General features: G+C 39.7%; 7 protein-coding genes and 6 long non-coding RNA genes across 25 annotated transcripts in view; 4 read left to right on the forward strand and 9 right to left on the reverse strand.

Moving 5' to 3' along the window:
- cbarpa (CACN subunit beta associated regulatory protein a) overlaps positions 1-16,963 on the reverse strand; it is a 19,697-nt gene extending 2,734 nt beyond the window's left edge. The window contains exons 1-11 of one of the 2 annotated variants that reach the window (XM_008433854.3): positions 16,289-16,963; positions 15,852-16,038; positions 10,295-10,366; positions 4,822-4,973; positions 4,632-4,693; positions 4,364-4,526; positions 4,105-4,285; positions 3,893-4,030; positions 1,959-2,157; positions 822-1,026; positions 1-751 (exon numbers count right to left, since the gene is read on the reverse strand). The exon at positions 1-751 is cut by the window's left edge and continues 2,734 nt beyond it. In XM_008433854.3, the coding sequence (XP_008432076.2) occupies positions 1-751; positions 822-1,026; positions 1,959-2,157; positions 3,893-4,030; positions 4,105-4,285; positions 4,364-4,526; positions 4,632-4,693; positions 4,822-4,973; positions 10,295-10,342 (1,899 nt within the window). In that variant the 5' untranslated portion in view covers positions 10,343-10,366; positions 15,852-16,038; positions 16,289-16,963. Of the gene's footprint in view, positions 752-821; positions 1,027-1,958; positions 2,158-3,892; positions 4,031-4,104; positions 4,286-4,363; positions 4,527-4,631; positions 4,694-4,821; positions 4,974-10,294; positions 10,367-12,312; positions 15,596-15,851; positions 16,039-16,288 lie in introns of those variants that run through there. The other variant, XM_008433855.3, reaches the window with a different exon arrangement.
- Positions 16,964-22,695: 5,732 nt separating this feature from the next.
- On the forward strand, positions 22,696-29,653 carry LOC103479437 (midnolin). Its single transcript, XM_008433852.3, has 7 exons — positions 22,696-23,144; positions 23,307-23,394; positions 23,503-23,559; positions 25,212-25,703; positions 25,818-25,911; positions 27,017-27,250; positions 27,710-29,653. Exons 1-7 carry the CDS (start codon positions 22,936-22,938, stop codon positions 27,880-27,882), a joined length of 1,347 nt encoding a protein of 448 aa, XP_008432074.2. The 5' UTR covers positions 22,696-22,935; the 3' UTR covers positions 27,883-29,653.
- Positions 26,709-30,938, reverse strand: LOC145548051 (uncharacterized). The gene is made up of 2 exons (XR_014084340.1): positions 30,562-30,938; positions 26,709-27,918 (listed from the first exon to the last, which is right to left on the reverse strand). It is a non-coding gene; the product is annotated as an uncharacterized LOC145548051 (long non-coding RNA).
- Positions 30,939-32,811: 1,873 nt separating this feature from the next.
- Positions 32,812-37,054, forward strand: cirbpa (cold inducible RNA binding protein a). 6 transcript variants are annotated; one of them, XR_535948.3, is made up of 8 exons: positions 32,813-32,964; positions 33,599-33,711; positions 33,799-33,905; positions 33,991-34,129; positions 34,208-34,340; positions 34,423-34,481; positions 36,703-36,797; positions 36,878-37,054. XR_535948.3 is itself a non-coding variant. In XM_008433851.3 (7 exons), exons 2-7 carry the CDS (start codon positions 33,612-33,614, stop codon positions 35,520-35,522), a joined length of 504 nt encoding a protein of 167 aa, XP_008432073.1. In that variant the 5' UTR covers positions 32,812-32,964; positions 33,599-33,611; the 3' UTR covers positions 35,523-35,809. The 6 variants fall into 6 exon arrangements, 5 of the variants coding, with proteins under 5 accessions (XP_008432073.1, XP_081454639.1, XP_008432070.1 ...); XM_008433851.3 differs by lacking the exons at positions 36,703-36,797; positions 36,878-37,054 and adding an exon at positions 35,518-35,809 and having other exon boundaries at positions 32,812-32,964; positions 33,991-34,090; XM_008433848.3 differs by lacking the exons at positions 36,703-36,797; positions 36,878-37,054 and adding an exon at positions 34,972-35,809.
- Positions 37,055-37,839: 785 nt separating this feature from the next.
- Positions 37,840-40,550, reverse strand: ndufa13 (NADH:ubiquinone oxidoreductase subunit A13). The gene is made up of 5 exons (XM_008433846.3): positions 40,394-40,550; positions 39,005-39,083; positions 38,852-38,923; positions 38,703-38,772; positions 37,840-38,069 (listed from the first exon to the last, which is right to left on the reverse strand). Exons 1-5 carry the CDS (start codon positions 40,485-40,487, stop codon positions 37,950-37,952), a joined length of 435 nt encoding a protein of 144 aa, XP_008432068.2. The 5' UTR covers positions 40,488-40,550; the 3' UTR covers positions 37,840-37,949.
- Positions 40,551-41,161: 611 nt separating this feature from the next.
- Positions 41,162-66,570, reverse strand: LOC103479433 (transcriptional repressor p66-alpha). Of its 7 annotated transcripts, none has more exons than XM_008433841.3 (11): positions 66,384-66,570; positions 54,870-55,384; positions 51,238-51,370; positions 50,488-50,616; positions 49,854-49,931; positions 49,635-49,754; positions 49,150-49,347; positions 45,577-45,838; positions 45,037-45,461; positions 44,655-44,913; positions 41,162-42,371 (listed from the first exon to the last, which is right to left on the reverse strand). In XM_008433841.3, exons 2-11 carry the CDS (start codon positions 55,379-55,381, stop codon positions 42,232-42,234), a joined length of 2,256 nt encoding a protein of 751 aa, XP_008432063.2. In that variant the 5' UTR covers positions 55,382-55,384; positions 66,384-66,570; the 3' UTR covers positions 41,162-42,231. The 7 variants fall into 7 exon arrangements, with proteins under 7 accessions (XP_008432063.2, XP_008432065.2, XP_008432064.2 ...); XM_008433843.3 differs by lacking the exon at positions 66,384-66,570 and adding an exon at positions 66,071-66,215; XM_008433842.3 differs by lacking the exon at positions 66,384-66,570 and adding an exon at positions 66,009-66,210.
- A 4,847-nt stretch (positions 66,571-71,417) lies between these two features.
- Positions 71,418-73,211, reverse strand: LOC103479432 (uncharacterized). The gene is made up of 2 exons (XR_535945.2): positions 72,768-73,211; positions 71,418-71,777 (listed from the first exon to the last, which is right to left on the reverse strand). It is a non-coding gene; the product is annotated as an uncharacterized LOC103479432 (long non-coding RNA).
- A 3,250-nt stretch (positions 73,212-76,461) lies between these two features.
- On the reverse strand, positions 76,462-84,951 carry LOC108167111 (uncharacterized). Its single transcript, XR_001777515.2, has 3 exons — positions 84,821-84,951; positions 79,548-79,608; positions 76,462-78,597 (listed from the first exon to the last, which is right to left on the reverse strand). It is a non-coding gene; the product is annotated as an uncharacterized LOC108167111 (long non-coding RNA).
- armc6 (armadillo repeat containing 6) lies at positions 79,985-84,109 on the forward strand. Its single transcript, XM_008433835.2, has 8 exons — positions 79,985-80,201; positions 80,448-80,593; positions 81,667-81,752; positions 81,838-82,393; positions 82,484-82,629; positions 82,719-82,850; positions 82,996-83,133; positions 83,220-84,109. The coding sequence occupies exons 2-8, from the start codon at positions 80,473-80,475 to the stop codon at positions 83,430-83,432; spliced, it is 1,392 nt and encodes a 463-aa protein (XP_008432057.2). The 5' UTR covers positions 79,985-80,201; positions 80,448-80,472; the 3' UTR covers positions 83,433-84,109.
- slc25a42 (solute carrier family 25 member 42) lies at positions 84,941-95,162 on the forward strand. The gene is made up of 8 exons (XM_008433836.3): positions 84,941-85,280; positions 88,166-88,337; positions 90,124-90,235; positions 90,391-90,416; positions 90,603-90,769; positions 90,858-90,974; positions 91,517-91,668; positions 92,238-95,162. The coding sequence occupies exons 2-8, from the start codon at positions 88,218-88,220 to the stop codon at positions 92,549-92,551; spliced, it is 1,008 nt and encodes a 335-aa protein (XP_008432058.1). The 5' UTR covers positions 84,941-85,280; positions 88,166-88,217; the 3' UTR covers positions 92,552-95,162.
- A 2,440-nt stretch (positions 95,163-97,602) lies between these two features.
- LOC103479429 (uncharacterized) lies at positions 97,603-121,588 on the reverse strand. Its single transcript, XR_535944.3, has 4 exons — positions 121,387-121,588; positions 116,774-116,868; positions 107,715-108,626; positions 97,603-98,145 (listed from the first exon to the last, which is right to left on the reverse strand). It is a non-coding gene; the product is annotated as an uncharacterized LOC103479429 (long non-coding RNA).
- Positions 121,589-126,424: 4,836 nt separating this feature from the next.
- LOC145548018 (uncharacterized) lies at positions 126,425-131,199 on the reverse strand. Its single transcript, XR_014084313.1, has 5 exons — positions 130,868-131,199; positions 129,932-130,047; positions 129,033-129,148; positions 128,073-128,188; positions 126,425-127,258 (listed from the first exon to the last, which is right to left on the reverse strand). It is a non-coding gene; the product is annotated as an uncharacterized LOC145548018 (long non-coding RNA).
- Positions 131,200-131,766: 567 nt separating this feature from the next.
- LOC145548019 (uncharacterized) lies at positions 131,767-139,969 on the reverse strand. Its single transcript, XR_014084314.1, has 5 exons — positions 135,338-139,969; positions 134,531-134,647; positions 133,633-133,749; positions 132,698-132,812; positions 131,767-131,875 (listed from the first exon to the last, which is right to left on the reverse strand). It is a non-coding gene; the product is annotated as an uncharacterized LOC145548019 (long non-coding RNA).
- Between the last annotated feature and the right edge of the window lie 77 nt (positions 139,970-140,046).

The raw sequence follows: 140,046 nt of genomic DNA on the forward strand, positions 1-140,046 counted from the left end.
AATAGAGGCATAACCACTGTCCATTTGAAGCAACTTCCTATTTCCTCCCTCTGCCTCTCCACCAGCTCCATTCCCCATCTCCCCGTCTACCCCTGACGCCCCTCTGGTTCCGCCCTCCGCCTCCCCGTCTCCTTCAGGCTCGTCGTCCAGGTCTTGCGACAGGCAGGTGTCCAGGCCCGAGCGAGCTCCTGCGCCGCCAAAGGACGAGACGCTGTCTGCGTCACTGCGGACCGACTCACGATCGGTGCTGCTCTGATCTGAAGACGCATATTGCTCCAGAGAGGCTCTCAGGCTCCAGATATCTCTGTAGAGGGACGGGGGTGCCTCTGAGCTCTCTTGGTGGATCATGAAAGACAGAGACGAGCCTGAGTCTGTCCTTCTTCTGGCCACGGTTCCCAATGTCACATCGTCTCCCTCATCTGTCCCTGCATTGTTCTTTTTTCTCACACCAGCTGTGCCAACGTCTGTTTTTGCATCCTCGGTTTGTCTCAACAGCTCTTCAAACCGGTCCCGCCTGGTTGGTCCTGGCCCCGCACCAAACAGGTCGTCATCTTCCGCAGACTCCGACTCATTTCTTGTTGTTTTGGTTCTTATCGCTGCTCCAAACGCCGTTTCTTGTTCCGCTCCAGTTCCGTTGACGGCAGTCTCAACCTGACCCAGAGCGCGATCAGATGGGAGACAGAGTTCGGCTCTCCTGCTGCTGCTGCTGGTGGTGCTGCCACCTACCTCCACCATGGCCTCCAGCTTTAGCCTGCGCAGGAGAGAACATGCAGTCAGAACCTGACTTTGTTGAAATCATTGTTATATAAGGAGAGAATTACCTCCTGAGGAAGACAGAGGATGTAGGAGCTGTTTCAGAATGAGGCAGAGTCTCAGCGGAGAGGGACTGGAGGCCGCTGGTCTGGATGGGAATATGTGGGAAAGATTCAAAGGCGTCATCTCGGAACGGAGAGGAGTCTTCATCGGTGTGGTCGGTGGTTTCACTTGCTGCTCTCTGTCTCTGAAAAGGTTTTCTCTTTGGGGAGCCTGGAAGGAAATCACACACATCTTCACATTTCCATCTAGTGCCAAATGTGTCACGATTCAGAGAAACCTACTAGTTAATCGATTCTTATTCTTACTAAACATGGGGAACCAATATGTAGCTCTATGCTTTTACCTTTCTGTAAACTTTTAATACTTTCATCTTTCTCTTGCTTTTCTTTTGTTGTTTTGTTTGTATTTCCTCTAATTCATCTTAAGCTTTCAGTTGCCTTGTTGCTGAAAATGTGCCATATAAATAAAATTACCTTCCCTGCCTTACCTTACGATTACATTAAAGGTATTACTTACACTTGTCATAACTGAAATGAAATTTAAAAAATAAATGTATTAATACATAAAAATTTGAGATACAGAAATTTGTTAAATAAATGTTAAATAAACAAATCAATTGTAGGTGTCTAAGTAAATGTATAAAGAAATGAAGTACGAGATTCTAAAGTAGCGCAACTAAATAAGAAATTGAACCTTAAATGTCAAATATTATTTTTTAACAAAAGGCAGCTGTCCCCCATCAGAGGTCGGACAGATCTGACGAGATGCAGGAACAAATAAATCATTTCATGGTGCAGTGTTACACAGGAACCATGAAATCACTTAGTACTGTTATAATTACATATGCTCATAATATTTCATTATTTTTTTTAATGAATGAATTTCACATTTATCGGCTCGTATATTTGATTATTAAATAATGATAATAAATGCATTTATTTATTAATTTAACAACTTGTATTTATTTTCATTGGGACAAGCATAAACAACAATTTAATCTTTTATTTTGTGGTACTACAGCTCTGAATACGTCTCATCTTTCCTTTGAAGCCAGTTTAAAGTTTTGTTTTTTTTTTGTTTTTTTTTTTAAATACATATTTATTTCCCGAAAACTTTTAGCGTTTCCGCGAATCTGCGCAAACCTTTGGCGTCCAGACTGGCGGCCCGATGGCTGGTGTCGAACTTCCACCTCCTAAAGTAAGGCCCGGCCCCCTCCAGGCTGGCATGTCGCCGCAGTTTGGAGAGGAAGTGCAGGACAGACGTCGGACCCGGGGCCTGAGCCGGCTCTCCCCTCGGCCCCCACTCGCTCTCGGCCTCGCCCCTGTTTCCGATGGCCTCCATCTGACAGAAGAGATGAAGGCAGAGGAGGATGCAGGGGAGGTGGAGACGCATTAAGGAAGGACATGCGGCTGAGATGGATGGCGACAATGAGAGCCAGAGTCCTCGGGGGACAGCATTTGTCATGTTGTCACTCAGCTGCAGCGATGACTGATGCAGCAGCAGCAGCTCTGAGCCTCTAGCAGGCGACTGAGTTTCACTTTGTGTTGGAAATCAGTGGATTTGTTTGCACTGTAGAAATAAACCGAGTTCAGTACAGACCAGCTTGGCTTTGAGTTTGAAAACAAAAGTTGCACATTAACAGATAAATAGCAGCTAATGATCTAGTACAGACAAAATAAATGAAGCAAGGACAAGTTTTGCAAAGTACAGCCGTGGCTTATGTCTCACTATGTAACAAAGAATGTTCCCTGTGTTCTCGCAGCTTAATTAGACCATATTTAAGGGGGAAATTATCCAAAACCGCAATTGGTAGACATTGGATGTAATGCAACATCTTCAAAGAGATATGACATGATGTGCAGATTAACCCTCTAATTTTTTTAAACTTTTAGAGTTCAGGGGATATAATCACAAGAAGGTTTGTGAACCTGTCAACTGTGGCAAATAAGGCGCGACAATTTTTAGTGTTTTTGTTTATAATCTCCACAAATCATAAAGAGCGTTTCCCTTGCATGTTTTAGTGACGGCTTCACAGTCTCTTTCTGTAGATTTCACAGTAAACGTGATGTTGAGTTTGATCTTCATCAGCCGTACGACAAACTAAGTAACTTCATTGAGATGCTCCTTCAGCCATCTAGTCTCTGACATCGGCCCATTTCTCACTTTCAGCTGATAGATATTTGAGGGTTTCATACATGTTTACCCCATATTAAGTCAGGTCACAGCATCTAAAATCTTATAATAAAAATTTTGATGGAAAAAATCTTACAACAATCTTAAACTTTCTTGAGATTTAGAATGAAAAGGGTTCTCTGTGTACTTTTGGATTTCTGCTGTTCACTTTTTCTTTTCTGTCTTGCATTATAAATATTGATATACAACAGAAAGGTTAGCTTAGATTTAGACTTGGATATCGACTTTATTGAATGTGGTGTAATAAAGAATATTCCTCGGGTGGAAAACTGCATCAGAGGCTGAAATGTGTCAGCAAAACCCGAGTGAAGTTGGTCACCCCACCTCCAAATCAGACAAAATTGGTGTCAATCAACTCGACTACGTTTGTGCTGGTTTGTGCAGCAAACATGTTTTAGTTTGTGCTGCTTTGGCATTAAAGTCATTAATGAAAGTTTAAAGGTCATTTTGATTTAGTAAAAGTGGGGCGCTGGTTAACTGTTTGATCTCTAAACTTTTAAATTCAAAGCAGCACAAACAAACAAAAATGTTTGCTGCACAAACCAGCACAAACGTAGTCGAGTTGATTGACACCAATTTTGTCTGATTTGAATCAGGTGGAGGGGCTGGTTGACCTTTTATGACCTCGAAACATTTCCTAATATCTTAAAACTGATAGCGGCACCAACAAAAAAAAAATTTGCTGCACAAACATTTGACACCAGTTCTGTCTGATTTGAAAAAGGTGAGGGAACCATCTCCACTCATGTGTAAACAAAGTTACACACAAACGGCAAAAGCAAACAAAAGATGAACAGTTTTGAAGTCTCCTTAGACGTTCAAGGGATTCATTAGAAGTATGAACTTCAAATGAAAACGACATTCATTAAAGTTGAAGACTCACTGTCTGAGAGCGCTGGGACTTGAGGACAGAAGAGGACTGCCTGTCTCTCTGGTCCAGGACGGTAGAGTGGTGTGGATCTCCAGGCAGCCCCCCACTCAGGCTCTGTCCCAGCCAGTCAGGGACTCTTCTCTCCGCAGGCTGGGAAAAGGAGACGGGAAACTGCATCAGAGGCCGAAATGTGGCGGCTCACCGACCTGATGTTGTTCAGCTACCTGGTAGATGCTGAGGGGCAGCTCGGGAGCCGAAGTCTCACTGATGTTGATGGTGCTGCTCTCCGTGGAGTCGCACTCCATGATGGTGAGTATCTTCAGGTCACACGGAGAGGGAGGCAGGTGCAGGTGGGTCAGCCGGGCCTTTTTCAGGTGATGGAAGTCTCCTTCGGTGAGCGTGTACCTGAGGTCGAGACATAAGCGTCTGATCTCCGTCCGCCAAAGAGGGAAGAATACCCAAGTTTGCTCAAGTGGACGTTACCTGCGTCCTTTTTCCTGTGTGTTTTTCTCCTGCTCATACAGCGCGGATTCGTTGAAGGACACTCTGCGGCCCGTGGAGCCGGTGGAAACGAATCGGTCCGACTCTCCATCGTGACAGCTCGACGCCGAGAGAGCGTCTGCTTCATCCAGGCGAATTGTGATCTCTGAGAGACAAGGACGTGCCGACGAAGAGGAACAAAAGAGGTCTGTGACGACACCGAACCAGAAAGCATGTGTGAAACTGGAAAACAAAACGGCGCGGCTCTGACCTTGCGTGGGCTGAGAATCCTCAGCATAAGTCGTGTTTGTCTTCTCAGGGTCATCGCTGGCTCTGCAGGGAGGAAGTAACTTTTACTCTCTGTGTTTTTGAAGCACAGAAGGAGAAGTGCTCTCTGTCACGTTACGTGGATTTCTCAAGTTGCAATCCACACCGACCACACGGGTTCTGGCAGGACTCACCTGGAGTAGCGTCGTCCACCCAAGCAGCAGCGGTGACAGAAGAGCAGCAGCAGGGACAGCAGGACCAGCGTCCCGCCGGCGAAGACGCTCAGCAGCACCAGCAGCAGCACGTAGTCCTCCGCCTGGCCGGTCGACACGGGCGCATCCTGTTGCTGAGCGATTATTTAAGAAAGGGGGAGAAATACGTTATAATTGTGGACTATAACGTATTTATAGTCTACATAAATGCTATAAAGCTTCCAGCTGTTTTCATTCCATAAACATTGGCTGCAGCAGCAAATGTCACAGTGCGTATTGATATGCATCGTGGTTTCCTGTTCCAGTCTGAACAGCAAAACATAGAGGACATTTTGGTGAGCTTTGGAGAGCTTTGGACATTGGACTGGACTTTGACTAGGACGTTACATCTAATCTCCTCCCTCGTACCTCTCACTGTATGTTTAGGACTGCTGCCCTATTTTTTTCCCCTCCCCCCAAGACTGCCCTGTATTTATCTTCTCTTCTACTCTGACCAGCTTCCATGCCCCTGCTGAAGAAAAGCATCCCAAAGCATGATGGTACCACCACCGTGGGAATTGTATGGGCAGCAGCTTCCAGTCCAACCAGTCAGTCTGGATGGACGTACATGTCTTGGTACATTTGCTGTTGTGGATGTTGTTTTCTAACCCCAAGGTGCTTTAAACTTCTCCTCAACTTTCTTGGTGAACTTGCCGCTGTTCTTCCTTGTCCTTCACGATGTTGCTGCTTCCCTAATGCTCTCTAACAAACCATCTTCATAGGAAAATCAGGCGACTTCTGGTTATTTGGGGCATCACAGTAAAATGGGTTGGATACCATAAAATTAAAATGCATACCACCCTTTTTGAGATTTGAAACTTTGCAGGTACAGCATGCAGAACATTGTGTAGGTCTAAAGCAATAAAATACACAGATGTTTGTCTTTTTAACGTGACAAAATGCCAAAATGGTTGTGGATATTTTTTTTTAATTCACTCACAAGCGTACTTCATATTCTGAAAAAAAAAAACATTATCAGCAAATCAGTGCTATAAAGTCACAAGGACATAATTAAATCCTGTTTAAATGTGAGCTGCACAGAACGCTGGAGTCGCTGGCCTCCCACGAGAGGGTGAGTGAGATACATTTGTTTCCATCAGGGCAGAAATTTTTACCAAATTACACAGTGTAATCCTGTTACCAGCTGTGCGTGGGTTGGGACAGATCCCTGGTTTTCCTTTTTCCTTATCTGGACACTTTCCTTTTTCTGTGCATTCAAACGAAATGCTCTGCAAAGGACTCCAAACCAACAACATCCAGACTGAAGGATGAAGGTAAAAACACCCAGAAACAGCAACACATCGAAGCTCATGAATCTAAATTTGAATATCTGATCTTTTTATCTATAAATATCCCTCTAAACCTCGTTGTAGTCGCTTAAACTTTGATGTGGTGATATTGCCTGGGATGCGGGGCATGAATTTAATTTCCTCTCCAAAGATCCAGACTCGTTCATTGACCAGCAAAACCCGGCAGAGGCGTGCATTTCTCCACTGCTGTGTTTTGTTAAGGGAACATGGTGGCAGAATTCACTCTGCCTGGACTGTAATTGATTGACTTTCTTTTTTTTTTTTTCTAAAGAGCGAGTGAGGGCTCTCTTTGTGGTGTTACGCTGTCAGCTGTAAGCACCATAATATTTAATGAGTGGAATCAGCACTGGAAGACTCTTAAGTCCTTGCCTCCTCGCTGCAAACACACACCCAGATACACACCGCCTGCTCGCTCACACACACACACACAAACACGCAGACAACCAACTGCTCTCTTTTGATTAATACACCGAGTCTCGGCTGAGCGGGGCTCGGGATGCTAATCGAAACGTCAGCAAGACCCTTAATTCAATTTCCCAACTCTTCTCAATGAGAGGGAAATGAGGCCTTTGCAGGCTAAAAATGGAAATCGGAGGAGGAAGAGGAGGAGGAGGATGCCGACGCACATGAGCAATCCCCACTGACGACTTTCCTGGCTCTTCTCCGAATGTCAGTTTCAGTGGAAAGACGAGAATAATTGGACTCTTTCTGCCCGCACGAAAAGAATATTAATCAATTGAAATGTTTGATCTTGGCTAATGGATGAAGATGTATAAAGAGAATTATCCAGAGAGGCTCAAGAGGGGAGGGAAGAGCCCAGGAGTTCCTCGTGGAGTGCAAAACGACTTCGGGATAATAATAGTGTGAGCCGCAGCTGCATTTCAAACATCTTTCAAAAGAGAGAAAATGTCTGTGTCTCCACTGACAGCTGACACCAAAAAATTTACAAACTACTTGTGAAAAGACACACGATGCCATCTATTTTGTGAAATGTACCAATCAGTAATTTGTGAAAACATGATGTTTTACGGCCAAACACTTCAGATGGACTTTCTTCAAACCAGAGAACAAGTCTCCAGAAATGAAGCTACTTCTTCTGGTGTTCATCCGTAAATTCCTCTCTAGCTTTTAGTTTCATTTGAAATTATGTTCCTCTTCCTCACTGCATGGCTCTTAAGGCCTCGACTGCTCATTATTCCGGCTCAACACATGAGAAATGTCTTTGCTAATCCAAACCAAACGTGAACGAAGACAGTTCAAGTTTAGTTTGATTTAATTCAGGCAGTGAGAAATAATGTGTCTCCTGATGCAGAGTATATACAGTGGGGCAAAAAAGTATTTAGTCAGCCACCAATTGTGCAAGTTCTCCCACTTAAAAAGATGAGAGAGGCCTGTAATTTTCATCATAGATGTACCTCAACTATGAAACAAAAGGAGAAAAAAAAATCCAGAAAATCAAATTTTTTTCTGATTTTTAAAGAATTTATTGGCAATATATGGTGGAAAATAAGTATTTGGTCAATAACAAACAATCAAGATTTCAGGCTCTCACAGCCGTGTAACTTCTTCTGTAAGAGGCTCCTCTGTCCTCCACTTGTTACCTGTATTAATGGCACCTATTTGAACTCGTTATCAGTATAAAACACACCGGTCTACAACCTCAGTCACACTCTAAACTCCACCATGGCCAAAACTGGAGAGCTGTCAAAGGACACCCGAAACAAAATTATAAACCTGCACCTAGCTGGGAATACTGAATCTGCAATAGGTAAACAGCTTGGTGTAAAGAAATCAACTGTGGGATCAATTATTAGAAAATGGAACACATACAAGACCACTGATAATCTCCCTCGATCTGGGGCTCCACGCAAGATCACACCCCGTGGGGTTAAAATGATCACAAGAACGGTGAGCAAAAATCCAGAACCACATGGGGGAACCTAGTGAATGACCTGCAGAGAGCTGGGACCAAAGTAACAAAGGCTACCATCAGTAACACACTACGCCACCAGGGACTCAAACCTGCAGCGCCAGACGTGTCCCCCTGCTTAAGCCAGTACATGTCAAGGCCCGTCTCAAGTTTGCTAGAGAGCATTTGGATGATCCAGAAGATGACTGGGAGAATATCATATGGTCAGATGAAACCAAAGTAGAACTTTTTGGTCAAAACTCTACTCGTCGTGTTTGGAGGAGAATGAATGCTGAGTTGCATCCAAAGAACACCATGCCTACTGTGAAGCATGGGGGTGGAAACATCATGCTTTAGGGCTGTTTTTCTGCAAAGGGACCAGGACGACTGATCCGTGTAAAGGAAAGAATGAATGGGGCCATGTATCGTCACATTTTGAGTGAAAACCTCCTTCCATCAACAAGGGCATTGAAGGTGAAACGTGGCTGGGTCTTTCAGCAGGACGATGATCCCAAACACACCACCCGGGTAACGAAGGAGTGGCTTCGTAAGAAGCATTTCAAGGTCCTGGAGTGGCCTAGCCAGTCTCCAGATGTCAACCCCATAGAAAATCTGTGGAGGGAGTTAAACGTCTGTGTTGTCCAGCGACAGCCCCAGAACATCACAGCTCTAGAGAAGATCTGCATGGAGGAATGGGCCAAAATACCAGCAACAGTGTGTGAAAACCTTGTGAAGACTTACAGAAAACGTTTGATCTCTGTCATTGCCAACAAAGGGTATATAACAAAGTATTGAGATGAACTTTTGTTATTGACCAAATACTTATTTTCCACCATATTTTGCAAATAAATTCTTTAAAAATCAGAAAATGTGATTTTCTGGATTTTTTTTCTCCTTTTGTCTCTCATAGTTGAGGTACATCTATGATGAAAATTACAGGCCTCTCTCATCTTTTTAAGTGGGAGAACTTGCACAATTGGTGGCTGACTAAATACTTTTTTGCCCCACTGTATCTTGTTTCCAATGCACATCACCATGACTCCACCATAAAGCAGAACCGGCGATAGATCCATCAGAATTCAGATAAAATATGGGTGGGAAAGAGAAACTCTGCCGTCAGTCCTGAGCGTTGAAGGTTGTTCTGTAGAACCACCAATCAGACACCCAGAGGATCTGTAACAGCATCAAGTCACCGGATATAAGACAGGGTGAAAAAAAAAAAGCTTTCCTTTTTTTACTTCAGAAAGCAGACCTGGCTGGCAATAAGTGTGGTCACACCCACAAACAATTTTTTTTTTGTTCAATATGCCTCTAAAAAATAGCCTCAAGTCAGAATATATTAACTTAAACCAAGTTAAAGATGAAACAAAGCGTTTTACATTCAGCAGCCCACAACCATGAGGCAAGAGAAGAAGCTTTAAGTGGTTTGATATGTGGCTTAAAGATTTGAACTAATTTCGCTCTTTTACACAGAAAACTAAAGTTAAATGTAAGGTGTCCTTGCACTTATTGACTCTGGTGAAGATTGGTTAAAAAAAAAAGTCACTAAATAATGTTTTACTGCAGTCACATGGAGAAACAGCTAATCTGAACAGATTCATTCAATGTTGTGTTTAACTAAATCTCTGGTAGCACAGCGTATTTGTGTTTGAAACAACCATGATTACATTTGTGTGTGTGTGTGTGTGTGTGTGTGTGTGTGTGTGTGTGTGTGTGTGTGTGTGTGTGTGTGTGTGTGTGTATCGGAGCAGCGTGACTTAATGAAACCTGCTGTTTCTACAAACTCAGCCAAACGGGAAGCAAAGCTCCATCCATCAGGCGGAGCAGTGAAGCCATCTTTCTGACTCGCTGTGCAGAGCAACGTGGAAGTCGATTCTCCGTTTCCACAGAGAACTCAAGCTGACCGGCGATCAGAGCAACCAGCTCAGACTCCTCCTTTGTCTTTCTCTCATCCATCCAGAACCATATTCAGTTTCTGGTTTCCCATCAGCCCGTCACCCCCGCAGCACCCGCAGATTGAAGCCGACACCTGGAACACTGTTTTTCCCCAACATGCCTTTCTCCGCGGTTCCCACCCTGATTGAAACCCAACAGGGATTCAGAAAACACCGTGAGAGTTTCTCCAAGCGTAACATCAAGATCCCGTGCCATATGTAGGTGTGGACAGCATGTGTTGCTGGATACGCAGCGTACTCACAGTGGAGTTCTCTGTCAGACTTGTCAGAACAGGCAGATCATTGCTCATGGTCCAGGCCAGAGTGAGTGAGCCCTGTGGAGGAAGACAGAGCCGCAGATCAACTTTAAAACATCCAGTTCGGATTATATAAACATTACACCGTCCTTTACAGAATACAGACTGTGCAACTGAACTTCTAAATACTCTGAGATAAAGTTTGGTTAAGCTGTGGAGCTACAAAGCTGGTCAGAAGTTTACATAGGTTTTGATGAATGTCACTTAAACTGAAAACGTCGCGGGATTTTTGTGTCTACCAAGGAGTTTATGGAGTAATCTGGGATTCACTTTTGACTGTTATTGGCAGAAATTGTTCTGATAATTTAGAAAGGCTGGCTTCGTGCCACAAACTTGGCCTTTAAAGCCGCAGTCCAAAAAATGTGAACAAATTTTCCTCAAACCACCACCCAGCTAAGGCTGTGTGTGCACAGCAAGGGTTGAATTCCAGAGGTCAGAGGTGAGAGTTCAGCCTACTTTTGCTAATGTGCATGCTAAAAACTGGGCTGTGCAAAGTTAACACTGCCCAACTTATTATACGACACTATGTTGATATACATGGATCCAAAACTCAAGCTTGGCGCTCGACCGTTACAACCTCACAGGCTTCAGTGTGTTAAAAAAGTGCGTTGACGATAGTGGCACCTCTTGTCCTTTTTAATCTGAAACTCCCCGATGACTTTTAGGAGACCTCTCCTGAAAAGGTCACAGTGATGTGAAAGCAAATACAATATACAAAACAGCTGCTTCTTCCTCTTTGGACATTTGTTTGGAGTGTCGGACTCGCATGTTGTTTGTTTAATTGTTTTTTTTAACATGAAATTGACACACAGAGACATGCTTTTACTCTTTCAATGATCTCCTCCTAAAACATGCATTCATGTTTGTTTTTTTACCTGCTTTCAAGCCTTTGGGCCTACTTTCTGCCAGATGTCCTAGAGAACTGCACAATAACACTAGAACTGCTTCCAATTTCTTCCACTTCAATTTAAATCACTTGTGTCAAACTCAAGGCCCGGGGGCCAAATCTGGCCCGCCGTAACTTTTTATATGTAGGCTCCAAATTACATCAATCACAAATTTGTAAAATTCACACAAAATCGACTGATCCCCACATTTTTTTTTTTGATTTCACTGAAATTTTTTCTCTCAAATTCATCAAAAACATTGGGCTTAATTGACTCATTGCCTCAGCCTTACTTGATGTCAAGTTATAGTTACAGCGAGGAATAAAAAGTCACATTTAAAGTCATGGACTATAGCACAAATTCCTTACAAAGATTTTGAAGTTATCACAAAATCTGTGATTTTGATTACAAAAAAAAAAGCCCCAACAAAAACAACCATAAAATCCTGGAGGGACAGCTACTTATTAATATTTTAACACTTTGATGGGTTTTATCAATACATTTTGGCTCAGCCGGCCCTTTAAATGGTTCAGTCATGAGTTCCAACAGAACAATTATCCAAAAACACATCAAAACTGGTTCCAGAAGAGATGAACCAGGTTGAAATTAAGCATCTGGAATGCATTTTCCAAAACCCATGACTCAACCTCTGTAAAAAAAAAAAAAAAACAGATCCGAGATCTGCTTCGTACCAGGACACCACTGAATTTATAAATGTACAAATTCAGCCAAGAACAGTGGTCATGTGAGCAGGTCAGGTAGTGAATGGTCACGGTGAAACTTGATAAGAGACATAAAAAAAATAAATAGTTATGGGAATTTATGCATATATTAGTGCCTTTGTGTATTAGTCTGATTTTGTGGTGATTTGAGAAAATTCACAATAAATTTTGTGCCAATTTTTATTTTTATTTTTTTCTCACATTCACTGCAGTTAAATGATGCTAAAAAACAAATAAATTAAAAAAATTTAAAAAACATGGCTCCAACGAATCATTTGAAGCTCAAATTTAATCTGACAGTCATGCGCATGATGATTGTACTGTAGGTAACCTTGGTGTGGTGCTTCCTACAAACCTTGCAGAGAGCATGAGCTGGCTTTGCAAAGTGTTGCCTCCTGAGGGAGAGAATCGCTTCCTTTGGTGTCGATTCAAGCTGTTGCTTGCACCAGGAAAGTGGATATAACACATCAAAGAAAAATGAAAAGATTCAAACTCATCAATTCTGTCCTTTTTAGCGCTTTTTAGCTGGAGTTTCTACTGAAAGATCTTTTCTGCAGCAGTTATGATATTCAGTCTTGTATCCTTGAAGAACTGATGTGTGTGTGTGTGTGTGTTAAGGCTGAAGGTTAAATGAAAACTGCTAAATAAGACAACAGGGAAAAAGCGTAAAAAGATAAATTAAGCATAAATGAAACTGCGTAGAAGTGAAGTTTTTGATTGAGTTTTTCTGTAATTGGATCTGAGTGTTAAATCAATGCCTTCTCAGACTGCAACTAATTCTTTGCCAAAGTTGCATAAATGATTTTCCAGTTGTTTCCCATCCCAGACTGTACTTAATCCTTCAGAGACAACGGCTGCCCAATTTATCTCTGAAGATTTTTGCATTTAATGTCAGCTCAGATTTTGTTATAACATTCCGCACAGCTCACATTTTTGTCCCAAACTTCTGTGTTTGTGTTGGACTTTCTGAAATCACCCAACACAACGGATGGCACGTCTGTGAAGTGGAATAAAAATGCTTGTCAAAATGTTGCACAAACACAATTTGAAACTTGTGGCTTGCCCGTTGTATTCGACTTTTTAGTTATCATAACTCCTCTAAGATTAATCCACTGCAACGAACTACCTCCAGAAATAACTTAATGAGCACAAAGGGCTTGTTGGTTTGTCATTTAGTCTCAGGATAAATGAAGCTGTTCTGTGAAGTCCACAGTGGAACAAACAGACCAAAACCAGACCGAAATTTAATGGACAATCTGTGGCGAGAATTGAAAATTGATGTTTAGGGATTCTTGATATGCAAACTTCCACAGTTTGAGCCTTTTTGCAAGGACTCAAAAAAATGTCTGGATATGCAAAGCCTAGATCTGTAAGCTATAGACTTTATAGAGTTATTGTAATTGCAACAAAAGATGGTTGTGCTAAATATTGACTCAAGATATGGGTGTCACATTTTCAAACTTTTGTTTGTTACATATTTTTCAAACCACGTTTAATTTGTCTAACGTTTCGCAATTACATACTTTGTGGAAGTCTGTCCCGTAAATGTACTACAAATACAAAGAAGGTGGAGCAAACTGTAGGAAAACAAGCGTTTATTTTCTAAGAGGTCTGGTGGTGAGTGCAGAGGACGTTCAGAGACACAGAGCGGATCGCTCTTAACCGCTCAAATCACATAAATCTTTCTAAAATCCATTACAGGCCGTGTGTGAAGTCAATGCGAGGAATCTTGAACTAGAGCGATGTCTCCATTTTTGTGTGATTGGCCTAATGATCATCTCTAAGGTTAAAAGGACTTTTCTGCAGTAAAGGATTCCTCACACACGCTGATAACCCAGCTGCACATTCCCTCACCGTGAGGGAGACTCATATTTTATGTAATATCTCAGCTCGAGGTAACTACGACGAGGCCGCAGCTCTGAACAACACGCCATCGCTTCACACGCTGCGCGTGGCCGCGAATCCTTGCTCCGATAAATAATCTCCCCCGGTGGTTTACTCATAATCACAGCCCGTTTGTTATTCTTGTCTTGACATTTGTGAGTATCTTTTGAGAGTTTTCTCTCATTCACACCTAACAGAAATAGAGCAGCCTGATATTCAAATGTTTTTGTTTTTTTTGTTGGGGTTTTTTTTTTCAGATGAAATGGTTGAAATCTGAAGTGGATTTTCAGAAGAACTGAATTAAATTTGCGATCACACTAAAAGGTCAAATGGAGTGGAGAAGTAAAGGGAATTTAACATAAATGTAATGACCTAACCATAATGTAATGACCTCATAATTTAATTTAACCAATAAAATTAAGAGATATCAAAGTACATATTAAGCTACAGGGTTTTATGAATTTTATTTAAGGGTGTAAGAGTAAAGGGAGCAGAATACAAATGCATGCCACACTTCTCAGATTTTCATTTATTAAAAAAATATCCCCAGTTATACATTATTTTGTTTCAGTCTGTCAAATATAATTCAAAAAAATACATCCTGAGACAAAATGTGGAACATTTTGAAACGTGGATTCTGAATTTAGCAATTCACACACACGTGTTGAAACAACATGTATGTTGTTTTTTTTATAGTCAGAGTTGCACTGTGGCAAGAAGAAAGCCCCTGTAAAAAGAAAGTAATAAAAAAAACCTTTATGGACACAGCAGACATGTGCTTGGTTTCTCAAAAACCAAGTTTTTAAAACACTATCTGAGGTATAAAACTACAAGAAAAAACACACTGAACCATGGTAACCTTACTCTTTGATCCAGGCGTTTTGAAGCAGAAACACATCTTAAAGTTGCAGGACACCAGTCCTCTGGGACTAGAGTTGAAGACCCCTGGAGGTCCTAGTGAAAGTTCAGACCTAAATCCAATCTAGAAGACTTGGAAAAAAATTACATTCACAGACACTAGGTTGGACGAGCCTGAGCTATTTTTGCTTGATGTGCAACGCTGAAACGTACTTAAAAAGTTTTTTCAATGCAGCAAAAGGTGGCTCTTGAAATGCATGCCGCACTTTTCAGATTTTCATTCGTCAAATAATTTCCAGTTTGTAGGAGTTGCACTACCTTGTGATGGTTTGACACACACAGGAAATTCCAAGCAAACTTGGTGAAGCAGCAAATAGCAAGATAATTTAACAAAACAATATTTATTCCCTAACATGGATATGAACTCCCCCCTCTGACATGGCAAGTTATAGGACAAATCTAATTAAAGCAAATTCACTTAAAATGTATGGACATAAATGATTTGACCCAAAAACGTCAAACTGTTAATCATCGGACAAATGTGTTTTGCTCTAGTAAGATTAAGTCAAATTCATCTATAACTTGTTAGCATTTTCTTAAGATATGAAAGGCATTTTAAATAAAATATATAATTATTGATTATTAGCAACATTCTCAAAAAAATACAACAATGCATTTACAGTTTCGCATATGTCAGCACTTGTTTTGAAGTAAGCTAAAAATAATAATAATAATTTTTTTCAAATAAATAAATCAACACTGACTCTATGTTTTTGAAAAATGATAATCTGGGATTTGAGAACATGTTAGCTTGTCACTTCATCTCCGGTTTATCATCCAGGCAGATGGGAGCTCAGACACACACGCACACACACACACACACACACACACACACACACACACACACACACACACACACACACACACACACACACACACACACACACACACACTTTCTAGCTCCCAGCGCTTCAATCACACTGATGGTGTTTGTGTCTTTATAAATACCATCAGCGGGAGGAAAGCAGGAGGAAGGGGTGGGGGAGGGTGTGTGTGTGTGTGTGTATGTGTGTATGTGCGCGGGAGGAGGGGGGAAGACTTTACTGCAGGTGAGAGTGGGTGCTGAGGGGCTCCAGATGTGTTGTGTCTTACGGTCTATAACGGGAGGTGTCACAGGAGCTTCCCTCCGCCGTCTGCGTGCGGCTGCTGGACTACAGGGACGCGCTGCAGCCGGTGCTCAGCATCAGCACCATCAGCAGCAGAAGCATCTTCCCTTCTCCGCCGAAAACCCCCCGATCAGCAGGGCTGTCCCATGTCAATGCACCGCCCGCTCTCAGTCCTGTGGGGAGGTGGGATAAATCACGACGTGGACCCCCGCTCATGCAGGGAAACTCCGCCGTCTGACATCGCTCACACAAACACGGGGTCAGCTGTGTCGCCTGAGTCTTACATAATTTAAAACAGAACCACGTTTAGACCGCGAAAAAAAACGCCAGAGCCAGAGCCTGGTCCGGGTAAAGTAAGAGGAAGGGGTAAAAATAAAAAATAAAAAATAAAATAAAATAAAAATAAAACACACAGGGACTCACCTCGTTGTAGACTCGGAGAGAAAAGCGGTCCACAGCCAGCCTGCCCCGTCTGCATACTTTATTCTGGGCTTCAAATAACGACTGTAGTTATGAATGAAACCACACGCGATTAGACACACCCACCGCCCGCTCCCGAAGCGCCACGTGACCAGCACTGATGATGATGATGATGATGATGATGATGGTGGCGGTCATGATGTGAGATGGCAGAGGAAAGCCGTCCTCATTGAGCAGCCCCGTGAATAGCGACTCTCATCTCATTTTCACCATTAATGAAGCTCAGACTGTCACATTCAAGCTGTATTTATTTATTTATTTATTTATTTTACTTTGTTGTGCTTCACTCGGCCTCCGTGTTGGGAGATAAGATGCTCGGACAGACGGACGGGTGCGGTAAAGCTTTGTGTCATTTCACACTTGGTCATTTCACACTTGGCCACTTGGTGGCAGCATTGTACTTTTGCCTCCTCAGTCGAAAGGAGTCTAAAAGCATTCAGTTTGTTTTCTGAATTAGATCCGGTCCACCTCATGCTATGCTAGCTCAACACAATGTGTTTGAATTTATGCTACTCACTCTAATGAAGGATGATGTACATTTTTACTTTGTGTTGCGATTTTACTTTCACATTCACATGTGTGATTTGGAAAAATTTCCACCTCTTTCACATTTTTGTCACACAGCAGCCACAAACGTCTTTCCTTTCACAGAACAGCAGCATATAAGAGTTGTGAAGTGGAAGTAAGGAAAATCACTGTTCTTAAATAATCTTTGACAAAAATAAATAAATAAATAAATAAATAAATAATTGATGATTTTGCTTTCTTCCACCTGAAATCCTGAGCAACTATTTGAGTTAATTCTTTGTAACACCACATTTCCTTGAAGCTAAAAGTCTCTTCAGGGTCTGCGCATTTAAAACCTGAAACGTTTTGCAATGTATTCACGGGAGTGCATATGTGAACATCAGTTTCCAAGTCTTCGCTAAAGATTTCTTCTGTTTCTTGACTGAAATGCCAGCACCTGAATAAGCTCTCCTGAATAACATCTCAATATGTTTGGTGTCCTGTTAGGTTTTCTCTATTTGTATCATTTTGCATAATATATTCAGTCCTGTGTTGAACATAGCTCTCTTTGAGCCATTCAACGCTTTATTCCTGACTCGTTTGCTGTGCTTCTTTGTCTTCAAGATGCTGTTTGTTCACTAATGTTCTCTAACAAACATTTGAAGTCATTTGCTGAATGTTTTTATTTATGTTACTTTTTTTTTTTTAATCGTCCTTATTTACTAATGAAGGTTGTTGCAATTTGTGAAAAAAAGGTGAAAGAGATTGAAGGAATTCAAAGACATCTGCAAGGCAGAATACTCAGCTGTGTTTTCAGCCGGGATTTAATAGAAAAAAAAATAGAAGTGTTTCCATTTCAGCATCTGCAGTGTGCGCCCTCTGAGTCTGCTACATAAAACAGACAGAGGCTGAGTGGTGGCATGGCAGGAGGCCTAATCTGAGCCTTCATGATATGGCGAGAAGGAAAGATATCACATCTGAAGAACTAATTTTCTCTTTTGGCACAAAAAGCGTAAACAAAACAAAACTTTGGAAATCTGCTTCATAGTCGTGGTCCGGTTTGTTTATTGGCCATCATTTTTCCGCTTGCCTGCAAGAAACTGATAAACGACTAACCTCTCCAAGCATCTGATTCAAAATGCTTTTCAGAAAGATTCAGATTTACTGATCTGAGTTTTGTGGGATCATGACGACTCTGGCCAATCTTTGGAGACAGGAGTGGGTAGGAGAGCAAAGCAAACAGTGTTCATCTCTTCAATTAAAAGATGATCAATTTCACTTAAAGTCTTTGGAAACCATTCCTCCTTACGAAAAAAAATTTGCATCTAAACGGCAAAAAAATGACATGAACCAAAAAGTAAATCAAGTACTTTCAAACTGAGCTCAAAATGCCTCGTTTGTGTTAAATTTGTAATATAATGTCTTTTGAAAATGTTCAGCTACGTCTTTGTTTCTGTCGATGAAACAAAAACACACACACACACACACACACACACACACACACACACACACACACACACACACACACACACACACACACACACACACACACATGCACCAAACACCAAACAAAGAGTTGGTGCATGTTATTTTCACAAAAAGGCAAATCAAATCTCCATACCTATATGCGCCGCTTGCACATAAAAGCTTTGATTATTGTAAAATACAAAGATGGTACTTTTTGAGACTGCTTAGCCTATTTCATGGTGACATGCAGTTTCTGTTGAATTGAATTCTTGACTGATTAGTAATCGAGCTTTGAGCTTGACAAGTGACATTGAACAAGATTGAAAATTCAATTCTGAAAAACTTTGCATGCAGCCTGAGTTTAAATTTCACATTACCTCTATGCACGTCACTCTCTGATAGAGAGACGATGGCTCGACTCAAAGTGGAGAAAGTATGCAAAGGTCTTTTCTCAAAGTTTAGATAAGAGACGTTCACCCTGTTCTTACCTCCAGAGGCAGATATGCAATACATTCTTTAATAGTGAGGCTCATTTTTAAACAATCTTTTCAGCTCTTTGAAATGAAATGAAATGAAATGATACTTCACCACACTCTGTGCCAAGAAACTTTTAGCATATCTGAAGTTTAGCCATGAATGGACAGTTGTCTTTTTGCGTTTAATTTACCAAATTACAAGTTTAAAGAGTTCCAAGGAATTATTACGACAGCAAATATGTTGAGCAAATTTTCCTACGTGCGTGTAGCTGAAGGGTATCCACAGCATGACTCTGCCACTACTATGTTTTGCCATGGAGATGGTGTCTTATAGTAATTCGTCATGTTTCTGCCAGATACATACGGGCCACCAGGAAGTTCAATTTTGGTCTCACAACTAAAACTTTTTCATTCAGTAAATTCTCACACATAAACTATAGATTTCAGCCGTTCTCCCAAAGTTACCACGAGCATCTTGGCTCATTATCTCCTTGTGAGTTTGTGCAAATGGTCCTGTGTTGGTATGTTTGCAGTAGTGCCATGCGCTTTTAGGTTTTAAATGACATCCAAATCTTGAGATACAGTTTTTTTAATTCTACCCTTCTTCACATTAAAAACATAAAATAAAAAAACAAACAAACATTGGCATCTGTGGTGATTAAATGTGAAAAATGTCAACGTTTTTGCAAGGCACTGTACTTGGTTAAATATTTAAAGTACATTTTTTACATACAAGGTTGTTTTTCCTTTGAAAATCTCCAGGATATCTAAAGTATGCGATATCACAAAGCTGAGATATTTGGCAAAAGATGCCAGCAGAGGCCATTAAAAGAGGTGGAATGTGAAGGAGAGGGTGAGTGCAGTGTAAAAAGTGTGCGTGTGTGTGTGTGTGTGTGCGTGCGTGCGTGTGTGTGTGTGTGTGTGTGTGTGTGTGTGTGTGTGTGTACTGTTTGACGTCAGCTGCGTCTGTCTGAGCAGGACATCCTGTGGAACTGTTCTCGTTAAGGCTCAAAGCATTTAAAGCAGCTGCCTTTCCCCACCTCAGAGAAAAGCCTGGATGAGATTGGGGGAGACGGGAGGCGGAGGAAGCTCGCCGTCAAAATATCGCAAGATCGCTGAGGTCATAACAGAAAGTTAAAAAACAACAACAACAACAAAAAAGAGGGACCAGAGAGGGAATCCTTCATGAGTTCAACAAATATTTAAATGACATTTAGGATTTTGATGAGATCTTGTGATGAGATGATTTCAAAGCTACGCTGCTACTAGCACTTTATTGATCTTTGAAGGCAACATGAAATCTGAAGAATCAAATCCAACCCGTCCGCCCTGAACAAACATGTAAGGTAAGGTATGGGAGCGGGGTGACGCAGGCAAGAAAGCCAGAGTGATGCTGCTGCTGCTGCAGCTATTTTTGGCTGCGAGGAACCATAAATCAGCTCCATTTCTCCGCCCTCACTCACTTCCTACGTCACATTTTACTCCAAGCTCTTCTCTCTCTGCTCTGCATCATATGACCTCACTGCTGAAAATGTGAGAGACTGCAGAATACAAAGTGCTTTCTGTGAACATCTCCTGCCAACGACTGAACCATGAAATTGGGCAAGACTCAGATATGCAGCTAAAATCCAAACTATGCCTTTCTGTGCACAATACCAGCTGGGCAATGTATGCAAATCTGGAATTTTCATGGCAATAGATCGATTAAAAGGGTAACTTCTCAATGCATCCCAAAAAATACGACAGGTTTTGGTTATGGCTTTGATGCAAAGTTTCGCTTTACCAAAATAGTACACAAAGTGGTACACTTGTTAAGAAGAAAGCCCTTCACAAAAGAGTGTTACTGCTGCTAAATATGATGAAAGCCATTGTGCATATCTAAACTTCTGAATGTTGCAGTGAAAGCTGTGAAGTGGAAGAACCTCATTCCCTTAAAACAGCCACAGCCAGCTTTTTATCTCATAACATTTCTGATAGAGGACTCAAAAGAAAACAAAAGAAGAACAAAAACTGCTTTACAAGAGCAAAAGAGCATTTACTGAGAGCTAAAATAACTTTTTACATAAAAGTTATCTGACTTAACTTCAGTGGTCCCTATGCACACTCTCTGCACAAGACTCCACTGCTGAAGAAAAAGTATGTTGAAGCCTGTTTGTAGTTTGCAACAGAACATCTAGATAGGCCAGAAAAATGCTACTGGAATATAATCTATCTAGATTATATTTTAGATTAGAGTCTATTTAGATTAGGCCAGTGCTGAGCTATTTTGATTTCACCATTTTTGCAGGACAAATTGTTCCACACATCACTCTGAAAACACCCCGCAAAAAGTGAAGTTTGTAGACGGGACCATGTGACTTTTTGTCACATTAAAAGCACAAAGTTCAGGACATGTTATTAGGATTTATGTAAGTCTTTGGATTTAAGCCTCTACTTTTCCAGGAATTCTCTGGATTTTCATTCATCTTCCCTTCAACTTCTGCTTCTCTGGTCCTGTTGAAGAACAGCAACCCCGTGGCATGAGGCTGCCACCACCGTGTTTCCAAATGGGATGTACTGTATTCCACCAAATAAAGCCTTTTTGTGTGTATACAGGCCACGACAAATTCAATTTATGTCTCATCTGATACAAGCGTCCTCCTTGAGGTTTTTGTGTCTCACTACATTGCTGCAATCTTTAAGTTGAACTTCTACTTACATCAGTTACTTTATTCTGGCTATTCTTCCACAAAGTCCAGATTTGTGAAGTGCCTGGGTAATTGTTGTTTTTTTCAGAAGATTCTCCTACCTGAGCTGTGCATCTCTGCAGCTCCTCTAGAGTTGGCACGGGCCTCACAACAAAAAGCTCAGTGTTAATTTAACACTGAAAAAGTGTTAAGAGTTAAATCAACATTGGGAATTATGTTGTTAACTCCCACAGATTTGATATTAACACTTTTTCAGTGTTTATATAGTCCACATTCTTCAGAGTTAAATTAACACTGGGCTTTTTGCTGTGCTCTTGACTTCATCTCTGTCTAAAATGCTACCCTGTCCAGCCAGTTTGTTTAGGTTTTCTAAGTTGTGTCATATATTAGCATTTTCTGAAGATAGATTGAAAACGAACATTGGCCCATGAGATGTTGAAAGCTAGGGATATTGTTTTAGAGCCTACCTCAGCTTTTTAACTTTTCAAAGACTTCCTCCCTGACCTGTCTGGTGTGTCCTTTGATCTATTCCTTGGTCAATAACAAACCTCTGAGACCTTCACAAACATTTATGACATTTGATTACGTCATTTACTAATTTGGTTGTCTATGAAGGCGGTTGATCGCACCAGATTTTGTTTAGGGGTATCAGAGTAAAGGGAACACAAACACAAGTACAGAATGCTCTTTTAAATTTAAAAAATTTAAAACATTTTCTGCCTTAAGAAACATTGAGGTTTATCGTCGTGTATTGTGGCAAAAGTTCAACAAGTAAATAATTCAACTGGTGTGCCAAAATACATTCTTTAGTTGTTCAATGTGTACAAGCGGAAAGATGTGCAGTGCCAGCATGGGATTTTAGTCATAATATATCAAACAACAACAAACTCAAACGTAAAAATTGTAAACTGTGGAGGTGATGTAGTTAACTGCGGAGGTTATTAGTCATTTCTGTTTTGTTTGTTTTGGGTTTTTTTTTATAACTTTTTCCTTATGAAATGTGAATAATGCAGACAATCCCTAGATATTTAAAGTATGTTGAATGAGTAAAAAGGACATTTCCACATGGCGACATCCTGTACGAACCTGATTATGTTGCATCATTTATGAATGGTGAGGAAAGAACAAACATGGGTGGAGTCGTGTAGAAACAACAGTATCGGATTGGATAAACTGCTGCCTCAAATGTGTTGTAGCGCTCAGCGATTGGCTGCTGGTTCCAGTAGGCGGGGCTTATTCCTAACAAGGATACGTTTTACTCTTAGCTTAAATCGGCTCTGTCACACTCAGAAAAAGCAGCTGTCACACCGTGTGCTGCAGTTAAATCGTTTGTTTTCGGAGTTTTAGACAATGTCTAACCACGGATGAAGTAGTCTGGCGATTCAAATCCGTTTTCAGCTGCTTGTTTTCACCAAGGTTTTATTTTTAAACACCGACCGAGCAGTGACTCTGCATGGAGCAGCCGAAGACGCAGCGTCGGGACTTCCCTACTCCACAGCCTGCAGGCGGGGAGTCACCGATGCGTTTGACCATCACTTCAACAACCGGCTGCCCGGTGGAGCTCAGCGTCCAGCGGGGAGAGACTGCGGAGGGGCTGAGGAAGCTCATCTCCCAGAAACTGGGGCTGCAGACAGACAGAATCATAGTGGTGCACAAAGACAGGTAGGTTAGCTCTGACTGTGTATGTGTCTATGTGTGAAACCAGTGCGTTGCTGGTTTGAGACACTTTACCCGCTTTGACTGCGGCTGGTGGTGGTGAATGGATGTAGTGTGAAGTATTTCAGGTCATTTACCATAAACTTGTATCCTTTTTGTGTTATAAAGCCACCTGACTGCAGGGACACTGCTGGAGCAGGGTGTGACAGATGGCAGCAGGCTGACTCTAGTCCCAGTTATTGAAACTGGTTCAGCAGTAAGTTAGTCTCCCACATTCGCTGTTTGCAAATGTAGCAAAATTGTATGCAGCTATGAACAAAAACTGAGCTTTTTTGGGGCGGGGGGTTGTGGTTATTTATTGCAGAGTTCAACTAGAGAGAGGACAGTGATGGACACGTTGGAGAGCTTAACTGAATCCCAGGTAAGAACCTGCATTAGGTGCTAAATGGACGTTGTTTATATATATATATATGTATGTATGTATGTATGTATGTATGTATGTATGTATGTATGTATGTATGTATGTAAGAATGTATTTTCTTGTAAAATATTCAGAGTTTATAACTAAAACCTGAGCTGAACTGTATGCAGGTGCTCGTAATTTGTAATTTAATCTTCATCTTGCACCAAAATTAGCACCACAAGGCTCAGTGTTTGGTACAACCCAGTTTACTGAATCTGTCTATGCGTCGATTGAGAAAATGTATATGACCCATAAATTATAAATATATAATCAGTTAATCAGATTAAAAGCTTGTCCTGAAAAAACCTGTTGGCAGAAAAGAAATAAATATATAGGCCTATGTGTCTTTGGGCTAGATCTTCTTAAGAATAAACCACTTTTTCGTTTTGTCATTAAATAAATGAATATCTGGATGGTATTCATTTGGCTTCACGTACTAAAATGAAGAAACTTGTTGTTATCTTTGACTATTTTTGACCAGTGTAATATTGCCTGGTCAAATACTTTGGCATTTAGATTGATTCAAAGTGACTCTGTGACTTCAATAATTTAGCTTACTTTTTTAGCATTTAACTGAGTTGTTTCATAACGAATTTGTTGATTTATACGATTTTTAATCAGAATGTCTATATGATTGGATTGTGTACAAATTCAGTGGATTTGAATATATAAACTTTACACAAAAACTGAGGAACTGTGTGGTATTTTTTATCTTGTTTAAATTGCACTGCATTTGTAAGGAAAACTTGACAAACCTCTCTGCCAACGCCAAACAGTTTATGGTTGAAGCACTGTGATGATGTGGCATAATACTAATAATGAATGCCATCTGTGTCACTGGAAAAACAATGATAGTCATCACTGGAGGTAGTCTAGGTTCATGGAAATGTCAAGATTATAATAATAATAATAATAATAATAATAATACATTTTATTTATAATGCCATTTATGTTTTAGGGCAAAGGGCAAAAACAAAACCAAAACAAGCTATTCCAATGGATAAAAATTTAAGTAAATGAATAAATAAAAGAAACTAAAACCAATATCTAAGAAAATGAACCAAAAATGTAGCTAAAAAGAAATGCCTTGAGGTATTTAAACAGTCAGTGGATAGGTGGAGAAGAAACCACCATGGTTCTCAGTTTGGTTTTGAGTATGTGGAGCGGAGGGAGCGTGTTGTGTTGTGTTGTGTTGACCACCTTTTTTATCAAGGTGGGGGGTTTTCCATAGATGCATTGGTGTGTGAGGAGAGAAATCTTGAATTCAGTCCTGGTGGAAATGGGAAGCTGTGAGATTCTCTTTGACATTTTGACCATTATAAAGAAAATAAACTAACACAGCACAAATTTTCTTTATCTTGTAATTTGCAGCTATAATAATTTATTTATTATGTTTACTATTGTCATCAAGACAAACTCATGTTTGCTATTTATTATTTCTTTCAACAGAGTTTTGTCCTTCTTGGCCTCAGATTTTCTCTGAGCAGTTCTTAATTCACTCTCATTGTCAACAAAACAATGGTTTTCTCATCAGCAACTTTTCTATCAAACTCGGGATGAAAATCTGGAAGATTTCTTTTTCACTGATTGTTTTTCTGCACTCCTTGCAGATAGAGGACTTCCTTTTGGGGCGCCTGCCTCTGACCCTCAGCCTCGGAGCCGGCGCCCACACAATGTATGTGCAGCTCCAGCTGTCGCAGAAGGTCGGGGAGCTCCAGGGGAACACGGACTCAGTGGTTCAGACCACATGCAAGCCTCAAACTGCACAGGCGAACAATGGGAACCTCTTTGAGGCGTCCTCTGCAGGGTCCTCCTTAGGATTCACCAGCCCACAGACTTCCTCTCCGCCCTCGCCCTCGGATCGCTCTGCATCCTCCCTCCAACGTAGCACACAGAAACCCAGAACTTCCTTTATCTCGTCCACATGCGTAGCACCTGAGCGCTGCATCGATCCTCCGTTAGTGCGTCGCTCACAGTCTGACTGCAAACCTGCTTTCCCTTTGGACTCTACACATCCTCCAAATCTACCTCCTGCAGCTACACCAGTCTGTTCATCCAGACCTAGCAGTTCTCAACCAGGACCAACTTCAGCCTTCATAGAGGTCAGTGATGATACCTGTTTTCCTCTTGCAATGGTTGTAGTTAACAGGAAAAGAGCAAAATCCACTTTTAGTTTTTTATAGACATTTATTTTATTGTTTTGTTTTTTTTAACAGGGAGATGTTCCTGCACATAAGTCACAGCCTCCAGGGGCGGTCATTGACAGCGTCGTGAGTCACTTTCCAGGCGTCTTCTCTGGGACGTTTTCTGGTAGGTCTTTGTAGAAACAGCATGTAAATATCCTTCCAATAGTATTTATACCCCTTAAAGTTTTTTTCACATTTCATATTAGAAAAGCAAACTTTAACTAAATGTGCTTGGTTTTTTTATGTGATACTTAAGTCTTAAAGATATGGCGCACTTATGTATTCTGTTCCGTTTATTCTGATACTTAATCAAATTTGATGCAGCACCTCCAGAAGTCATTTACTTAGTAAACAGAGTCCCTGTGTGTAGTTTAATCACGATACAGATACGTGATCTATGCTGTGGTGCTGTTCAGTAAAGGCTTCAGAGTACATTAGTGAACAAACGTGAAGACCAAAACATGCAGCAAGCAGGTCAGGGAAAAAGCTTGGGAGAAATTTTAACCAAGTTTGTTTTTAAAACATCTTTAAAGAGCACTATCCAGACTATCTACTGAAATGACAGTAGAAAGAGTTTGGGACAACTACAAACCCACCAAGACATGGCTGTCACGTAAACTAGGAGAGGGAAGGAGACCTCATAGAGAAGCCACCAAGAGGCCCATATTCTCTCTAGAGGAACTAGAGAGACCCACAGCTCAGGAGTCAGGATCTGTCATCAGGAGATCGATTGTTCATGCACTTTATGATCCTTGGCTTTAGCAATGAGCAGTAAGAAGAAAGCCATCCGAAATCCAGATTCAGCATGCAAAGAAAAAGATTATATCTGGCAGAAAACTGGAACTGTGAAATGTGGTGGCAGGATCATGATGCTGTGGAGATGATTGTCCTCAGTGAAAACAGGAAGGCTCTTCAGGATGATGAATTTTTCAGACTTTATTATTAAAAGTGTTGATCATTTCCCGTCCCAGGTGTTGATCTATTACAATAAATGACATTGATTTGTGTGGTTATAATATGATTATAATCACGTAAACTTCAATGGGTACTTTAAAAATGTGCCAAACTTTTTTATTTATTTAATCAAAATGAACAAATAAACATTGTAACAAGCTTACAGAGAAGGTGAAAGTTTACACAAACTGTTATCAAAGACCTAGCTCAACAGCTTTTCCCATTTCATCTGTATATTAATAATTAATATTTCTAATAATGTCCAATCCTATCAGGGACTCTGGCCCCGTGCAGTCATGGAGGCATCAGTCATCCTCGTCGCGGCATCGCCATCATTCTCCAAATCCTCAACGACTTGCTCAGAGCTGCCTGCCACCACCAGGGGGCGCTGCTGCCTCCTTTATGTAACGAGTGCACCGCCTCAAACCTTCCAGGCAGCCATCTCACCGCAGAGGATCCCTGCCTGGGAAGAAACAGACAACCCCCGACCCAAAGCACAGAGCGCAGCGGTAAACTAACACGGTGTATTTGATGCACAATTCGGTATTCTGATCCACTGTTTTATTGTTGTCAAATTATAACAAATGTCGTCCGAAAGCATTTTTTTTAGACAAACTGGTCAAGTTTAGACTCCATGTCAATTTGTTTTAATTTCTTTTATTCCAAAACTATCCACTCATCTACGTAATTGCAGATTTAATATACATTATTTCAAATATTATTGTAAGATTTTCAGCTAAAGTGTTCAATTAGTCCACTTTCCAACAGAAATGTGTAAACAAATTCAAAATTTTCCACCAGAATGAAATGCACTATATATATATATATATATATATATATATATATATATATATATATATATATATAATATTTGTCTTTGTGCATGTGCAATTTCACTCTTTGTTTTCACACACATGCATCGAGTGTAACACGTTTTTTTTTTTCTTTCTTCTTCTCTCTCTCTCCAGGAGGGGATGAGAGTCAGACGCTTCACTCCTCTGAAGAGAATAAGACAATGCACTGCAAGATGGAGCGGCTGCAGCTTCTGATGCATCAGAGGCGTCGCCAGAGGCGGATTCGTAGGTGTTCTCTCCTCCATGGATTCGCTCAGCCAAACCAGCACCGGCTCCACCGTTCCTAGTGTACGCAAGCCGCTCACTGTGATTTCTTCTTGTAGCTATTTGAACAGAAGGAAGGAATTTTCTTAATATGCAGTGCATAAAACCAGAGCAGGTTTTTTTTTTTTCTGTTCCTAGTGAGATTTATCAGTAGCTCTTGAGTAGCAAGAGCTACTAAAGAAAAACGTATAAGCTTTATGGAGATGACTCTTAATGTAGCATAATAATACAGAAAGTTGTTTTTTTTATTTCTCTGTTCTACATTCATTTAGAGGTTAGTTACTGTGAGCAGAAACAAAACAACTTATGATTAAGAGGGTTTCTGTTCTCAGCTCTGTGGGTTTTGGGGGCTTGTTATTCTCTGGACATAAAAACAAATAGCAAATCAACCTTGAAAATGATGCAGGACTATGTCGTTTTTAACTCATGAGTTGTGCCTTACAACAACATGCAGTATTTACAGATGGTCCTCCTAGTTTTCCTTCTCCACCAGTAAGACTATCCCCAGCTCATGAAATATACATTATGTTTTCCTCCTCATCCTTAAAGGGATATTTTAGGATTTTGAAATTGAGGGTCTTTAAAAGGTTTTACTATCTCAACTGAAGTTGATAACCCTTCTTACTTAGTATAATCTTTGCAAACTTGCTTTCAAATAACACCAGGATTATGTGTGCAGGTTAGAGCACACATAATCGGGCAGTCTAGAGCCTTACTGAAATCCCTAAAAAAAAGGGATTAATCAACAAAGAAATTGATTAATATTAAAATATTCTTATATTCCTAACAAGCCTCAGTGGTCGTTGTTACTGTAGGACATGATATTTTCACAATTAAAAATAACGACAGAAAATATTCTGAAAATTCTGCTTGTTTTATTTCTGAATATCTGGTGGAAATCTCCTTGAATATGATCATTGAGTATGTGTTTGTGCATAAAATAAGCAGATTTTTAGTTTCTAGCTCGTTGAAAATGCTTCTTTTTTTTTTTTAAAGTCGTTTATGTTCTGTAATCAGAACGTGTTTCAGGAGGATCATTGGTGGCGCACCGCCTCCAGCCTACGCTGCTTGTGTCCATCAGCTTCTTTGCAAATAACCACTTGATGGCTTGACATTTCATATGAGCGTTTGCATAAACTTCTACCACCTTTATGAGATTTGAGTACTTTTAAGATAGAAGTCAACATATGTCGTGGCTCCTCTTGGGCCAGTATTAGGTTCAGCCTCCAGGTCTGTCTAATCTGATTATTGAATGAATACTAGAAGGGTTGTATTATATTCTCCTCAAAAAAATAAAAGGACCACTTAAGTGTTCACTTTATTTTTTTGAGCAGTGTATATTTATAATATATTAGCAGCTCAAAACCTTTGAAGGCATCTTTAGTTTTAAAATCTTGAATTATCCCTTAAAATATGCATCGATATGTCTGTGTTGGTTTCCGGTTCACCTCCACGCTGTAATTCCTGTAATGTGAACGACACAGTCCAAACACTGTGACTTGTCTTGTTTGGCATACTGTTCTGTAAATTTTATGTAAATATTCTACTTAGTGATGTATTCTGAGTTAAGTTTATCTGTGATTGGACGAGATCAATGTATTTGATCAGGCGACTTACCTCTTTCATGTTTATTAAAGAGTGTGCCTCTTACAACTGACCACAACTCTAAGCAATATATTGCCTTATCATGAATGTTAAGAGTCTGTGTCATCTTTGGAGAATATTCCCTTTAAAAATGAAGAAGAGCATATAAACAACAATGAAAGCAGAGACTTAATAAAACCTTGAACAGACTTTATTAGTTCATTCGACTTTTCTATGTGGAGTTCACCCTTTCACGTTGAGGCATTTGTTGGAAGAACCAACTGGTTTGTCAACACCGTTTGTCGAGGGTGAGGAACGAGGAATAGATCAACTCAAAACTGGCTCTTCACCCTTTTATTTCATTCAGTGTCATCTTTATGGTGTGCTGAGTGCTGGACTGTGACTATCATTGTTCCAAAATGAGTTTGTGTTATATACACTGCATCATTTGACATTAAACATTTTTATATAAAGCTAGCAATATCCTTATTTCTTTACGTTGAGAGACAATTCTCGGGTCTGGAAAAAGATCTCCAGGTGAAAATTATTTTAAAAAGCATTTAAAAGAATATTCAACTGAATGTTCGTTCTTTAGATGAATATTTAGAGAATATTCATTCTATAAAAGCAAAGAATGCATATTTGTATATTCTCTGTCTCACCAACAGCGTTTATTGCTTTGCTTCCTGTGAAACGCACAGGAGCTTCTTCTGCCGGGTTTTCGTGTGTTGGAAAGGAAAACATCCATTTCCTCCTACACTCTCCTCCATACTCCTCCTCCTCGTTTCAGCGCTGCAGAGAGAAGCTCCCCTCCCCCACACCTTTTGTCACAATCCCTGCCTTGTGGTGAAAAGACAAATCTCCTTTGTAGTGTGACATGCAAATGCCAAGTCTTAACCAGACTATTCTTCATTAGCATTCAAAGTGTGGATTTTGTTCTTTTTCGAGGTGAACCTCCCAGATCTCCTTCAATCCCAGGATGTAGTTTTCAGCTCTCTGCAGTGTGGCTATTAGGCTAACGCTAGCAACATACATGCTTTGCTTAAATAAAGAGAAACACAGGTTTGCTTAAATCCCGCCATTAGTAGCTGTTCATAAACCTCTCCTGTTTCACTTACTGGGGTGGATCAAAAGTGATGAATGACACCCGTTCAGAGCAGCACCGAGAACACGGATGGCGTCGTGAGTGGAGCTCTGCTTCTGGCGACAAATCAGTTGCGGTGAGAGGAGCTGCAGCAGCCGGGGGGTGTGCTGATAACTGATAAAACACATGAGCATGAGTAAAAACACCGTATGGGCTTTGAAGCCAGTGTTGGAGAGGTGACATTATGCTCTGGGAAATGAAGACTATGTGACACAGAGACCCCAAAAACATGAATGCATTGGGTAAATCCAAAGCAGAGCTGGTACAGAGGAGAACAGCCTTTGGAGAGGAGAGAGGCTGATTTCTGTGCAAACCTGAACAGCCAGTTTTCAACCAACGTTCTCTGTTTGAATGTTGAAAGACCTGAAGGCATTTTCAAATGCAACTACACCTCTGCCGGATAGCAACAACTGGCTGATGACCCTCATCTGGTTTATTGTTAGGCGTTTCACCCCCACGTCCTGTCTTTTTTTGTTGTTGTTGTTGTTTTTACAGCGACAGCTGCAGAGAGACAGAGTTGGACGTCCTGGGGGCGGCTTTACATACTAAAGTACTGCGAAAGAGCAGTGAGACAGAAACCAAAATTAGTCAGAACAAGGTCAAATGCGACAGGCATCTGATATGCAACACATTTGATTCCCCAATCTACACTGTCCTGAAAAAGTATAAATACTCCATTTACATTTTTATTTTGTCAAACTTCTACGTCATTCTACTCAAGTATTTTATTTATTTTGTTAGACAACATTGTGAAAATTGTTTAGGGTTAGGCAAATATTTTATTTTTTTTTTACAAAAATAAATCTGAAAAGAATAACTTGTATTCACCCTGTTTAGATACACCTAAATAAAACCAGACCCTCTCCTGCTTGGTGAATGGAGTCCACATGTGTCCTAACTAACCCAAAGTTAGCTGTTGTTTCCTCCTGCTGCTTGGGAGACATACTGTCCCTCCAATGTTTAATATTTTTTGCCCTTGGTATAAAACGATTATGTTGTCTGTCTACTGATGGAGCAAACTCGGAGCCAATACAGACTCTGTGCCTTTCTTGGAGCTTTAATCTAACCTGTTCATGTGTTTCTGACTTTGTTGCTCTCATATCATGTGCATGGTATTAAATAAACCTGGTATTTTCACTTAACAGTGCTTGGCAATATTTTTTTGTATGTATTTTAAGTAGTAACCATAGTTTCTGTCACCGTAAACTGGCATTAACCACTGGCAATGCCAGTTTGTTTTGGCATTTCCACTAAATGCTAAAGCAAACTGCTCTATTTGCCATTTCAGTTCCTAATATTTGCTGGCCATTGCAGCTTTTTAATGTTATGGATGCTTTTAGAGATACTTTTACTTCACACACCGCCAGGTTGGATATTGGACTTAATGAAATTAACAAATTGATCAGGTCTTGCTGCTTGAGTTCACATAATCTAACCAAAAAAAAAAGAAGAAGAAAGAAAACAATTCTAAGGGGGAAACCCTTACATTTATATTTTTAGTTAATGTAGGAAAATGCCAGTAGATATTATGTGTATGCTATAGCATACACATAATAGGACATAATATCTAAGAAATTTTTCTTTTTCATATAAAATATTTAAAAGATTTGATATGAGTCAATGAAGATAACAGTGAAACTTAAAATCCTCATTTTACATACAAGTGGATTATAACAAAGTTCATAACTGATAACGCAACACAAGCCAAGAGAGGGAGAAAAAACGCGTACGAATGCTGTGTTTTGTTATCAAATGGAAAATCTGTAAGAGAGATGAAACACGAGATATCTCAACATGTTTGTTTTTATAAAGATACTGCGTAAAATAGGCAGACAATGGAAAACAAAATGCTAAGACTTTCATACACAAACACATCTGTCGCGGTGAGAAAATGACAAATGAGTATTCCAAAATGGGACTTCTGCGTTTTTTGGACAATAAATAAGTTGGATCAACGAGGTTTGCAAAATGGAGGGAACACGAGGACGAGAAGCCATGAAAACCAACACCGCCCCTTTAATTACCACACAGAGATTCGAAATGATAAACGTAATTCCACCATTAAATGGTTTGCACACAACAAATATGGAGGACACTATAAAGGACAATTTAGGTTTTAGTGCGAAAAGTGGAAAGACTTCTCGTTTCGTAATCGAAACGAAGTGTTTTCAGCATGCCCACAAGTTGTTTTTCAGCCTGGATTAGTAGTTGTTCGATGCGCTGAACGGGAGATGGCAGTAGAGTTACCATACTGTTGAACCATAGAAGAAGTGTTCTGAGCCTAACATATAAAAAGGGGCGTCCCTCCTTTCCCGGTCTCACTCGACGCTTATCGACACGTCTTTACGTTCTCCTGTTCTCCACATAAGGACAAAAGGTATTTGCGCCGTTCGCATTTACTATAGTTCTGATATTTACGTAGGCGGAGGTTGACCGTTCTGCACTTATTCTATTTTAATGTAAGGTCTTGGTGTGTTTGAAAGATATTTTTTTTAGTAATCGTTAAATATAAAAATTCTAAAATTCGATGTATTCTTGGTGTAGAACATATGAGAAAAACAGGCATGGCAATTCTTAGCCTAATTTGGTTGTTTTGAATACTTATGTAAGCCTAAAAGTAGGGCAACGTGCTGCAGTTAAGTAGGTCACTAAGACAAAGACCAGCCCGGTTTTACAAAATGGCGACGAAGAAAAACCGGGCTAATGGCTAAATCAAACAAAGGCATCCCTTCTTATGAATTCGAAATGACGTTGGGTTTTAATTAGGGTAACCAAGTTTACATCGTTCATTTTACACATTTTATTAACCTAAAAGACATTTGTATTGCTTCGAAAAACCGTCATGAGTGACTGACCAAAAAGTGCGCAACTGCCAGGCGCCATTTTGTAACTGACCTACTTTCTGCTAAAGCTGCGTCATCGTGCCTGCCGTTTTCTTGACGAGGCTGGAATGGGACGTGTGGGATTTTCTTTAACACTCTTAATTTTTTTTTTTTTTTTTACTCTTTCAGTTACTTTGTGAAAATGTCGGATGAGGGTAAGCTGTTCATCGGAGGTCTTAGCTTCGAGACCAACGAAGATTCTTTGGCTGCAGCTTTCGGCAAATACGGAACCATCGAAAAAGGTAGTGTATTTTGAACTGTATTCTATAGTGGAAAAGGGCGCCATTTATATCAAACGGAAGTTTAAAATATATATATATATTTTTTAGTTGACGTGATCAGAGACAAAGAGACAGGAAGATCTCGTGGCTTCGGCTTTGTGAAGTACGACAATGTTGAGGATGCTAAAGATGCTCTGGATGCCATGAACGGAAAGGTAATTTTTGTGCTTTTATGTATTAGCCGTCTGCAACTAAATATTTTAAGACACAAACTAATTTGTGTCTTTTAATGCCCTGTAGACACTTGACGGTCGGGCAATTCGAGTTGATGAGGCAGGAAAGGGTGGTCGCTCCAGAGGAGGCTTTAGCTCTGGCCCACGTGGAGGCAGATTCAACTCAGGTGGCCGAGGGGGAAGGGGACGTGGCTTCTCCAGGGGTGGTGAGTATTGCAACCAAACTAATTCACTCTCCTTTTTTTCTCCCTGCTTTGTACGTAATATTTGCTCTGTGCAATTAGGTGGCAGCTACGGCGACAGAAGCTACGGCGACAGGAGCTATGGCGACAGGAGCTTCGGCGGTGGAGACAGAAGCTTTGGCGGCGGTGGATACAGAAGTGGAGGATATTCTTCAGGTGGTTACAGGGACAACAGGTAAGTCTGCTAACCAGCCTTTGAATAGCAATATCTACAAGCAATAAAGATGGTAAAACTTACTTTTGCTGTCATCTTTTAGGGGACAGGGTGGATATGGTGACCGCTCTGGATCCTATCGCGACAGCTATGACAGCTATGGTAAGCATCTTTTATGCGACTAAATGTAGCTATTTTTGTGGGCTGTCAAACCTTAAGTGATACCGTATGTTGTAGTGCTTTACTAAAGACGTTGACAACTTGCCGTAGCACAAATTTGGAGGATTCTTTTGAAAAGTTTTCAAACTACCATATTCAAGTAATATTAAGGATACCTTTTGTAGCCCTAATATTTAAGACTCATGTGTGCCCCTCAGTTCTGTACCTGAGCCCAAGGTCGAGCCTCATTGCATACAGTTGCCTGTCTTTGCTGTCCCGTTCCACACTGAAAGAGGCTGGCGGAGACATTTAAGCTCTAAGGCAGATGACAATGCCACCTTCAAAAGTCGCTCACTTCTCAACTGATGGAGCCCTTTGAGCAAAAAAATCCAAGGGAGGGTTGTAGCACTAGCTCTAGTGGGTTGAATGGATATTGTGAAACACCAGTGTCAACATTCAGTGTCTTTACCTGTGCCCACTTCTTATCCTCCAGCGACACACGAGTAAACCTCCCTGATTCAAGATTCATCACTTGGCTGGCCGTATTTGAAAGCTGTGCTCCTCAAGGAAAAAAAAACATGTCCACGTGTATTATGTAGTTCTGTTGTAGAAGCTTGGCATCTGACTTAAATGTAGCCATGAGTTTTGGTTATTTCTCAACCATGTTACAAATTAAAATTCAGTCTTGCTCAATTGACCACTCCCATCGTTCAAAACATCTGTATGATCTCACTACTGTACGGTCCCCTTTTATTAACGTGGGGATAAAACAGCTATCCACATTGCTTTCTGTCGATCAGTTAATCAGCTAATTTCTTTTGTCCAGCACTTTAAAGTGTTTTGTTTTTTATAAGATCTTAAATGGGGCTTTTTTTTGTTATCCTTGTTGATAAACTGACCTACCTCCTACCAAATCTTTAAACTGAGGAAAGAACTAGCATTCTCAGATTAACCTTTGGGGGATTTTATTGTTAAATTTCTTAAACTATTGAGAACCTTAGCTTACCCAAGGCTCATTTTGTGTTCAATCTCCCAAAAGAGTGAATTCCTGGTGAACTACACATCCGAAGTGGCCGGCTGTTCATGAAGTTGCAAAATGCAGCATGCTACAGTCTGCCCAAGGTATCTTCTGTGCTCTGCTCAACATCTGCATCTTAAATGTGCTGTAAATGGACTCTCTTGTTTAAAGTGATCAGAAAATGTAACTTCGTTACCAGAGTAAACTGAACGGGAACAGTTTTTTTTTGTACTTTATGTTCTTTGTATGATCCAAGATTTTTTTTTCTTTGTCAGTTTGGCTTCATGGAGCCTATTAAAACAATGTGAAATGATCCTGATTCCGTTGCCTCTTCAAAATGATCACATGGGAAATGTTAAGGTGGTGGCTAACTCATTGCTGCGTGGGAACACTGTTTAATTCCCAACATCACTTTAAAATGAATGTTGTGGAAGGGCACTAAAATTTGGCTTTCTTCCATGAAAGATTAACTTGTGCAGCTGCTTAATTTCTATCATGTAAGGTTAGGCAAATTTTCTTGGTCCAGTGCCTCCTGTACATTTGTTAAAGGAATTTGATTTGAACCGTGTCCAGTGAGTTCAAACTTCAGTGAAATTTAAAATTGAAAGTGACAAGTTTTCAAGCCACCAGCTGGTGTCCTGTCAATGCTTCAGTATGTTCAAGACCTCAGCTCCTTCAAAAACCTACAAGTCCTTGGAGAGAAGTGTTGCGCCTGCCAACAAGTGCTCAAAGATGAAAAGCTGCTCTTGCCTATATCATAAATGAAGAAAGTAGGCCAGTGCACGTGAGGTAAAAATCTCCTTTTGCTTTGCTCACATCCTTGAAAAGCAGTTCTCATTGTTTCCATGAATACCTACAATTGTGTAAAGTCCTGTGCTTCAGATGTCTCCTGCAAACATGCCATGGCCTCCTCCCTGAATCAGATAATGCCATAATGAGGGAATGTTTTAAGGAAGCTTCCGGATTGTAGCGCTCTAAAAGTCCGCAAACATTTGCCTCTAAGTCACGGATAGAATTGTGCTCGGTCAAGTTCTGTTCACCCCCATTGCTCCTCAAAATTTCCTCCAGTAATAACTTTCCAAGTCACCCATATTACTGCAACCACACTACTTGAAATGTTTGTTCTCCTATGGCAAGTTTAAGTGTTGCATGCAGAATCTTGTGCTCCCTGTGTGTTCTTTAGACCTAATTGATTTCTTTCTCTAGGTTGAACTGACCCGCTGAGTCTTGACTGGATCTCATCACAGCGTGGTCTGATGGCTACAGCTGGCACAGTGCCTCAGGCAGACTCGCCTTATCAGGTAAATGACACTGCATGTGGACCTGTTCAGGTGAATCCACTTAACATTTTGAGTGAACCTGGCATGTTGATGTGTTGCAGGTCGCTATGAAGGAGTGGGTTTGGCGCAGTCTGCACCGAAAAGTACGGAAGGTCCTTTTGGATGGCTTGTCAGAAACGTGTAAAACATGAGCAACTGTGAAATGTTTAACGTCAAAGACTGTTGGAGACATTCTGCAGCTAATGCTTTTATTTTTGTAAAATAAAGCTGAGACTAAATCACTTGGTCTTGTTTTTACTTTTGTGATGGGGTTGGAAAAAATCATATGGCTCAAAGGCTTTTCTGCTTGACATATTTTCAGTTCAATGGCCTTCACATTTGAAAAACTGCTTCCCTTTGATGGGTACCTGGCAAATTAATGGTTACTGTAGCCCAAGAGCATCCCCTCGTTTGTTGCTAAGGCAGTTGTGCATGGCAACAAATGACTCGATGCTTTGATGTAATCTGTTACTAAGGGAGTTGACCAATAGGTGGAGTGTGAACAACTTTGCAAGTGAGGTTTTGATTTCTCCATTAGTCTGCACTGTTTTACTAGGTGGGGAGTTTATTTGTAAGGGGGGCAGAAGCCAGTTGACATGCTGGGTGCTTTCAAAATATCAATTTATCCTGTTACACTTGACTGGATTTATTGGTATCAGCATAGTTTTGTAATTTTAAGCACTTAAATCTTTATAATTTGTAAAGTTTGACACCTCATGCTTTTCAAAAAGCTCAGGTCTGCTGCATTGAAAAGCTTGAGCTGTTTTCCCTTTTTAATCAGCTGTTCTGGAGCAGAAAACGTGCAGGCTGGTGAACACCAGGTTTGAAAAACTGATCCAACATCCACCCCACAAACTGACAGCTGCTATATTCAGAGCTGCCGCACTGCAAATATCTGCCAAAAACTACAATATTTTACAATGAAAAAAGAACTCCAGAAAAAATTCTTTGAAAAGTGTACTGACCTAACTAGAATTTATTTTATTTTTTTTACACCTAAATCAAAACCAAAGTTAAAAAAACATTACGGTAAAGAAAAAAAACTTTATTGAACATTTACAAGCTGAAGTGAGCGAGCGCTCAGGTCCACAGGGGAGCTGATGGAGTCTGGGACGATCTTCATCACGGCTGGAATCACACGTACCACAGGAAGCCAAAGCGCTTGTGCAAATACTGCTCACGTGGCCGGAGGCTGAACAGCTCGTCTGACAGCGGGGGCACCCAGCGATCGGTGTGGAAGACGCTCTCACCCACCTGCAGAAAACATTACAGTGGCAAATTTCACTGACTTGAATTTGAAGTGATGAGATTTTCATGGGAAAACATTGGAATTAGAATTTTGATGAGATTTTACTGAAAAGGACATGATGGTCTTCTGGTCAATTTTATATATATATATTTTTTAATCTATTTTCACTCATTTACTGATGAATTTACGGCAATCATAAAAGTATTTAGATTTTTCCAACCAGAATATTTGCGGTTTTATTCTACCTGGCAAACACTTTACTGCCATGTGCTGCAGTGTAATAGAAAATTAATATACTTGTTGATCACCATACTTACGCAGCTCAATTCTGTGTGATTGAGTCTTCAATTTAAAACTTTTTCAAAATAATAATGTGGCGTTCGAGTAGGTCATTTATTACAAGAGTAAATAATAAAGATGGTAAACTAAGACTATTATTGCTCCCTTTACCTCACTTCCTGTAGTTTGATCTTAGATTTTGGAATAGAAGGTGCAGCGATGTAAACTTGTGTGTGAAAATTAAAGCTAATCCAAGAATGTTGGAAGTTTATACATGAAAAGTGAATGTGATGCCTCAGAATATTATATAACATGGTTATGAAAAATATAAGGAATAATTAGGTGAATATATCCTCTACCTTCCAGCCTGGCACATCTTTCATGATGATCGACTCCTCTTCCAAGTTTTCCCTCAGCATCCTTAAAGTTCTGTGGAAACGTGAAACGCATTTGCTTAGTGCCTGAACGTCGACTCCTTGAACGTCGACGTGCGAGTTCTTATCCTCACCTTCGGTCGTGCTCTGCCTGAATAAGCGGCATCAGTGCTATCCTGGCCTCCAGCTCCTCGATCAGCAAGCGCCTGCGACACAAACATCACAACCCCGCTGTGGCCATCGCAGACAGTCTGACAAGAGGAGCCAAAACGAGAGCCGCGCCTTACCTCCTCTCTCTGTTCCAGCTAAACATCCGCCAGTAGCCGATCGCCATGATGCCGATCCCGATTCCAAACATACTATACCCTGGTAATAGGAGAAATAAGTCACGCATTACCTCTGATTCTCCGCACATTCATTTCAGCTGTTTGAATTCACAAATCTAAATTGGATTATTTTGCATTTAATTTAACTTCCTTGTAGGATCAACAAAGTATTTTTTTTAACAGAACTGAATTCCACAAGTTTACATATGTGCAAAGAAAATGAAAGGTGATTTTTTTTTTTTAAATAACATTGATGCATTGTGTGTTAATAATGTAGATTAGATTTGACTGCTCTAACTTATCAAGCAACACCCCTCTTGTCGTCTACAGCATCAAAATTTCCATTTTTGTTTGTAAAAACAGAGTAAAGGTTTCAAAGACTTTTAAAGAATCGAATCGACCCAGAATATTTCAGTCCCATTTTAAATTGTTTTAAGTATTGGAGTTTACACACTTGATCTGATCTAAGGATCCAACGTGATGATTATGTCTGCCTGGAAAGCAGTGGCAAACAGTAATATCATACAAAGATAACATAACCACAAAAGCAGTTTTTAATGATGATTTCAAGTATTATGAAGAAAAATTCATTGAAACTGAGGTACACCAGGTTCACTTAACAGGCCAGGGTGTGGTTAGTTTATTAAACTAAAGGGAAAAACAGCTCATATTAACAGATAATTTATAGTTTACAAAACGAGGGCATTATACATACACACACACATATATATATATATATATACACATATATTAGACAAAGTTCCCTCTTAATGAATGCAATCATTATTTAGAGACTGCATGTTGCGTTAAATCCAGGTTCTTTGCCTGACATTAAAAGTTGTTTGATCCATTCAACTATTCTGTCTTACAATAGACACATTTGGTAGTCGAGATTCATTCAAAGCGGTAATAAAATCAAAGTATTCCAGGAATTTCCTACTGCAATTGAAGTAACACTCGTACAGCTACAGATATGCGTTAAACTAATTAGATAATCAATAGTTTTTCACAACAAACGAAGCTATATCCTTCAAAGCGACCGAAGTAAACAAAGCAAACATGCTAGCAGTTTAGCAAGTCAAAACGCCTAAAGTGTTTTCTAGGTAATGTATACGTTTAATTTACTAATACTTAGCACCGGTACAAATCATAATACTGTTCCGTTACAGAAGCAGAGCTACATAAAAAGAAAAACTACCAACAGTGAGCCTTTCATTTCAGATTGTGTCTCTATATGAGCTGACACCGAGCAGTTAGCATGAGCTAATGTTGGGACAGTGCAAGGTCTCCAGTCGGACTGGAGTTTCTCTTTTTCCCGGATTTAAGTAGGTTTATATGCAGTGTATGTACCCGATAATCCTCGTTTCGGAAGATTTCTCTTGTAATCAAAAGCAGAATATCCTCCCGGAGGAGGCATGTCCTGCTTCACCTTGGACCCCGCCATCTTGCCCAGGCCTCCTCCTTCACAGACAGGGAGTCTTCTTCTTTAATGCACAGAGAACGGATTGTAGATGCGCTCCACATCGCCCCCACGTGTTAGATCAAGGTAAACCATTTTATTGCACGTTAAAGAGTAGTGACAAAATCATGTAGATATACATAGAGGTGAGCAGAATAACTAAGAGTTTTACTTGAATATTATGTTAAGTTATGATAATGACGTGGAAATAAAAAAAGCAATCCAAGTAAAAGCAAAAAAATAAATATTGGGCAAACTAGAAAACAGCATAAACCTAGACTTGATTGTAAGCAGACCCTCAACTACCTGCAACATGTCCATTAAATCCAATAAGATGGAACAAGTCAGACAAACCAGGCATGTCTGAAGACTTCATACATCCAGTTAGACATTAACAGATTTAGCAATAGCTGCAAAGGTGAGACGACAGCTAGATGTTCTTTCATCAACAATCCATGTTTGTACTGGAAAATAATTCACTTCCTTGTTTGCTCAACTCTGGCACTTTGGTGCACAAATGGCTGCTTAGAAATTAATTTTTAAAAACATTTTTAAAAAGCCTTTGAATAACAGAACCAGTGCACTAATAAAATGTCCAGACATTAGTTTGTTGCAACCCCCCCACCCCCCACACACGCACACACAAAAGACAGGAGCCATTTAAAATGTATATTTTTATTTCTTTAGGAGCTAAGAAAAGGTAAACCAAATAAACTTTAACATAATTCCGAACAATGCAGTAAAGATTTTGGAAAGCAGAGAAATTTACTCATGATGGTGAGGAATTCTGGATGTTCTTGTGCAGTCCCAAGTCTTGGTAGCTGGGAGGTGTAAGAAAAAACATCTACCCAGCTTCATGGATTCTGAATTATTGGAGGCAGGAGCTCTGGCTCCAGTGCAGAAAATTCAGCTCCGTCAAGAGTTTGCAGTGACGACATATTCAAAATCGTACAATGTTGACAATAATATAAAATAAGTAGATGGTAATTACAGATGAGTTAAGCAATGACACCGCGCTTCTTCTGCTAAGGTGCAAAACGGGCGTAAGGATAGGCATGCTGTCAAACAGGAAAAAAACAACAACAAAAAAACAAAAGAAAGCTAGAATAAACTCAGTAGAAACCACTTCCATACTGAGCGATTTTTAACATCAGTCAAAAGCAAAATAACTTACTGTAAATACAACGTAAATTCAAACCTTTAACTACACAGAGAGGATGTAATGAAAATTTTACAACTTGGTGATTTTACCTAAAATAAATGCATTTTGTTTAATGTGAACTCCTGGGTTACAACTAGAACCATTCAAGTGTCAAAAATTAGGGTTCATCTGACTGCCACAATGGCTGATGACCCTAAATCTCAATACTTTTCTCTTTAACAGCAGATCTTAAGCTCTTCTCACACCATTTCTCTGCTCAGTCTGAAGGACAGAGCTCATGGAAAGCCCTTCAAGTATTGTTTCGTTTTATTTATTTTTTTTCTTTGACCCACTCAAATAAAAATGGTTTGTCCATAATTACCAAAACAACAGCGTGAACGTCAAAAATAAAAACGACAAGAATAATGAAAACTAAAACATAAAATCTTACAAAGAGATTTCAGGAACGTTTCTTCACTTTGAGAGATTGTAACTGCTTAACAGTCCTGTGGGGGCGCTGCGGACCAGGTTATCGGGAGCAGAGGAGCTTGGACACAATTTCTGAACAGCAGGGCGCCGTTTATGCAGTTATTTCCACGTGTTTGCAGTCTGCGAGATGGAAGAGCGAGAGGGGATCATGTCCAGCAGGTACTCCCTCTGACGGGCGTCCACGGTGGCCGAGGTCTTGTGACCGGTCAGGCTCGGGTTCACGTAGGCCATGGTCACTCCTGCGAACAAGCAGCGGTCAGTCTGCGGAGCTGGTTGAGGAGAAATCGGTGGAGTAGTACGACTACTTGAATACAAAGCCACCCAAAGTCCCCACAATGCGCAGGCAAACACAGGTGCAGTCAGAAGTTTACATACACTCGTTTTTTGTTGTTTTTTTTCAGGTAATTAATTTGAAAAAGATCTGGGTCCAAGAGTTTTTCTTTAAGACGTACAGGATCAAATCTAATAAATATTTACACATGTGTAAATGATATGATGTTACCAAATGCTCATTTGCAAATGGCACCTCGTTCAGATGCTTTCTAGCTTGTGGCATGATATTTATGCCTGGATGCTTGACCACTCTTCCTGCCAGAAACAGAGTTTACTTATGTTGGTGACTCTTTGGGAACTGACCTGATGTTTATTTAAATGTCCCAACGTTTTAAGTAGAGTTGAAGTAAATTCATCCAACATCTTTTCCACATTGCAGACTAATCGTTTGTCTTCATTTGATCATAAAAGCCCTCCAAAGAAGGAATATTTCTGTCCTGATTGAGGATGTCAGTGGTGGAAGCAATGCCCTCTTAGTCCGTGTTGATCTCACTTCCCTTTGGAAATCGATGCTACGTTGACAAAAGTTTCTAGTTCGTGGCAGACTTGGGCATTAGTGGTTCCTGGGTTGCTCCTGAATAATCCAAGAAAAACCCTTTCATCTGAGGGTCACAGTTTGGATTAAACAATTGAGTCTTGCAGACAACTGGGTGACTCAACAGGACAATGATCCAATCAGAACTGGCTTTGGAGTACGTTTAGCAGGCTAGCAGTTAGCCTTCAGAAAGTCCAGAAATATGAAACAAAAATGTTTTGTAGTCAAAGGCCAGCATCGTCAAAGCAAACAAACTAGTTTAACATATTACCAAATTGGGCCTCTTTTAGCTTTGACTGTAGCATGCATTCACTGTGGTATTGTATTGATGATGTCTGAAATGTCAGAAGATTCACTTCAGCACATCCAGAGGCTACTCAATGGGGTTAAGGTCTGAATTGACGGTCGTTGACGTATGTGTGAAAATCACGTTTCATGTTCCCTGAATCACTCGTTCCCAATTTGAGCCTGATGAGTTCTGGCATTGTCCTCTTGGAATTTGAACACGCCATCAGGGAAGGAATAATTAACTGATGGAAAACCCAAATCATTCAGTATTCGGGTAGTCAGCTGACGTCCTTATGTTGCTGGAGCTGGACCAGCAACCCCAGATCACAGCACTGCCCCCACAAGCTGCTACGGTGCACCCTACGCATGACGGGAGCATCATTCTTGCCCTGATGCGCCTTTCCCTCTGGGTAAATCTGGACTCGGACCACATGACCTCCCTCCATCGCTCATGTTTATGATCCCCTGCAAACTGAAGCTTTTTTCTCCAGTTAGCCTAACTTACTAGTAGTTTTCTTATGGATGCGAAGCTGTTTGGTCCCAATTTCTTGAGTTTCCTTCCCACTGTGTGTGGAAATGCTTTTACGCTATTAAAAATATCAGTGAGTTCTAGTGCTCCTTTTTCTTCAATTTGATGTCAAACATTTAAATAATTACTGATTACTCAGGACTCCTTTCTGACCACATTTCCTTCTCAAAGACGATGGTTTCCCTCTTCCAGTTTCTGTCAACGTGTTTGATGGTTCACAACCCAAATTTTGTAGCTTCTTCCATCTCGTCAGAATTTTCTCTGCTTCATGCTGATGATTTGGCCCCTCTAAAACACACCTTAACACCTTTTCCAGGACCACAGGATGATACATGAAATAAGAAGCTACTCGCTGCATCACTTGGGGTTAAATAACTTGTCACCTTGTATAAATTAGAATGAGTTTTCTTTCTCTAACTTTTGGTGTAACCGTATTCCTCACTGAAAATAGAAAAGGCGAAATAAATAATTTAACCATGTTGTAAACTTCCGACTGCCGCCGTGTTGGGAAAAAAACTGAAAGATTTCCTACTCTAACACACCTTACAGCAGACACCCAGGAAAAACATGAGCTCACCAAAACCAGGGGACTAAAGTAGGAAAAACAGGATCAATTCCAGGAAGGGAACTCCAGAGTGGGTTTGCCTTGTCCGAAAACATTTCCTCCCGTGTTATTTTGTCTTTCTGATCTCAGCTAATGTTTTTCCACTTAATGTGTTTCTGGGCACTATTAGAATTTGGACGAAACGTGTTCAAGGATTGCTTTTGGACCAGACAGGAGTTGAAAGAGAGGAGATGTCGGGCACCAGAGCTGGGCTGGCTTTAATGCGGGTCTACCTGCGTTACTGCTGCTCTGCTTCTTCCATGCAGCTGATGAGGCACTACCTCCGCTGACATTCCTGCCGCCGCTGATCCCACTGCTGCTCACCTTTGAACTCTGGAGAGAGCGGTGGGAAACGTGGGCGTGCTTACCTGGCCGGCTGACCAAAGCCGCGGCCGCCACCGCACTCTGCAGCTGCGAGGAGGAGGAGAACGAGTGGGGGACGCCCCTCATCCCCACAGAGGAGACGCCGTGGGACAGGTGGCCCTGTGAGCTCTGAGGCGGACAGAAACGGACAGCTTGACTCGCACATACATTTAACAATGTTAAACTAAATGCTAAACAAGCGCTTCTTTTTAGATGCAAATAAAAACATTGTCTCCCCCTCTTCCCCCACACCTGCTTAATGGAGTGATGATGGAGGATGTTGGCTCCCCTGTTGGCCTGGTGGTGGTGCTGGAGGGAGGAAACTCTGGCCTGAGCCTGCTTCAGCTGCTGAGACACCAGCTGCTCTGCCTTCAGTGACGAGGCGGCAGATGAGGTGGATGACGAGGTACTGTGGGAGACCGGGGAGGACACCTGCTGGATAATGCGCTGCTCTATCTCTTGCTCCTGTTGCAGCGCTTTGACGAACGCGGCTTTCAGACGATTGGTGTGCTCAGCTTTCAACGCCTTTTTCTGATTGGACGACATGCAGTCTTCGCAGAGCACGACCCCGCCTTTAGCCTTGTCCTGCCTCCAGCGGCAGGTAAAGTCAGTATTGCACTGGGTGCAGATGAAAGGGTCTCGGATGACTTGCTTAGAGAGTGGCACACCAGTTTTTCCTGGGTAGGGAAGGAGGGGGAAATTCTTTAGGACTGATGGGAAAAACAAAATCATGGACTAGAATGGTTTGCAATAATAAAAAAAAAAAACTATCCCTCTATCTAGCTAACAGACCTCTGTGGATGGTATCAAGCAGGTTCTGCACCACTTCCTCCAGTCCCACCAGATAGATGAACTCATTGTTGGCTGCAGAGGGCAGGAAGTTAAACTCTGGTGCAGGTGGCTTGGGTGGGGGGATCTCCAGCAGGGTCTTCTCCAGTTGTTTCCGCAGGGCTAGCTTAGCCGCAGCCTGGCGGCTAGCTGGAGAGTCGTTGACACCGACCACAGAAACGCCACCGCTTCCCAAGGAGGAGGCCTTCAGACCGGATGCAGACGCCTTGGTAAACAAGCAGGGGCAGGAAGGAGCTAATCATCAGGAACGGCTTTGATTACTGTGAGCAGTGACAGTTATGAAATGGTTCTTTGTTTCACAACGCTAAAATAACAACACCCCGCAGATCAGCGGAGGCCTGTTTAAAACCTAAACCGATCAACATTTTTACCACCATCATTGACATGACACGTATTTAAAATTCTTATCTGAAAAAGGATCATTTCTAGACATCAAAAGTCCCTTTAGTGTAAACTTTCAATGCATTTTTAGTGAAAAGATTTGATTATCATATTGTCAAAATTTTTTTATGCATAATAGTGCCACTCGATCAATTTCTAGATTAGACGGCTGAAAACTGTTTTAGTTTGGGATTGAGCCGCAAAACATACTGGATCACAATTTTAATTGCAGTATTAATGATTGCAACATCACAAGTTGCATTCGATCTCTGTATGCAACGACCTTATTTGGCTGGTTGGAGGGTCTAACTCCCCTCTGTGCTCACGTCAAGTGTGTATTTTAGCAGCCAAGATGCTAAAGCTCGTGTAAAATGACTGAGCTATTACAATACTGGTAAACACCTAAACAAGTAAACTGTGGATTGGCTTATATTGAAATGACGCAAGATTCCCAGTAGAGATTAATAATACTAGAAAATCATGCAACTGCAATATTACTGAATATGTTGATGAAGATGCTGACTGCGGTTGACCCACATTCTCAGTCCTTTCTGGGTGCTTTTACATCTTGGTCACCAAAATCATTAGCAGGTAGTGAAAAACCTGCTAAAAATATTAGTATGAGCAACACAGAACTGTAAAAACTACTGACCTACCAAGAATCATTTCCAGCATTATTTTGTACTACAGAATGTACAATCACAGCTGGGATTTTCATAAATTGTGCAGCTCAAATCCCAGTTTTAAAATAGCTGAACATTTAATCTATTTGTTAAAAGACAGAAGATTTGAGTGTTTTGGTGTAAAGTAAGTAAGTAAGTAAGTAAGTAAGTAAGTAAGTGTAAAGTGTAAAACAAATCAGCTCAGTTATTGAACCTGAAATTATTACACACTACTTACAAATTTCTTAAAACAAAACCAATGTTATTTAAGACATTGTTTACATAATAGATTCCAAACAAAAATACCAAAGGTACCTTGTATGTGTTTCTTTACAACCTTGTGGAAATTATAAATCCCAAGTTTCAATGGAAATTATTCCCTTAAAAAAAAAAAAAAAATTCAGGTCATATTTGACTAGTGTTAGTATCATTTTTCAAGCTACCCAGGTGCCTAATTAAGGCACGGGAAATTCCTATTTTGTGCGTCCACACACCGAATAAAGGTTTCACACTCTCAATCATATTTTAAATAATCTGTGTGCACTGTTGGATGACTGAGTCCAGTTTAGCTGGTTTTAGGTGTTTAAGGTTTTGAACATGAGTTGCTGTCCAAACGGCTCCCTTACTCAAGCGATACGTTTAAAATTTCTGACCCGATGCTAACTTCCGCGCCTTGGATATGGTTAGCAAGGTGAAAACGGAGTCGGAGCGTTAGCTTCCTCTGGTTCACGTCCTGCAGGTTTACCTTTACTTTCTGCCCGTCAGTTCTCCGGAAAAAGTCAGTAATTGGTAGCTGAGTCATGTTTACCAATAGCGAAGCGTTAAGCGTTCAAAGCGCGATTATAATCAGACGAACAAACGTCTGTTTAAAAGATTAGCTAGCTCTCGTCCTTGCCTCTAATGGCAAGGTAACCATGCCAACGCGTTAACTGATGTAACCCCCCCCACACGTTAAATCGATTTTATCAAGCAGGTGCAACTAGGTGTTACAGTGATGATTCTGACTAGCTAACGGCAGCGGGTGCTGGTCATCTCCTCCCCTCGCCTTTTCGTACCTTGGTCGATCTGGCCTCTTCGTACCCGTTTCGTCTTATGTACGCTTCAACAAACAATGATTTAAATTTAATTTTAATAATCTCCTCCGTGTACTATTAATGTATCGCGGTGATTTAGAGCTACTTTGGTATGTTTGGTGACTGGTATTTGGGCTAAATGGAGATAGGAATCACAATCCGTGCTCCTACTGTTGAATTAGATTATGTGTTAGACTTTGGAACAATTATGATTATTTGTCGCCATACTGCACAACAACTACTCCAAGAATTAAACTTGATACAATTTTTAAATATGGGCACAACATGGAAAAGGTTAGAACTTATGGCATGTCTTGATGAGGATGGGGATACAAACTGAGGAAGGCAAACTGACCCACATATTTTAATCTAGAGAAAAGATAACCTTTATAGAGGACTAAAACTTCCATAATCAAAAATAGATAACATTTTGTTTTTTTCAGTGTCGTTAAATTGATTTATTTAATTTCATTAATTACTCGTATGTCCTAGTTTTTGTTTAATGTCTAAAACAGTTTTTATGACCATGCTCTTAAAGCATGAGAATTAAAGTGCATGTTGGAGTAGAGGAGAGGAAATGGAAATAAATATTGACCTACAAATGATGGGAAAAAAGTAGATAAATTCTAAAATTGACAGCATAGGAATATCACGTTTGAAAAAATATATGTGAAATAAAAAAGAGGAAAACAAATGCATGACCGAAAAACAAGATTTATTTTTTTTTAAATACAAGTTCCATACTGACACTAAGGTTCAGTAACTTTGAAAAAAAATTACTTTTAGGAGTCGTTTTACTACTTTTTACTTTTGTCATATTGTTATAAAGTATTTCTACTATTACTTGAGCAAAATTTCCCGGTATCTTATCCAATCCAAGTAACTTAACAGAAAAAAGAACAAGCTTGTTTTAACCATCCATCAATAGTTATCCCACCACAAGTATACATTTTAGTATATTATTGAAAAATGACTGGGAAAAGCATTTCTTCTGCCTGAATGTGTAAGGTTTTATTTTTTATCTATACGTTTTTCATTTTTGTTTATGAATTTGCATAAACAAAAATGCAAATTTTTATATGAAATCAGATCCGATCATCAGTTACTCTATAGCCTTTTTACTTTTACATGAGTATTTATTTTTTATATTTCCATTTTGACTGTACCTTTACTTGAACAAGGGAGAAAAAACAGGTTCTCAACCAACGGCCTACTTAAAGACCGTAGGCCGTTGGTTGTGCTTTATTGGCTGTCAGTCAATCTAAGGATGTAAAACAAGTACAGTGTGACTCAAAACCTGCTTTATTTTCCATTTCTAAAACCTGTGCTTCAGTTTAAAGAAATTTATCTCGACCTTTTATTTCCTATATTACAAATCGGAGACCCTGACAGATACGAACCAGCGCGTTTGCACTGTTGCCGACCCGGATCAGGCCCGACTGGACCATGCCTCTCTGTCCCTGGGCCGTGGTGGCCGAGTTCCTGGTGCCCAGCAGCAGAGGAGGGGGGCCTGATCCCGAACCTCCGGTTGCCGCCAGCTGCTGCTGCTGCTGCTGCTGGCGGAGAGCGTGGATCTGCTGTGGAGACACGGAGATGGGCTAACCAGGACAATGACAGGGGGGACACGGAGTCACGTCATGGATGAGGGAAGCGGAGGACAAAGGAGGGGACATAAAAAGCACCAAAGCAAAGAGAACATACACAAAGAGACAGAGGTGCAAAGAGAGATAAGTTCTAATTATCATAATTACTTTCCAATTGGTCACTTGTGACCCAATTGCAAGCAGTAAGACTGAATATTTAGACTGTATATGTCCAACAAACCTAACAAGGACAGACAGATTAATACGGTACCACTGAGGTTATCGTTACTCTCGTGTCTTACCTGCGCCCCTCTAACCAGAGGCGGCATTATGATCTGGGAGCCATGTTTGGACGACACTTGCTGTCCTCCTCTGACCAGAGGGGGAGGGATGACGGTCCCTAAACTTCTTCCTGTCAAAATCTGGTCAGAGATAAATAACACTGATGTTAGATGAACAATGACTGTCCTTCAAACGCCAATTACCAGCCAAAAAGCATGTTAGGAAAATAGAACATTAACCTGCTGAGAGCCTTTATTGCTTGTGATAGTTCCTCGAATTAGAGGAGGAGGAGCAGAGGAACCGGATAAACCTGAGGGCTGAAGAATTACAGAGAACAACATTACTCCACAAAAAAAAAAACGAAAGCAGACACAGAGTGCTCATCATGTATGTGGCGCTTTTTCAGAAATCCAACACGCCGTTTTTGTAACTGCTGATCAACTCAAAACGGTTTCCTCGATCAGATTTGTATTGCTTTTTGAGGAAGGAGTCATAAACATGGGCGGTGCCACACCTATGTTTAATTATTTCATAAATCAAATAAATACATGACCATGAAATATTTAGATGCTTCTCTGGTGACTCATTATGTTTGGCTCCACACTGACCTGCAGTGGATGACTAATCTTGACTCTCCCCTCCAACTCCTCTGATCTTACAGTGGCACGTTTAACCCGACCTCGGCCTCGTTCAGGTTCACTAGAAACGGACAATCTCACAGGAAGCCTTGGCTACCGTCTTTGTCATCCCCAATACAAGTGGAGACACTATGAACCCGTGCTTCAGACGTCATCGGAAGAGCAGCTAAACATCTATTCAGGTATAAGTGCGAGATGAGAGGCACGGTGGCTGTTGGCGAAACGTATCGTTTACCTTTTGCAGAGTGTCCCTCTGAATTTGGCTCTGTCGAAGTTTCTTCAGCAGCACCAACTTGGCCTCCTCTAGTCTCAGCTCCTCTTTCAGCTGCTTGATGATCCGTTCTCTTTCCGCCGGGCTGCTCTTCTGCACACAACAGTAAAATCAGAAAGTCACTCATTTTGAATGCAAGATAAAACAAAAAACGGTGTGTAAATATGTTCTACTATGATCAATTGTTCACTGAAGGAATGTTGCATTATTATTATTTGTAACAATAAAATGTTTAGTTCCTTATTTAAGAAAAGGCAGTGAATTATCTGTTTGTTTACACCTTTTAATGTATTTTTACTATTGTATGAAAAAAAAAAGACTGAAGTGGTTGATAAAAAACTTGCCATGTTTTACAATCCAATTAGTCTCCACAATAATGGCCACAATTATTGAAATAATTTTAGGAATTATTTTAATTCCTAAAATAAGATAAAATTGTAGCAAAATGCAGTTTAAAAGCGCAAATACACATTTTTCTCATTTTGTTGTTACGGTTCCACAAACTTTAGTGTATTGTATTTGACTTTATGTGATTGGCCAACACAAAGTCATGCAGAAAAATAATATTTTCTTTTTTTTTTTTTACTAAAAAATAATCTTGGATTCAGCTCCCTTTACTCTGCCACCCCCTCAATAAAATCCACGAGTTTCAATAATACCTTTGCTAATTATAGTAAATGTGCAACTTGTAAACATTGTGTGTTTTTGTCCAACCATGAGCAGGTCCGTGTCCAGCTCCTTGAAGTGGCTCAGGCCGTTCATCGGCGGACTCGGGGAGTCGTTGTCGGACAAGATGATGACGTCGTCGTCGTCTTCTGGGGACGGGGGACGCTTCTCCCTTTTTATACTGCGAGTCAAAGGAAGGACAGCAACGTTCAGCATTGTGTTTCAGCAGCGTTTGAGTACAAACTCCAAGGAAGAAGTGAAAGAGACTCGTTAAAATGTTTTTCCAAGAACGCCATGAAAAACTACAAAGAGAAGCTTTTAATCCTGCATGTATACGCCGAGAGATCCCACTTTCATTTTTATTATTTAAAAAAAAAAAAAAGTCTACGGGATTAATATAATTCAAATGGCGTCCCACTATTTTCCTTCAAGGAGGTCTGCTGTACTGCAGCAATTATACTTTATGATCACAGGTTTATCTGCTCCACTGTAATCTAACAAGTCTGATCATGTCTATGCTATTCCAACTAGAGGCAAATACACCTAAATGCCAAGGAGGGGCAACGGAGTCCCTTAAAGCTCCAGAAAACGTTTTAAAGTCACAATGAAACGGCTGTTTTAGAGAGAACCCATTTCCTTCTGAAATGGGACAAGAGCAGGGTTTAAAAAAAAAAACAGGCGTCTAAGGCATTTGGGAGTGACCCATACAGGGGCTAAATACGTCACACAAAGAATGCAAAGAAAACGAAAGGAAATGGAGATCCAGAAGAGAGTATGAATCTACCCATGGCGATCAGCCTTCGCTCTGCTAAACCACACTGTTGCACATATTTTATTCAAACCCTCCGCTCATCCTCTAATGCAAAGTAACGGGTTCCGCTGCAGGGTTTTAATCACTTTTATCTGCTCAAAAACCAAACCGGTGTAGAAATGTTTCCAGAAAATAAGCAATGATTGCAGACATTAAACATTCCTACAAGGCATAAACATTTTCTTGACTGCCTCCACTGGCTGTCCTCCTTGTGTGTGTGTGTGTGTGTGTGTGTGTATATGTGTGTGTGTGCGCGCAATAATCTCTCCTCAGGGGCTTAGCGCCATCATCATCACTTCCTGTGGATTAATCACGACTCTTCCAAAGAAGTCACATGACCTCAAAGTCAGCGTCACGTGACACATTAACTCCCCCCTGTTCCTTCCACGGTGGAAACCATGGCAACAGCCGGCTGGAACCAGTTTGTGACACACGGCTTCATTTTGTGTGAGGGGAGTTTTTAGGGTTCAGGTGAAGAGTTGACGGAAAATGGAGGTAGACTAAAAGATGCACCCCCACGCTTAGCCTCCCATCAAAACAGAGTCAGAAGCAACATAAGGGCTACTGAGGTGTCCCAATACAGCTTTATATGTTCACATAATTAACGCTTCAAAAAGTGAGGTTTAAAGAAATATAAAGTAGGCACCAAAGTAGCTGGCAGTCTTCCAGGGAACAAAATAACTTTTGAAGCTGAAACGACTGATCATTCATGTGATCGGACACACGAGTTAAACCTCGGCGGCATCAGGATCTACGGCTGGAAAAAACCAGCGTTGAACGCATCGAAGCTTTGCCTCGGTAAATGTGTAATGAAATTCACACCACATGTTGGGAACAAGCCATGTGACTTGCGCAAAAGAAATCGACACGAATTAGTCCATAACCTATGAGTAAAGAAGCAACGCATAGGGCAGAAGTATTAAAAGCTGCAACAACAAAAAGAAAGACACAGAAAGCCAAGAGAATAGTTTGAATCTGTCAGTACTTAGAAAGGAATCCTGCTTCTCATCCATACTGGTTAATATTCATTGGTTTTGTGCAAACTAATTGTCTATAAAAAGGTTTCTCATTACTAAGGTATCCCACATGCACCAAGTAATGATGGGTAAAGCAAACTGTTCTTATAAAACCTTCCTAACCCTGAAGTTGCAAAACGTAGTGATGCAACCGTTTTAAAAGGCATATTTCTGAACTTTTGGAAATTCCAGTGAGCACCATTAAGGCAAAAATTCAGAAGTGGAAAGAACGCTATTTCATCTTAAACGTGCCACAATCACATGCTTCTCCCAAGATTGCCAAACAATTATCGCAAGAGGCTCCAAGAGCCAATGACCTTCTGGGGTGACCTTCAGAAAGACCTGGAATTAGCAGTTTTTCCCTGATAACATCAAGGTGCAATGCCCACTATGAACGCTCACTGCACAAATTTCACTCCTGAAGAAAAGGCTAATTTAAAAGTCTGCAATAGAACAATTGGACAAAGGCATGAAATACTGAGAAATTATCATCCAATCACACGACACTTCCTTTGTAATTTGGCAAAATTAAAATTCTCACTTTGCTCCTATTAAACCAACATAGAGAAAGGATTGACACATTTTAGTTCAAACCTCTTTTACCTGTGAGTTGGTTCAATCCAACTCACCCTGTGCTCTACAGTCTAAAGATGAAGTAAAAAGCCTGTTCATCTTGATGCGATCTGTCCAGTGATGCAGCCCTGAGCAGGAATGGTAAAGGAATCTGGATCTCAGTTAGCTTTATGAGGGTTATAACAGTGCTGACAACCTGGCACAGCTTGCACTGTTCAGGTGGAGGCTGCTCAGACCTACCAGTCTTCAGCATCGCCATGTGAACACACACACAGCCGACTTGCATTCTCCGAGTCCAAGCACCCCGGCATTTGTAGAAACAGAATCCGATTGACTATTTTCTGACCAAACCTAACTGTGATCTCTTTAAATAGTTTAAAGCATGCCAGAGATCAAACTCAGCATCTCCCACACATTAGTAGAGTTCAGTTACGCTGAAGCATCTTTTGTGTCAAACTGGATATCCAAAGAGCACATATCCACACATCAAAAAAAAGAATAACTTCTTTTTTGTGATTTTCTTTTCAACCCACAAACCACCAGATCAACAGTAAAGTTAGAAGGCCACTGGGGGACCATCATGGTGTTCTCATCATGCTATTCATGTAGCTGAAGGAGGGATATTTTTTATAGGAATCTGGCGAAAAAACATGGATTTTTCAAAAAAATGTCCTAAACATACAACCAAAGGAACTCATTTGGTTTTCGAAAAAAATTTAATTATATGAAGATGAAAAAAATGCCCCAGTCACTCACCTAACGTGAGTCCAATTGAAAATCTATGGAAAGAGCTAAAGATCAGAGTATATGGATGTTTGTTTGGAAGGATGGGTCGAAAACACACAATTCATGTGACTAGTTCCTCCATTTAGGAGACATCTTGAAGTTGGCACTACCAGAACAATAATTAGGAAAAAAATCATTTAAGAAGGAAAACAATCTGTTTATGTGTTAAAAGGCTTATTCTCTCTACCACTGCCCTTTATTATACATAACTTTTGAATTGATCCGTTTTCATTATTTTTCTGTGAGGTTTACTTGTTTTGCTACAGACATCTGGTGTGAATAGCAGCCATAGAAATAGATTCACCAAGAAAAAATAGAAAACTACCATATTTGGAAGTGCATGGACTGCATAGGTATTAAACGAAACACTGCAAAACTATCAAAGTTTTCCTTCAGGTTTGAAATGCCTTCTACTGTTTGGTTAGAACAAAATAACCTAAAATGGTCGATAAATAAAAACTTTGAGAGCGTCATTGCTTTGTTTTGTGTCTCACCCTGTGGCGGTGCTCATGTCCACAGGCTGCTCTGTCTGCACTTCCACTTTAATGGTTGCCTTCACCTCGCCTGCAGCAAGTATCCCACCTGCGGCCTTCGGCTCGGTCTGCCGGAGCCGGCTTTTTTGGTCCGCAGTCGGCTCCGTCCTCGCTCTGTCATTGCAGTGAATTCGATTGTCTGAGCCGGACTCAGCCGTCTGGTGTCTCTGTGTCCGATCCCGATCGTCCTTCACCGACTGGGAAGTCGGGGGTAACACTAACGGCAACGGCAAGCGGCTCTGCTCCGGCTCCGTTTCGGGATCTGATCCGAGTCTAGTCCGGCTCGCAGCGTCCTGTCCCAGTAAAAGGTCAGGCTTGGGTTTAGTTTGTGCCTCGGACGCAGGCTCAGAAGGGTCCAGTTTGGGTTTTTTGCTTTCATTGTCAACATTGGAGAGGTCCACAGACTGTGGGGCAGCCTCCCTCTCCAGCGCCCTCTTCTGGCTGCGAGTCTGGCGGACAGCCTCCTCAGACATCCCCTGCGGAAAAGAAAAAACATTAACTTAGCTGCTCCACTTTCACACAAACCAAGGTTATATAATAACTTGGAGTTATATAATAATTAAAACTTAGAATATTCATTTGAGCTCAACTTAAAAGTAATGGCAAACATTTAAATCACATCAGGTCTATAGAAAAGGTTGATTTTACGCAATTAATCTGTGAAAAATCCAGTTTAATCACTTAACATCAGTTTGACAGTTCCAATAAGAGAGTGTGTAATAACTCAGAGTAAAGATGGAATATTAATGTGTGGATATTTTTACACTTCAATTCAATACTTTCTGAATTTTTTTTCTTTTCACGTCCGTCTATTTCTCTTAAACCACGTCAGCTTTACATATAGCTATTTTAAAGGTATTTTCTAGCCCGGAAGACACAAGTTGGAGCCTTCAACTTTTGTTTGTTATGGACATGCTGGATTGGAAATATTGGCAAGCTTTTGGAAAGAGCTGACATTTGGGTCTACAAAAATACACATGGCGCCAACAGAGCTGATCACTAAGATGCTAATATAACTTAACATAATCTCATTTTGACACACATTCATGGTGTGGATAATATTTTTAAGGTAATTATTATAATGGGATGATGGCAAGAAAAGAATATCTTGAATGCGAGTCAAGTGTGAATTTTTAGAACCCTCATGATTTAACCTTAAGACCTACATAAAATGTGAAACATAAAGCAACCAAATAAAACAAAATAAATAATAACTATATACTAATCTAGATATAGAAGGAGGCCTAAGAAAATTAAGTCAAGAGCAGAATTTCTTAAGGGTGAGCCAAAAGTACGACAGCCAGTCAACAAAAATCACTTTAAGATATTAAAATTCAAGTAATTAATGAACAAAAACAAATTTAGGATGGAACTAAATGCAATTTATGGTCAAAAATCTAAAATGTGAGCAACTTTGATTAATGTCTTCTGGCCATTAGAAGAACATTAAAAAAATCTGCAAATCAGACCTAAAAGAAAACCCATTATCAGCACAATCCATGTTTTTGTACTAAATACATTAATATAATCATTTCAGATCACAATAGCGAAATCTAATCTGTCACCTCCTCCTCTTTAACTGTCATTGTGAAACCACAGACCTCCATTACTGAGGGATTACCTCCCACAATATGATTCCCTCTTTCTCCCGACTCTGTTTTGAATGCACACCTACCATTAAGCAACTGCTGGAGACAAATCTGACCTTGAATCTGCAGCAGGGCACAGAGCCACGCTGACATGGCCCCAAGACAAAGCAAGTTGGATTAGCAGCCCGGTCACATGACCGAGATGTTGACTCCAGAGTAATTCCGAAACATCTAATTATCCAAATTTCAGTCTGAACCAAAAACCAAAGTAAGAAAATCTGATGCAAACATGGTACTATTTAGCAAGTGTTCAACGCTACGTGCAAAATAAAAAAAGAAGAAGAAGAAGAAAGAAACAAGACATCTGAGGATAATTAAAGTGCTGCAAGTTTGTTTTTTTTTCCCTTCTCCTAAAATGACTTGGAACAAACACGCTGGGAGTGAGACATCAGACAGCTAACATGACAACATTACCATCACATCGACTAAACTAAATGATGGACTATTTAAGCACAATTTCAGTAAAAAATAAAAAATACTCCTAATTTAAGCATTTTTTTGTAGCTTGTGCATCTCAGACCTTTTTCTCTGGGACAAATGATCACCAGATCCATTACACAGAGCTGTCCCCCGTACTGCAGATTCTACCCCATCAGATGCTAAAACGCCACCCGGAGTTGAACCAAAGACAAAAGACAGCTCTCTCTCTGTCACACAGACGAGCATTACAGAGTGCCCTCGCAGAAGTGCTCCAGTACATGGCACGCAGTGTCACACATTAACCCCGACACAGACTGCTCTGAATCCCTCCTGTCATGTCGGAAATAAGAGAGAAGCAGGCAGACGGCGGACCACATCAGTCAATACATGATGTCTGCTACTCTGGTCGTAACGATGCCCTCCATCACCATGTTCCCAGCTCAAATCTGGAATCCCCCCCCCAGTAGGCTCAAGACCACTTACACTTTTTTTTTTCCATGCAAAAACCATACTAAATTTTAGTCCCACTTATGTTGTATCACAAAACAGAGCATAGTTGTGAAAATGAAAATTTTGAAACAAGAAAGAAAAAAAAAAAAATCTGAAAAGTGTGGAGTCCATCTTTTTCCATTTCCCCCAACCAAGTCAGTACTCAAACACTTTTTGCAGAAGTTAAACATTTAAAACTTTTTGTCTTTTGACCAAAGCACATTTTTGTCCCCTACATGGCTTTAAAATAGTAATAATAAACTTTATCTAAAAAAGGGACACTGTACAGCTTCAACATAAATGTCACCATGTGAAGCGATGCAAGAGATTATAGGATAAGCTAATTCACATCTGCAGTCTCTTTACACAGGACTTCTAACGTCCATCTTTCCAAAATGCCTTTATTGGTGCCACTCTCCCAATAAAGGCAGATTTATGGAGTGCCCTGCTCCCACGCACTTGGGCATACTTCACTCCGCGTAGGTTTGCGCCTGCTCAAGGCGGACTCAAAGCAAATATCCGCCGAACCTATCAGTGCTTTGTGGGAAACAACTGTTTTGTATGTCACACTGAGCAGATCAGGTTAAAAGTCGTTGTAACCAGTCACAAGGACCTGTATCGGACAGACTGGCGGCCCAGTGTAGCTGATCCGATGGTGAAGAAACAGGCTTGGCACTCAACTAGCCCAAACTTGCTAGTATTGGCTTCGGATTGTGGGAAATGAAGGAATTTGTCATGAGAACTGTGGGTAATTGGTAGAACTGACTATGAAATCTCAATCGTCCACAGACAGTGCGCGCCTTGTCGATGTCGTCGCTATCGCGTACCGTGTGCAACAAGCGCTTTACATTTTTCAACTTTGTGTTGCGTCGCTAACCCGTGTGCGTACGTCTACATCAACATTTCACATGTACAAATTCCACCGGTCGCTTAGCTGAAGGAAGGCAACAGACAATGAATGGAGAAGGAGCGACTTTGCTCCTTGTACTCCGAGGAAACAAGGGGAGGAATAACTCAATCCACTCTTTGTCATCCAGTGTCTTTGGTAGAAAGAGAGAGACGAAAACAAGCAAGCATGCAACTGGAAATTATCGCCCTCATTTTAATGTATCACGCGATTAATAGATTTATTGCTCATCATGACACGCCTAAGCAGCATAATTCAGAAGAAGCATGTCTTAAAAGATAGTTTTCCATTGGTAAACTGGCAAGTCATTATAACAACCATTTCACTTGGATATTAAGGTTTGGATCACTTTGATACACACGCAAGTGGCCAGATGAAGGAAAAAAAAAACCTTATAAAGTATCACGTCAATGGTGCATCCGGATGAATGTAGTCAGAAACAGGGTTTGAACCTCTGACTCATTCCTTTCTTCTTCCCTCGTATTTTCCTTGTATAGTTTGTTGACACTTCATGAATGCATTCCAACAAGTTGTTTAAAAGTGCCAACACATATTTTCCTACAATGTACCTACAAATTTTAGCCAAACCTTGCAGCATAACCAGAAAATCAAAACATAAACTGAATCCACTGATACTGGGTGAACGGACAATAAATCTGTCATCAGTGGTAATACAGGTATTCAAGAAAAATGTAAACAAATTGAGCAAGAGTTTTTTATAGTCAGCCTACACTTGAGCACTTGTAATAATAATCAGAGTTTGAATTGAATTTAAATATCATGAAACTTTAAAATGTACCCTCCTGGACCTGATGCCACTGCCACCCGATCAAACAAATACACGAGTTTGACTTTCTGAAAAACAACATTTTATCATGATATTCCGATTTTTAAAAATCAACCTGAACCAAATAATAAATACTCAGGTCTAATGCAGAACCACTATGCGATTTTGCATTTGCAGATACCTTGGATCGACTTTAGCCATTAACAGATGTGTAAAAGGTAAACACGTGTTGTCCAGCATCACATGATGCAATAAGAAAGGGTCCGCTCAAAGGTCACTAGATGTCGAACAGGAACAGCAGGTGAGACTCAAACACATTGCAGCAGTCACTGATGATGATCCCAAGATGCAAAAAGCTGCACAGCTATGATTCAAATCATATAAAAAGGATCCAGCCCTTCATATCTGTCGAGGCATGCCTGGAGTCATTCTACAAGAAACTATTGTTTCTTTTGAGAGTGGGGTAACAAATGAGTACAACCAACCCCGGCAACCTGGCTGCCCAGACCTTCTGACCCCTCCCCTTTCTCCGCTCCAAGTTGTTACAGTGGTGAGCATCCAGTCCAGTTGGCGTATTCAAAGCATACCTATACAATACATACACACTGTGCCACAGCCCAGTGTGCAAGGCAACCATCCGATAACCTAGAGCTGATGAAGTTTTTTTTAAATACTCTGACATCACTGAGACACACATGACATGACCCTTCCCAGGATTCAGTGGGACACACAAAGCACTTTTCCTGGGAACCGGTTTAAACCGGTTGTCTAGTGTGTGTATGTGTGTGTGTGTGTATATATGAGTGTGTATGACGGAGAGAGGCTGAGGCTTTTGTTAACCCTTCAGGTGCTGGAGTGAGAGTGGAGCTTCTACACAGAGTCTTTATAAAGTGTGTGTGTGCGCGTGTGCTGATTTGCTGCTTTGATTCTGATAGATTCAGAGGTTTGGGGTAGATGGGGGGGTCTGTGGCAGGGGGATGACGTTGCCAGAAGAAGTTTGGACACAGGACATGCCAGTACAACCGCCTCAACCTTACACGGACACCAGACCTATCTTTGTAATGGGGGACGTGAATGGCTGACAGGTCTCACATTTCATCTCCGTGGCAGTTTACATATAATTCCTTGAACCTCACGCGCACACACACGCAGACCCCAACCAAGAAACTGACCTCACAGGCGCCCTAAAAAGAAAAAAAAAAGTCCCTAGAAGCCACTCCCAACAAAACATAACTTCACCATGTAGCCAGAGTTCAGATCAAACAGCCTTTGTCAACAAATGTACCAAGAACCCCAACAAAATAGTCCATTTCACGATTATGCAGTCTTTGAAATCAGGAAGTGCAATTCTTAAAGTGTCGCAGCACAGTTATCTGTCCAGTCTATCATACATTACCCTGATAATTATTCAAACAAGATGAAAATACTCAAACAGCTTTCAGGAACAATGAAATGCTAACGAGGACGCATATTATTCAGATTATTAACATGCATTTGAGGCAAATTTCTCGATAGGGGATAAAGAAACACCTTGTGAACTCTGTTTCTCTTCCAAGCAGAACATACAGCTTTTACATTGCATAGATAAGATGCATGCAACACCTGGATTAAAAATTGCTTTAAGGTTTTACCATGTGTACAAAAATAACGTTTCTCTGTAAAAAGATATTTTAGCGCAGAATACTCAGATGTGTGCTGCTAACCTGTTTAGAATGAGAAAAACACAAAATATTGTGATTCGAAATATTGAATCACAAATAAAATGGAAATAATCAATATCCGCAATAACGCAATCGGAAAGGGCTAAAAATGCACCAAAGACTTATCATGGACTGTAATTGTACAATTTTCAGTTTGGTCCGTCTAGGATCGAAACTTCAAAAGCTGATCCTGATAGAAATACTTTTTATTCAAGTTTGGCAAAACTTGAATTGGTGAGGTGTTTAAAGGTCAAAGGATGTTTATAATATGTAGCCAGCTATTTGAAAGGTAACCATTTTACACAACATATAGAGTTCATTCAGTATGATAAAGATAATCACGTGCTAACAGACATCCAATAAGAATGTTGCTGTCTATATATTTTCAGCTCCATAAAGTTAAAAGTCTCCAAACCTAAAAGAAATACTTTGACTAGGTAAATCCTCTTCACCACTTTGCTAAACTCCTTCTTGGGAGGATAAAGAGACACATGAATGGTAGCTTCAAACAAACATGTGGACAACATCTGCATAGCTGCTGTTGCAGTTACTGCAAATCGTAGTCATCACAGCCATCGTCAAGAATAGAAGCACACTGCCATTCTCCAGATCTTCCCCATGTCTGACTTGCCGACTTTTGTTTTTTTAACACCCCATTTTTTTTTTTAATAAAAGCAAACTGAAAAATCTGCGCTTTAAGTGTTGCGACCTGTTGAGTAAACTAACCCATCCAGCACAAAGCAGGGCTTGTTTAGATGAAAGTTGGGCTGCAGTTTCTCTTACTGCAACTGGACAGAGGTAATTTTAATGTGCAGCGACAATTAACATGCGAGTAATTAATATGGACGCTAAGTAGAGATAATGCTCTGAGCTGATCTGTTCCGGTTTTCAGGACAGAATTATGCAAAAAACATTTCAACAAATTGTGAGATTAATGACAGAAATATTTATAGCTTGGATCAGGCAGTGATATTACCGACTGTGTCACTCTGTGTGATGTAAACTGCAGCGTGGGCGGTGTGTAAATTATACAACGTGGTCAGGTAGCATCCGAAAATTACCAGGCATTCACCAAACAGGTCAAGTAACAGCCACTTAGCAACTCTGGTCAGTCTATGTAATTAACCAACAAGCATGGCCCAGTGCCAGGTATCAAAGTACACCAAACTTTCTTTTTATTTCTAAGGTTTGCTTCAGTCTTCCAATAGCACCACTGCTGATGTTTTGAAGTCCTAGTGTTTGGAGTACGGGCGCACCGACTGCTGTTTTGTGGTGGATCACCAATTTTTTAAAAGCCTGCCCATGCTGATTTTTTTATTTTATTTTTTTTTTAAATATAGCAACATTTCACTACGTTGGCAACAGCAGGTTGACTATTGTTAACAGTGCACATGCCGACGTGACCTGCTGGATAATCTGTCGGTCAGCCCTAGCTCAAAATAGGACACCAAGTGATTTTCAGACCTTTGAAGAGGCCATTAGGATCGGTGGATAAGATTGGCTTCCCATGTAAATGTCAGCCAACCTCCAATCTCCCAAAATTAAGAAAATTAGGATCGATTTATCGGTGCACTCCTAGTTTGGAGCATAGAGCAACACGGTGTTGCCCCTCCCCAACTTGTTGCTTCACACCGACAGTCTTGGGAATGTGTGTGGGTGCAAAAACTAAATATAGTTAATGCAAGCAAAAAGATAGCTTATTAAATATAAGGATATTCATTGTAGTTAAAGAGTAGCTCAGCCAAACTCATTAAACAAGTTTTAATTGAAGATTACCACTAAATTTGTGGCTTTTTATTCAATATTTTTGCTGTGAAGCAAAAATATTCGCATGTAACAAATATTAAAACTGTAATCAATAAGTCATGTTATTTTACCAGCAGCTGTATTGATTATCCCTTCCTAAATAAATAAAAACAGTTACACTAAAGTAATCAAGATATTTCTCCTAATATTCTCAATACTAGCCTTTTTGAGGGACTTTATAAAATACATTTTTCTGCAGTGTCATTGCCAACTAATGCTCATGATTAAAAATGATATTTTTAGTTCCTTTTAATGCAACGGCAGTGAAGGAAACTGCATGGTGGTTGTTTTGCTCTACAGTCACTTCATTGAAAAGGCTGAGTGCAGAGACACACAAAAGAGACAAAAAGATCGCAGTTCTGCTGCAGCCCTCGCTTCTATGTGTATTCATTGCTCAAGGTACAGTAGCATCATAAACACAGGGCTTACTCTGTGGAAAACATCAGCTCCGCCACGTCCCTCCTCATTACACCAGTGATGCGGAACATTATCATATTTAGATACGTTTTAGAAATCATACTGCAACCTACGCCGCGGGTCGAGGCGTAACGCGTTATTCGTCCCCACTTTTGAGTGATGGTGGATTTGACCTAACATCTCTCTAATATCTGCTGTGTAATGAAGTTGCAGTTTTCACCAGCAGATTTCAACATTCCAACATGCACAACCTTTCACCTGGCTGCTATTGTGGCACATTTCCTCCCATTTCTTGCTTGGAGGTGAGTGTTTATACTGTCTCTCTCAGATCCTCAGTCGAACCCACAGTATGTGCTCAGCATGTTATTTACAGTCAGACAGACCTCTAGCCTGTGAAACCCAAAGACTGGATCACACAAAGATTTCAAAAAGAGAGCAAGTATGCAGCCACACCACCTCGTCAAACTGCAGCGCCTGCAAAAAAAAAAAAAATTCCTTTCCGAGAACCTTTTTGACCCGGCTCTGTCTATACAATGAATTATATCAAACATACTTTCCATAGCTGACCGCAGAGCCAACCTGTGACCCCGAGCAGTGCTGTGCAGCAACTTAAAATATGGCCAGCAGATGACCCTTTATGAAAGCATGGATGATTACACAACAGCGCTGGACCTGAATCATGTGTGATCGCTGGAATGGTGCTTTCTGGGAAGGTCAGAACTTATGAGCAGTTTCTGACTCCCATTTTTAATGTTCATACGACGACAAAACCAGCACTCCTGGGTGGACAATACTTCCACGGCGCCAAATTTCCACTTAGTATTGTAGTCCAATACAACAGAACCAGGGTCAAAGCAAGGCCTTTTCCAACAGCTGGCATATTGTTAACATGTAAACAAAACTTTACACGGCCTTTGTTCAGATAAACAACTGATGGTTTATTCTGGATCCTGACGGGAAAAAAAGGCTGATTGTGTTTTGGAGCAATCTGGTTGTAGTACTAAGTATCCAATAATGACCGATAAAAAAGGCTAAACACTGTCTGACTGATTACTCAGCAGAACTGATAGCTAGGTTTTATAATCCTTCCCACAAGAGTTAGAAACAGGATGGAAAGTTTTGAGCTGTTGCTTTAAAAAATAAAAATAAAAAATTGAACCAAAACTATTGATTTGTAAAATTTCAAGCTACGTCATTCCTGATTTAAACTGAATAGTGGTACGCCTGCAATTCTACCAAATAATGGTTGTCCACAACACCATTGGTAACTTTGGAGGAGCTGCAGAGATGTACAGCTCAGGTGAAAGAATCGGCTAACATAAAAACTAATGGAAGAAAAGCCATAGTTAAAGAAAGCAATAAGATGCCCAATTTACAACGCACCATGTAGTACTTGGTCGCAGATGTAGCTGTCTGAGCTACGTGCAGAATGTTACATGTGGATAAAATCAACACTTCATATCACAAAAAATACACAACATCCACATAGAAACATGGCGGTGGTAACACCATGCTCTCAGTGGGATTTTTTTGCAGCAGGAATAGACATGGAAAGATGATGGGAGGATGGATGGCAATAAACACAAGGCAGGCCTACAACTACTTTTGAATCTGTGGCAAGACTTAGAAATGGCTATTTAGAGATGTTCTCTATTAAATCTGGTTGAGCTTGAAGTACTTTGCGAGGATGAATGGGGAAAATGGTTTCAGTTTGCAGATGTGCAAAGATGGTGGCAATACACCCAAAAGACCCACAGCTGTAACAAAAGAGAACGGTGAGTCCACAGTGTTAACTCACTACATCAACACACTTTCCAGATTCTCCCTAAACCACATTTAAGCACTCCTTTGTGTTTGTCTGTTACGTTAAATCCAAATAAAATACAATAAAATGGCCAAATACTACCACAAACAGCTGTAACATGATATAACTTTGTAAATTAAGGATAGCATTTATGTTTTTACCATGAATGCAAATAAAAAAAGTTGTTATAACTTAATATAAGAGCAGCAGACACCAGTCTTCATGGCGTGTTGCTGAATGCTGAACGTGGTTCCCGCCGGCTTCCGTCATATTCAATCATCCATTATTAAATGTTATAAATCCACCTTAGCGCGTCATCATGAGCTAGGGATGAACATCTTTACATAAACCGGTTCGATGGCAAAGAAAACCCTGAGATACAGCTTTGTCCTGAAGCGCTGGAAACTCGTGTGGAGAAATGTGTGTGTGTGTGTGTGTGTGTGTGGCTGTCTGGCTGAGAGGAAGAAGCGGAGTGGGAGTGTGTGCGTCGTGTGTCACCGAGCGAGTGTGAGTGTGTGTGTGTGTGTTCAGCTTTAAGAGGAGGAAGACTACAGTTGTCACAGAGAGAAGTAGGAAGATTAGCTATCAGATAGCAGAACCAACGGTGGTGCCACGGGGCTTAAAAGCGGGCAGCCGCGTCCACCATTACCGTTTCAGCAGCCTCCACACCGTCCAACACCACAGACAGCCCTTTAAAACCTAAACCCAGCCCACAGTACATGTGCAACTAGCCGGCTTTTTATTACTGACACCGCCTCGGAGGAGGTGTTATTAGTTAGCGAGCTAACGTTAGCTAGGTCGCACAAACAAAAACATGAAGACCCTTTAGCTTCGGACAAAACACGGTCAATGCCCGAGCAGCATCAGCTGACAGACACTTCGACTCCAACTAGTAAAAGTCCTTCATCCCAGCTTCTGTTCGACACTGTGACCCGAACCACCAGAACCGAGCCCGAATCGCTGACCTGGCTGCACCCCGATGCGGGACAGCTCGAAAGGAGGCACAAACTTTCACCGTAAAGCCCTGAAAGTGGGATTGCTCGACTCTAGCTGGGACTGTTTACCTGTTTGCCTCCTCCCGAGGTAAAATCTTCCACTCGGAACTCATAAATTTCACCCACCGGGCCCACGGAGTGAGCTTGCCGCCGACGAGCCGCTGGCGGTGTAACGTTGTAATCCTCACCTCATCTAGCGACTTCTAACGCACGGAACCAACTCCGGCTGTCACATTTACACACCGGCGAGCCTGAGGAAGGGTAAAATAAAGCTAAATTTCGGCTGAGCGAGCCCCCCCCCCCACCCGTCTCTCTCTCTATCTCTCTCCTCAGCGCTCAACCTTTGGCTCTGCGGAGAAGTGTTACTTTTCAACAGCCCATCAGCTTCTTTATCGTCACAGATAGGTGGAGGAAAACCTGGCTCCTCTCGTCGAGTCCGAATAAAAGGCTCCCCTCGATCCACTCACTAAAAAAACTTAAGCTCCGCATAAGTCAACTTACTTTGAAGCTTTGTCGCCCGTTCTTCGCCGATGGTCGAAGAGGGAATGTTTAATCTGCAGTTAACCTCGATAAATCGTTGCTTTTTTGAAATCCAGGGGATATCCTCTTTTTTTCGGCCCTCCCCGCTGCCGCGTCTGTTGCCAAATAATGCGCCTCAACACACATGGAGCCGCTGCGTCCTCTTAGTGGGCATGCGCACCTCGGCGTACCAGGGCGACCGGAGAACATCGTGTAAGCTGGTGGCCACCAAGGGCCAAAGCGGGGCCAAGATGTCAGGGTCTTTGGAGTGACCCGTAGCAGGACCAGCGACTAAAAAGCACACGCTCACACTCAGACACACAGGATGTCACAGTGAGAAGAATAAGCATTTGAGTACAACTAAAGATTCCCCCCCCCAAATACTTATTTTCTCATCATAAAAATGCAACCTCAAGTCAAGATGTGGAACTTAAGCTATACTGTCAGAGCACTACATTTTAGTGGAAGAGGCCATTGGGGTGTCACCTGAAATAACCCACTAGTGCAAACTTAAAGATGCTTCAGAAAGCTTTAAAAGAAAAAGAGGTCAACTTCACAGGTTCTCTTTCATACTTTAGTGTAAGTTGTTGGAGAAAGTTCTGTTAGCCACCAAAGACAATCACCAATTAAGCCAAAACATATATCCAAGATAAGACATGCCACAAATCCATTGTAGAATGGCACGAAAGTCTGCAAATTTTAAGTTCGGTGGAGCAATTCTGTGCTGATTTGGCCTTTTGTTTTTGATCAATGTCCTGATTAAAACTCAGTGACAACCTACTATCACTTTCTTTCTTTTAACAGTCTATCTGTTTCTTATTTGAAATTTCCTCATACCAACATCTTGGTACTAACATTCCCACAGCTTTCTAAAGAGAAGCACACCCTCAGCATCACAGATCCTCCACCAAACCCAAAAGCTGGTTTGAGGTTCTTTTCCACATTATTCGTCCTCGTTGTAAGGTCCAACCAAACTGGAATATTCTTTACAGATAATATAATTCCTTATTCTTAAGCCTACTCTTGTCCTTCATTAATCACCAATAAAACGGAGTCTGTAAGAAGAGAAGGAAAGAATAAACCCACTAAACTGCCAGAATGTTTATATTCCAACAGATCCCTGAAAGAGTTATATCCACTCAACTTTTGATGAATTTAATATACAGATATCATAAACATAACTGTCCAGTGGAAGCAGTTCCACTTACTCTTTCTTTAGGTGGTGCTATTGGGCTCATACAGGACAAAAGCAAGAAAATTTAATCTAAGAGATTCACTTTGTGGTATTGATACAACAATAAAGCTTTGACTATGCAGTAACCAGGTATATATAACCTTTTGGCCAGCAAGGGTACTCTGACATGTCTGCATACGCAACAATGTGTAATGTGCTTTGTGTTCTGACGTCTGTCAGAAAACAATCTCAACTTATCCAGGTGTTTGAAATACAGATCGTCTGTTGGATCAGACCACACAGCCAGCCTTCACTTCCCTACATGCATCAGGGGGCCATGGCTGCCCATGACCCTGTCAGAGGTCACTGCCATTCCTTCCTTAGACCCTCTCTTTCTAGATAGTGGGAGCTCTAGTTTTGGAAATACTCTGACCAAATACAATAGCTGACACAATGTGGTTCTTCCTAACCTCACCCAAATCCTTATGCTTTCTCATTTTTCTTCTTTCTAATCCATCTTGAAACCAAAATGTTAATTTGCGGACTAATATATCCCACATGAAGAGATCATTAGTGGTATTCTCTTCACCTGCTGTGGATGATTAGATGATGTCTGATTGGTGGAGACTTTAAAACACCTGGAAGACAGAGGCTAGGAGTAGTCAATCCAAATCCTTCCTCTGTAACCGAAGCCACAGCGTAAAGTTCTGTAAGGAACACAAGTTGCATTGCAGCGGAAACATAATACATTTGTGTTTCCCCCTTCTCAAAAGGTTTATGAACTCTAGCATCCTGTTATCCACTGAAGTCATGGGTTCACCATAACAACCCAATTTGTCCCGGTGACCTCAGATTAAAATCTAAATCACATCACACGAGAAACCGTTCAGTTTTCTCCTCATTCAAAACCACTGTTTGGAGAAACTGTTGCGTAACTACAAATAAGGGTCAATGAACTACGATCATGCCTCACTTTTGAGTTGTCATCAGAAGAGTTTTTCTTTCATAAAGGTACATCCCGGTCCAAACGAGCAAGTCCAGCGTTACTCCATTAACAACATGGTCGTCTCTGCAAAGACTCCAGTTGGCATCCGCTCTCCTGATGAGAACTCTGTCCGCTTAAAGCATCCCTCTCTGAACCAAACTAATCCTCACTTATCCACAAGCAGGCACGGAAAGACGCACATACGGCATATGAAATGCTGCGATCTAAGTAAAAGCCTAATGTGGGGAAGGTATTCTCCAGCCCCACAGTGTGGGGGGCATGAAGTGCCTCACCCCTTCGTTCTTTAAATGACAAAAAATAGCTCTTGCTAGATGTTGCTGTGTCATCAGGTCTGATTGTTTGTGTCCTCTCATCCTAACACCCCAGTCTCCTGAGGCTGGACAGTATGTAGAAAAGCAATCAATGCTGCAGCAAAGGTCTTCTGTTTACTGTAACCATAACATTGTAGGTTAGAAAATGCTCTGAGCTAGTACATTTGTTCATGTGGATCCAGAGACACAGAAAACCTACCAGCCAGTTTGAGCTCCACAAAAAAAAACAAAAAAAAAACTGTCTGGTAACATTAATTATAAGATAAATAAGTCTTTTTAGATTATGCTTTTTAATATGTGTCTTTCAGAGATTTTGGCAGTTTTTTTATGACTCAGGGAGAATTAACATAATTGAAATGTCTCTGGTGAGGTTTGGAGTAAACTCAAGGACTCGGCATGGGGCTATCCTCAGATTTAGTGACAAACTGGATAAGCGACTAGTTTACCTTCAGCCGTTGATCCATAAATGATTAGACAATGCTGTAAAACCCGTTCTCTGAGGGGTAAGAATGTCTGTGAAACACGTTCTTTAGATCAGTTTTACATGGTGTTTCATTGACTAGTTTCAGTGCAGATTCAAGTGATCAGAATTTGAAGGACTTATTGTGCAATAAGTCAATATTTACCCACCAGAATGGCTTTGTTCAGAGCACGGAACAAATAAAATCCACATACTACCTAATGAAAGATAAGGATTTTGGTGTCTGGTTCATGTTCTTATAGGTGAGTGGTCCAACTCTTACATAACAAGGTGATTTGTTGTTTAAATGAAAAAAGAGCAATAGCTGACAACAATCAGCAGCTTACAACAAAGTTTATTCCATGTGTTGGGTGATAATTCCTTTAAACATTTAGAAACAGTTACAGGCAGAGGTGTATATTTAAACAACACTGAAAAACAAAGTTTGCGTATTCAGTAGGCATAGCCCATATAAGTCTTTAATTATTTTTAACAAAATTGCAAGCAACATTCTCCTCTAGTGGTCAGAGGAACAACTTTTGTTCCTCTGACCACTGAAAAACCTATAGCTGAAGTCCAGTTATTCAGTCTGTTTTGTCTTGGCACACTTCTGCATTGCCTGTCAAATGTGTGTTTGTGGCAAGAAATGATGCGTGTGTGTGTGTGGCATTGTGTTTGTGTCACTAATTCCCAAGCCAGCTGGTCACACATTTGTCTTTTTTACATCACATCTTCTTGTCACAAAGCCAGAATGGACCGTTATGAGACTGTCAGTTCACACCTCTGACTTTGTGTGAAGGCCTGTTCTTACGCCACACAAACAAAGAAAAGTGTATTTTCCTCAAAGTGGTAAGAATAACAACACATTTGGTTTTGGTCAAGGTTAAATCAAGTTAAGATTCATCCATCCATTTTCTTACACCCTTGTCCCTCAGTGGGGTCGGGAGGGTTGCTGGTGCCTATCTCCAGCTAGCATGCGGGGTTCACCCTGGACAGTTCGCCAGTCTGTCGCAGGGCAACACAGAGACACACAGGACACACAACCATGCACACACACACTCACACCTAGGGGCAATTTGGAGAGGCCAATTAACCTGACAGTCATGTTTTTTGGACTGTGGGAGGAAACCAGAGTACCTGGAGAGAACCCACACATGCACAGGGAGAACATGCAAACTCCATGCAGAAAGACCAGGGCTGGGAATTGAACCCAGAACCTTCTTGCTGCAAGGCAACAGCTCTACCAACTGCGCCACTGTGCAGCCCAAGTTAAGATTCAAGTGCAGAAATATTCTCACATTTATGCTTACAATGTCAACAATGGTTTTTTCCAGGCCTGCTTTCTTGAAAAACTGTTTGGCATATGGGCTTTTAATGAATGTTATGGAAAGATGGACACCCAAAGTTTTGCTGCATTTCTCTAGTGAGCGGTGGAGAAACCTTACCCTGCTTTACCTCTCTCGGTGCATGGAGACTTGTGCATGATGGAAAGATAAAAATACATGTTGTCACTCAACCTTGTATGTCATGGTTGTTTTGTTAATTATGGCTCTGACTGTACTTGTGGGCAAGTTTAGGTGGGTCCAAATTTTCCTGAAGTAATTTCCTGGCTTACAAAGGTCAATCACATCTCTCTTATTTGAATTACATGTCTTTCTTATGTTGAATAGGATTAAGAGCAGAAATGAAATTGACTTATGTCATGCTACTCATACCCAAAGTAAAACAGAAATGCGTGTATTACTAAAAAGTCCTAGACTGATAATAAAAACATAAACCTATCTATCTATCTATCTATCTATCTATCTATCTATCTATCTATCTATCTATCTATCTATCTATCTATCTATCTATCTATCTATCTATCTATCTATCTATCTATCTATCTATCTATCTATCTATCTATCTATCTATCCATCCATCCATCCATCCATCCATCCATCCATCCATCCATCCATCCATCCATCCAGACTGTGACCAACACTTGCGGTTATGTGGGTCATTTTCAACTTGCAGATAAGACTTGAATTTTCCCTAAATATAAGATCCAGATATAAATGGCCACTTGTATTTAAATGAGCACATCTGTATTTGTTAACAGAACACAGTTAGTGAGCTGGTCCTGTGCAGGCATCAAACCCTAATGAGATCATCCAGCCTCCACGCAGATCCTCCGTCTCTTGAACTCCGTGCGGAGCACCATGACAGCTTCAACTTAATCCTCATTAAGCACTGTAACAATGCAGGAAGTAGCTGCTGCAGTCACGATTACACGGGCTCACTATTTGGCAGGAAATGGCTTCTTTCAGCCGCTGCGTCCAAGACACCTAGAGAGCGTCCAGAAACTTTTCTGTTCTCGGAGCAGTCGCAGCCTCTCTCCTCTCTGCCGGGGGAAGTCTGCCGTCTGCATCGGGGGGAACGAAGGCTTACAAAAGCGCAGAAAGAAATATGTTTAGTGAAATAACGGCAGTTTATGAAAAGAGATATGTTGATCTTTCTAGTTGATTTTTTTTTTACACTTGACAAGAGCGCAGGCTGCATTTCATCCCTAATTAAAAATAAAACCAAAAGGAACGTATTATATTTAAGTTAGTCGACTTAAATTTGCTTATTTGATTCAGACTAGTTGCATATAGATAGATGCATTGTAACAATAGAAAAAATAAAAAATAATTTATAAATCAGAAATTTAATGCTTACATAATTTTTTCACTCACCGAATTGAATCGATTTATTTGCGTGGCGAATTAAAAAATTGATTACACTTTTAACATTTAAAGTCTAAAACTGATTTATTGTGTCTGTCCCCAGCTGGGCCCTTGGTTACATAAAACAACATAATGCTAAAGTTCAAATACAAAACAAATACAAATACAAATGTGAATCTGATTAAAGCACATCGAAACAATAATGACTTATAACTATAACATCAAAGAGAGAAAATTGGCAAACACATATTTTTGCTGGTCCCGCTTAATAAACTTCTTCATCTGTAAACTAAACTGAAACTAGTCAGAGTTCAGTTTTAGTTCTGCAGGAAGAGAACATGGTAACTTTCCTTAAGAGGAACCAAAAGGTGCCTGTGCTTCCAGTAACTCTTACACTTAAGATTTGTGAATTTAAGATTTGATTTCTTCGTAAAATTTTCAAAATTAATCAAATAAAGTTTTTTGAGCACATGACAGTGATGTGCCCTTCCAGGCTTCTTGTCCAAAGTCTTTGTTGCTTGTTTATTAATCATCTTTAGTAACTTAGTAGTTGTTTGGGCAGCTTATAACTGAAGACCTTTAAACAGTAGCTTAAATGTAAAAAGAAACAAAACAACATTGAGGGCATAAAAACTTTCAGAATGAAATGACTGACTGTATCAAATCAGTCTAAAATGACATAAGTTGGCTTTCACAATTCTGCTCACCTTCTTCGCTTGCTTGTTAAATTTCAAATGAGAATCCAGCATGATGGCAAGAAAATTTACTTCTGAAATATTTCATATTAATCTTTAGATTAAACAAATCAAAACAGTTGTGTCATCTTTTAACATAAATTTTAAAACTAAATATTCTGACAGGTGCATGGAAACATTTGCAACATTAGTACTGGCTCTATGTCGTCACCAATGGAATATAAATATGGTAAATTATGTACAGTGCAACCCTCCCGACCCCACTGAGGGACAAGGGTGAAAGAAAATGGATGGATGGATGGATGGATGGATGGATGGATGGATGGATGGATGGATGGATGGATGGATGTACAGTGCACCTGCAAAGTATTCACAACGCTTCACCTTTTCCACATTTTATTATTTTACAGCTTTATTCCAAATCGTATTAAGTGAATCTCTTTCCTCAAAATTCTATACAAGAATATTCCACTGCGAAAATGTGGCAAAGGTTTTTGAAATTTTTGCACCAAGAAATCACATTTAAGTAAGTACTCACATCTTTGCCACTGAGCTCAAAATTGAGCTGTTTCAACTCAGTTTTAGATGTTTCTGCGGCTTGTTGGTAACTTCAGTTAATTGAACTTGGTTTGACAGAGAAAATTGACACACGTGCCAGGAAAACCTTCCAGAGGAACGTCCATCTCTGCAGCAATCCATCAAACAGAATAGCCTAGAAGATCTCAAAGGAGCGGCTTCAGAACCATTCAGTGAGTGTCCTGGAGTGACCAAGACAGAGTCCAAACTTGAATTCGATTGAACATCTCTAGAAAGATCTGAAAATGACTGCACAGTCGTCTCCCATCCAATCTGATGGAGCTTGAGAAGAACTGCAAAAAATGAATGGGCCACAATGCTTGAAGACAGGGTGAGCTATGCTGGTGGCACTGTATTACAAAAAAGTTGCTGCCAAACGTATTAAGCAAAGACTGAATATTTTCTGGATGCACTGCATACTAACCAAAAAGATTAAGAACTGAGTGTTGGGGAACACCTGGGTTAATTTTTCAAAATGTTGATTTCTCACCATCTCACCACACACTACTCTAAACTTAAAATAAAAAAAAACTTATTTTTTTCAAATAAGTATTCCAAAATTTTAAATGCCAAAAGCATTTGTAACGATAAACTCTTGTAACTACTTTACTTTGATCAAGTAATAATATGCTAAATTATAAAGCAAGTCTGAGGCTCTGTTGAATAATGTGGATGATATCCAGATTGCAAATGATGCAGATAATTATGAACTTCTAAGTATCTAATGAGTTTATTTGTCACCTTATCCAAAACCTTTGGAAAAACTGTCAAAATCCTAGCTCCCCTGTTTTAATGGATAAACTAATGACACGTGTGAAAGGAACTGAAAGAACATCTTTGTGTTTTGTTTAGATAAGACATACCTTGATAATTTATTACTCATTGCGAACATAGTTGAGACTATAGACATGCAGAAATGTGCTGGAAGTGTTAATGTTTTCCTCTGAACTCTTCAACAGACAAGCTAAAAGCGAGTTTGTGTGTTTTCCAAGGTCTTCTCTCTTCTAGCAATCAACTTATGCAAATGTATTAAAATGGAGTGAATTGCATTGCTTGATATCGTCGCAGGATTGTTAATGTTTTTCTTCTAATGTTTTCTTCCTGTGTTTGGGAAAAATAAAATAAAACATTTTTACCCTCTGCACATTGTCTTCCTTTGTTTTTCTCACGTCCAGCCAGTCAGACTCCGGAGGGATAGCAGATTTTCAAAACAGCTTTACAATATTGCATTTCACCAAGGGATACATATATTATATTCAATAAGCTGGTGTTGTTCTGTCTTCAAATTGCAAACATCTGGCTCTAAATATGTTGTGACATTTACACCACATTCCTACATCCTGTGGAGCTCATTCCTGTGCAACTCGTTCGCTGAAATGACTACAGATGACCTTGTATGACCTCTCAGATAAATGGCTTCCACCTTCCATGACCTGAAACGAGGCCTTTCGGTGATGTTTGCTTCAAAAAGGCAGTGGTCACAGTCTTCTCTAAAGTTCACATCCAAAAGTGTTATGGCTTTGTTGTTTGGATTTCCCCAAATCACTGGATTTGTTCAACATCGTTCGGTACAGGACCAGCGTGATGGCGCAGCTGGTTCCTGGGTTTGCTCTCAGCCTTAAGTCTTTCTGCATGGGATTGCAATAATCCATCTGGGTTATCTGGTTTCCTCTCTCAAACAGAACCTAATAGGTTAATTAGTCTCTCTAAATTGTCCTCAGGTGTGTGCATGGAAGGTAATCTGACCTGAGTCTTTTCCAGATTTATTCCTCTAGAGACTCAAATACTTGCCTCCTGCTTCTGTGCATTATAGACTCTATTGAAAGTGTCTGTGGGAAAACAAAGGCAATTTTTAAGTCCTACCACTACAAATTGTCAATTGTGTTTTTGGTCTAGACTTTGACTGGGCCGTACCAGCCCACAAACATGCTTCAATCTGAATCACACCCATGCAGTTTGGCTGAATTGTTATGGTTGCTGTTCTAGTCTCAAGTTTCCAGAAGGTTTTTCTTCCTGTATTGCCGTGTAGTTAATGCTGTTCATGTATTTACACACAGAAGAAGTTACACACAGGTGAATTTGTTATTTATGTTGTGAGTTCTGCCAGGATTTTGCTTTGGATTTTATGTATGGGAAAATGAGTTTGAGCAGAAATACACACCCCACCTTTTAGACAGTACTGACAGCCATGTGTCATTTTTCTTTCACATCACATTTATAAACGACTTTGTGTTGGCCTATCACATAAAGTTCAATAAAATACAATAAAATTTGTGGCTGTAATGTGACAAACGAGGTAAAAGGTTCAAAGTACAGTATACTCGGTTCTTACTCCCTCGCATGTCAACAGTAAGTTTGATTGCTGAACCTTTCAAAAATGTTTTCTTTGCTCCACAAACTTTGCTTTATGGGATTTAAGACTTTCATGGCAAACTGAAAGACAGAGCGAAGAACAAGCAAAAATATATTTTTAACCATTTTTTCTGGTCTTTCAAACAACATAATAGACACATGATTTGTGCATAAGCTTATCATTTACAACACTACTTCACATTTCAAGTGCTACATCTGACTAAGTTGCACATGACACTATGATGCTATTTCTAATTCTTAACATTCTTAATAAACTAGGAATGTTAAGAATTAGCTTTTTACTAATTGTTAAATAATTAGTAAAAATTATCCATTTTCAAAGGCTAACATTACTGTGAGGAAAAACATTTTATATATTTTAATGAGACAAAAGCATCTGTGTTGCATTTTAACCACAACAATCTCTGTGCAAAACGTCTAACCTGGTAGGCTACTTTATCCTCCATTTCACTGTCACTCTGAAATGTGTGCAACAGATTGTACAGAATAAAGCTAAAACTTTAATCTTCAACTCTGGCAAGAGAAATTTAACATCTGAGCAGTAATTTTACATAATATTGAAACTTTAATCAACAATACTCACAAAGTGCAAGTGTTTCTGAACCACCAAACATACATGAACGCAGAATTATACCGCCACCTTCTGGAAGAGATGAGAAAAACAGGAATAGAGACAAAGACTTTTCCACTGAGTTGAAGAAAATCAAGAAAACAAACAGTCATTCATTGTATAAGAAATAAGACAAATATGTGTGGCTACAATAAGTAACAGAGACCTTTAATGACCAGAGAAATCATTACATGTTTCTTCAGCCCAGGTAAAAAGGATGTAACATAGAACAATGGAGAGCAACCCAACTATGCACTGCAAACTTAAACTGATTGAAAATACCTCAATATTTTTCTGATTAGTAGCAGTTTCAATACATATTTACACTTCGAACAATGTGGAACATCAAATTACGTATGGGACATTAATAGTTTTACAGCCTATCTTCAATTTGTCCTCCATGAAACCTCACACTTAGTTTTCAATATTTAAGCACAACACTACGCAACATACTTACACATATTTGCAAAATGGGATTGTAATTCTAAACTTTCATGTTTAATACAAATATGGTAAAAAAAAAACAACAACAAACAAACAAAACAATGAGTGGTATTATGAGTCGAGTTTTAATCAGTTATCAAATGTTTTGGGGAGAAAAGGCTTTGTTCTACTTGGCTACAAAAGTCCTGCAATTATTAGAATAAAAACTATGACAGCTTTAAAAAAAAAAAAGCTAAAACAGTTTCAGTGCAAAGGACAAAAATCACAATTAAAACATTAACATCTAATAGAACAGAGAAGAAATACATAAGAAGAGGTGCATTTTTAGAGCAGTATGTGTTTGATTTTGTTCATTGTCAGTTTTTGTTTTAGATTTTTCACATCAAAATTGACTCACTAAAAACACATTTTAATGTTATACATTTAAGCTTTCACATTAATATACAAGTTTTGCATACAATTCTGCCAAAGGCAGCAGTTGCATCACTTTGTATAACAGGAAGAACATTTTCTGAAAATGTGAAGCTTTCGCTTCCAATATTTTAAGTCACCAGAAATCCATTTTTGATGGCCCATAACTCTTAAGATTACAAAAGTAAGGATCTTAGATGTATTCTACCAAATGACACTATGATGCTACTTCTAATTTCTTAAATCTTCATTTGTTCTTACACTGCTGTCGGTGGCTCTTCCTTTTACCCTCTGCAGTCTGTTATGACTCTGGCGTTGCATCAGCTCTCCTGTGTCTCATTCTCCCAGACAGCATCTTGTTCTCAGAGCACACCGCACATGCGGTTAGTGGGTTTGTTCTGACTGAGGCGGAAACCAAACTGCAGGAGGCTGCCTGTTCCCGAAGTACTTAACACAGCACCAAATATTTTCACTGTCAATCCAATTAGAATGTAACAAGTCATGACATAAAAGGCCAGTGTTGCATTCAAATGAGCAGCATCTATGCTCAAGAAGCCTGAATGCAGTCGCTGCACAATTATTCTGTGGGGTCTTTTTTATTGTGATTATTTAAAACTGGGAGTGCAAGTAAAGCATAGCATGTAATGTATTTTATAGCAAAATAGGTGCATCTTAATTCTTTGAAAAGGTAAAGTGCTGTTAGGGTCTTCATAAGGTCGCTTGTCTCTGATAACATAAGGGTAGCACCAATCTGCTTTAATATAACGCTCAGTCTGGTTTGCAATTACATCTAGCCACAAACCCTTAAAATTGAGAATTAAATATTCTCAATTTAATTGTAAAATCTTCAAAACAAAGTAACACAGAGGATTAAAAATAGCCAGGTCTGTATTACAATCGATCAATATGTCCTCAGCTGAATTAAAACTAACATGTGAGACCAAGTTATTATTTTGAAACAATACTATGTTTATACCCAAATAAATGTTCACAATTTTATCACGTCATGATCAAACATTTCAATGTGATTTATTGCGATTTTATTTCTTAGACCAGTAAAAAGAGACGTTTTCAAGTTTTTTTAATTTCCAAATAAACATCTAAAAAGTGTGTTAAGTGCATTTGCATTCAGCCTGCTTTCTACTGATTCCCCCAAAAATAAACATCCAGAGCTCCACATGTCTGAGATCTTGGTGTTGCCATGTCGTTGCTTTCTCGCATGCCTTCATGCAGAGCAACAGCTGCAGTTATTATCCCATCTGCTGCTCTAAGATTGCTGTGCAACTGTTTGCATGTCTTGATGGATAAGGGATGTAGTGATCAGCAGACACACCCTGTGGTTTCCCAGAACAAATAAGATGGAGAAAGCAAAACTGGAGCAGATGGGCCAATATGTTTAGATCCCCGGCAACAGACATCTTCAAAGTCCTAAAAAAAAAAAGCCTTACTTGATTATGCGGATCTAAAACATTTCGTCTTGGAATTTACAAAAAGTGGACGTAGGAAACAAAATGTTGGAATAAAACCAAACTCCCTCCACCTTCTCTAAAAAAAGAAGTTTGTGGCAATAATGTGACAACATTTGTGAGAAATGTACAAACCATAGATTAATCTGTTTTGTAACATTTACAATTGTCACATTGTGGCCAGTGAGATACACCAACAACAGGAGAATTTGTTAATTAGAGTTGATCTCCAAATCTAGATAAATCCATGAGTTCAAATTAATTTAAGTTTGACACCTAGGAAGAACATGAGAAATTCAACTGCAGAGAAGCTGTTTGCCTGTGCTTTAGCACCAGAGGCCATGAGGAAGAAAAAGATTATATATTTGTTAATATGTTGTAGCTCCTGCAAGAGTTAACTGAAAAGAAAAATAGGAAATGAATAAAGAAATGTTTCAGTATGCTCTTCTCATCCAACAGCATGTGAAACTAGTAAATGAGAACCTGGGTTACAAAGCATCACATCTCAGAGAACATTCACAGTGTATCCAGAAAGTCTTCGCAGTGCTTCACTTTTTCCACGTTTTCCCCCCAAATCAAGTCAAATCAACCAAATTTACCACAGGTGGACTCAATTTAAAAGATGATGAGTGGAAACAGCTCAGATTTGAACTTCATAACAAACGAGTGAATACTTCTTCTATTTTTAATATATTTGCAAAACCTTTCAAAAACATTTTTCCTGTCCTAATAGGGTATTTGTGTATGACAATTTAAAGGAATAAGATTAATTAAATACAATTTGGAACAAGGCTGCAAAGCAACAAACAAAGAAGCACTGCGAATACTTTCCAGATGTGCTGTAACAGACTAAAAGTGTTTTCTTTTCTTCCCCCAACAACACTCTGATGATCTCTACAGCTTATGACTCACCTCTTAAATGGACTTGTGCCTTGATGAGTTGGCACATGACAATGGACTCCAGATGGATGATCTGCATAACAAAAAGAGAAAGTGTTAGATATAATACAAAAATGCCCTGAGTTAGTGGAACTGTTACAAAATTACAATACACCAATGGGTATGCATTTTTCAAATTATTTTGTTATAATACTGCATTTTATTTTGCAGACAGTGGGTGTAGCTTTCAGTTGTAGATTTTTTGGCAAATAAAACTTGAAATTTGGGCTCACTAAACATTAAATTGTGAACTGTCGCCACACTTTTTACACATATATTTAATCATCATGTTCCCTTTATTTTGAAAGGACGTTCATTGAAATAACCTTACAAAGAAACACTTCCGCACTCTGCATTACTTTTTTTCAGTTGGCATTGTTATGGATATCTGCAGAGAACTTTACTCACCTAAATTAAATGTTTGTTTATTTATTTAAAACTGCTAACAGGAACGAATGTTTGCAGTCTTTGTTTTAACGGACAAAATATCTGCGTGCACAAAGTTGGGCGGATTTTGCTATTCACAAAACTCACTTGCGTACTGATACCCGCTTACTGTGTTTCCAGCTGCGCTACTTTCGTACATCCAATCACACCGCGAAGCCGGTTGTCTGTTGCTACACAGAGGTAACTGTTTGCTGTTTTTCACAGATTTTTTCGAGGTTAATATTTTAGATAAGAGCTTTATATTGTACGGTAAATATTTTATTTAACTGTGGGTTTACTGCTGCTTATGCAGTGAAAAGGAGAAATAAAATGAGCCATCCATTAGCTAGCAATAACGAACATCATTTATGGTTATAGAAAGTGGGGCTTGGTTAGCATTAAATAGTGGTCATCTTTTAACACCGCCATGTTCGTGTTTTATGTCAGAGTGGGGAAGTAACAGCGCGAAGAAATGTCGAAGCGACGGATCACCCAAGAAACATTTGATGCTGCTGTCCGGGAAAACATGGAGGAGTTTGAGATGGATCCAGATGAGGCTCTGAGGGAAGCCGTGGAGCAGTTTGAGTCTCAGGGTAAAAGAACTAAAGAAATGCACCCTAAAAATCAAGAGGCAAAGCCACAACAACATGTGGCTATTTAAAATATAAAGTACTTGTTTTTGTATCACTGGATACAAAAACATTGCAGTATTTTACAGGTCTATGTAAGTGCAGAAAAATTTGTGATTCTATTTTATGGCATCCATTCATCCAACCATCTTCTATTCATTTTGAAATTCGGTATTTGAATTATTATTATATTGAAAAGCAGTCATAATCACATTACTATGTGGAAAGTACTGTTTGGATACAATAATCTGAATAGCATAGAAAAAAACGTCCTTAAACTGGGTAGTTGTATCTCAGAGAATTTACTTTAAAAGACGTTTTTAGTTTTTAAATTACTGAATGGCTTGGCCCCAAGATACCGTAACTATTGAGCGCATCTAAATACAAGCTGCACCCGCCAACTTTAAAAAGATAGTTAGTGGGTTTTTGGCCAGGTGCATTAAGAATAGAAAAAACAACAAGTCTGAAAATATACATCTAAGAGACAGAGATGTTAAAGTTTACAGAGAGTGATGGGAACCTTGTGATGATGGACAAGAAGGAGAAACCTGGAACAAAGTTGGGTTGATGAATTCCAGCATCATCATTACTAGTCAGCAATGATATTCAAGGAATATGCAGCCCTAATTCATACTTAAAAATGTCAGTTTGTAAAAGGTTATTTTGACACCAAAAAATGTTTAGAGCCCTGCACCAGTGAGTCACAACGGATGAATGAAACCTCTGTCTCCTGTTTGTATATATTTTAGCTCAACACAATAAGAACGAGATGACATTCAAATCTATTCCAATTCAAATTATGTGATTATGTGCAACTCACATATAAAAAGGTGCAACAGTTGTCTAAGCTCTAAAACAAAAGCAAAAACATTGAAAATGAACATCAACAAACACTGAACTTAGTTTAATAAATGACAAGGTAAAATGTAGGTGAAACACTCAAAGATGGACTGCAAACACAAATCTAAGCTTGTTTTAGAGCTCAGGTCATCTTAACATGGGAATATGGCCGATAACAGGTTTATTTGCTGATGCAGGTGTGGATCTCAGTTGCATAGTGAAAGTTGTTCCTGCTGCATCATCTGATGACAATCAGGACGAGCAAACTCACGAGGTCTTACAGGTGAGTCTTGATCCAGCTGATAAAAACATTCGTTTGGTACGCGACCTGTAATTTTGACTGTGTTCATGTCTTGTCCTGATCGCAGGCTTTGGAATCTCTCCGGATTGGAAACAACACTGCGACAGCAGACATAAAATGCTTCACCGAGCAGTGCTCGCTTGGATTTGCGCAGAGGTACTTGGCTGCTCAGAAAGGCGCGTATCCCGTCATTCTCTCCTACTGCCAAAAGAGCGTGGAGGAGCAGGACTGTGCCTTGGCTGGGCTGTCCGCTCTGGCCGCGCTGACAGACGGACAGCCAGACCTGTTGGACAAAGAGGGACAGCAGTTTCTTGTAGATGTTCTTCAAAAGTACCAGGCAGATTCATCGGTGACGTGTGTCGCCATCTGTGTGGTGCGTCACTGCTGCATAAAGCATGAGCAGAACAGACAGGATCTGGCGAAAGGCGGAATGCTGCCGCTTCTTACCGGTGCCATAACGCGACACAGCGACTGCGCCGCGCTCGTCAAAGAGGCCTCCTGGGCCCTTCGGGTCATGACGTTTGATGACGATGTGCGGGCTACGTTTGGGCACGCTCACGAACACGCCAAGAGTATTGTTCTAGAGCACAATGGGCTGAAGATTTTAATTGAGGCTGCAAAAGGTGAGGCCATCTGATCAAGTTTTTTGGTCTGTAAATAAAGCGCATTTCATTGCTGTAAGAACTTTTATTTTGTGTGTATCTGCTCCACAGCTCATCTTAGCAACACTTCTGCTCTGGGTGAACTGTGTGCCACTTTATCCCGACTGGCCGTCAGGAACGAGTTTTGCCAGGACATCTGTGATCTGGGAGGATTAAAATTCATGATGACTTTACTTGCGGACAGCTATGAGTCACCGGTAGTGTACACAGAAAAAAACAAAAAAGCAAAAAACAGATTCAAGTGTGCTTTTCTTTTTCTTCTCTGAATTGTTTATTGCTCTTGCAGGAGTTGGTCCGGCAGGTCCTTAGCGCCATACGTGCAATAGCAGGAAATGATGATGTGAAGGATGCGGTCGTTAATGCCGGTGGGGTTGACCTTATTGTTATTGCCATGAATCGACATATCAACAACCCTGCTGTGAGTCCTACATGGATATTACTTCTCTGGCTTTAACTTTAAATGCCTTGTGCAGTACCTTGTGAAAGTATCCACACCCCAACCTGTTGACATTTTTGGAGACGAACAAATGACGATGCTGGACTGTGTCCATGCTCTCCTGCAGGTATGCGAGCAGGCCTGCGCATGCCTCTCTGTTCTCGCCCTGCGAAAACCCAACAACTGCAAAGTCATCGTGGAGAACGGAGGCATCATAGCAGCCGTGCAGGCCATGAAGATCCATCCGGGTTCTGTGAATGTGCAGGTAACATGAGATGACTAAAACTGGTTGTGCTCACTCAAAGATCGCCAGCTCTTTACGTCTGACCTTTCCTCCCTTTTATTAAACAGAAACAAGCATGCATGCTGATAAGAAACCTTGTCGCGAGAACGCGTAACTACTGCCAACAAATCCTGGAGCTGGGAGCAGAAGCTCTGATATGTCAGGCTGTGCAGACGCACGAAGACTGCGGTGACATCGGTAAAGCTGCTCTCAGAGATTTGGGATGCAAAGTGGAGCTTCGGGAGCTCTGGACTGGGAAACATGGCAGCATTACCAACTGAGTTTGGAATAAAACAACAATGGTCATGTTACAGCTTTAATATCTTCAAAGAATGCTGTAAGGTTGCTACACTGTGTTCATGGACAACGATTAATACAAATACACCTATCTGGTTTCAATGTAGATGTTAGTACACAGTTAATGTACTCTGGTAAAACCCAAATATTAATATTCCAAAAAAAGGAGCAATACATTTTGCAAACATGTGAAACTCAATGCAAATAGAATTTTGTACAACTTTTTAATTTTTTTAATGTTCATTAGGTGTACATTTTTGTTCTGTGTGAACTTTCTGTTCAGTATTGTTATAATTTATATCCTATATTGGCTGAGCCTCAACACCAAGTGAATGCCTTGCACTGCTAATTTTCTTTTTTAGCTGGTAGTTTCTTTTTGTTTCATTTTTATTCCCCACTTACCATTTACATTTTTATATTATTCAATTTTGTTTACCCTTCTAATTTGCATTCAAATAGGCATATTCAATATGACTGAATATATCACATTCGTATTCTCTGTGAATATGAATGTGGCATTGTGGGAAATGCCACATTCATATTCACAGAGAATACGAATGTGACATATTCAGGCATTTCCCACAATGCCACATTCATATTCATAAAACAGGCACTACTGAAGTTCTGAATTTACCCTAAATAAAAAAGTAAACAAATACAATATTGTATTTACTTTGTACCTCACCTCTCACCCCATGACAGCTGAAGATAGGCATCATCATCCTCTTGTGTTACAAGTAAAAGAGAAATATATGTAACATGGATTCCAATTGAGTTGTGTAGAGTAAAATTTACTTACTGAAATGTATTTTTTGAAAAGTTTAATCAAGCTACCAGAATGGAGCATGTTACTGAGAACTGACTGTCACTGAATTAGTTTAGTCAAAGTTTAGAAAAAAAAAGTTAATCAAAAGTTGGCCACAAAATTTTTATCAATGTATTTCTAAGTAAATATGATTTATACCATCAGCAATAAACATAATATTTTTGAAGATTATTCCAGATATGGAGGTATTTTTAGTTAAAAATAATAATGGGGAAAAAAATCCCATAGAAAGACTTAATTTTTCCACAAGTCGTATCTGAAAAGTGTGATGAAAGTGTGTAGAAAATTCTAGACTTCATGGCTAAGATCCCTGCCAGCATGCCTATTTACCCCGGTTCTATTTATTAACTAAATAACCAGTGGCATGACTGCAGATTAAATGACTGAAGGCTGTTAAACGTAATTACATGATCATAATAATCTTTTCTCAACAATTTCAATTTATTCACAGCAGAATAATTTTCCACAAAAAAGAAAAACACCAGTGAACTGGAAACATTACAGTAACCATGGGAGAAAATAAAACAAACAGGGAAAGCGTCTTACTTTTAAGGCTGTCGTTCACGCCCCTCTAACCAACCTATCCAAGCGTGCTTCGTCTCGTTTACACTTCATTTCCCACAATGCCACGCTGCTCGTCCTTGTCAAATCTTCCTCGGGTGGCTGACAGGAGTAGTAACGGTGGAGATACAAGAGCGTGGATGATGTCTGTCACATGAAGTCACTGCTGGGCGGCTGGCGTTTTAAGCTGTACAGAAAAATAGTGCCTTTGAAGTCCAGATATAACTTCTGTTAGCATTCTTCCATGGTTTATGTCTCCGCTGCGCTGTAGAACAGAGTAGTGTTGACGGTAATGTAGCGGGAGGAGCTAACAGCTAGCTTACGTTACTTAACCTACTACCAGTTGGTTAAACATCCGCTGAAGATCCCGCAGACGACTCAAAGTTAAACATCAAGAGTGGGATATCAACCCCTAAGAACCATTCGAGCTGGTGTGAGCTTCAAGGTAAGGTACCGGGTGTTTATTTTTCTAGATGGCTTCATTTAGGTGGATGCAAATTTTCACTGGGTTTGTTTGTGGACAAGTTTCAATAAGCCTGGGGCACCAAGCAGAGCTCGACACTTAAATTATTTCAGCAATTAACTTTATAAATGTCGTCACATCCTAGTTGAGTAATATGAACAGTCACAATACAAAAAGAGCCCCATGTTTTATATGTTGCTCCTCTAACACGCCAGATTCAGATGACTGCAGCTCAACCAAAGCCTTTAAATTAGCCATCAAATGAAATCAGGTGTGCTGGAACAGGGAAACGCCTAAAAAAACACGTAGGGCAGTGTGCCTTGAGGACCAGGGTTGGGAAACACTGGTTTAAGGGATGAGTGGTGGTTATAAGTTTGTCACTTATGACCAAATACATACATACATACATTTTAACAAAGATTTAAAGTAAATAAAATGTTTAAGTGGACAAAGTTTATTTGTTTCATCAAATAAGCTTCAATTATCTCTCCTAAATAATATTTATTAGCGTGGGAAAAATGTAGGAACCTTCTTTCAGCCAGCTGAGCAGCAGTTTGGAGCAACAGGTGAGGCAGGGTCAGCTTAGTTTTTCTTTAAGCGCCATACCTCCTTTGACATTTCATTAAAATACTTTTAAACCATACCGTAATGGTGTTATGGAAATATTTTCTCTGCTTGAATTGACTAATAAGTCTTTTTTTTTTTGGCATTTTTTAAAAATCTGTTAGTGATTGTCTTATCAGCAGACATTAGGTGGCCCAGTTGAACCGGAAAGTTGGCTAAAATATGAGGAAGACTTTATTATATAGGCAGGAGTATTGGTCAAGAGAGGAGAAAAATCACAAGCATAAGGAAGAAGGAAGAATTGGGGAGGAGGTGAAACAAAGGCCTCTAATCATGTGTTCATCTGAGAGTCTGTTCTCTTAAAGCTGTGGCGTACTGAGGCCAGAGTTGGTTACCCCTAACTACACGACTTTCCAGGAGACTCGCTGTTTGTACTCTTGTTTCATGGCTGCTTCTGTCCTCTCTTTGTCGTTGTGCTTCATTTCTGCGAAATGTTCAGTTTTAATTTTTAAAAGTTTTCAGCTGCCAGGGAATTTGAACAGAGAAGGCAACAATCTACCAAAATAAAAAGTTCTGAAGTTTGGGTTTGATTTAATCGTTCTGAATCTCTTATCGTTTGTATATTGAGCTGAACTTAAGCACTGCATTTTGCAGACAAACCTTGTCCTAGTTGACAGTGACTTCAGTTTGTGGCTCCTCTCAGGTCTCACAGCATCACAGAGGTTTTTATCTCATTGTCTTTCTGGCTAACCCTCACTATGCCGGTTTTGTTTGCTTTTGGCACAAAACAAAGGAAGCTATTATTCTTCAGGGCTTTGGTGATGAGACACACAGCTAAATGCTAGCTGGGACAAAGAGCACTGAGCTAGAGAGAGATTTCTATCTGTACTATTTTTCTTTTTTTATCGCTATCTCAATTTATTGCACAAATAAATAAATTAGTTGTCAAAAGGTCTCTTACTGGAAATGTTAGGATCCGTTCTACTAATTTTATTATGGCATGCTAAAATGAATAAATTTTTTTTATGAAATGCAGGAATCTTTGAAAATAAATTTACATGTTAGCACACAGATTTACACTTAAAGACAGATTTTTTTTCACTGCCTCAAACAGAAAATGTGTTCCCTCCTTGTTTAATAGTAAAATTGTCCGAGCTTTTCCTGTTCGGGTTGAGTTAGGTTTACTTGAATAATTTCTGAACGTAATTGATGAGACCTGAGATTGTTTTACTTTTCTCAAATTTAGTACTTGACAAAAGTAAGATTACTGTGCCTTTAAAGACTTTGGAAAAGCCCAGGTGAGGACATCATTACTTGTTTAGCTTAAGCTAAATGAAGATGCATATGATGATGTATTTTGAGGCACACCTTAAACAGACCGCTTCCTTAAGTGACATCATAAAAAAGCTATTTGCAATAAATCACCTAAACTGTAAAAAGATTACTCAAAGGTCATTAAGTCTTAAAAGACAATTCTACCAAATAATAAGAACATTTCTCAAAACTTTTGAATATTAAAAAAAAATCTGAAATAATCGTTGTTCTTGCAGTTGAACTAATTTTAATGTCTGAAAAAAAAAAATTTGTACACCTTATTTAAATATCTGCTTTCAACTGTACATACCAACACTCTCAGGCTTACGTATGTGACTAAAAGTTGTGAAGCTGACCCAATGTTCAACAGTGAGCCACTAAAAGGGTCAAAGATTACATGAATGGCCAACTTGTGTGGTAAAATGATTAGCTCGTGGGAAAGCAGGTAAGTCCCTTTGTCTCCAAAAGTACTGGGATCCCAACTCAAAAGGTTCATCGCTAAAACCTGATCTCAGTCAAGTGTTTTCAGACTAGAGTGTCCTGACAGTGGAGGACGTGCTCTAAAGCTGAGATCTGGTGTCTTTGGCACTGGAGTTTGCTGAAAAACACAACAGATGGACACCTTTCACCTACTTACAGCTAGAAGTCCTCAGCTGTGTCCTTCATGGGCCTGTTTTCTTTACTCCAGCGTGACATGTGGAGGCTTGTCTTGGCAGCCATCTGACACAACATTTTGTCTTTTCTGATTCTTCTTGCTCATAGTGTCGTAAATGGAATAGATCTGTTTGTGTTCACATAATGTAGCTGTTCTTAAGGCAAGCTCAGGTTTGTAAGCAATGTTTGCATGGGAGCAAAGTCATGCTTTGTCACTTGATCCTGATGCTTTTCTTTAGTAGCAAGAGAATACATTTAGTCATGACACCATGCTTGTTTTATATTTAGTCCAACCTGAAACTGATCTCTCTTTTCTTTCTGCTGACCTCTTGCAGCTCTCACCTTTCTGTGGTACTTGCACCCCCGTCCTCCCTGTGAGTTAAATGCATGAGTGTTCTTGGTGAATCCGTGGGGATGGGAAGTGGAGTCCAGAAAAAGCTGTCCCCGCTGACGAAAGGAGAGGTCCTGCCGACCACTTCCTCCAGCCAGTCGGAAGCAAGCTCTGAGGTGACGCCCCTTTTTTATGAAGATCTATACATTCACTAATCTTAAAAAGGAAAAAAATCATTTGGGCTATTTGAGTCAGAAGGCAGAAGCCTTATCTGACTGTTCATCCCCCCTTTTGGGTGTCTGCCCCCCTCTGCTGCTGCATCGTTGTGGAAAACCTGGAGCAGCAGAGATATCTGAGGCTTAGATGTTTACTGATTTAAAAAAAAACAAAAAACTTTTGGGTTGTGGCTTATAGTCCGGTGCGGCTCATAGTTCGGAAAATACGGACTATAATCCTTCCTGGATTTTTTTCTGTGAAGAACCCAGAGAGGGTTATTTGGCTATTATTTATTTCATTAATAGTGTTATTATTTATTTCCTGACTTTTGTTCTGTGAAGAACCCAGAGAATGTTGTTTGATTGTGCTTTCTGGAAAACAATACATTTTTGCATTTAGGCACGCCTGCAAACGTCACACTTTTTCTGTTACAAACTGACTCCGGCCCCCACCAGAGAAGGGAAAAGTTATGTGGCCCTCACAGAAAAACGTTTGCGGCCCCTGATCTAAAGTATGTAAACTAAGTGCTCCTGTTCAGGGTTGCTAAATATCCTCTGGTCTAATTCCATTTCTGGGTTGGGAGAACAGGAGTCTGAAAAGTAGTCTAACAATGTTGATCCAAAAGTGTCCTCTGGGCTTCTGGTCTCTGCATCTAAATTGTGAGTACTCTACAGTTTCTGAAAAAATAAACTAAAGTGACTAATTTAATTCTTTTTCTGGGTTAAAAGTGAGTAGTCATAGTTTCTAACAAGTAGTAGTTCTAATTCCTTTTCTGGGTTGCAATAATAGGAGTCTCTCTGTATAATAATCTAAAAATTAAATAGTAGAGTAAGGCTGTAGTATCAGTGCGTCCGATGTTCGTATCGCAGACGTCTGGTCTACAATAACTGTGACTTAATATATTGCAAGTGCTATGAACTTACATTTTACTTACCAGTGTCATATTTAGCCAGTTAGAGTCTCATGGGAGCAGATTCTCACCCCAGACACAAAATGCTAAGTCACAGAGTGACAGAAGCACATATGAGGCACACAAAGAAGAAAATGGGCATATATGCCAAATCATGACATCATTACAAGCGTAGAGACAAACTACAATATAAGATTCAGTTGAACAAAAACTTGTATGTAAGCAGACCCTGGACTTACATGCCACTTATTTAGTGAATCTGGTAACCTGGCAAGAGGTTAAACACACAAATCAAGCATCTCTGAAGAACACATACATTCAGTTAAACATTAACTCACTTAACATTATCTGCAGCCACAGTGAATTAAGGCGACGTATGAAGGTGGAGGGCTTGACTCCCTTAAGCATTTTTCTTTTCCATGTGTATTTTTATGCTGAAAATGTTTAGTTTTTTATATTCCTAGTAGTATCGGAAATTCAGGCTTTCCATGGATTTCATTACATGATGGAGCCTTGATTAATACATTTTGTTATCAGTAAAGGCATCTTCATAAATATTACGTTATGAATGCCTTACAAGGCTAATATTTTTATCTTTTATTTTAGGATATCAATTTCTACTGTCTGCAATCCATCCACCTCTTATTGTTTCTAAAATCAGCCATCTGACTTTCACTCTGCTTCATTCTATGTTTGACTATTTTAACATCCGTTTATGGGATGATTTGCGTTTATCCAACAGTAACTCTGGCTTGATAGTAAACATCATTTTAAGCACACCTGTGTTCCTCTACGGACATTGTTTAGAATAACAGGATTTCTCCATGGCTATGCAGGACATCCAGCAGAGTCGATCAGTCCTCAATTCGCTTTTCTCTGGGGCTTTAGCCGGAGCCGTGGCCAAGACCGCCGTGGCCCCGTTGGACAGAACTAAAATCATCTTCCAAGGTAATATAGCTCTACTGAGCTATAAGTAGTTTTACATAGAAAAAGACCTTAAGGAATTGTAGGTTAATATTATTTTCCTTCAAATAAACTGGATGAATGAGGAATGATGTATGGAGATTAATCATATTTTCTTCATCTTTGTGGTTTTCTTCCAGTGTCCTCAGCAAGATTCTCCGCCAAGGTATGTTCATTAAATATTTGAAGTTACTCGAGCCAAAAAGTGAAATTTATCACATTTTGGTCTGGATATAAAAATCTGATTTAAACCGTTGGCATATTTCTTCAGACTATGATATGGTTTAGAAAGCTATGAAGGTGAAATAAATATCTTATATTAATTATTTCTTTTGTAAACACTATGCTACAGGAAGCTTATAAACTGATCTACCGCACCTACCTGAAGGATGGCTTCCTCAGTTTGTGGAGGGGGAACTCCGCTACGATGGTGCGAGTCATCCCCTACGCTGCCATCCAGTTCTGTGCACACGAGCAGTACAAAAGGCTGCTGGGGGGATATTATGGCTTCCAGGGGAAGTAGGTGTACTTTATTTTGTTCAGCTTGTGGGTGAAGCTCATTGTTCAAATGGTAGAATGAATTGGTGCCGTCGTCTCTTTGTTCCAGGACTCTCCCTCCAATCCCCAGGTTGGTGGCTGGGTCTCTGGCTGGGATCACAGCATCCATGCTGACATATCCTCTGGACATGGTGAGGGCCAGAATGGCTGTCACTCCCAAGGAAATGTAAGGCCATTTTTCAGAGTTTATGTATATTCTTCTTAAATGTTCTTCAGTAAGCTTAACAAGATTTTTTTAGTAGCTGCTGAACCAGTATGTACAACCACTTTAGCACAAATAGGATTAAATATGCAGCAACATGGCAGGACACTGGACAAGTAAGAGCAAGGAATGCTGTATAATGTTTCATCAATTAAATTGTCAGTGTACAATGTCGGACCTCAAGGGAGGATTCCCTGGTTAAACACACTTAATTACATTAAATGAATGATTCATTAGGCATCTGCTACCCTAGACATAAAGCTGAGTAGGTTATTCAGTTCAGCCATGTTTGACGAGCAAAAATATGTAGGATTTGGACACAGTGTAAGATTGTTGCTGCTTCCTGTTTGTCTTGGTGATGTCACCTGCTTAGCCAAGACTTGGCAGCCATGTGGCAGAGAGCTGAACTCAACACAGCATGCTGCTTTGATTCTTGTTTTTGATAAATTTTACTCTGCCAACAACAAATAAAGACATGTTTTAAGTTTTTTCCACCCTCTGTTTAGGTACAGCAACATTTTACATGTTTTTGTGCGAATCTCTCGAGAAGAGGGCATGAAGACGTTGTATCGAGGTTTCACTCCGACCATCCTTGGTGTCGTACCCTACGCTGGTCTCAGCTTCTTTACTTATGAAACGCTAAAAAAGTTACATGCAGGTACTAAACACTTTGATTTAATTTCTTAATAAAACAAATAATTTAAAGCCAATTTATTTAACTTGGAACTTTTTTAACATGTTATGTTGCAGCTACAAAGTTCAATGTCTTTCATTGGGAAATTTATGTAATAGATCAACACAAAGTAATAAATAATAGTGAAGTAGGAGTGGACGATATTTACTTAAGATTTTGTCATGATATCTTCTGGTCCTCTTTGGGATGGCAGTGAAACTGTGGATAAAAAATATTTTTCAAAGCCTCACAAAGACTGCTTTTAAAACCCCCAAAACAAACGCATAATCATCAAAATACATCATCATACAAACAAGTTACATTAATAACTGTGATGTATTCACTGCGCAGCACACAGTAACTCTATTAAATAATTTTTTACTACCATTTTCAAACTGAAATCTTTTGCTATGACTGCACAATTTTGTGTTGGTCTATCAATTAAAATCCCAATAAAACACATTGATAATAGTTTAACAAATGTGTGGAAAAGTTCAAGGGGTGTAAATACTTTTGCAGCGTGCTCCTGCCTTATAACTTCCTGTCTCATGCAGAGCACAGCGGCCGCTTGCAGCCTTACTCCTATGAGCGTCTGGCTTTCGGAGCCTGCGCCGGCCTCATCGGCCAGTCGGCGTCCTACCCTCTGGATGTGGTGAGGCGGCGCATGCAGACCGCAGGGGTCACAGGTCACACGTACGGCACCATCCTGGGCACCATGAAAGAAATCGTGTCCGAGGAGGGGGTTATCCGAGGCCTGTACAAAGGTCTCAGCATGAACTGGGTCAAAGGACCTGTAGCAGTGGGGATCAGCTTCACCACCTTTGACCTCACACAGATCCTCCTGAGGAAGCTGTATCAAAAGGGATAAACCCAGTAGCACCAGAGACCCAGAGAGGACGCCGCCGAGAGTGGAGTGACCTGATCCCACGCGCTGCTGGACATGAAGCAGAACAGGAAACTGAGAGAATGTTTATTAGTGGAAAGAAACAAACGCACAAAGACTAACAACGGGCTCCTTAGGTTGAAACGTGAGGTGAACGTACCTGCTACAACCTGTTAAGTGCAATATGATCACTTTATTGCGTGCTTATAAATTGTAATGCTCCAGCCCTGTGGAGAGGATTTCTGTGAAAGTTTAGAGGTATGGACATGGAGGTATCACTTTGGGTTTAAGCCGTTAAACCAAAGGTAATAATCTGAGTTTGTTACAGATTATATGTTGGTATGTTTAAAAACAGAGTTGAGTTTTTTTCCCCACCACTGTATGTCATAGCACTAACCACAGCAACTAGATCAAAAGTTCAAGGTGTTTTCAACTTCACCCACAAGTAATTAAATAAACACACAAGCTGTTTTATGCCAGTGCCAAGACAGTTGAGTATTAAGTGTCTATATTGTTTATGTTGATTTCAGTGTAGACATGTTAGCTTTTTAAAAAGATTTTTTTTAAAAGTGCATCAGTACAGATTTTGTGGCCCCCTGACATGTGGTTGTTGAGGAATACATCGTTCTGATCTCTTAATCAAACACTTCCTGATGTAATCCAGTAAAACGCCCCCTAGTGAATATCATCGTTGTTAGGTTTACAGTCTTGTTGCTGCTGGCGCTGTAGCTAATTTGTTTTTAACTAGTGTTGAGGATTGAAGATGTCCAAGACTGAGGCATTTTAACGACCCTCCTTATCTGGATACAGGTGATGTCTTCCGTTTGCTGTCAGTACTGATAGCTTCTTGGTGTGTTTCCATACATATTTTTAGAAGAGAAAATATGATTACTGTGGCTGTGAAAGGTCACTGAAACAACTTTGAAATCTCCCTTTCGGGGAGGATTAACAGTGTAGAGCTGTAGCAGCAGGGACTGTCTGAATAAGCCGACTGGAAATATGCAAACACCTACCTAATATGTGATTTAAAAAAAAAATTTTGTTGTACTTTTTGTAGCGTTCTCAGTGTTGTCTTTATCTAACTATAACACATTGTGAGTTGGTGTCAAGCAAACGACTTTCTACAGCCAAATTGCTCATTTTGCCTTCAGTTCAGCAGCTTAACACTGGGACATTATTGATGCAAGCTGACTGTCGCTGAAGAGCGCCAGTGGTTTCTATACTTAGAACTGACATACCAAGGCAGGATGGTTGAGCTCCTAATGCACAGCCAAGTGGAGCAGAGTGCAGGTCCAGGCAGACTGGAGAGCAGGACATGATTTGTATTTTATGCCCTTATGGAGCTGAACAACATAATTTAATGTTTGATTGATGCATTTTCTTTCTATGTCCTCCATAATTTTTTGCAGCCCTCATAAAGATGCGTAAAAAAAGCGTTTGGACAAATTAGTTTTTTCTTTCTTGCATGTGAAAATAAAACAACCGAGCACATTTATTCATGCGGTGGGGGGAATTCCAGTTAAATCCCCTCAGGGTATATATACTCTGATGCACTCCAATGGGATTCCCAGGGCTACGGAAGTGAAACTAGCCCACAGCATTACAGATCCTCCACCATACCAAGCAGCTGGTTTTGAGCTCCTTTCCTACATAGTACATCCTTTGTTTCACAACAACCTCTGCTGTTTTTATTTTTATTTTTTTGCCAAAAATCAGTCCCATCTGACCAAAGCACAAGGTTTCAGTAAAATTCTAAGTGGGATGCTTTTGAACTCATCTCCTACGAGCTACTGGGAACCAGTAATCGCCAGTTGCATTCATATCGATTTCCGATCCAACTTTGTAGTGACAAACCTTGATCAGCTTTGAGTCTGTAACCATGACGACGTCTGAGCCAGCGCATGAGGCTCAAATAACACGGTAACTACAGCCTGAATGAAGGTTAATTTCTGACACAAGTGCCTAGCAGCAACAGCTTCGTTTTTAACATAACTGAGTTGATTCTGCTAACCTATGTTGACGTTTTCACGTGGTTTTGAAGTGACGAGTGTTTAAGAATCAGCAGCTGTTTGAAAGACGTTTTAATATCAGTGACTGAATGTATTAACTACTGTACAGGTCCAGATTTACTATGTGAATTTTGTAAGACTAACTGCCTTGCAGAGTATTTTTGCCTGAGGTTTTATCGTTCTTATACAAGATTCCCAGTTCATTCCAACACTTTTTGGGCTGATATTTAAGGAGTTTCATTTTAAAATGATTTTTAAAAATGACATTTAATGTCTGCTTCTCTACAGAGAGGACAGAAAGACAATCAGAAAAATGCCAAAATAAAGGTGGAGGTTTTGCTCGTTAATCGGATAAAATTGGATGACAACAGCTTTAATAGAAAAAAAATAACTATGCTGCGGCAGATGATATTGTGGAGTTTACTGTGGTTGCAGCTGTTTTTGTAACTCCTTAATTTGTGCCAATTGAATGTAACATAGCTACTAAATAGCCTCATCATCTGTCCACTCTATAGTGATGACGGTGTATCTGTGGGAGTATGTTCAAATATCAGACTCTGCAAATAAAACTGGATGTTCAAGGTGCAGTGATTGGTATTCATCTGTTCCCTTTGTGTGTGTGTGTGTGTGTGTTTAATATATTCCTGTATAATGCAGCACTCATCATGATTAGCGCCATACCTGACAAAAAAAGAAAATCCAGGAAGAAAAAAAAATGCCATGCTTTCTGGAATAATAATGGGATGGTAGCTGTTCAAGATGGAGAACCTGCTATTCAGTTGATGCAGAGGTCAGTTGGTTTTTGGACTTCAGATCCATGTGACTCGAAGTGGATTTGTTCAAACTAGACTAGTTATTTTGCCATCATGGAGCAGGAGGATAAAGGAGAGTAAACTAACAAAAAGTGACATCTTGGAGTCATCAAATCTCTATAGCAACATTCAGATTGATCTGCATGCCAACCATATGTTTTGAAGGCATATTACAGAGAATAACCTTTAGTCAACATGTAACTTGATAAATTATACTGAAACTATACCTGAAATAAGGATTTTGGGTCAGATGAGATTAAGATTGAGCTTTTCAGTAATTGAGATTTGTCTGGTCGAAAGTAAATTATAAATTATATGTGGGTCCAATTACATGAAATGTTCTAGGAGAAATGCAAGAACTGTCCTATTGGCAAGAGAGATACAACTAAAGAAAATTGGAATATTGTGAAAAAGTTCAATATTTTTTTTGATCACACTTCATAATATAAAACACACAGTGAAATATTTCCAGCCTTGTTTTCATGTAATTTTCAAGATTATTGCTTATAAATATCAACACCTAAAATTCAGTGGCTCAGAAAAATATTACATAAGATCAATATATATATATTTAAACAGAAATGACTGGATTACACTATGCAACACGATGGTCATTTAACCTCCCTTTGCTTTCTGTGGTACTTGGTTTTGAAATTCACCTTTTTATTTATTTCTAGCTTAGTTTATTTTAATTTAGTCAATAGACCTTTTTTTGTAATGCAATTTGGAATTGAAACTAAAAGTGTGCTATGCAAATAAAGCCTTATTTTTCGTATTTTCTCTGTGCTGCCTTTGTTCCCTTCACTCAGTCTACAGATAGTGTGTAGTGACATATTTTATCCACTGGAGGACGCTTCGCGCTCATTAATCCGGGGCCTCATTGAGGCTGCAGCGCCTCATAATAGCCGGCAGGGGGCGGAAGAGCCTCGTTCTTGTGTCGTAAGACAGACACTCCGCTCAGGAGCTTCACTTTATTTGACCGAGGCCGCGTTCACGCTTTGAACTTGACCGTGAACGCATTCAAACGCTGTGAAGCAAATGGAAAATTGATGAATAATTAAATTAAATTATATTAAATCTTTTATTACGATGTCTGAGGTTTGGTTTTTATTTAGATTTTTTTTTCTCTGCCTAAAGAGTCATTTTGAAATTTGATTTGATCGTGAATGCTTTCATTTTCTATATCAGCAGTTATATTTGCATTGCTCTCTTTTCGGACAGCGAGACTCCTTGTGTGCATTTTTCTTGATGTGGGAAATAAAAGGAACAATAAGAAAACAGCTAAAGGGAAGACAGAAGGCTAATTAGAGACTGAAGAAGAGAGGGAAGGATGGGGGCTGTTGGAGGATGTGGTTGCTATAGATACTTGGCATGATGCCGGATGGAGGCAGAGCCAATTTGCATTCATTCAGATGATGGTTGCACCCACAATAAAAACGTCACTGGAGACATGGCATTCATTTCTATTTTGTATCCTTTAAGTTAAATGTTAAAACTATTTTTTAATTCTCATACAGAAAATATTAAAAACTAATTTAGTGCATTAATTTGTCCTACCTGCACCTAAGGAAATTTACTTATGCCTACAAATAAATGTTTTAATATTTGCACTGTTCAAGTCTTTCAGATCACATAGTAATTATTTCGTTTCTGGTCCAAGCCTTTAAAAATATACATCGTTAGTTTTGTTTTTTGACACTTAAAGCAGCAAAAGCAATTATTTTTCTCTTTTGTTCAAATTACAAGCAACTTCAATAAAAAAAATAAAATACACATATTCCACACTGTAAAGGCCAGTGCAGAGTTTTGCAGGCCTAAATGATTCCCCAAATTTGACAGCCAGAAAAAATAAAAATAAAAACAGCAGAAACACCCCCCCCAAAAAACAACCTATTTTAGATGTCTTTTTTAAAAATGGGAACCATTTTATTTCATTCTAACCATTCATATTCAATAGTTTTGACTTGGATTTGAACAAGATTTGGCTTTTAATTACCTCAGCAGCAGCTTAGTTCGACTTCATCAGGCCTCTAAAATAGACACAATGCTATATATATATATATATTAGTACAAATAAGTTTTCCTTTTTTAAGTGATGTTAAAATTAATTACTTGTACAAAACAAACATTAATAGGAGCAGTGAATAAATTTGACAATTATATGTTTGGCATAATGAAAATAGAGGGCAAGCAAATACCAAAATTAGAGACAAAATATGTTATATAAACATTTTACTGTATGTAACATTTTACATTCGCCAACCAGGGCCATTTAGGAACACATTTGTAGAACAATTTAAAGGAAACGCATCATCCTAAACAAGAGTCTAAACAAAGAAATATATAAATAAAAATATTCAATTGTATTTCTGTTCATTAGATTGCTAAATTAAACGAGATAGCAGGATTTTTACTTAACACATCAAATATGAAATCTCAGACACTAGAAGTTGACAATGCGGGGAAGCCTGGAGGTGAAAATAATAATGCAATATAAAACCGTAACGCATTGTAATAAAGTCAGCTGAACTTTAACAAAAACATTTTTTATGTTTTAGTTATTAACCAAGACATCAATTTGTCAGCAGTAAAACATTGTTCAAAGCAGAACTGAAGAGAAAACATGTTTATATAACAAACAGTGGAGCCGTTACTGCCAAGTTAAATGGTAAGCTTAAAATTAACAATTGTTAAGAAAATGTAAAATAATGTTTAGTTGGTCGTATCTGCGAGTCAAATGTTCCAGCATCTTTTCAATCTGCAATACAAGAAGAAGAGAGACAAAATTAACATGGTAATTCGGTTACAAAGTAAAGACACAGAAACTTAAAATATTCACAGGATCACAGAGATTCCCTAAAATATAAATAAGGGCTTTTTTTTTTGTTGTTGCTGGTGGAGTTACGAAGGACACACCCTCCTCATCACCACAAAATCTGTCTGCATCTCAGTCTGCACTCAGTCACCTTTGACCCCAAAAGTCTGGTGCATCACGAGAACGCACACAAGGAGACCCCACCATTTCCCTACCACACCCTGCCAGCAGGGAAAGCAGACACTCGTTCTGCAATGTTATGACAAACATAAGAACCCGACTAGTGGAGGAACAGCAGCTAATCCTGATTCGTTCAGACTTTCATCATCTAATCTATGAAGGAGGAAGAGTGTGCGTTTGAATCATTCAGCATCACCCATATGTCTGACAAACCCACTGTTCAATCACACTGGACTAAAAGTAAAGACGTAGCAGTGGATCATGGTTTTATTTTTAAATGAAATGTGAGGCTGCTTTTGGGGTCAACAAAGACTAATTTAAGAAGTTAAATATCAACCATGAAAATAATTCTATTTTTAAACAGACATATTGTGTGTAGATGCAATGTGTAATAGCAATTAAATAGTTGCATTTTATTTTCGTTACAAAACCTGTAACAAAAAAAAAACACATTTGGTTTTGAATATATTTGGAGAAATAGGTCCAGTACAAAATTGAGAACCGTCATAAGACTTGGTGTTGAAGCAATAATTTAGGGTTTGCATCCAGAATAGCTGGACCGACAGCATTAATGCTAATATGCTAATATCAAAATTGCTAACAAGCCGAGCTTCTTAACACAGAGGCAGTCATGGCTATCAAACAATACAGCTGTAGCTTTCAGGGAGAATGTCTAGTGGACAAATTTTAAGATATTGTGTCCAATATTAAATAGCTTAGCAATAATGCCAATGCTAAATTCACACTTGTTAGCTTGCCAAGTTTCTTAACATTGAGCCAAAGAATGACATCTTGGAGGCGTTTTTCAGAAGAAAAAAACAAAAAAACAAACGACATTTAATGTCTAGTTGTAAAAACAGATTTAAGACTTGTGTCTAGATTTAGATTTAGTTAAATGTTCCAGAAAATGCTTGCTTGCTGTGCTTTTGACTCTGATCCAGTTTGGACAGAATAACCTAGCAGAAATTCAGTTCTTAGCTAAAAGAGCGCAGCACAGCATTCAAATCAGAATCAATAATAATGTGTGAGAAACACACAATTTTTGACTCAATTCAAAAATACTTTATTAATCCAAGAGGAAAATGAAATGTTGAAAGACATAGCATTTTCTTCAAACAGTTGTAAATGCTAATGGTTGTTGGCAGGAAGGATCTGGTCAGAATACACTTTGTTGTACGAAAACAATAAGTGCTGTGCATGGTGATTTATTACAACAGGAAAAGACATCAAAAGTTAATTTTATTTATTTTTTCAATAATGTTAAGTCCTAACTACAGACATTTTTTATTTTATTTTTGGGGTCTGTTAAGCAGAAGGCCAAACAGATGATTTAAGAAACACTGAAATGCTTCTTAGTCATGGTTCTGCTACCCAGCAGGTATTCTTGCTGTGATAGGAAGATTTTCCTGCATTCATAAAACTTGATTATGGAGCCATCAAACAGAACTCTTATGGATCAGGTGTATTTTATGTTGCTTAGTCTGAGTTTGTGAGTTTTAATGTACATTTAGATGTTTCTAGATTAAGACTTTTAAAATATATGGTATGGATTAACAATATTCTGATGTCACACTATTGTTGGAGGTGCAAGTAAAACTGGACATAGCACCGAATTCATGTTAGGTAGCAGCTGGAAGAATATCTAGTCCACAGGCGTTAGTGTCATCTCTTTAATTTTTCTTTTTGTTCAGCTCAATCAAAAGCAAAACCCGCCAAATTTTACTAGTTGTGATTATACTTTCTATCTGAAACCCACATAATAAACTAATTCATTTCAGTAGAAACAAATAAAAAAAATTTCTATATACATATAAATAATTTCATAAAATATTACAAATAACTCACTAGAAGATTCTTAAAATTATTTAGAACTTTAACAGTTTTGCTTAGCATTACATTTTGAAAATACTTGGAATTTATTTGTGTTATAAAATTATAGAATTTGATGATTTAGCAGAGCTGTATGACCAAGCTTTGGGTTTAAGTCATCTTAAGCAGAATCTGACAATGAAGTTCTGCATGATTACCAAAATGGCTGTTAAACTTTTCACGTCCAACAGAAAATATCCCGCCTCCTGTTATATTAAAAGGTAAAAAAGAAAAAAAGAAAAAAAAGGCAGAGTACTAATTCCAGCCTTAAACACGAACACGCACACACACCCTCATTCTGAAATTGTGTCTGTCCAACAAAGACGTCCCAGCAGCTCCCTCATTATAAATACATGTCATTGGATCACAGCTAGTCTGAATCCCCGAGTCTGCTGCGCTCTAAGTGGCCGTGACTGAGCCCTGAATGGGTGGCCGAGCCACGGCTCTGCCAATAAAGCCAACCGTGTTTGTGTGTGTGTGTGGCTTCGGCCTGTGGGAAGAAAAGCCTTGTAGCAGGACAAGGTCAGAGGTTTGGATGACCAAAATGTACAAGCATGTGTGCAGTATATATATATAAACTTTAAAAATGAGTAAATAATTTTGGTGCAGAAATGGCTGGATTCAGCTGAAATGTGTTAACTGCTGCATGTGCGACGGTGGTTTGACTTCAAATCTGGGGCAATAAGTTTCCTGCTGCCTCAACAACAAAGCTGCATAAATCAAGTCCTAGTTCCCTTAGAGGGAGTGTGTGTGTGTGTGTGCATATGCATCATGTGTGAGTGTTAAGGAGCTCCTCCTATCTTGTTATGCAGGGGACATGTGAAAGTGTCTCTATCCCTGTGGAACCACAAACCAGGCCACAGCGTTGTTGTACCCTCATTCCTCCAACATCTTCCACCACCACTTCTATTTCCGACTCATGGCTCGGATCCCTTTCTGGGTTTTACAAACTTTTCCTCACACCACTTTCACTACACCTTGAACAAAGTCCAAAGAAGATCAACAAATTATTAGCCTCTTGGATCAATAAACTGTAGGGATGAACAGAGAAATTGCTCAGTGTTGGTATATCATGGTCATCAGTGTTCAATTATAAGGAGGAAGAATGTGGCGATGTGAATGGAAATCCTTCACTGGTTTGGAAATCTAAGGCAAATATGCAAGGCACACTTTCCAGATTTTATTTGAATAATAATCGCACATCTTTTTCGTCCCACTTCACAATTATGCACTTCTTTGTGTTGATTTATCATGAAAGAAGAACAAAACCCGCATATATTTGTTGTTAAAATGTGAAAACATGCAGATAAAGTCAAAGGGAGAGCAGCACCTTTTCATCAGGAACGGTGATCATATTGTACTAAAGTTAATCTGTTTTTATCTTAAGTTTTCACTCTCAGCCTGAATGAGACCTGAGCTCGAGGAAATGTTTGACGTTTGGAAATCTCCAAGCTAAGGTGAAATTTACAGAACGGGTAAAAAGAGTCCTAGTTTGGTAATGCTAGCCATGATAGTTACTAAGAGGATAAAAGTTATTTAAAATGTCAGCTCAACAACCAGCATCTCTTCTCTTGAAGAGGAATCAGAACTGACTAAAATGGTGCGCACAAAACTTTAAGATGTTGTCACTGGAGAATCTCAAGCAAATACTGAATGCCAATAAATAATATATTCATATTTCACATAAAAAAAAACCCCAGGGATTTCCCATGCTTCATATTTAGGTACTACCTCAATGTTCAAATGCAAATTGAAGCAAAACAAAAAGAGTCCATATTTCTTTGTTATATAAAATTTCCCACATATTATTTGGTATTAACTGCATATGCATGCCAATATTTTACATTTTTATTTGTAAAGCAATTTGAGAAATATGTATGCATGTAGGTTTGTGGTGACAACGTGCAGAAATCTTCAGGGTCTGAATAATTTGCATTATGCTGTAGATGCATTCCCTTCAAAGCCTGCTGTCTCACACGATGGAACGACCACAAAACGGTTTTGTTCCATCAGTCACATCAAACCATTTCTGTCAATGAGAAATTAAAATGTCTGTGTGAGAACCAAGATGAGATTTTTGATTTGTATAGCTTTGTTTTGTTTATTTGGTTTACTTTGCCAAAAGTTTCTGTCCAGCACCACCGTTATGGAAATGTAAAATTCCTTGTGAGGCTTTATAGATGCAAAAACAGTCATTTTAGAGTTTCAAGGAAAGTTGAAATAAAATAATGTAAAGGTTTTCAGATGATTATGAATCAAGTCACCAGAGGATGGACCCCCCCCACCCCCACAAAGAACAGAGCAGGGTGTGTGTGTAAAAGAGAAAACAAGAAAATAATTTAGCATGAAAGACGGACGGGTCCAGGTGGCATTTTAGCGGTGCAACATGCAGAAGACAGACATGTCCGCCCTCGCTGTCCCCACAGAGGCCGAGGCTGTGCCACAGCCAGCAGGTCTGTGGGCCTGTGGAGGGGACCGTGAGGGAGCCGTCCCCATCTGCGGAGCTAATGAAGCCTGAAGCCACCAGCATGAAGGAGTGGAGCGAGCCAGCGCTGCTGCTCCTTCGACCTCCCCTTACAAAGCTCCTAAAGAGATCAGGTGCTCCTCACTGAGGAGGCACTGTGAAATTCACCTTCAAAAATGTGAATGTGTCTGAAGATGTAAAGAGGCTGCAAAGGTGCGAGACCCTTCCCTCAACTTGCAACAATAGCTACAACGGAATGGTTAAAACAAAGCATGCCAATGTTTCAGAATGGCCCAGTCAAAGTCCAGACTTGAATCTAGATTGATATACTGGGAAAGATTTGAAAGTTGATGTAGCGATCCTATGATCTTATCAGAGTTTGAACTCTGTTGCAAAAAAGGGCAGAAATGTAATTCCCTAGCAGTACAAACCCGGATGGAGCCAGACGACATGAAGATTGTTCTGAAAATACTTTAGTGAGACCAAATACACAAGCAAAACATTTTCTGATTTTTCATTCTAAAATATTTTTACAACCACTCATCATTTTCCATCCACTTCACAATTGAGTGCTACGTCTTGTTGATCCATCTGATAAAATCGCAATGAAACCTGCTGACGTTTAAAGCCATAAAGTGACAAAATGAGAAACGTTCAAGTGGTATGAACACTTTCACTTTAAATCATTTTTAGCTAGACCAACATTAATATTTCTTGTTTTCCATTCGTACATTGAATAGAAGACATTACTCCTGTAATAATAAAAAAACTGATACAAAAAATTATTTTAAATCTTCAATTAAACCAAAACACGATGTCAAGATGTTACATTAAAAAAAAATAAAAATCTGGACGTTTTCCTTCACACATCATATTCATTGGCATATTTTTACTTGTGAAGCTACAAAAGTGATTTGTAAAGTTAATGTTTTCCTCATGTAAAGCATATTGCAAAGTATCACCAGGCTTTCTCTTCTCAACAAAAGATGGCGAAGTGCAAGTTTATAAACCGGCGCACTCTTGGCGATCTCCTCGATCATGGAAATGCAGAGCCTTGCCGCAAATGTTGCCGTCAATCAGTGAGAAATAAAAGACGGGCGTCTCGCTGCGGAGACCGAGACCAACATGTCAGTCAGAGAAGAAATGCCACAGAAAGGCAGAGGAGTGAGAAGAAAAGGCTTAGCAGACAACACAATCCCTCCTTTAGCGAGGGTGGTCCAACTACAGCCTGCCCGTCTTTCTGCCTGTCTGCAACAATATGATGAAGGACCCGGCCCGATCCTCTTTGAACAAACAAAACGGAGCCAATAATGGACAGGAGTGCTTATCAAATAGCCCCGCGATTTCATTTGCATTCGACAAGACCCAGACGATCGCCAAACACGCACACACATGGATATGTGCCACTCGTGAACCAGACAACCTCTTGACTGGCCTTGACCCTTGAACTCCAGGGTCCTCTTTCACCTGCTGCAGGACTATTCATGGTGGAGGGGCCGTCTAGCCGGAGCCTGGCTGATCTGCATATGTCCTCGCAGGATTCCCACGCTCTGGGCTCTGAGCTCACCGTGGCGATATTCATAAGGAAACATTATGAAGATCTGCATTGTGTCTGTCTCTGTGCTGTCTGACTTTTTGCTTGATGACCCTCGTTGCCATGGCTCAGAGCCATTGAGGCTTTTTTTTGCCCCCTTTCAAATGATCTGTAGGTATTCTACAGGACCACGTCTGACGGGCACACAAAATTTTGCTGCATTTGCAACACACGAGCGTATTATAATATAATGCCCGTCTTGCGTCGTTCCTCCCCCTCCCTCTGTGCCATGCTTCCCTCTCTTTGTTTCCATCCTGTACTTGTTTTGTTGTTTCGTTCGCCAGCACATCAAGGGTAAACTCCTGACTCGCCTTGCCTTCTCCTTCCTCTTCCTCCTTCTTGACAACCTGCCCATTGGCTGAGAGACGCTCGGAGCGCTCTCACTGGCTGCTGTAACCCACGGAAACGGTGATGCGGTGAGCGCCAGGCTCCCGTGTAGTAGGGGGCGTTTGAGGATTATTGTGAGAAATGGGTGAGAGCATCTTCTGATAATGTGACTGTCAGATGGGAAAGGGTGCAAAGCAGATAGCAGAGGGGAAGGCGACGAAGGGCGGGCGGGCGCAGCATATGGACGTCTTCGTCAGCCTATGCAAATGGGTCGAGACGTGTTCGCATATGCAGACAAATTCACCCCCCGCCATTCAGTTCTTCATTAATGGATCTTTCTAAAACCCAGACACCCCCATACGCCACCACCCCCTTCCTCAAATAATAACCTTTCGCTCCATCTACCCCCACCCTGTAGTCTGGACCCTGTAACCCATGTCTCCCTCGAACCAGACACCCTAAAAAACCTCCCCACCCCCCTTGTGGCCCCCCTACATGTCGTCCTCTCTGCTCTCTGCTCCTCAGCTCCCACGACCGGCAGACGGAGCCCATGATTCGCGTGACCGCCATTTTGCTGCCCACACCAGACCTAACTGTACGACGCAGCAGCTGCCTCGATGGGCAAAATGCAAATAGGAGCGCTGCTTTGTTGCTCAGCTGCCCTGATCAGATGAAGCAGCAGCGTCTCAAAAAAAACAAAACAAAAAGAAAAACACACCAGTTCAGGTGAATGTAAAAACAGTTGCTTGAGGTCGCACATCAACTCATGCAGGATTTAATTTTTTACTCGCAGTGCTATTCCGAACTCTAAAAACCATGCAGGTGGTTAATTTGACTAATTTACTTCTGGTTGGTGGGTTTTTATGTTTCATGAGACACTCTAAAGAAATCCATCACCCTGTGGTTTGTTTAGTACCATGGTAACCAGACATCCATGTGATGAACACAAGACCATCTCGGTCAGCATGCATCTGGACTTCATTGGGCCCGCAGCCCCTCGTCTTAATTAGACTCCGCTGGACCTTCTTTTCTTGGCTAATCTGTGCATTATGTACTTCTGTGTGTGAATGCGTGACGGGGCGATATCTGATTAAACAAAGCTCCGGCTTAATCCTTTGTACAGTGTCATTTGCAATGCGAGGAAATCGCATGCAAACACGAGCACCATATGGCACCGAATGTCTAGACGCTTCATCTCGTGGACGCTAAAACACCCATCCAATATTTTACGAGGTTCCCAACAGTTGAAGCCCGGAGTGGAAAAAACAAACATCCCCTCGCTCCGGCTTGTTTTCCCCACCAACGCCGCATTTGCTGGATCTGGCACTGACGAAGAATGCCACCGCCGCCTTTGGTTATAGAGGTTATGCAAATGCAATTAGCCCCAGATTTACATACAGCGACAGTTAACGGATGCACAGATGGCAGACGACAGCAATGCGCTCGGCGTCTTTGGCAGAGGAGGAAAGACTGGCGGCCATTTTGTCTGAAGCTGTGCCCATCTGGATGGAAACGAGCCACGCTGCATCACGCTGATGGTGACAGCAGTTTGGGAGCTTTGGATTTTTACAGTGCTGCTGCTGCAGATTGCACTCGAACTCTCCAAAGGCCAAGCATGTACAGTACATGCATGCACACAGAGCTTTTTCTATTCTAGAACATTTATTCCGTCTGTTCAAAGACTCTCAAATGATCATATTTTAATTTTTAAGCAAAAGTGCTCCAGTAAAGTCAGCTGATTTAGTTCTTAAGAGTTACTCTGTCTCTCATTCATACAGCACCTTGCAAAAGCATTCACATCCTTGTCCACATTTTGTCATGATACAGCCACAAATCAGTGCATTTTAAAAGAGATTTTACACAACAAAATGCCAAAACGTAGCATTAACATTAGAGTGGATTTGTGTTCAGGCCAACTTTTCACCAATACTTTTGTTTAAAAAGCAGAGCAACCAAATAGTCCAGTTGGATGTAATTTGATCTCAGTATAAATCCAGATGTTCTGTGAGGTTTGCCAGAGAATACTAGCGAACAAACGGCATCATGAAGACCAAGGAACACAGCAGACAACAATAAAGTTCTGGAGAAGATTAAAACAGGGATAGGGAATAAAACATTAACATAAATGCTAAAGTGCTCCGTTCAATCCATCAACCGTAGCTGGAAAGAGCATGAAAAACTGCCCAAATATGGCAGGACACCAAAACAGACAGGTCTGGACAAGGAGAGGATTAATCAGAGAAGCAGCCAAGAAGCCCGTTTAACTCAAACAACTATACGTCGCATAAATCTGGTAAAAAGGGGAACAAAGGGAGCAACAGGAAGTCTAGTTTATTTCGAGCCATTTAAGGGACACAGTAAACATTTTTCCTACATGCAAAAATCTAAATGCATAGGAAAACTAACACTCATCACCATGAACAATGCATCTCTGAAGTGAAACATGGTGGATGCAGCATCATGCTCCAAACATGATGCAAAAGACTTGAGACTGGGCAGATTTTCACCTTTAAGCAGAAAAATGACCCTACGGAAAGTCAGATTTTCTGAAAGTGTTTGGAGCAAAGAAAATTTATATTCTATTCTACTGAAACCGAAAGCTTAATCTGAACTAAAAAGGTGAGACTTTGTTTTACCTTCAGGTTAATCAGAACAACATTGTTGAAGACCTGTGGCTTAAAAAAAAAAAAAGTCCAGGTCTAAATGCAAATGAGAGAGTCTGTCCAGCTTGAGCTCTTCTGTCTAGAGATGTTCAAATTTGGCAGAGACACACCCCAAAATATTTCTACATCAACTACTGAGGACTTCATTCATATGTAAGCTACACCAACTTTAAAAATGATGCATCATTTCCATTTTACAACTATCCATTACTTGGAGCTGATCTGTCAGATAAAATCCTAATAAAAATGATTGTTTTGGTAAAGTGACAAAATTCAAAAGACTTCAAATGGTGTTCAAAGTTTAGTGAAGCTCCTACACGCACACACACACACACACACACACACACACACAATTACACACAGTAACACACATAGTATTTCAGATAATTTCTGATTATGTCACAGAGATACTTGCCATTTTACTGTCTCCACTGAAATGTTTCTGATAGTCAGGCCTCTTCTCTTTCCAGCCAGTTAATAATATGAACGTCTGAAATTGAATAATAAGCATGATGGGGTTAAAAAAAAAAAAAAAGGGAAAAAAAAAAAAAAAAGTTCAATCATCATTTTCCGGTGCGTCTGCTTTTGAAAGACATCTGTCTGGAGCTCATCATTGGAAATGTGAGCCAAGAGTGGAGGTGGAAAATAAAGATCGCAGCGTCTGTTTGTCAAATGTGAAAACTTGTTGGGGAATAAGCCGTGGATGAGCTGAAGATGGAAAGTGAGTCAAAGGGAGGACTTCCAAGCTGGTTGCCAGAGGCAGAAGGTGGTGGGATGTGTCAATCTCGTGATGGGGAAAAAAAAAAAGAAAAAAAAAAAGAAAAAAAAAAAAAGGAATATGCCTCAGAGCAGTTTTTTAAAACTCTGGGTATCATTTGGGGAGAAACACCCCTTCAGCAGAACCACACGCAGCCAGTTGAGATCAGGGCTGAGGTCCAGAGAAGGAGCTGGGGCTGCAGCTGAGAGAGACGCGCAGGGGATGTCCTTTGCAGGTCTGCAGGGCCTCCGGGCCACACACTTAAAAACACAGGAAACCCCACTCAAAGCTGTGAAGATTCTGTGTTTCATATCGATTTCTCTAGCACGCTGATAGCTCCAGAGGTGATTTTTGCCTTCAGGGACCTTCTCCATCCTTCCCAGCCCACTCACTAGCTCCCCGGCTGGGCTTCGCTGGGCTCCGCTAGACCCCTGGATGGAGGTACGAGCCACGGGAGATGAGGAAGAAGACGAGAGGCCCCCGGCAATGATGATGAGCTGCACCGGGTCGCCGGGTTCAGTCATCCACCAGCCTTTATCCAGCCTTCTAGCCACCCACCCTCGTTTCCATCTGAAAAAAAAAAACAAGGCAAAGCAGAGTGTTTTTCAAAATCTCACCTTTAGCACTCAGCATCCCTCTGCTCAATGCAAATGCAAATGTAAACACTAACACTTTGATTAAAAATATGTGGGAAGAAAACGCCAACTTGCTCTTTTGTAACCCGCCCCAAGGCTCTTGCTGCTGCATACCAAAAAAACAAAACAAATAAAAATGCTCAAACTGCTGTGTGCAAAGCAAAGCAGCCGTCTCTGCTCCCATGTAAAAGGGCTACATATAAATCTAAATCTACCAGGTTAAAATAATCACACTATAACCTCTTCATTTGGAAAATAGCGGTAATAATTTCATCTTCACAGAGTCCTTTGTTGGTATTCGTCTTGAAATATTCTGAATGCTGTTATCATGCTAATACGATAAGGTCCTTTGTGTGCTTCTTTGTTCTTTTTTTTTCTGAGGGAAAAAAAAAATGAATTGCTGGGGCCTCCTTTTAGCAACCATACACCCACCAGCCCTCAAATTTCCTTCGAACCAGCTACAAAGCATATTCATCGTATTTTGAGTTGCTTTAAAAAAAAAAAAAGATACAGAAAGCGGCGGGTTAAACGGTCTGAGGTCAGATATGAGAAGAGTTTTAGTGAATTTCAGTGTGCCGTTACGTGCCGCTTTAAAAACAAACAAAAAACCCAACAACAAAAAAAACAAAAAGAATTACAACATAATATAATAGCAAAGCAGCCCGAGACGCCCCTGGTTCGCCCTGCTGGGGAGGAAGGTGACGTGGGGGCGAGATCAGGTGAGCTTGAGGAAGATTCAGACACAATGCCCCCATTGAGGGGGTTCAGGCATGGGTGTTAACTCGCCATTCCTTCACACACAATGGCCCCCCCACCCCCTCCACCAGAGGCAGTGCAAGGGACAATGTTGGTTCAGGGCAGCCCTCCACGCGGTGTGAAAGAGCGGCATTATTAAGATGGGAGCCAAGAGGGCCCAGGGAGCTGGGGGGGGGGAGGAGGAGAGAGACAAACAGGAGCAAGAGTGATATGTTTGGGTGCAGGGGGGACAGAGGAGAGGCGAGCACTGTGATCCGTGGCTTTGGACTTGAGAGAGAAATAAATCTCACAGGCAGCATCACAAATCATGACGTTTGAAAAAAAATCTCCGAAAGGCTTTTTAGCAATATTCAGAACCGTTACTGTGATAAAACAAAGAAATGATCAGGGTACAAAGGCTGTGTAAATTTGAAGGTTGTATAAATTCTTCAGGTTTGAAATGAATTATGCAAGACGCATCATGTAATAATTTCCTTAGTGATGACCTTTGAAGCATGAAATAAAGACTTCAGGTACTTTATTTTTATATTAACTAGTTTCCTTTGCGATACTTTAATAATATTAAATACCTGAATCTGTCTGAACAATATAGCCGTCCAAGAAATGATCTTCTAGATATCATAATGTTCATTTGTTAATTTTTGTTCAATATTTATCTTTTTTTCCTTTTTACTCTGAGCAAGCAGTTACATTTGTCACAAATATCTGCTTTCATCCACACATATAAAAATACAACAGATGGACAGAATAATTGAATGTCAACATTATGCACATCCATGTTGTGCAGTCAGTAGTATTGTTTTTAATGTTTTGTTATTTTTGTTGTTTGGGTCTCTGTGTGAAACATTTTCTTTTATATGAACATGGCAAAATAGTTATTGCGTTGATTAATTAGCCATTAATTATTACTCATTCAGCTTAATGACATAACACGTGCTGCCTTTTTGACATTTCACCATTCAGTCCTGCAGCAGAGTTGTAGAATACAGACGACACGTCATAGCAAGAACAGGAACTTGGGATACAAAACCTGAAGTTGGGATAGTTGACCATTCAGCATGCTCCCTTTGCTTGGCGTTTCAAGGTCAAAAGGCTAAAAATCAGTAAGTCAGGATAATGTTGTATTTTAATTGAAAAGAATATAAATTTTCATGTTCTTATATCTGGCTGTTATTCGAGGTGAAATGACAACAGGAGCTAATGAAAGCTCCAAGCTGCCAAGGTTTGCAGATGAAAGACAAAGTGTCAACTTTCTTAACATTTGGTTTGAGGTGGTAAAAAATTATCCATATTATGAATTCAATGCAGAATTTGTACCAAACATAAAAGGACAAAAGTGTGTCCACTGATTTTGATGTCAAGTGGTCCAGTGAGATTAAACACTTTTGGTATGATAACCTAGAATAAAAATGCCACAGGTAGTGTCAAAAATGTTTTATTTTAACATCATGTCATATTTTAATATTATCAAATTGTTCTTAGGTAAAAAAGGAAAGCAACAACCATTTATACTGCTGCTAAAATAAAAACATTTTGGTTAAAATGTTAACTTAAATGTGCTTATAACCAAAACTTATAGATTTTTGCCTCCAGTTCTTGCTCTCACAAGCTGATTTTTTATTTAGTCAGGCTATTTGCTAAGGTAGCCATTCTGCATACGAGCCGCTAGCAACCACTAATTGTAAACTGGGTTAGCTTTGTAATGGTGACATAGACACACTCTTGGTCGTGCCCATGAATTATGAAGAAGCCACATTTGTTTTTGTAGACTAGCTGAAATGCCTTCTTTCAGCCAGTTGACCAGAAGTGTGCAGCAGCAGGTGTGGGAGGGAAATGCAGCCCAAGAAAACTCTTGTCATGATCTCACCTTTTTTGGCGTCTAGTAAAAAAAAAAAAAAACATTTTAAACTGATGCTTCTGAAAGTACAATTCTTCGGTACGTATCAGATTGAGCTCATGCTTGTTGCTTCTGCTCAGCGTAGATGCATTGTTCTGGGTGCAAAGCTGACAGTTAAGATGATGGTAAGTGCATACGCTTTTACTCTGCAGGTAAATCTCCTCAGTCATAATGAAGGGGGGGAGCTTGTCGTTTAAAGAAGGAGAAACTCCCAGCCCAGATGTTTGATGCCACAAGGCTGCAAAGGTGGTTAGGAGGGAGATGCAAGAGAAGCTCAAAAATGTTTATGGAGATCCAGCACCTCTCTGGGAGACTAATAGAATCCTTTGGCTGGAGTGAAAGCTCATTGTGCCAGTGTAAAGGATTACACTGGTAAACTGGTAAAACAGGGGAAAAAAAGAGCCCAAACACTCTCTGCCTGCCTCCTACGGAGAGGCAACGAACCATCGAACAATGAGGGGGAGAGCATGCTGCAAGCTGACTCATTTTATCAAGAGAGGAGAAAAACCTCTCGGAGGGGCGGCGAGTTCATATACATGCATGTGCACGGGCAGAGGCGCAGAAAAATACCAGTTGCAGATGGAGGGGGAGATGGGGAACAAGGGGACATGTTAACGGCGGCTCCTGTATTGGAGGGTAATATGGGCAAATGATTTCTGTCTTGCCTCTGTGTCTGCATCCTGAGTGACAGTTTACAATCTCTGAGGCAGCAGGCAGGCCCAGCAGGCTGGCTCGTTGGCTCTACAAAATCCCTCATTTCCTAACCTATTTTTTCCCCTTTTCCTCCACCTTCATCTGGTTTCAGCCGTCTATAATCGCCGCTGGTTTTCTGACGTAACCGCACTTTAACTCTCCATTAAAAAAATAAAAATCACTCCCATTTACCTTTTTTTTTTAAATCACATTTTAAGCAGAGATGCAAGCTTGTATTTTGTTAAACAATACAGCCTCTTTGGTACGTTTTCTCCAGGATAACTCGGTAAATACGAGTCCATTTCTGACAGGAACTGTGACCGGAGTAAATTTCCCACAGTTATCCCAAACAGTCTGCATGTAAAGCACAACCCACCTCGCGTTTGCCATTCGGATGGAAACCAGGTGGAGCATAATGCATCATCTGCATCCTGCAACACCACACTGAAAGACTCCTTCGCTCTCTTCATCTCTATTCCTTCAAAGGCAGCCGTAAACGCGCTCAAACAGCGGGATACGCACTCGGCTAACAAACCTCATTAAGGACCCTATACACACTTTCTCAATGCCAACACTAGCTGTCACACATCTTCCTTTCAATGCACACACCGGCAGCCACACTGACCACAACAAAGCATCTTTACAGAGCTAATTAGAGAGGCTCTCCCTCTCCATTTTGAAGCTCATCTGAATAGGAGGGAACATGATAATGAGGAGAGCAAGATGAGTTGGAGACCGAGGGAGAGTCAGGCAGGAAGAGAGCGAGAGTGACGATAGGACGCCTGTTCTTCTATTCACAAGGATAGATGGTACATTTTTCTTTTTTTTTTCTCAGACTAGAATTAAAGCAAATGGCTCCAGGAGGCAGGGGGACCTGAATTAGTGTGACACCGCTCTGTGAATCCCTGATGCAGCGATGGAAGTAAGCCAGGAGGGAAGTGAACGCTGCACCATTTTGTTTGGTGTGCCATGCCTCATCCAGAGAGGGATAGAAGGGATGTATGGGAGAGACCAAGGGAAAAAAAAAAGAAGCAAGAAGTAGATCTTTGTGATGTTTAAATATGTGTGTGAACTCGTATTACAGACATAAATGAGGCATATCTGTTAATAAAATTATGAGACATGTTTTGGGACAAAAACAAAGCCCCTAAAATGCAAATGTGGAAGTCTTTAGGTGATTTGATGATTTGGGTTTACTTACATTTACAGAAAATGAATACAAGTTTCACTGTGGTCACGCAAAGGTGACCAAGTTTGAGGTGATGCCACTGATGAAGCCAAGTTTAACAGTGAATGGAAGCATCAGATTCTGCAAAAATTACAGGAATATTGCAAAAATTATTTAAAACGTTTGGCTTTTAAATAGAAACTGAGTTAATGCTCAACTGCGTTATGTGCAAGGATGTCTCTTTTCAATTTCTTTCCTACTCCATTTTCAAAAAGTATGTATTCTTACAATAATCTGTATGTACCGTTTTTAGGAGAAAAATATTAAAAATATTCTCAAAAGGGGCAAAAACAAAGTGGAGTTTTAGATAAATTAAGTCCTTTACTGTTTCAGCCTCAGTTTTAAGTTCAAGTTGAAGTTATGACCCAACTGTTGTCTCGTGAAGCCTGCTGACCCCTGATGGGAGTGCAACGCATTCAGGAGGGAGTAGCAGGCGAACCCCCCTCCCCTCCCCGTCACCTCCCAGACAGCTTGTTAATTTGCACAACTTTTATGCTGCACTGTCTCTGGTCTCTATGCGTGTGCATGTGCCTATGTATACGTGTGTGTGTGTGTATATATTAGCGACGGGACTTGACCCTAGCGAGCCGCGGCAGTGTTTCGCGTCTTGCTGGGCGTGGGAAAAAGACGGGACCCCTTTTCACAGCTGCCTGGCTGAGACCTAGACTGCTTGGGCCCCCCCCCTCCTTCATAACCCCCACTTTTCTGTTCATGCACCCCCTTTCTCTCTTGTCCAAGAAACCCCCCCCCCTCCCTTTCTGTTCCATTCAGACTCCAGCATGCCGTTTCAAAAGCAGGACCCCCTTCCCAGCCCTTCATAAATGCATCTCATTATTCAAGCCCTACTTTGCATAGCGAGTCCAAAGAGATCTCCACTCGGCTCGTGAGGCCTGAAGACCCTCAGCCTTTTCGGACCGCACAAGTGTAAGTTTCGATTTGCTAATCTTCCCCTCCCATGTTAATATTTGTTTTAAAAAGCTAAGTGCACACTTTCTAAACCGTCTCGCCGACGACACAGCTCTACCTAATGCATGTTCTGGGACTAGCTTTTAAGTTTTGTCATAAATGAAGCAAAGAATCTGCACAGCAAAAGCTGATGAAAGGACAGTTTAGCATGACGGATAGCAAGAGCGTCGCTGGTCTGTATTCCATCTGTCACTTGCTTTTGTACAGTACCCCTCTTTCACACACACACACACACACACAAACTCAAAATCCTCCCACCCCTTCTATCCCCACGATTGCAACTGGCTGCATTGCATTACTGCAGAGATTTATCTCCCATCAGCCTGTATAATACTGTGGTTATAATTTACATCCACTTTAGAAAACAGCAGGACAGGCTCCTCCTTGCATATGCTAATGTAAAGCTTGGGAAAATCTTGGTGACTTAAAGAGCTCCACAGCAAATTTGAATAACTGGGGTTTCTATTGAGGCTCCAAGGTTGTGCTACCATGAACATGTGACCTTGCTTGACAATATGCAGTTAACGTCTAATTCCTAATTGCTCGGCTCGTCATGGGAAAAATCCTGAGACATTATCGTTTTAAGATTTAGCAAAAAAACATTTTCATTTCATCCATGAATCTTTGTTCAATGTTTTCGACCTTTCAGATTTCAAAGTGTGGAAATTTGGACTCAAAATATTTGCACACTTTGCTAAAATATGAACGTGCTCTTGCAAATTGTGCCCATGCTAATCACACGACTTTAGATAAGGGGCGGTGGCTTGTCAAAGCATTAGGGTAGAAACGGACAGAGCCACCCAAACACTCTTTCCACATGAGCAGGTCCAAACCCTAGGCAAGCCTCCATGCTCCTAACGGGATAAAGAACTGCAGCAAAGATTACACGGCCACCTCTCCTGCACCTACGGCACACTACCTGACAAATGGGATCACGGTGGTTAAAGGGATAAAAACAGCTGAATGCAAGAGAAGGAAACAGAAAGCTGTGTGTGTCTGAGAGCGAGGAAGGTGAGGGGCGTGATGCACAAAATGGAAAAAAAAAATGCAAATACTTCAAAAGAAGAGAGTAATGATGGAATTCAACATGGAGGCTCTGGTTCATTCGCTCAGATCAGGACGTTTACACTGCAGCATGCAGCCTAGTGCCGTCACACACTGTGCATTTCCTGTATACAAATGTTATTCATTTGAGTCTTACGCTAAAAAAGCAGATGTCTTAAATGAACCTTTTTATTTGATTAGAACTTGTTCTGTTGGGATTATAAGAGTAAATGCACAGAACAGGATTTTCTTTGCAAATATAAATTTTCTAACATTCTTCCCAAACATTTATCTGAAGAACAATGGGAATTTTGATGCATGAAATATATAGGAAATCATAATTTTAGCTGCATTTGAACTGTTGATCACCAGTCATATCTGATTAAGGACAAATTGTCTGACTCATCACCAACTTTATAACCACGATGTTCCTCTTGTACGCAGGTTTTTCATTTTACACCTGTGTAATGTTGGTCACGGTCACTAAATAAATGAAACTGATGGAGGATTTTTGATACCACCTTTAGTAACTTGTCATGACTTATGGTTAGATGGCATCCTAGGTGAGTCAGCCTTCTTTTTCATGTTTTCAAAAATAGAATAAATGTTTAACTCATCTATAAATTACTTTTAAATTATTATGAAAAGCAGAAATTCCCCACATTTTATTGATGCAGGTTTTTAGATATTGAACAGGAAAATGCAGTACAGATTCCCCTCCAAAGAAGCACCAGTAGCGTATTTAAAGATACAAATCAGACATTTCATAATCTAATGCTTGTTCAGGGACAGCCTGACTTTAGTCATCGATACCATCCAGAAAGTCAGGCCATCCTAAGCAGTGAAACATATTGCCCAATGAAAAAACCACCACTGCTGAAACCAACAATCAAGTCATATTTTATGTTACAGAAGTCAGCTCTTTGAGAAATATTGTTCTGCGAGTTCAATAAATATTAGCCACAAGGAGGTTCCTTAGATTTATATTGGTTTGATCAGCGGTCATAAGCTTTATTTCATAAGAACCAATTGAGATTAAGAACCTTTTTAAGCGTGTAGGATACAATAAACTAAATGTGAGATTTGAGAGTTTTCATGACCATTTATTTACCTCCATAATTAATGAAAAATGCTTCCAAAGAAAAGAGAGACACTGATATTTAAAGGTTTAAGTACACAGGAAATGATTTGATTGTTGGAACAAAATGGGAATGTGAGAGTATGTGAATACATATTTGTGGTGTGAATTCGCAAACAGGAGAATTGACCCAGAGACTTTTTCAATTCATGCCGTCTTCATTTGTCTTTTTCCACCTTCAACACCATAATATGGATAACAATCAGCCGCCTGCAAAGCTCCGCAGCAAACTAACAACTCTATAAACAAAATTGTCTTCAAGCTCCCAACATCTCCTGATTTTTTATTTTTTGCAGCGGACGCACAACGTCCTGCACATCTGCACTCGACATCAAGAGTTCTGCCATTTTGAATATTTACCTGCAGGCTGACAGTCGCTCCTCATCCTGTTTACTGGCAGATTTTCTTCAACGCCGGCTAGTGCAACCTTCTGGAGCAGGACTGACAACATTTTCCTACAAATACAAAATAAAACACTTATTACTGAAGCACTGTATATGAGAAAGAGTATTATTAATTATTTTCACAAAGGAATTCATGCACATGTGTTGACCTTGCCACAATGGCAGTCTGTTATATTTTTCTGGTTTCTCTTAATTGTCTACTTCACTAAATACAATATTATGCATAAAATAAATCTTAATTGATATAGAAATGCAATAAAAAAATTGGAAGTTACAAAATCCAAAAAGATGGTGGACTAAATATTTTTCTAGGCAGTTTAATGAAATCTGACAGTGTATGAATACAATGATTGTAAAAAGAAAAAAACCAAAAACAAAACACCCTTTGATCTTAAATTGAGCATAAAATACAAATTGCATAACCTCAGCATAATTTAACCTTTCACCAATTTATATTTGCTCTGCCCGACATCAAAACCAGAGATACGTACACAACAAAAATAAAACCCAGATTTGAGCACTCTTGTTCAACAGTGCACATCAAATACTGTCAGTCATGGTCTAAATGGAGCATGCTGGGACTTCAGGGATATTCAGTCATCTTTGAGGCTTTCCAATTCTGCGCCAAGAATAGATCAAACTCTACAGCCGATGTCCTATTTAGCCATTACCGAGCAGGCGAATGGAAAAACAATTTACTTATAGTGTAACAAATTTGAATGCATCTTCCATGTCCAACTATGACTGAAAGCTTGTAACAAAAAAAAAAAAACCTTGTGAGCAAGGCCTTTGTTGTATGATGGACCAGGGTTTTTGGTTTCAGATTCACAAAATATGCATTTTTACTTTTCTTTCCAATGAATGGGTGCTTGGTGAGCACATTTAACATTTCCAAAGTAAAATTTGAAAATGAGATGTTTTATTTCACTGTTTTTTATGTTGGATGTTCATTAAGCAACTAGATGAAATGAATGATGCAGCTCCATCTCTGAGCTAATCATCAGTCCAATTATCACTGCATGTAACAAAAGAAAGCTTTGAGCACATGACCCATGGCTTCTTTATCGTTTTTGGTCAATTTTAGTGCCTGACTTGCGTCAGCACACAGACGCATTGCATAACTACGTAGCCGTGTTACTTTTACAAAAATGAGGATATCTATAGATGATATGTGAAGCAAAGGTCGTTTTATAAAAAGTATTTTCATATGGAAGAGGCTTAAAAACCTAGAAGTCGATATGTACCTCAAAAATCAAATCCATCCGCAACGGCATGCCTAACAGAGTGCGATTCAGACACCAGACACCAGTCCTACAAATCCTCCTAAACCAGCTCAGTTAGAAATATACCCGTTGTATCAAAATATACCCATTAGTCTTTGACCTATTTCTATCAAAGAATAAAAACTACAGATCTCCTAATTAATAGGAATGCTAGTTTGGTTCGATTGGTGTTGAACTTAATAGCACCAAAAGACAAAATGATGTGTTCTTTCACCATATTGATCATTGCATCAACAGGAAGCAATGACAACTCACACTATGAACTACAATGGCTTATATTTAATCCATCTTAAATGTTTTTAGTTCCAGGCTTGAAAAGCAGTTGGATTTGCTTGCAGATATGCTCTGTGATTAGGATAACTTAATATAATCCTATACTATGATAGTTTTAACATGGTAGCACCCGTTCACAAAAGGTTATGAGAAAGAGTGAAAGAAATGCAGATAAATTGCTTTTTACAAATTTTATACACAAGGCGGCCATTTTTGACTGGAAAATTAGTTGGTTGGAAAGAAACTATCCCTCTTACCGTTTTGACGTCAAGCCAGCTTTTAGTTATTTTTTAGTTTCAATTTCAAACTGGACACATAACTCGTAATCTTCAACCAATCATACAAGAGCAATGGATGAGGATATATTTTTGCTTGTTATATTTTTTATGACATGATCCAGCAAACTGAAACATTTCAAGTCCTGTAGAGTCATAGTTTAGAGATACCTTTCAAGTTTGGCCAGTAGTTAAAAAAAACACATGAGCGTTTAGTGAGATAGCACCTCTCAGTCAGTGTGTGTGTGTGTGTGTGGGCCCCATGTGGGTAGGTGACCACTGAGTGGGCCCACATAAGCTGACTAAGGCCTAATTCATACCTCATGGTTCGCTCTACAGTCCGCTCGATTGCAAAGCCGTGGTAATGTAAATTTTGTCAAATGTACTGAGTCACTACAGAATTACTGAAGACATCTGCATGCTGGCCAGATTTTTGTGATTTCAGTGAATGTGGACATTCCACAAGGAAACGATGATGCTCCCATACAAAGGGCGCACAGAAAATGCAGAGTAAGTTCACAATTGCCAGAATAAAACAGCGTTTGTAATTTCCCCCCAAATTGAATAATTTGACCTTCAGGAACAACAAGGCAACTAAAACTGAATATATTTATATATATATATATATATATATATATATATATATATCCTGGAGAAATTTTTTTTCCCCACTTCTGGGTAGATAAGGGCACAAACACACTTTCATTCCTTATGAGGCTATAATGAAAACTATCGCCGAGTGGAAAACTGTGGCTTACCTGATCCAAAAATAGTTAAAAAAAACAAAAAAAACCCAAACAAGTTCCAAGCGACATATGCTACAGCTTTAAATACAAACCATGTCAGCAAAACAAGGAAGGAGCTGTATGGACGTCTGAGCTGGGTCTAAAGTGGTTGATGATCTAGTCTGGATCAAGATGCACTGAAATCACACACTTTTGGCAAATCTGCAACCATATTGCAACATAACGCAATATTTGCATGAAAGCTGTATAAAGCTGGAAGGCTGTCCTTGTAGTCTGCTGACATTTGGTAGATTTTTTTTTTTTAGTTTGCTCTCATAGGATTAAACTAAGAACATAATGGATCAAGCAATGTTATTTACACATCCAAAAAGCCAAAAACACTGCAACAGCGTTTAAATTCCCGAATGAGTATTGTGGACCATTGTCAGCTACATGTAAGACCCATTTATACGAGTCCCACATTTTACCCAGAGTGATCAATCTTGTACTAGCAATTCACATGCTTATGATAAAGTGTGTAACCTGCAGATAATCCCAGTTGAGGCCCATTACCTGCATGTGGTCCATATGGAAATGTTGGCTAAATGTTTGAGTATCACCGTCTTGGATATTATCGTTTTAAAGGAAGAGGGCATTCACACATTACTTGCCTAAATGAAGTCTACACGCACTTTCGGACAAACATGTAACCACAATAACACACGTGACACATCACAGAAAGCCCTCGACTGATTCTGCTGCTGCCAACACTGTCACGTGAGCCGTGGATCGACCAATCACGTGAGCCCGTTAACCATTTCTGTCGCTCCCTCAAGATATTACCGGTGTAACACCCACATAGTTATGAGAACTACAAACATCCCACTTTAAGGGCGTTCAGGGTCGTTCCCAACACGCAGCACGCCCGTATGTCCCAAAGTTGGACACATTTGTTGGACATAAACAGGCCGAGGTATCAACGAGTGAAGCAGGCTCAATCACGCCCTCACACACACACACACGCACGCAGGCAGGTGGCTCCCCGTAAGCGTTGTCGGCAACGAGGATGGTTTCAAATCATTCTGGAGGTAGTTTCACCCAAGCTCCTTCCATCATTCCTCCTCGTCCTGCTGCTGCTGCTCCAGCTGCGGCGGCGCTCAGCATCCGTCCCTGCCGATTCCTCCTCGCTGCCGCCCCGGCATCCTCCTCCTCCTCCTCCTCCTCCTCCTCCTCATCCTCCTTCATGCCGAGCGGAGAGTCGGCCGTCAGCTCCGAAGTGCTCGGCGTCAGTTCGTACTTTCGGTTCTCTAGCTTTATGAAATTAAAACTCATACAGCTAGATAACCAAAGACACAATCTGACCCGCTGTCTCTTAAAGGGGCCGCCCCGCAGAGGGAATACATACAGAGGAAGGATAGATGGAGAGAGCCTTCCTGTGGTCCTTCTGCACCGACTCCCCTCCACCCCCTTCTCTCTCTCTTTTTTTCTGTCTCTCGAACACACACACACACACACACACACACACACACACACACAACCACACATCCCCTCACACACACGTAGATGGAACGAGATTCTCACCATAATCAAACACATTCACTCCATTTCATGGTTTATCGCTACATTAAGTTGAAACAAAGTTACGCACGTCTAGGATGAGGCAACTAAACGCATCAACACTTTTACTAGCAGATTGACTCCACTCTACAGCATGTGCTTAAAAAAAAGTCTCCCCACCACATATGTGCTGGTCAGTCCTGCAGTTTATGTTACATAAAGCTCTGGAAACCCCTCTGAGCATGGTGCAACCCACCTCTACACATTTAGATGTGGCAGCTTTTGCAGTTATGGTTGCCGTTTCCCCCCCAAATTTCAGCATCAAATATATGACCTAAACTGACATTACAAATACTATAGCTCAGCTTTGAAAACTCAAATGCACAAGTGATGCTGAAAAGCTAGTCATGCATGCTAGAAACACAAAACTTGTTAATAAGCTGGTATCCTACTTACTTGCTCATTGGCCAACTCCATTCATTTATGCTCCACAGGTTCTCCTTTGGAAATGTTATCTAAATTACATCGATAGCTGCATCACCTCCGATGAACTCGCCGATTATTAGTGCAACAAAGTGCCCCCTATATTTGTGCGGACTGCGCAGCATCCCGTCCCTCACACACGCAGGCTGCTGCTGACTGAGAGCGCACACTGAAAGCTGAGGGGATAAACTCCGCCTCGGATGGAGAGAGAGAGAGAGAGAGAGAGAGAGAGAGAGAGAGAGAGAGAGAGAGAGAGGCGGGAAGCACGGATTATCAAAGCCAACGTGAAAATGAATGCAGGTGCCTGTCAATCAGGGAGCCGATTGTCCCAATTATCCTCATTATTGGGGCTCTAAACACGCACGGCTGCGTGGATTATCACCAGCAGCCAATTAGCACCGGTGCAGATGGGAACGAATCAAATCTGATTCCGTAATTACATACGTGCAAAAAAAAAAAAAATTAAAAAATTGATGCTCCTTTTTTTGAAAAGCTGAGTTATTAAATAAAATTCACAGAGAACATTCGGCTCTAATCTCATTTTCAATCTGTAACAGTTCAGACTGACCTGGAGCTATTTTGAAATATAAAAATGACCAACAACTGCTGAGAAATCTTCACTAAATTCTATCTGAAAAAGGAAAATGTTTCAGTTGTTTACATTCAAATATATATATATGAAAAATAACCCACAGCTAGTTTTGGATAACCAAACGAAGACTGAGAGTTAGTCAGTATTTTTCTTAGTTCGTCCATATGTAATTGCAGCCTACACGCATTAGAAGTAGCAGTGACTGGTGGCCTATATTTCCATGACAATACGTGACCTGGTTCGTGATGTTTGCTGATACATTACTTCAAAAATCGTTTACATAAATCTAAAACACATGCATTATCCTAGATCCTGTAACGCAAAGCGCCAATTTGCAATTTTAGTATTACATAACCTGACTGCTCAATTGTTTTCTGAGAAACAAGGGCTTTCTGTTACTGTAAAAGCATTTTAATCTCGCAGCATTCACGGCCAAATCTGTTTTGTGATATTCGGGCTTCTGATGTGACTGATACCTGCTGCAGCTGATGAGAAAAGATGTTGAGCAGCGATCACAGTGATGGCTGTAGAGTCTCTGCATCTGGCAAGCAAGTTTCTCAAATCCTTTTATTTTATTTTTTTTATTTTTTATACATTATTTTTTTTAGTTTTTAGTTTTTGTGTGCACGTTCATTGCACCAAAATACCAGGGCTACAGTTCTTAGTTTCAAATATAGTGCAGACGCTACAAACCTGATTATTGCGCCTAAACAATCTGTTGGCATGGAGTCTGCAGCACATACATGCCGAACTGCACTCCTTCATATAGCGTTGCTGCTGCTGTCACGCTGCAGGTTTTCCCATTACCACATGCGTGAGACATGAAGGGAAATTAATCTAGGGCTAATTTTTCTTTTTGCTAAATTGTGTATTACTTGCACAGCATGCTCAGCATTTGGGTATATGCGTCCAAAACGACTGCACGCACTTTCATCCTCATCATTCATCTCATTTAACACTCCAGCATAATGGTAAATGTGAAATTAATAACATAGGAAAACAATATATTATTATTATTTTTTTATATCCATCGACAATTAAAGCAACAAACTTCACTGGACGCAGGATCTGCTGTTTGTGATCTACAATCACCTTTATGAGAGCTTAAAAAATATATACGGAAATGTTTTTGATTTTTGGAAGAAACTTTAGTTGCTGTCATACGATCTTCAGGTCATTTATCTTATTGGAAAATTATACTTTTCTAGGGTTAATAGAATTAAAAAAAAAATTTTACTTGTAGATATTTATACACACATATGGTGTGTGTGTGAAAGAGAGAGAGCGAGAAAAAGAGAGAGAGAGAGAGAGCGTACGTGTGTGTATGTGTGTATAAAAGAGATGAACTTTCCCACAAATAAGTGACAGAGAGAAAGACACCCCCCCGCCCCCCCACCACCACCACTTTCCATCCACCCCCTTTCAGAAGGGGGGACAAGAGCGAGAGAGAGAGAAAAGAAAGAAGTCAACATCAAGTTCAACAACGCACCGAGGGGAAATTAACATGACAATCCGGTCTGGGATCCTCCGGGTCCCCCCCTCGCCTCAACTCTACAGAGTCTGGCGTCAGCCCCGCTACACTTTCCCAGGCTCACAACAATATCTCCCTGCTGAACTCTGCACTGCAGCGATGCCTGGGGCCTCCTCATCCTCCTCATCCTCCTCCTCTTCTTCCCTCTCACACCACATCAGCACATGGCAGCGGAGGCCCTCATTACACAGTGCAGTTTGTTTAAAACTAATTGGCAGGTAAATAGAAAAAGTAGTGCGTGTGCGGATCAAGAAAACAAGATCAGCTGGTGAATGTTTCAATGTTTTTAGTTAGGCTTTGTCCACAATTGTGTTTCTCAAAAAAATGAAACCTGCAAAACTTGGGAAGAAATGCCAGTACATCTCGCATTTTTTTCCCCAGCCATTCAAAATACAAGAAAAGCTTATAATTAAGCCTTTTTTTTTTTGCTGGCTTTACAGCTGAGTTCACATCATATTTCCACTGTCAATCCTGCTCTTTTAAAGGAAGCAAAGCTGCTCAACAACAACCCTTATGCTAACATCCTCGACAGACATATAGCCACGGAAATTATTATTATTATTATTATGAAAGGAAAAGAAATAGATAATTTCTTACCGGATCTAGCGGGTCAGAGAGGAGCTGCGGCCGAAGACAGCAGAGAAAGAGAGAGAGAGACGGGAAGGAGCGGGGAAGGGTGATGATGATGAAGATGATGATGAGTATAGAGGAAGGAGGAGGGCGTACAGACGGCGCGTGGCCTATCAAATGTGTCATAGAGGAAGATTAATATTTTTTATGGACGTAAAGAGGTTCAAAGCAGACGAAAATAGACATTTTGAGGGTTTTATTTTGAAATAAAGGAGAATTTAAAATGGTCACGTGGTGAAGAATGTGATATATATATAAAAAATAAACAAGTGAGTCACGAAGAATGCCTAAATAAAAACATCATTATGTGTTTTAAAGCATATAGCTGCGTACTACCAGAATGAATTCATAATAATCCGTAGTTAAGCCATTATTTGATATTTCTGCGGTTCAGTGTCACAAACTCACTGAACTTACATCCATCTAATCTGACAGAAAGAGGGAGGTCACAGTTAGGATGCATTCAATACAGCCTCTAATTTTGTATCTCTGATGTCGCGACAAACAAACAAAATAATAAAATTCACTAAAACACCGAGTGGAAGGCTGCAAACTGCAAACCTGCTGGCCAAATTCACACTATTAAGGAAAGGGACCGGACATTTTATTTGATTTAATATATACAATAAATATTTATACACATATATATTTAGTTCACGCTAAAACTACAAAAAAAAAATCGTAACTGAATCATTATTATTATGTTCTGTTTTAGGCACTGTGACAAATTGTGTCTGATACATCAGTAGAGTAAGTAAAATAAACCACTTCAGGGATTAATTGGAAAATTATTCAAAGAAGAACGGCATGTGTTTTTTTTAAGCAGGACATCTTAACTAAAGAGCAGCGTACAGTAAAATAAGACAAACTCCATGGTGTGAAACAGCGCCACACGTCGGTGAGGAAAAACACTGTAGACTTCTTAATTTCAGAGTAACCAAGAATTAAACCACCAAAATTCCCAGAGACAAATAAACGTAACCACGATTATTATTCAGCTATAAGCAAAAATATTTTTCACAAATTGTGTTTGTGAAAAACAACAAAGAACAGTTGTAGGAGCAAGAAAAAAATTAATTACCATTGATGTAAAGAAAAAAATAAAAATCAATCTGCAGTTATTATTAAACTGCTTAGTATTTGTTTCATGGTTTTAATCGAGAAAATAAAGAAGAGAAAAAAATATTGTAGCATTATTTTATTCTTTACTTGAAGGGTGCACCTGTTGAACCTGATATTAATATTAAAAGTAAGAAACTTATTATTATTATTATTATTATTATTATTATTATTATTATTATTATTATTATTATTATTATTATTATTATTATTATTATTATTATTATTATTATTATTATTATCATCATCATCTTCATTGGTTCTGCTGTTCTCGTGATCAACTCTAAGACTATGTCCAACTAACTAAAATAGATGTTTATTGGTGGAATGTGTCATTTCATCATTTACAGGGAAAAAAAAAGTCTCTGTGAATTTCAGCTTTTCTATCCTCAGACAGCATAGAGTCTTCAGGCTTTACACTAAATTGTTTAAGATCACTCTGCCATTAACTGAATATAGATCAATTTATTTCTATAATTTTGGCCTGACAGTCTTGATTCTTTCTCTTATTTCTATTGTCAAGCGTTAATTTACTTTATGTTTAGTTTTTGATTCCTTTGTAAGCTGTATTCTACCCATTACAATACAATGTTGGAATTTTGTTGTAAAACTGCATTTTGGAGAGCATTTCTTTGTAATGTTGGTGGACCTGAGAATTGATTTCTAAGTACCACAAACCACCACCATACTAATTATAGCAACAACTCTTTTATTTGAACAAACACCTGAAAGCCGACCCCAGGGTCAGAGTTGTATATTTCCTAAATTTCTTTCAGCAGTTAATTTAATGCATTCAACTGTTGTCTTAAAGCTACAAGTAGGTTATTGTATTGGTGCTTTTCAATTTTGAATCATTTTAAAATTATGCAAATATGACTATGTTTTGGAAACAACTTTTAGGGATGACTGCAATGTTATCTTACTCACAAAATAAGCAACACTGTTTCATCTTGTGAGCTATAGCTGCTTAAGTGAGCTTCAATCATAAGATTTAGCATCAAATAAAGATTCTTCCACAAGTATTTTACTGTTTATCCATTTTGAATGAATTAGATTTCTGATCAGTCTAAATTGAGTGAAGTAAATGACGATCGCCAGTGAGCAAAATGTCATCTTTGCATTGGTTGTATTAGACACACACACACACACACACACACACACACACACACACACACACACACACACACACACACACACACACACACACAGACGAGTTTATATGTGTCGTGGGGACTACCAATTTTATCATCACTTGTGGGGACTAGACTTTCTAGTGGTTCTAAAAATCCATAAAAAATATTTTATATTATTTATACCTATATTAACCTAAACACAGCTTAAGATAACTCAATTTCAAAAGTAGAGTCATCAACCTGTCTGAGCCATGCTATATGGGGACTCATGAAATTCCGAAAAAACATGTCAGATGGGGACCAGATTTACATATTATTTGCATAATTTACACTAACTTACCTCGTGGGGACCGTTGTTCCATTTCCTGACATATACGGTCAGCCATTTTAGATTTCAACAAAATGATCAATAACTTATCACCAATATCATGAAATGATTACAGGAGAACAAAGCTTTGCAGAACACCTTTTTTATTTAACTTGTCAAAAGAACACATTGTACAGGCATTTCTGACCCTCAATGTTGCATGTTATTCAAGTCTTTAAATCCAAGTCTGCAGCATCTAAATCCTGGGACAGGAATACAGTAGGTATCCAAAATGTTGAATCTTTGGTAATATTCACTAATCTAGCAAAGCTGCCACTGAGAATCAAAATTATATTGATTTAAACAGAATAATAAGCCAAGAAATGTTAAGTATGTTGCTAAATCTGACACAACTACCAGTTTAGAAGCTCTCTCCTCTTCAGGGTCTCATCAATGTTTCTCTGAGTGCCTGAAGAGAGTGACGGAAGACTGGAATCCATTTCTGTTGGTTCCAAACTTGCACTGGTCAATGTCTGAAATATTTTAAAAAGACTTATTTGTATGTAAACATGTACAACCAAGTGCTTGCTTCAATAACAACTAATTCCTTGAACAAATACAGTGACATTTTTAAAATGAAGTTAAAAATGATGATTAGAAATAGTGAATTAAAGCCCTAAAACATATTAAACACTGTGTCAATGAAATAATTCAAATCTTCTACATTTTTCAGGTGCTGCATCTGGTTTTTGTGTGTTACAAACACCTCAGACATGACTTATGGGGACCCAACACACCTCAGACATGACTTATGGGGACCCAACACACAGTTAGTTACAAATCCTTCTGGGGATCAACTTTGTACCAGCATCTAACACACTTGGTAACACTGGTTAATGTGTGTTGTGGGGACTCCGTAAATGTCCAAAGGAGAGCTTTTGCTAGCCAATTTGAAAACTACAACAGTGGAATAAGTCTTAGTCAGATGTAGCACTGCAACTGCACTTTGACATACAGGACATTCAACTGTTTGCTGTATTAGTTCTAAGGACTTGTGGCCATAAAATGTCAGTCAGCCACACCGCATGTCAACACAACACATTGCACACGCACTTCTGACCCTCAATGTTACTTTTGATTCAATTAGTTTTGTTATTCAAGTCTTTAAATCCAAGTCTGCAGCATCTAAAACCTGAGACAGGAATATAATAGGTGTCTAAAATGTTGAATCTTTGGTAATATTCACTAATCTAGCAAAGCTGCCACTGAGAATCAGAATTATAATGATTTCAACTGAATAATAAGCCAAACAATGTTAAGTATGGAGCTAAATCTGAAGATAGCTACCTGTTTAGAAGCTCTGTCCTCTTCAAGGTCTCATAAATTCTTCTCTGAGTGCCTGAAGAGAGTGACGGAAGACTGGAATCCATTTCTGTTGGTTCCACACTTGCAGTGGTCAATGTCTGGAATATTTTAAAAAGACTTATTTGCATGTAAACATGTACAATCAAGTGCTTGCTTCAATAAAAACTAATTTCTTGAACAAATACAGTGACATTTTTAAAATGAAGTTAAAAATGATGATTAGAAATAGTGAATTAAAGCCCTAAAACATATTAAACACTGTGTCAATGAAATAATTCAAATCTTCTACATTTTTCAGGTTCTTCATCTGGTTTTGTGTGTTACAAACACCTCAGACATGACATATGGGGACCCAACACACCTCAGACATGACTTATGGGGACCCAACACACCTCAGACATGACTTATGGGGACCCAACACACAGTTAGTTACAAGTCCTTCTGGGGATCAACTTTGTACCAGCATCTAACACACTTGGTAACACTGGTTAATGCGTGTTGTGGGGACTCCGTAAATGTCCAAAGGAGAGCTTTTGCTAGCCAATTTGGAAACTACAACACTGGAATAAGTCTTAGTCAGATGTAGCACTGCAACTGCACTTTGACATACAGGACATTCAACTGTTTGCTGTATTAGTTCTAAGGACTTGTGGCCATAAAATGTCAATCAGCCACACCGCATGTCAACACAACACATTGCACAGGCACTTCTGACCCTCAATGTTACTTTTGATTCAATTAGTTTTGTTATTCAAGTCTTTAAATCCAAGTCTGCAGCATCTAAAACCTGAGACAGGAATATAATAGGTGTCCAAAATGTTGAATCTTTGGTAATATTCACTAATTTAGCAAAGCTGCCACTGAGAATCAGAATTATAATGATTTCAACTGAATAATAAGCCAAACAATGTTAAGTATGGAGATAAATCTGAAGATAGCTACCTGTTTAGAAGCTCTGTCCTCTTCAAGGTCCCATAAATTCTTCTCTGAGTGCCTGAAGAGAGTGACGGAATACTGGAATCCATTTCTGTTGGTTCCAAACTTGCACTGGTCAATGTCTGAAATATTTTAAAAAGACTTATTTGTATGTAAACATGTACAACCAAGTGCTTGCTTCAATAACAACTAATTGCTTGAACAAATACAGTGACATTTTTATAATGAAGTTAAAAATGATGACTAGAAATTGTGAATTAAAGCCCTAAAACATATTAAACACTGTGTCAATGAAATAATTCAAATCTTCTACATTTTTCAGGTGCTGCATCTGGTTTTTGTGTGTTACAAACACCTCAGACATGACTTATGGGGACCCAACACACAGTTAGTTACAAATCCTTCTGGGGATCAACTTTGTACCAGCATCTAACACACTTGGTAACACTAGTTAATGTGTGTTGTGGGGACTCCGTAAATGTCCAAAGGAGAGCTTTTGCTAGCCAATTTGAAAACTACAACAGTGGAATAAGTCTTAGTCAGATGTAGCACTGCAACTGCACTTTGACATACAGGACATTCAACTGTTTGCTGTATTAGTTCTAAGGACTTGTGGCCATAAACTGTCAGTCAGCCACACCGCATGTCAGCACAACACATTGCAAAGGCACTTCTGACCCTCAATGTTACTTTTGATTCAATTAGTTTTGTTATTCAAGTCTTCAAATCCAAGTCTGCAGCATCTAAAACCTGAGACAGGAATATAATAGGTGTCTAAAATGTTGAATCTTTGGTAATATTCACTAATCTAGCAAAGCTGCCACTGAGAATCAGAATTATAATGATTTCAACTGAATAATAAGCCAAACAATGTTAAGTATGGAGCTAAATCTGAAGATAGCTACCTGTTTAGAAGCTCTGTCCTCTTCAAGGTCCCATAAATTCTTCTCTGAGTGCCTGAAGAGAGTGACGGAAGACTGGAATCCATTTCTGTTGGTTCCACACTTGCAGTGGTCAATGTCTGGAATATTTTAAAAAGACTTATTTGCATGTAAAAATGTACAATCAAGTGCTTGCTTCAATAAAAACTAATTTCTTGAACAAAAACAGTGACATGTTTAAAATGAAGTTAAAAATGATGATTAGAAATTGTGAATTAAAACCCTAAAACCCTAAAACATATTAAACACTGTGTCAATGAAATAATTCAAATCTTCTACATTTTTCAGGTGCTGCATCTGGTTTTTGTGTTACAAACACCTCAGACATGACTTATGGAGACCCAACACACCTCAGACATGACTTATGGGGACCCAACACACAGTTAGTTACAAATCCTTCTGGGGATCAACTTTGTACCAGCATCTAACACACTTGGTAACACTGGTTAATGTGTGTTGTGGGGACTCCGTAAATGTCCAAAGGAGAGCTTATGCTAGCCAATTTGGAAACTACAACACTGGAATAAGTCTTAGTCAGATGTAGCACTGCAACTGCACTTTGACATACAGGACATTCAACTGTTTGCTGTATTAGTTTTAAGGACTTGTGGCCATAAAATGTCAGACAGCCACACCGCATGTCAACACAACACATTGCACAGGCACTTCTGACCCTCAATGTTACTTTTGATTCAATTAGTTTTGTTATTCAAGTCTTTAAATCCAAGTCTGCAGCATCTAAAACCTGAGACAGGAATATAATAGGTGTCTAAAATGTTGAATCTTTGGTAATATTCACTAATCTAGCAAAGCTGCCACTGAGAATCAGAATTATAATGATTTCAACTGAATAATAAGCCAAACAATGTTAAGTATGGAGCTAAATCTGAAGATAGCTACCTGTTTAGAAGCTCTGTCCTCTTCAAGGTCCCATAAATTCTTCTCTGAGTGCCTGAAGAGAGTGACGGAATACTGGAATCCATTTCTGTTGGTTCCAAACTTGCACTGGTCAATGTCTGAAATATTTTAAAAAGACTTATTTGTATGTAAACATGTACAACCAAGTGCTTGCTTCAATAACAACTAATTCCTTGAACAAATACAGTGACATTTTTATAATGAAGTTAAAATTGATGACTAGAAATTGTGAATTAAAGCCCTAAAACATATTAAACACTGTGTCAATGAAATAATTCAAATCTTCTACATTTTTCAGGTGCTGCATCTGGTTTTTGTGTGTTACAAACACCTCAGACATGACTTATGGGGACCCAACACACAGTTAGTTACAAATCCTTCTGGGGATCAACTTTGTACCAGCATCTAACACACTTGGTAACACTAGTTAATGTGTGTTGTGGGGACTCCGTAAATGTCCAAAGGAGAGCTTTTGCTAGCCAATTTGAAAACTACAACAGTGGAATAAGTCTTAGTCAGATGTAGCACTGCAACTGCACTTTGACATACAGGACATTCAACTGTTTGCTGTATTAGTTTTAAGGACTTGTGGCCATAAAATGTCAGTCAGCCACACCGCATGTCAACACAACACATTGCACAGGCACTTCTGACCCTCAATGTTACTTTTGATTCAATTAGTTTTGTTATTCAAGTCTTTAAATCCAAGTCTGCAGCATCTAAAACCTGAGACAGGAATATAATAGGTGTCCAAAATGTTGAATCTTTGGTGATATTCACTAATCTAGCAAAGCTGAGAATCAAAATTATAATGATTTCAACAGAATAATAAGCCAAACAATGTTAAGTATGGAGCTAAATCTGAAGATAGCTACCTGTTTAGAAGCTCTGTCCTCTTCAACGTCTCATAAATTTTCTCTGAGTGCCTGAAGAGAGTGATGGAAGACTGGAATCCATTTTTGTTGGTTCCACACTTGCAATGGTCAATGTCTGAAATATTTTAAAAATACTTATTTGTATGTAAACATGTACAACCAAGTGCTTGCTTCAATTAAAACTAATTTCTTGAACAAATACAGTGACATTTTTAAAATGAAGTTAAAAATGATGATTAGAAATTGTGAATTAAAACTCTAAAACCCTAAAACATATTAAACACTGTGTCAATGAAATAATTCAAATCTTCTACATTTTTCAGGTGCTGCATCTGGTTTTTGTGTGTTACAAACACCTCAGACATGGCTTATGGAGACCCAACACACCTCAGACATGACTTATGGGGACCCAACACACAGTTAGTTACAAATCCTTCTGGGGATCAACTTTGTACCAGCATCTAACACACTTGGTAACACTGGTTAATGTGTGTTGTGGGGACTCCGTAAATGTCCAAAGGAGAGCTTTTGCTAGCCAATTTGAAAACTACAACAGTGGAATAAGTCTTAGTCAGATGTAGCACTGCAACTGCACTTTGACATACAGGACATTCAACTGTTTGCTGTATTAGTTCTAAGGACTTGTGGCCATAAAATGTCAGTCAGCCACACCGCATGTCAACACAACACATTGCAAAGGCACTTCTGACCCTCAATGTTACTTTTGATTCAATTAGTTTTGTTATTCAAGTCTTTAAATCCAAGTCTGCAGCATCTAAAACCTGAGACAGGAATATAATAGGTGTCCAAAATGTTGAATCTTTGGTGATATTCACTAATCTAGCAAAGCTGCCACTGAGAATCAAAATTATAATGATTTCAACAGAATAATAAGCCAAACAATGTTAAGTATGGAGCTAAATCTGAAGATAGCTACCTGTTTAGAAGCTCTGTCCTCTTCAACGTCTCATAAATTTTCTCTGAGTGCCTGAAGAGAGTGATGGAAGACTGGAATCCATTTTTGTTGGTTCCACACTTGCAATGGTCAATGTCTGAAATATTTTAAAAATACTTATTTGTATGTAAACATGTACAATCAAGTGCTTGCTTCAATAAAAACTAATTTCTTGAACAAATACAGTGACATGTTTAAAATGAAGTTAAAAATGATGATTAGAAATTGTGAATTAAAACCCTAAAACCCTAAAACATATTAAACACTGTGTCAATGAAATAATTCAAATCTTCTACATTTTTCAGGTGCTGCATCTGGTTTTTGTGTTACAAACACCTCAGACATGACTTATGGAGACCCAACACACCTCAGACATGACTTATGGGGACCCAACACACAGTTAGTTACAAATCCTTCTGGGGATCAACTTTGTACCAGCATCTAACACACTTGGTAACACTGGTTAATGTGTGTTGTGGGGACTCCGTAAATGTCCAAAGGAGAGCTTTTGCTAGCCAATTTGAAAACTACAACAGTGGAATAAGTCTTAGTCAGATGTAGCACTGCAACTGCACTTTGACATACAGGACATTCAACTGTTTGCTGTATTAGTTCTAAGGACTTGTGGCCATAAAATGTCAGTCAGCCACACCGCATGTCAACACAACACATTGCACAGGCACTTCTGACCCTCAATGTTACTTTTGATTCAATTAGTTTTGTTATTCAAGTCTTTAAATCCAAGTCTGCAGCATCTAAAACCTGAGAAAGGAATATAATAGGTGTCTAAAATGTTGAATCTTTGGTAATATTCACTAATCTAGCAAAGCTGCCACTGAGAATCAAAATTATAATGATTTCAACTGAATAATAAGCCAAACAATGTTAATTATGGAGCTAAATCTGAAGATGTTTACCTGTTTAGAAGCTCTGTCCTCTTCAAGGTCTCATAAATTTTTCTCTTGAGTGCCTGAAGAGAGTGATGGAAGACTGGAATCCATTTCTGTTGGTTTCACACTTGCAGTGGTCAATGTCTGGAATATTTTAAAAATACTTATTTGTATGTAAACATGTACAACCAAGTGCTTGCTTCAATAAAAAATAATTTCTTGAACAAATACAGTGACATGTTTAAAATGAAGTTAAAAATGATGATTAGAAATTGTGAATTAAAACCCTAAAACATATTAAACACTGTCAATGAAATAATTCAAATCTTCTACATTTTTCAGGTGCTGCCTCTGGTTTTTGTGTGTTACAAACACCTCAGACATGACTTATGGGGACCCAACACACAGTTAGTTACAAGTCCTCCTGGGGATCAACTTTGTACCAGCATCTAACACACTTGGTAACACTGGTTAATGTGTGTTGTGGGGACTCCGTAAATGTCCAAAGGAGAGCTTTGGCTAGCCAATTTGGAAACTACAACACTGGAATAAGTCTTAGTCAGATGTAGCACTGCAACTGCACTTTGACATACAGGACATTCAACTGTTTGCTGTATTAGTTTTAAGGACTTGTGGCCATAAAATGTCAGTCAGCCACACCGCATGTCAACACAACACATTGCACAGGCACTTCTGACCCTCAATGTTACTTTTGATTCAATTAGTTTTGTTATTCAAGTCTTTAAATCCAAGTCTGCAGCATCTAAAACCTGAGACAGGAATATAATAGGTGTCCAAAATGTTGAATCTTTGGTGATATTCACTAATCTAGCAAAGCTGCCACTGAGAATCAAAATTATAATGATTTCAACAGAATAATAAGCCAAACAATGTTAAGAATGGAGCTAAATATGAAGATAGCTACCTGTTTAGAAGCTCTGTCCTCTTCAAGGTCTCATAAATTTTTCTCTTGAGTGCCTGAAGAGAGTGATGGAAGACTGGAATCCATTTCTGTTGGTTCCACACTTGCAGTGGTCAATGTCTGAAATATTTTAAAAAGACTTATTTGTATGTAAACATGTACAACCAAGTGCTTGCTTCAATAAAAACTAATTTCTTGAACAAATACAGTGACATTTTTAAAATGAAGTTAAAAATGATGATTAGAAATTGTGAATTAAAACCCTAAAACCCTAAAACATATTAAACACTGTGTCAATGAAATAATTCAAATCTTCTACATTTTTCAGGTGCTGCATCTGGTTTTTGTGTGTTACAAACACCTCAGACATGACTTATGGAGACCCAACACACCTCAGACATGACTTATGGGGACCCAACACACAGTTAGTTACAAGTCCTTCTGGGGATCAACTTTGTACCAGCATCTAACACACTTGGTAACACTGGTTAATGTGTGTTGTGGGGACTCCGTAAATGTCCAAAGGAGAGCTTTGGCTAGCCAATTTGGAAACTACAACACTGGAATAAGTCTTAGTCAGATGTAGCACTGCAACTGCACTTTGACATACAGGACATTCAACTGTTTGCTGTATTAGTTTTAAGGACTTGTGGCCTTAAAACTAAAAAAATAATTTTTAATTTAATTGAAGACGCTGTTTCAATACATTTCAACTTATCTAAAGGAGAGCAAAGGGGAGTGATCAGAAGATAAAAGGAGAAGGGGAGAGGATCCCTTGAGTTAATCAATTATCTGTTATCAATGACATACCTGGCAGTCATGGAAAAGATCTCGTCTTTCACCAAGGTAGTTAATGAGGCAGCAGACAACTGCATCCCTTTTTTTCTCAATGCTGTGTGTCTGTAGGGAGATACAATTTAGTGAAAAGACTGTTAGTGGAGAGTGGGGAGAGAATTACATACAGTAAGACCGAATTGCTTAAAAACAAAAGGGTAGTTTAAGTTTGTAAGGAGCTCAACTTTGTGCACATCAATTCTTTACAAATTATTTCAATTTTAATTCATTTAATGATTGAAACGATTTTAAAATAAAACTCTGAGAAGTAACGCTAAACTTTAACAACAGAGACACGTGCGCAGGTATGCAGGTAATCTGGAGAGCGGATCATTTTGTTTTTAAACAGACCGCGACGGACTCTAGCAGCCATGTTAAGGGAGCTAACAGAGCTAACAAGTAAACAACATAAAACACGTCAGTCAAGTTTGTTGGCGACATATTAGTATAGTAGTATTTTAAGACGGGACTTCTCATGTGCGGCGAAAATACACTAATGAATTGTTCCTCATTGACAGCTGTGTATTTCGGTGCAGCGTGATGTGGGAGCAGAGACCTGCAGATACTTACTGACCATTATACCTTAACCACACTCGGCAAAAGCTGAACTAACCCCTTTACAGTCAATGTTTTGCCTAAACATCCGTCCATTCAATATATTAGAAAAAGCTGCATTTCTAATCTTAAAACCAGCGGTCAGACACTGTCATGCATGCTAGCTAATCTTGTAAAAAGCACACCGCGAACACATTTCATTGCAACTTAGTTGTCCAGACAGTCAACCGTCATGGTGGCGCCAGGGACAGATTCAATCGTTGATTTCAAGTAATGGCATGTTACCAGATGCACATTGAATATAAGGGAAGTGTAATATCTCATCATTTCAAATATTACAATTTGCCTTCGCGCTATTATTCACAAATAGCTTACCTTCAGCTCACGGTTCGATGGCAGGGAGGATGCAGAGTTCTTCTTCTTGTTGTTGTTGTTGTCGGTTGGCAACAAATTGTTAGTAGCATTACCGCCAAAGGCTGCAGAGTTCCCTGTCCCGCTCATTCAAAAACGCGTCTGACGCATGTGCGACTTTGGAGCACCAGACTTAAGATTCGGGGGTATATTTTACTCTATTTTCCAATGTAATGGTTTTTACTGTTAACGAATGGGTAGCATATGTAAAATTTACCCATTATTTTATAATTCCTTGGCTAAATAAAAAAAATATTAAATTTTATATGATTTTTTTAGATCATATTTACCACTCTCCAAAATCACTTTTTTCAGTGTAGATAAAAATCTAGGCGGACCTTCCAAATTAGCCATTTTGGAACAATTTGTGCCATTTGAACTTTCTTAGTTTTTATTTCTGTAGGTTCTGTTTTAATCATTTATTCTTTTCATATAATACATTATTATATATCATAAATAAGTAATTAAATCTAAATTATTTTGGGGGGTTCTTTTGAAAAGTCCACATTGCATTCATTCATAAAAAGAGAAAAAATAGACAAATTGTAATAGACTGAAAATGGAACAGATTAACTCACAATAACACTTCAAATAGAATTATATAACAATGAAAATGCAAATAGCAATGACAACTAAGTTGTCAAAATGATATGATCACAAGAAAAACTAATATATCTCATAATTACATTACAATAACTGCGCTCTGCGCTCTCTGCGTAAAACCTCCCAATTCATTTTTTCAAAACTACACGGGGCAGTTTCTCAGGAACACATTCGTCAATTTTGACGATTGACATGTCGTTCGAACCGTCAGAGCCAATAGAATCTGAAAACGTTGACATTAATACGGAAACTAAAGTCATTCACCAATTACAGCAAAAAAAGGCATGTGTTATGGCTACTCTTGCATCACATAAAGTTCCAGAAAACAAAAATGCCAGAGTAGTTCCTTTGGAGGTTTTCGACTCACTCAAAAACAATAAAAAAGACCTTTCCTTCTATCATGTCTTCATTTGCACTAGTCAAAGGTGTTAATTGTAACCTGCCAAATGACAGAGGGGCTTAAAAAATAACCAAATATTCAGTTTGGTTATTTTTAAAAATTATATATAAATTCCCTTCTCACCCTCTGCGGGTGGTCTGTTTCATCCTCTGAGCTCGGGTCCTCTACCAGAGGCCTGGGAGCTTGAGGTTCTCCTCCAGTATCTTGCATGTGCCTAGAACTGCACATTTCTGGACTGAGATGTCTGATGTTGTTCCTGGGATCTGTTTGAGCCACTGCTCCAGTTTGGGGGTGACTGTCTGCCCCGAGGGCCCCGATGACCACAGGCACCACTGTGGTCTTCACCTTCCAGGTCTTTTCCAGTTCCTCCCTGAGGCCCTGGTATTTCTCCAGTTTCTCATGCTCCTTTTTCCTGATGTTGTAGTCGCTTGGTATTACTACATCCACCACAACGGCTTTCCTCAGTTCTTTATCCACCACCACAATGTCCGGTTGGTTCGTCTTGTCTGTCTGGATCTGGAAGTCCCACAGGATCTTAGCTCGGTCATTCTCCACCACCTTTGGGGGTGTTCCCCACTTTGATCTCGGGGCTTCCAGTCCATATTCTGCACAGATGTTTCTGTACACTTTGCCCTCTACTTGGTTATGTTGTTCCATGTACGCTTTCCCTGCCAGCATCTTGCACCCTGCTGTTATGTGCTGGCCTGTCTCAGGGGCCTCCTTGCACAACCTACACCTTGGGTCTTGTCTGGTGTGGTAGATCTGAGCCTCTATTGCTCTGCTGTTTAGGGCCTGTATCATCCAGTGCATAATGCACTGGACAATGCAGTGCATAACATACAGTGCATTGGATTATGCACTGCATAATACCCAGTGCATTGTCCAGTGTATTATGCACTGCAAGGCAAGACAAGGCAACTTTATTTATAACATTTTTCAGCCGGAGACAATTCAAAGTGCTTGTACAAAACAGGTAAAGGTTAAAAACAACATACAAGAAAAAAAATCAAGCAAATTAAAAATAGACAAAGTAAACATTAGAATTTCAAATATAGTGAATGAATGGAAATTCTTTAAAAATAAGATTTTAAGAATAGGCAACTTCAAATAAAAGGTATTTAACCTTGTTTTAAATAAACCCAAAGTAGGGGCAGACTTATAGACTTGGAGCAGGAAGTTTATTCCATAGAGCTGGAACATAAAAACTGGCATCCTGCATGTTTTAGTTCTCTCCCTGGTTTAACACACCTGGTTCAAATGATGGCTCATTAGAGGCCTACAAAGAACATTAACATACTGAACAGGTTGTTACTACCACCAGGGAGAGAACTAAAACATGCAGGATGCTGGCCCTCGAGGACTGACTTTGGGCACCCCTGCCCTATGTAATCAGCAGGTGCAGAAAAAGCATTTCGCCAGCAGAAATATGGATAAAAACAGGACAAGTCCAGACCGATATAGCCCACAATGGGAGTGTTAGTTTGCGCTTTAAAAGAAACCAGACTTTTTATATTTAGAGTTTTTAGAGCTCTCAATATTTTTTTCGTTTATCTTCAGTTTCATACATTTCAGTTCAGTTCACAGCTTAACATGTTGGTCAAAACAAGAAGAGGGAGAATCTCCCCCTCATCTGAACCACCTGGCTTTTAAAGGATTGGCTCCCACCAGGATTAATTAGAGGGGTGGAGACATTCATATTTTCAGAAATAAAGAACAAACATATGCACTAAACTATTCCTAAAAAGTGTCTACAGAGTTACCATTAACTCAAACAAAACTAGAAACAAAAACAATCTGGGCCCAAACAAAATCCAAAATACATCTCTCTCCCCTCTCAGAAAATGGATTTTTCCAATGAGGCTGATTGGAAACACCAGGTCCTTGTCAGCCTTGCTCATGGGCACGCTACCATGGCAACACAGGACCAGGTGACCTCAAAGAGATGAGAAAAATTATTAAAACGAGTAAATAAATCCAACCACCTCCCAAAACAATACATTTACCCAAATAAACCAGAATATACAAAACACACAAAAACAGCACCAATTATTAATCAATTCAAACAATTAACCGCATTTTTGTATTTTTCTCTTTTTTAGGCAGACAATATAAATACATATGAACAATTCTTGATGATGGGTAGTTCCACAGTATCAAAAGTCTAAACACTGAATCAGTGGAGTCAATCATTGTAGAAAAAATGTCTATTTTCATTTACAGTTGTGGATTGTATCTTCTAAGTTGATATTGTGATTTAAACCAAATGATTTCAAGTTCTTTCCATAACCTTCCTTATGGGGACCAGGAAGAAGGCAGAACCCAACCATATTTGGAAAAGTGTGTGAATTCCAATGAGGTGCAGTACCACTCTGAAACCTTATGGGGGCAGCATCGAGTCACACACACACACACAAAGTGACGGAAAAACATGTGTTATGGGCCATTTCTAAAACTTCACCAGCACCTTTAAAATGGCTTATAAAACGATTTTAAAATGATTTCTCTTATGGGGACTTGGCTTCAGGTCCCCACGAGGGAGTAAGTCCCCATGACGTGAGTGTGTAAACAGATTGAAGTCCCCATGAGGTGATAAAAACTAGAACACGCACACACACACACACACACACACACACACACACGCACACACACACACACACACACACACACACACACGCAAAAAAAAAGAAACAAAACAGTTCAAGATACAACCTCAGAC

Source organism: Poecilia reticulata, chromosome 17 (assembly GCF_904066995.2).
Source record: "Poecilia reticulata chromosome 17, P_reticulata-male-v2, whole genome shotgun sequence".
NCBI lineage: Eukaryota > Metazoa > Chordata > Actinopteri > Cyprinodontiformes > Poeciliidae > Poecilia > Poecilia reticulata.

Coding starts and splice junctions, on each gene's coding strand:
- armc6 (XM_008433835.2), top strand. CDS start 80,473: ATGTCGAAGCGACGGATCACCCAAGAAACATTTGATGCTGCTGTCCGG. Junction 80,594..81,666: donor GGAGCAGTTTGAGTCTCAGG/GTAAAAGAACTA, acceptor TTGCTGATGCAG/GTGTGGATCTCAGTTGCATA. Junction 81,753..81,837: donor AAACTCACGAGGTCTTACAG/GTGAGTCTTGAT, acceptor TCCTGATCGCAG/GCTTTGGAATCTCTCCGGAT.
- slc25a42 (XM_008433836.3), top strand. CDS start 88,218: ATGAGTGTTCTTGGTGAATCCGTGGGGATGGGAAGTGGAGTCCAGAAA. Junction 90,236..90,390: donor AACTAAAATCATCTTCCAAG/GTAATATAGCTC, acceptor GTTTTCTTCCAG/TGTCCTCAGCAAGATTCTCC. Junction 90,417..90,602: donor CAGCAAGATTCTCCGCCAAG/GTATGTTCATTA, acceptor ACTATGCTACAG/GAAGCTTATAAACTGATCTA.
- LOC103479437 (XM_008433852.3), top strand. CDS start 22,936: ATGGAGCAGCCGAAGACGCAGCGTCGGGACTTCCCTACTCCACAGCCT. Junction 25,704..25,817: donor CAACTTCAGCCTTCATAGAG/GTCAGTGATGAT, acceptor TTTTTTTAACAG/GGAGATGTTCCTGCACATAA. Junction 27,251..27,709: donor CCAAAGCACAGAGCGCAGCG/GTAAACTAACAC, acceptor CTCTCTCTCCAG/GAGGGGATGAGAGTCAGACG.
- ndufa13 (XM_008433846.3), bottom strand. CDS start 40,487: ATGGCGGGGTCCAAGGTGAAGCAGGACATGCCTCCTCCGGGAGGATAT. Junction 39,084..40,393: donor TCCGAAACGAGGATTATCGG/GTACATACACTG, acceptor TCCTATTACCAG/GGTATAGTATGTTTGGAATC. Junction 38,773..38,851: donor CAGGCAGAGCACGACCGAAG/GTGAGGATAAGA, acceptor ACGTTTCCACAG/AACTTTAAGGATGCTGAGGG.
- LOC103479433 (XM_008433841.3), bottom strand. CDS start 55,381: ATGTCTGAGGAGGCTGTCCGCCAGACTCGCAGCCAGAAGAGGGCGCTG. Junction 49,932..50,487: donor AGAGGGACACTCTGCAAAAG/GTAAACGATACG, acceptor GTAATTCTTCAG/CCCTCAGGTTTATCCGGTTC. Junction 45,462..45,576: donor GCTTGATACCATCCACAGAG/GTCTGTTAGCTA, acceptor TTCCCTACCCAG/GAAAAACTGGTGTGCCACTC.
- cirbpa (XM_081598513.1), top strand. CDS start 33,612: ATGTCGGATGAGGGTAAGCTGTTCATCGGAGGTCTTAGCTTCGAGACC. Junction 33,712..33,798: donor ATACGGAACCATCGAAAAAG/GTAGTGTATTTT, acceptor TATATTTTTTAG/TTGACGTGATCAGAGACAAA. Junction 34,341..34,422: donor GGTGGTTACAGGGACAACAG/GTAAGTCTGCTA, acceptor GTCATCTTTTAG/GGGACAGGGTGGATATGGTG.